Source organism: Sinohyriopsis cumingii, chromosome 17 (assembly GCF_028554795.1).
Source record: "Sinohyriopsis cumingii isolate HCF-2022 chromosome 17, ASM2855479v2, whole genome shotgun sequence".
Lineage (NCBI taxonomy): Eukaryota > Metazoa > Mollusca > Bivalvia > Unionida > Unionidae > Sinohyriopsis > Sinohyriopsis cumingii.
The window spans coordinates 93,047,474-93,158,616 of record NC_142977.1 but is presented as its reverse complement, the minus strand read 5'-3'; the positions used below and the strand labels follow the sequence as shown (position 1 = coordinate 93,158,616).

General features: G+C 36.9%; 1 protein-coding gene across 1 annotated transcript; it reads left to right on the top strand.

Moving 5' to 3' along the window:
* Window positions 1-11,379: 11,379 nt before the first annotated feature.
* On the top strand, window positions 11,380-76,032 carry LOC149779433 (polyribonucleotide 5'-hydroxyl-kinase Clp1-like). Its single transcript, XM_089940093.1, has 12 exons — window positions 11,380-11,509; window positions 13,109-13,186; window positions 15,901-16,014; window positions 28,934-29,059; window positions 29,941-30,054; window positions 36,251-36,449; window positions 38,386-38,475; window positions 47,416-47,516; window positions 56,435-56,573; window positions 59,511-59,591; window positions 62,501-62,594; window positions 70,807-76,032. Exons 1-12 carry the CDS (start codon window positions 11,492-11,494, stop codon window positions 70,916-70,918), a joined length of 1,266 nt encoding a protein of 421 aa, XP_089796219.1. The 5' UTR covers window positions 11,380-11,491; the 3' UTR covers window positions 70,919-76,032.
* The last annotated feature ends 35,111 nt before the right edge of the window (window positions 76,033-111,143 follow it).

Below are 111,143 nucleotides of genomic sequence, written 5' to 3'. Positions count from 1 at the left end.
ACCCGCCGATCTTGTATAATCATCTGAGTATATTGATAGCCCAATTATCGTCGTTGCAACATCAACCTCGCGTTCTATTGATTCAATTTCTCGCCCGTCAATAAGATATCTGGCACTCTCAAATAACGCCATGATACCGTTGTTGACGAAGCCAACTCGAACACGATGGTCATCTGCGTATGGTGTATTAGCGGCAACATTTGTCACGAGTTCTCCCTCAATTTCGATAAACGCTTCACACGGCAAAAAGTATCTACTGGTATCTTGGACTTGAAGTTCAACTCGCGATCGTAGGTCGGCTTGTGGTGGTTGATAGGAATAAAATTGATAATCACGGACGGAATCATCCTTATCCACTGGGGCATCCATATCAAACGCGGGATCAGCGGTTCGCGCAAACATTTTTATTATTATTCATGTTGGTGTTTTCAATTGCGAAACTCTTTGAGTGGAAAATCTACGATTTTCATCAACGTCGTTTTCGTCGTAAATTCTTTGAATTTTGTTTAAGGCCACTTCCCGCTATCGCGTTCATGATAGCGCTGGTTGTTGCATCGGCGGATGACTGAGCCGCCAACGACGGAGTCGTCATCAATGACTGAGCCGCCAATGACTCTAGTTTTTCTTCCACGGCGTTATTTATTACTTTACTGACATTTGCAGGCATCACTGTCGTTGATGGCATCACCGGTGGTTTCTGTTTTCTTTTTCTCACCAACGATGCTAGTTTATCTCGTGCGGCAGAAAACGCCCTTCTGGCAACATCTCCAATAGCACTAATACCCCTATCACGAATAACATCAATAGCCTTCATTCCTAATTGTTTGGCTAACGGCGCTACTTTTGGAGCCATTCTTGTAAATAACCCCGCAATGGTATTACCGAGACCATCTCCATAGTACGCGCGGTAAACAGGCAATCGCGAGTTTACCACGTAGACGAGTACTGGTTTATCATGGTTGTAGTGTATGATCATCTTATTATTATCATGTTAATGTTTTCCAGTTAGTGATTGTGATCACCAGTGATTGATCAATCGCTGTGATGACCGTGGTCATCAAAACCATCCACGAGTTCGTTTATGAGCATTCGATATATATCAATACCCATTACGCCGCCGGCAAATAGCCGCCTGCAAATATCAGCGGCTTCATTAATAATTTCTCTGGAATTATTTCCGGCTCGTTTCCCTCCGATAAGTACTTCTAACCGTGATATATCACTGAGAACATTACCAGGACAAGTAACACTAGCGTTTCCAACTAAGCCGCTGCCTAAATATCCATCTCCAGTTGTTTCTTTAGTTGTGTCCCATTTACCAAGAAATCCAGTTGACTTTTCTTTATCCACTCTACTCAATATCATCTCTTTAAAATCCTCGAAATCATTGCGGATATTTTTTGTGATTTTAAATTTGTCACGTTTTGCCAGGTATACTTTTTTTATCCAATTCTTGTCATTTTTTATATACTCTTTATACATTTTGTTTACAGCGTTTTCTCTTAGATCAGGTGAAAAATTCAGCGCGGTGAATTTAGCTAATTCAGTGACATCTAAACTTTTAATTTTATTGTATACATCGTGTGTAAATATACTTTGTGGTGAATACATTTTTTTTATAGTAACGTCTCCTTCCTCTTCTTCAGTATCACCTTGTCGTCGTAGTTCTTCTAGTACTCCTTCTTTTTGTCGTTGTTGCTGTCCAGTAGTTGTTATATCCACGGGAAGTGTTTCCAGAGACTTTTTTGTTTGTTCGGTCTCTACTGCTATCTTTTCAAGTACAGGAAGAAGAGGCACTTCTCGTCGCTCGCCCTCCTTAGGAATATCTCCATATATTGCTCGTTCTGTTGCCGCTGTAACATCCTTAGTCGCTTTAGTTACCGGGGCAAATAACTGTTCACTTCCAACAGCAAAATCAGTTTGCATTTGTTGCCGCGTTTGAAGTTTCTCTCTCACTCTGTCTCGTAACGGTATAAACTTTTTAAGCGCTGCTAGTCTTTCACGTGCTAATCTCGTTGTAAGTGATTCACCTACCATTTATTATAAATAAAATTCTTCTAATTTTATAATACAAACCCCCAACACGTCATTGCAATTAAGTACTAAGTTATTTAATAATGTACTACCAGGTCAAAGTATCCATCAACGACAAAGTCAAACTATACGACGCAATCCGGGAATGCTTCAAAAATAATCACGGGGATGGTTTTAAACTAGTGGTTGCTGAACACGGTGATGATAGATTCTTGCTAACACCACAGCAATATCAGCAACTACGTGAAAACGGCGGTGTCGCAGTAATTATCTGCGACCACGAACAGTTAATTCAGTACGCACATAGTTGTATAGGAAAATCCAGATTGATAAGAATTCTTGGAGGAGAAAATCCTATGTAGAAATATACCTGCACACGTATATGACTTCGCTGATGGCAAAAAAAAAATGTTGTTTTAACGTTTTATTTTTTTTTTACTTGTACACACAAGTAACTTCAATGAGTATAATCGGTGATTTCAATTGAGAGAGTTCTCTCCTCCGCAGCGTCTTCGTCTAGAATCTTCCTGATGTTTTTAATTTTATTAGAGATTTCTCGACGCCGTTCAAAAGCCTGTCCGAGTTTTCGTCGTATTTTTTCAACGGTAGTAAACAATCCAATAAATGCATTTGCGTCATTGCCATACAGGTTTTCATTGATCGTATATTGTAATCGCTTTATAAAAGAATACTCACGTGGCAAGGTATATCGACTTTTCTTTGATTGCTCGTTAATAATTTCATAATCGGACAATATTTTTTGGTTATCAAGCTTATCAGATAATACAATTCCTTGAATTTTTAATTTTGAAATTTCAGTTAAAATGTTATTGATGTCTTCGATATTCATATTCTTATAAACATCTTTATTTCTAATATAAAAAAAAATGTTTTACAAAATGAACTCTAGGCACATAAAGGTGCTGTTAACATCTTTACTGCCTAGAGAAATATGTGCGTGATTATGGACTCGTATAACATAAAGTTGCCACCGCATCTTCGTGTTAACAGAGAGTATTATGATTGGACGGCACATACATAAAAGACCCGTTTGGCAACCCCGCTGGCGCCCTATGACGTCAGAGAGGCCCATCGGTTACTTAATTAAGGACATTCATCAACAACACATCTTGGAACCCCTTGGGTGCCTTCGCATCCATCTGAGCCCAAGGGAACCCCAAAACATACATCTCCGGGAGGGAGGCCTAGGGTGACAAACGTCATCGTAGACCGCCCAGAAGATATGCTTGGGGGGACATCACTACATGTACTTAATTAAGGATGGATATATTTACAATGAAATGATTGATGGATGATGGGACGGCACAAGACAGCACAAACATAAAACGGCGGGGCGGAACTCTACGGCCAATTCAACCAATCAAAAGCAACCCAATTAAATTAACCCGGTTGCATGATTGTGAACAAAAGACAACCACACGCCCGGGTCAAGAGCGTGGGTTAGTTTTGATTAGTTGAATTGGCTTTCGAAAGCCCCAGGCTTATAACGAGTCATCTTATATATAAGGTGACTAGTACAACCGCGTCGGTCACAAGGTGTGTTATTGTATTTCGTTAAATTACTTAAAAAACGCCATCAATAGCGTTTAAACAACACTAAATACTTCGATGAAACATAAAACAGAATATTACAGTTGTTTGTAAAGACAATTTATTCCATCAGTTTTCTTCCGGAACAGGCAATTTATTAATTGTAATAGACTGTAGCGTTCACACTGTCGGTAACTTCGTCACTCGGTGATATACCATCACGAGTTATTCCCCTTTGATGTTATATATGAAAATCGAATTCTGTGCCCAGTCTTTTTTGAGATCGCTGTTTGATATACTCGTTCTGCAACAAATCGTACCGAGGCTCTACAAGTGTCGAAATATTTTCCTGCCTCATTCATCGACTGAAATATTTTTTCCTCGTGCGTTGATGTATCAAACGATTTGACCCCCCTTGCTTGCTTTGAGAACTTACCAGTTTGGCCTTTTTTATTATTTTGACTCGGTGTAACAGCTCTTAGATTACATAGTCTGTTATTTTGAGGGCATCCATCAATGTGATCAATAACGAGACCGTCCTCGATTGGTCCGTTAAACGCTTCATAGATTATTCTATGAACGTAATAGCTTTTTTTCCCGGCACCAAATGTCAAATACCCGTGATTATTTACGGTACCAACTGGTTTTTTTAGTCTACGGTTTTGAACAACACCGTCGCGAGATGCCTCGTAATTAACAAGCACAGGATGCGGCTGAAATTCTTGGTCCATTTGTATAATAATACTACTTGTCTAATTCATTATTTGGTTTAATTATAAACCTTTCAATGTAGTCCTGAGGAGTTTTGATGATTTTGTCCTTGACGGAGTCAGCGGTGGGGTCAATGACGGCGTTTTTTATTCGCTTGTCGTAATAACGTTTTAACTCTCTGTATCGCTTTCCGCCACAGTTGATACACAACTGCGATTTTCCTCTTACACCAACGTGGCAAACCAAGCACGGGAGGGGGCCAAGAGAACCATTACGAACGCTTTGTAAATGATACCCGCAGAATTCACCTCTACACGATTTATTGCATGGGGTTGTCGACCCAATCATCAACCATTTGCAGTGATTCATTATACTATATTCTTTCATTTAAATACTTGTTTTAATTATATGGAGGAGGAGTTCAAGAAATTAGCAGCAATTAAGCCCTGGAAAAATATTAAATTCAATCTCGATAGAGCCCTCAAGGGCGCACCAAAAGCGTTAATAAACGATAGAACCCTGTTAAATAAAATCCGTGATTGTATCAATGAATTCAAGCGTGATGGTGCATCTCATAGTTGGTTAACATTTCGAATTGATGGCGTTGTTGATGCTACCATGAACGACAAACGCGCAGCAACGATAATATCACAACTTGACGGTAAAAGTATTTTTTCAGAGTAAAATTCATTGTCCGGGTGGAATCAGGTAATTGGATCACACGTGATAAATTTGAACCAGTTCTCAGCGACAAGAAAACAGTTATTGTTAGCCGCGACTCCAAGCCGGGGCTGTTAACCGGAATTGACAGACCATACTATGAACGAGCGTATCCTGAAACAGCAGTTGTTTATGGAATATACCCGTTAAATAAGAAACCTGATATCGGAAAACTAGCGCCGATGAAACAGTCAACGGGGATAAATTGTGTAGCAGAACGAATAATAGAGCATTTTACAAATGCATGTCGAGGAAACAAATTGACTGATCTACGGCGTAGCAAAATCAACCAGTGGGAGGAGACAGTGCGCAAGCGTGGAGCAACCATCAGCGACATAGCGAGATTAGAAACGTCGTTGAGATTTCCAATAACCGTTACAACGATAACCGGTGAAGTATTATACGAATCAAAGTACAAATCAAAGGGAGCCCCAATCAAAATTATTGATCATAACCAACACGCGTGGACGCCCGCGATCACAGTATTTCCACGGGATAGAACAGTAAAGTATATCCCGGGGGAATTCCTGGGAGAACAATTCTCCAAGGACGGTTTTCTCGCGGAGAGGAAACTATTTGATGCTATTGCCTGCTTGTGTAAAAACGACCCTGTATCAGTGTGGTTACTTCGCAGCGCTGAAAACGATGCGGATACCTTTGATCAGTTTGTAAGACCAAACGGTGAATCATATCGCACTGAAGCGTTTCACAACAAGATGAAAAAAACCGCCATGGAATTTGAAGAGCATGATGAACAACTGCTAACAAATTGTTTTACGATTCCATCGGTTGCGGCTCATGTTGCAGCAAGGAAAAATGCGTGGAGCCCAACACGCAAGGAATTTCTACCGGATGTACAATCCAGTTGTTTGGAATACTATCACGGTGGACTATGGAACACTGAATACAACCGCGACGCTATGATTTCCGTTGATATGGTTGCCTGTTATCCAGCGAGTTTTCTCGGGTATGGATCCGCCGCTGAGTACTTTAAACGGTTTGGACACCCCAGACATGAAATGACTCGTGTTGCTATTAATGGACCACTGCCTGATTTTGATTTAACCGGATTCGCTCGCATAGTATCATTTGAATTCGCGGCAGGACTTCATCGCTGTTGCTATATTTGGATCGGTAGACACATGTCTGAAAAGAAGTGGCTGCCAATAGCGCTGCTACGGTATATGATTGATTGTAAAATGCTAGTTTCGTTGATTGTCAGTGACGCGATTATATCATATCGAGCGCAGACTGAAGTCTGGTTACCAGAGCCGGAGCGTCTAGATAGCATAATTGACGAGTCCAGAAAACACATTGATGCCAACGAGGAATATATCATCGAATGGTCCAAAAAGATATTCAACCAACGAAACAGAGATGCAAAAGATCTCGGTAGAAGAATAATTGGTAAGTTCACACAAGGTGGAAAAAACTGCGATTACAAACGATATTGCTCACGGCTGATTATAGATGACGCAGAATATGATTTCGTAATCAAGGACGCAGTGGCGAAAAATAAATACGTGAACTGTAAAACAGCTTTCTTGTCCAATGGAACAAGGTTGGGTACAGTTGTTACTTACAGCGATGGAGACAGCCCAGCATACCCGCATTTGAGGGCATCTATGCTGGGTTACGCCGCTATCAATTTATTCTCGATGATAAATAGATTTCCCGACACCGCGGTTAGAGTTGCGATTGATTCATTTTATATTGACGTAAAGTATAAGGAAAACATAGCCGAGTTTACTAGTCCGGACGAGAGTTGGGGTACATGGAGAATTAAAAATGAAATACGACGCGATTATTCCCCGTCAGCAGATGTCACCGTTGAGAACAACTACTTACGCGGTGATAATCTATCAGAATGGTCTAATGCACCACCGTGTTCTGATCCAATTTGTAGACATAAAACAGTTTATTTAAGCGGCTGTGGCGGGTCGGGAAAAACGACTCGGGCAATTGAATTATTTCGAACGCGGGCAAGTATAATCGTGCTTACACCGACCCATAGACTAGCGCGAGAGATAAAACAACGAAATGTTGACGCCGTTACTTATCACAGCTTTTTTCGATACAGCGGCGGTGAGTGGACTCCTGATCGAATGGGGGAAAAATTTATTGCTGAGGTTATCATCTGGGATGAGATATGTACTGTTTCGTTAGATGTTTTACAAATGTTTCTTGAGTGGTTGCTGCGCGCGAATACAGCGGTGATAATGTGCGGAGATCATGGTCAACCACCACCATTTGTCGGCGAGGGCCCACATGATTGGTTAAAGGGTTTTGTGGACTATTATGAAGAAACCGATACTGATTACCGAGCACTTGATGAACAACTGCGCGAGGTTAAAAAATTAATCAGATTACAGCCGGATAGAATTCAATGTGAAAAAATCCGCGAGGTGATTCCGGAAACGCCGTTAAATGAATTCTGGGAAACATGGAGACCAAACGATTTGATTGTAGCGAGTAGAAAGATAGTCAGAGACACACTTCAGCAAAAGTTGTTTACGTTGCATAAGGAAAAGTTTCCGACGCGCCCAGTGCCGTTATGTTATAGACCCGCGGACACACGGCGGCAGAACATTGAAGTTGAAATCCCGGGCCCGACAGCGTCAGGGACAAAAAAACAAGTTCTCGTGCTGAATGATATCGTGCTCGTTGATATCAGCGTCGTCGAGGACGCGCTACGTGCTGATAAATCCCCGTGGACGCTAGGATACGCAACAACAATACATTCCTCGCAGGGACTAACCATCACGGACACAATTGTTTGGATGGTTGATAATCGCATCGAATGGTCAAATCTAGTCTATGTTGCAGTGTCCCGAGTACGGAGGATAAATCAGCTTCGAAGAATTGTTATTGACGAAGCCAGTGACGGAGTCACCGACAAAGTCACCAACGACATCATCGATGCAAGCGTCATTGATAGAAAACTCTCGGGTTACCGCCAACAGGATAAAAAAAAACAGCGGCGTTTTGATGTTGATGCCGAATTAATAATTGCGTTACGACAACAACAGAATAATCACTGCGCGAGTTGTAATTGTGTAATGCGCTGGCGTTATTCGGATAAAGACGCCCGCCAATTTACCGTGGACAGGATCGATAACAGTCTCGGTCATGTCAAAAACAATGTGAGGTTGACCTGTCTTGAGTGCAATAGACGCAACGGCGCTAGTTAAGACCACGCGGGGGTAATTGAGTATTGTCAGGTATCACTTGTAGTTGCTCGCGTGTAAACCCCCGCTGCGGGGCAGTTGAATCCAGTCTATAGATCGGTGGTCTATTAGTTGATCGTGTTATCGTTGATATGTTATGTGTGGTAACACTCCAGATAGGATCAGTAGCTCTTTTTTTACCGCCTTCAAGCTCTCCTGGTTCATATAGATATCTAACAGTGACATCGCCGAGAATCGGCTTGGAAACGCTATCTATTTTTGATCTTCCGGGTATATACTTTTTTTTAATCGCGTCGCTGGGCTTCATGTTGATTGCTCTGGTAATCTCGTTATTTAACCCGGCAATTACGCCTGGCAACCTTTTGACCCATTCACGAGATCGTTTTTCTTGGATGAATTCCTTCGCGTATTGATATCCAAATAACCGTTCAGCAAGAGTCCGATTGAATCGTTCAACAATTGCCTGATCACGATGTAGCGCAGTATGACCTCGTCGTACCGCGACGCTATGATGTTTTAGCGTTGATAAAACAGCGCCGCGAAATTCACTACCAGGATCAACTTGTAATAGATTTGGCCAGCGCAGAGGACCTCTTCGATAAATCCGCTCAAACGCATCGGCCACTTCAGTTGCTGACTTTGTTTTTAACGGCTCCGCTTGTTTGTATCGACTCGCAACATCAACTACGGTTAGCGCGTATTTGTAACCGTTGTCATGCGGCAGAAATAGTATATCAGCCTGATGAACTTCATTAGGTACGCTGACATCAAAGCGCGAAAAGTTGATTTGTTTAGGCGGTGGTAGATAGATTTGCCATATAGCCTGTCTGGATAACCAATTAGCCGCAGTGGCCCTCGTTACTTTTGCAGCGCTTGCAAGCTTACCAATTGCGGCCTTCCCCTTCCAGTATCCTCTCGGAGAATAATAGATGGATTCCATGTTGTTATTAATTACCAGCGCCCATCATTAATTTACCTTTCATAGCCGATTTTACCAACCATGAGGCCAATTTTTCTTTGAATGATTTATCAGGAATAGCATTTAACGCGTGAATTAATTTTACGTCCGCGATATGACGCTGTTGCAGATCGCTACTTTTGTAGTAAGCAACATCATGAGCATGACACGCCTTATCGATAGCGTTTATTGGATACTCACCGGGTTTGGGCTGATTTTGATCATCGAGGTCTGGTGTCTGATATCTAATCGTGTTCCGGGGCCACAGTAGCTATATCCTGGGAGGTGCTTTTCTCCTGGATACTTTGCCCACGGTGTTCCGGGGAGTTTTGATAACTTGGCTGCAATATCACCTCCTCGCTTTTTTTTAAAACATCCCCGGGTCTAATAGAAATAAATCTAAATTTCTTTGTTCCGCATTGTACACACTTACCAGTAAGTGCCGATCTATTATTTCTTGTTGTAACGGTTGTCATATCATTTGTGCCAGTACGCACTCTACACTTCACACAATATAGATCCATAATTTATGTATAGAGATATGAATATAATTGATTTTTCGGCGACTAAAACAAGAGAACCAGTTAAGCATGTTGCAGCGTTACCAAACTCGATCCGGATGATTATCATCGGACCATCTGGATCCGGCAAGACGCAATTGTTACTTAATTTAATAATGAGATGGATGAAGTGGGATAAGTTGTATTTAATCGCCCCTAGCGTAGATGATCAACGATGCTACGAGGTGTTGAAAGATTTTAACGAGAATGCATCAGCGATCACTGAAAAAAATGTTATTGAGTTTATTACAGATATCAATGATGCACCAGGTATTGATGATATTGATGGCGACGTTAATAATCTAGTCGTGTACGATGATGTTATGTTAGACAATCAAAAAAACCCAGCTAGGATATTTTCCAGAGGCAGGCATAAAAATACCGACGTGATATATGTCACTCAACGATACACTCAGATTCCAAAAGTAATCAGAGACAACTGTAATATTCTTGCTGTGTTCAACGGCGTTGATACACACACGCTACGAAATATTTGGCAGACATGGTGCGGCGGTGACCTGGACTTTAATGTTTTTCGAAACTTTTTTAGTCATGCTCAGTCGACCCCACATGGATTTGTAACGATAAATTTACATGACCCTCGAACACGATATCGTATCGGACTCGACCAAATATTCGGTTAAATTGTAAGATCATAAAGATCTTCATTGTAAATAGCCACTTAGCAGCAGAAGGGGCGATGACATCAACGCGGTCGTCGCGCTTTTTTACCGGACGCTGACGACACTGGGATCGGCGCGCAGAAAGTATTAATTAAACTAAATGACGTTCGATTTACCCCCCGACGACGACGTCGTTTTTTTTTACCAGGCGCTGACGATGCTGGATCCGCTGAGTGCAGAAGGTATTAATTAAACCAAATGACGTTTGGACAAAATGTCCGATTCGCCCCTTCTGCTGCTGTGATGTAGCATGATGTCCCATCCAGTCACATTATCTTGACACCAGACTGACCAGTCCTAAGATTAACCTTTTAATTCTGAGCGCGAATTTTGGCCACCGGAACGGTAAGTAAATGTAAAAGTTCATCTAATAGGGAGTAAAACTGACCAAAAATAAAACTCCAACAAATTACAAAGAGTCGTTGTTTTCATTCCATCATCAAGATTAAAGTTATATTTACAACTTAATACTTCACCGAACGAAATATAAATAGTGATTTTTGTTGTTGTTTATTTAAATTTCCATAATATTAAGGAAAGATTTTATTTCTGGCACAGTATTATTTTAGCTGTCACAGTCAATACATTTACAGTGATTAAAATGCAATGCACTGTTCTTACATTAGGTTCAGAAACTAACGCTAAGCAATAATCTCTTGGACTAACACACACACACACGCGCGCGCGCTCGCGCACACACATGAGAAGTAAAAAGTAAAACGATATATGCATTGATCTAGCTATTTTAGTTTTGAATTATAAATATCTCTACTTCAAAAAGATGGTTTAATTTAAGGAAATATAAAACAAACAAAAAGCGAAAAAACAAAACTGAAAGAAAAAAAGAAGCAACCAGCAAAAAGTATTTACAATTACAGTTATACACACTGCAAAGAGCAATAATGTCAGTGATAAGCGATTTCCGGTTTCTTGCTGATGTTATCGGATTCGGGACTTATTATTAGGTTCCTCCGCTAATTCGGGCATTGTCTATTATATTCCTTACAATACTTTCGGTGTTTGCTTACACCGACGCGCAAAAAAGTATTTGTTAGATATTGACCAACATTTAACCTTGCTTTAAATATGGCAGAGAAAGATGAGGTATATATGCATATGGTAGCTTTAAAATCATTCTTATAAAATGGATGATTACAGCAGTGGTACAGTGTTAATTGAAGAAGTGAGCGAACGCATGTAACTGGAGGGGGGGGGGGGGAACAAACACGATCGCATAACTATAGTAAGAGAACTTGCAAAAAAAGAAAGGTAAGGAAAAGCGGTTCTCAAATTTCCCACAGCACTACACCACTGGATTACGGGATATGAACGCTAAAGTGTTTGAGTGGGGCTGTGACTACAAATCGACTTAGAGTATTCGACCTGCCGTGGTTCATTCCATACGTGAACTGTAAGGCTTTCATTATATTGCGTGAAACTATTCACATCTCCATATAATGATTTCAGTTGTATTCGTTTAATTTTTCATAGTTGAAAAATATTTATAAACTCTCCCAAATCATTGCCAGCTGTCGTTAAGGGCATTTGGTAATGCTGAATTCAGCATGGGGTGGGTGGGGTGTAGTCCTACCGTGTAAGACATACCATATGTTGTTTTTGTTTTAAAAGATTTTCAGAAAGTGACAACAGTGGCAATACCCACATTGTCTGAACCCGAGACTTGAACCCATGCAGACAGAGGTGAGATGGCAACAATGACAGAGTGGTCCAAAATGAAACTAAGATTTGCTGTAAATTTGAAGAGTCATGGATAAAAGAGCGGTCTCTTTCTCTTGTTTTTGGTCAATTCTGGCACATGAATCCATTCCTCTGTCAGGCATCAACACTTAGGTTTTTGTTTAGGTCATTTTCTTGCACACTATCACTTAAAGAGTCCATGATTATTTGGTATGTAATTTTTTCATGAGGAGCCATCAGTGAAAACTATTGTTGAAGAGTCATGTGATTTTGGACAAGATGCATCGTGAGTACTGCCACCTTTAGTCAAAACTATGCCAGCTAGTGAACTGCTTTAACATTTGTATTTAGCTAGGTTTCTCAGACACTATAGACTAAATACTCTTTTACCTTTTTATATAGATGAATTATGAAGAATGCTACACCTGTAAGTATAAATAATTCATTGTGGCCTATAAGTCATGCACAGTTGGTCTTCATTAACGTTGTGTTTTATTCAGTTTCTTGGCCAGTACTGACAGCAGATATGACTTGGTATAAAGATGCTTTCTGAGAAATACAGTACTCTTTAAGTGTAACTAAGTCACTGTGATCTGTATTTTACATTCCAGTGGTCTTTTTTCACCTTAGCATTTAGGTCATTTGTTTGGACACTATTACTGCAGACTGAGGTAACTTGTTACAGCAGGGTTCACACAGTCTTTGAAGGTCTTTGACAGTTTGGGGAAAATGTGGTAGCATTTTCAAGGCCTTGAAAGTTTGGAGAAATTGAGCAGATTTCCCTGAGGCACAGAGGATGCATCATCATAAGATGTAGTACAGTATTTAGACAAGGCATTGTAATCCTGCTATGTCACTAAGTTTTATTGTCTACTCATTTATTGTAAGAGGCAAATACTGTGTACCAGTTGTAAAAAGCCAGACAGTGGAGAAAGTATCAGCTCATATTTCTAACTTGTCATTTGTAATGGTAGCTTTGACCATATTTCTGTTTAAATTTTTCAGCGAGTTGATGAGTTTAAGTTGGAGAAGGACTCGGAGCTTAGATTTGAGCTTGATGAACACAGTACAGTTCACTTAGAGGTATGTGTATCTTACTGTATGATTGTATTGTTCTTGTTTGATCTTTACTGTAGTTTAATTTTGTAACCCACGACTAGTCATGCCTCAAATTTTTACTTGTATTCCAAGGTAGGCATTACAATGTACACTATACATTGATGATGTCAGGTGCTGTTTCCAGTGGAAGAGAATAAAAGAATTTAGTAATTGTTTAAATCAAAATGCAAATTAAATTGCAAAGTTTGACATTAAAAACTGTTCTTATTTATCATGCCATTTTGTGCATGCACAATGGAAGACAAACATGAAATTTCTAAAAACCAAAAGGAATCTATGTGAGAAAAGAATTGATTATGATAAGGGAAAAGATATTTTCAAAATTGATTTGGTAAATAAAGTGAAATCATGGACATTCAGAATTGATAGTATTTATTGTGCCATCCTGTAAATGGATAATGAAAGAAAACAATACATTGGAAAGAGACTAAAATAAATCAGCATGCAAGTTCAGGGACATTCTCCCATCCTACATGGTGTCTTCCTAGATTGAACAGATTCCAGTCACCAAAATTCACTGATTATTATACAGGGACTGATGTAGGTAAAATGCAAACCCCCACCCCAAAGCTCAACGACGGTACATCATGGAGTATAGTCATTGGGAAATTCTGTTGGACATATTTTGGAAGTATTTTACAGGTATAAATTCTGCAGAAACCATTCTAATACAATATACAACTGTCCCATAAAATAAAGCAGTGAAATAATTCAAGTTAAAATTAAGTAGGACTGTTAGAAAAGTTTGTAATTTCAAGTAGACTTTTGGAAAATCTTTCTTAGTTATGGTTTGCATTTCCATTTAAGAACATTCTGGAGAGAATGTCTTCGCTTCCTACACAGGCTTTAAAATGGTCTAACTTATGATTTAGAATAGTCTTTGTAATATCATCACACCACTGTCCAAAGTACATGATTTGCAGATGACTATGTTGATGGTTTGGAAGAGAACCAAGCTCCTATGTCAGATGTGCATAAAAGTTTAAGAGGACATGCCATTTGTCTGTTTCATTGGTCACCATGATCTGCCTCTATTTTCCCATTTTACACCCTTTCATTAGATGCATAGGAAAAATGAGTTGCACAACTCTCTTGCCCAAATAATAGTGAATAGACATGTAGCAGGTGTAACCTGATGTTCAGTTAAATGTAAATCTTGGTCATTATCACACTTAATTAGCTTACTCAATTATATTGTTCTCATAAAACACGTCATCACTGAAAAATCTGTCATTACATGTAAGAGGGACATTTATTTGCATAATGGCACAGTGCTCCTTATTGAGTGTGAGAAAACTTACTGACAGATTTATAACACTTGCTGTTGTCTTACATGTCTTAAACGATATGCCATTTTACAGTTTCTTTCCATTCATCAATTTGGACTCATCACTTCAGCATATTCTTATTTCATTATTTCTTCATCAGATATGTTAACCGACCATAATACTATTATGGGATAGTGCAGACCATTGACTTGGTGACCATTCAATTATTTACTATGCTTTCTGTGGCTGATAAACTCTCCTTAGAATAAAGGCTCACATAAACTTAGACTTGAATTCCAAGAAGTCTCTGTGATTCTCTGAAGACACGAGCAATGGGACTAGGGATGAAATGCAGACTCAATTTATGTGTTATTAGACACAAAATCATATGGCAGTTAACATTTAATATTCAGATATCAGGTGCATCACTTCTGAATAATACTCATTGATTTTATATAACAGTGGTAGTGTGCATTTGGAAAAACATCCTGGCTTAATATAACAGATTATTGTGATTAAAGTTAGTTTAAACATTTACAGATATAAAAGTTTTAATGTTCAGAGTTTATAGAAAATCTGTTCCGTGATAAACTTAAAAACATTGGTTAACATTTAATTATGTGCATAAGGGTTAAATTCACACATAACCTTGAGAAACACTCAATGGCTATAACAATAATAAGTAACTCAATAGCTTTATAAAATAAGAACTTGGGAATAAAGCCGTGAGAAACACTCTGAGGACAATATATGGAAAAGTAAGGTGAAGGAGGTGATCAAGACAGTTGGTCTCACTGCAGTGGTCTCTCAAGAAATGTTTTACTATGTAATCAATAATTTCAGTGCTGAGAATTTGATCTGAAGACAGGTGATCTCAAATAGTTTTGGTCAATAAAGAAAAGTTTTACTGTATAATCAGTAAATCTGAGCTTTGAGAATCTGGTTTCTCATAACAGGTCCTAATATTATAAAATCAGTAAATCTGTCTATTATGTGAATCTGGTCTCTGAAGACAGGTGGTCTATCATAGCAGTAGTCTGTAAAGAGTAATACTGTATTGACAAGATTTTGTACGAATTCTGTTGTTGGCATTTTACACATGATTGCACGAAACACATTTTCTCACTGTTCTGTAAATATGTATTGGGGCTCTGCAAAACAAGCCTAACCAAGTGTGGTTCTTAGGGTTGACAACCATTCTTAATAACTCCTTTCATTTTAAAGTTCTTCTGCAGTTAACAAGAAAATAAAAATTGAATAAAGGGATCAATGTTCTTGCCCCAAAAGCAAGATTATATGTTCTTTATATATATATATATATATATATATATATATATATATATATATATATATATATATATATATATATATATATATATATATATTTTATTTTTTGTGTCTTTTAATTAGATTCTTGATGGCATGGCAGAAGTGTTTGGAACAGAGCTAGTCAAGGCAAGAAAATACATATTTTACAAAGGAGCAAAAGTAGCTGTGTACACATGGCATGGCTGTCATATAAAAATATCCTTTCTTACTTTCGCATGTAAAAGTAGAAAATAACTTGAATCGAGTTTGATAAGTAAATGTGGAGTGAAATCAGCTATAGTTATCAACTATGTGTAGCATCCACCTGTCTGATTAATGCCCAGCTCTATGTAGTTTCTTCAAATACATTATCCAATCATAATACCTTAAGAGAACTACTACTACCTCTCAAATCCCTCCCTCCCAGGCTACAATAATTTAGTGAAAGGAAAAGATTATCTACCCACATAGATTGCAATTAAGAGTTTTCTCCCCTTGATACATTGGTTGGCTACAGTTCTCATGAATATTTCACTTACTACTTCTGCTCATACAGAGTGGCACATTCCCTCACAATCCATATTCATGTATTTTGGCTTTAAAGCAAGTTGGAGGAGTGTTCTCTTTGAAGGGAAGTATGCTTCATCCATAAATTTCTAACTGGTCTCTCATGTTTTGATGACAGTATTTCTGACTTTTAGCAGCAGAGAGGGCGAACCCACCTTTTTTGTAGGAGCGTCCAAAACCAAAAATAAACCCTTTTATCTTTATATTATATCTTAAGCAAATATATTTGAAACAAAAATATTAACCAACTCGAGGAAGCCTCGAATTGGTTAAATATAATTTTATCCATGTTGATAGCGATCATATTACAAAAAATCAACTCATCTTGAGGTCGCGCCCTTCCTGCTGCTATTAATTTATCCAAATATTTTATCGAGACCTATACGATATCTTGTTCTAGGATCATGTAAATGTATCGTTATAAATCCATGTGGAGTAGCCTGCGCTTGTGAAAAGAAATTTCTAAACTTATTTATATCCATATCTCCGCTACACCAAGTTTGATGAATATTGCGCAACGTATGTGTGACTACACCATTAAACACAACTAAAATATTACAGTTGTCTCTATTTTGGTATTTGTGTGTATTGCTGAGTAACATACAGGGATCGTCCTGGGCTTCGCCAATGTCGCAAATTGCGATTTTTTTTCCTTATTGGCGACAAAAATATCCCATCTGGCGATTTTTTTTGGCGACAGACTTTTGGGTTATTTAATTTGTACATACAATCATGGATTTGGACTGAATAAATTTAAAGCCAGAACGAAAGGAAGCCACAAACTTGACTAAGCAATGCATTGGAATCAATCTGTTACACAAACGATCCTTTGTTCTTATTGACAACCTCATCTTTACAGTGCATTGTTACATCATAATCTGCTTATGCTGACATCTGGGCTGAGTACTGTATGCTGTGATACAGTCAATCATGCTACCTAGTTGTAAACCTACAACTGACCGACTTCTGAAGACGCAAATAGAACAGATACAATTAATTGAATGGCTAATCCTTCTGTTATTTTTTTTTTTTTTTTTACATATACCAATACAATAGTTTTGTTGAACCTTCATAGAAAACTGATAACCTTTGAAGTACCGACTACTGCGTATAAATACAAAGCAAATGGAAAAAATCTCAATCACAATTATATGTCGCCAGTGCAGCATTTTACTCATTGATCTTTTCCTTTTGCCATCAATCCCGTGTTACGGCTGCAGAGACTTAAACTCCGCAACAAAAAATAGCAAAAAAACCAAACAGTTTTGCATAATTAATAATAATTATTTATTTCTCAAAATACAGGAGTGAAAGAATCCCTAAATAGGGTGTGAATTTATGCTTATATATACGGTCCAATATTGCCAGGTGTTGACTCATGTAAGTTTCATTCGTGGGAATGGAGATCCTATTTTGTTTGTCGAGAAAATTTATACAGCATTCAGTGATCATTCTTGGGATTTAGGAAGCAATTCACTACAAGCTTTGTGAAGTTAGCCATAAGGGTGTAGGGGGGGCTGCTGAGAGACTACTGGTGTCACCTGTCAGCACTGTAGACTGTGAATGTGGATTCAGTAAGATGAACCTCATAAAAACTGACATCAGAAATAAACTCTGCATCTCATCTCTCGAGAATTTAATGGGAATCATGTACAGATGTGAAAAATTAGACTTTGAAACTGCGTTCAACAAGTGGGCAGCCCTAAAATCGCGACGGATCTTCATGTAACACTTTGTAACATTTTGTTAATGCTTGTTGTAATTAGAGTATTAACTAACCCATCTTTTGTAATTTTCATTGCCTGTTACATTAATAGACTAAATTAACACTTGAAAAAATGTACACTGCTTGTTCTGGCGACACTTTTTGAAAATTGGCGACAAAATATTGAGGTTGGCGAATTTTTTGGCGACAGCTTTTTAAAAGCCAGGACCATCCCTGAACATAAATCACATCAGTATTTTTATGCCTACCTCGAGAAAATATTCTAGCTGGATTTGATTGTTTGTCCAGCATCACATCATTGTATACAACTAAATTATTAATAAATCCGTCTAAAACATCAATGGACGGAGCTTCATCAATGTTAGTTATAAACTCAATCACATTCTCGTCATTCAACAGTGTCGCATTTTCTTAAAGTCTTTAAGTACGTCATAACACCACTGATCATCAATGTTTTTATATCTTCATCGAGAAAATATTCTAGCTGGATTTGATTGATTCGTCAATTGAATCATCCTTAAATCTCAAATGATATTCTATTTCTGATGGTGGTTTTTCCATTATAGGATCTTTAGTTTTCCTTTTTCCGTAATATACCATCAGACTCCTGTATCGATCTCCGTGGCAATTTTTACAATCTGATATAATCCTATAATGCCGTTGTTGCATCCAACACAATGTCGTGAACCAGCATGAGGATTTTTTGATAAAATATGATTGTGCTTCCTGCAATATTTTGCGCAGCATCTTTTGTTGCATTGATCCGTTGTTCCTTGAATCAACCACATGCAATTATGCATATATCAAAATGATGTCTATTAAATTAAGTTTATATAATAATGAGCTTACCTGCATGGGATGAATCCGAATTTTGGGATGACTCTGAATTTTGGGATGAATCTGAATCATGGGATCAACCTGAATTTTGGGATGTGTGAGTTAATTGATGATGGTGAGAGTGTCACATAAAATAAATTTTCCTTATAATAATAATTTTACCTACACTTCTGCCAATATCAGATCGGTAAATATTTCATCGACAAATTGATGATGGCAAAAGTGTAGATAAAATAAATTTTCCTTATAATAATAATTTTACCTACATTTCTGCCAATATCAGATCAGCAAAATAAATGTTCCATCAACGAACTTTATGTGATATTTTTCTCATATCGACTGAACCACCCGTTAATGTTCCATATGTGAAATTTCAACATTGTTGTATGTGCGTCTGTTGCATCAATATCATGACCACCGTTACATCCTTGCTAGTCTATTTTTTTATTGTTCCATGATTTGTCGTTGATAAAGTCCGATTCTGGCCAGATTGGATAATATAATGTATAATTGTCACGATTGGCATGTTAATCGTTTGGTTTCAATTCCGCACTGAATCCCCTGTATATCGATTTGATTCTTTCGATGATATTTTTAACAGTCAGTGTTTGTTTCGAGTTAGCTCGTGACTCAGGAAGTATACTGGACCAGTGTTTTATCAACGCGACATACTTGGCCAGTTGTTGTTGATGATTTATCATTTCATTTATTTTGCTGATCAGATTATTTCTATTAGCGATTTTACTCGTCACACTTAGATCGTCCGGAACAATATCAGGTAAATCCAACATCACAATGACGTCACAGATTATTTTTAATCGTTCCGCGGGTGATATTTTATCCAATCAAAACTTATTGTTGTTGTTGCATGGCCGTTATTGAATTTATCAACGATGATGCGCTCTGCTCATTTCATTTTCGATGATATTTTTGCATAACGTTTCAATTTCTTCTGGGGGTAATTTTCCAATGTTACACTGAAATTGATTATTAAGGTATCTTAATTTCATCTCGTACGGGGGTAATTTTTCCTCACAATCATAGCTGTAAAAACCGGTTGCTTCGTCATCGTTGCATGTATTTTTTATTCACGTGCCTATGCTGGTTTTGAGAAATTCGTCAACATGGGGGTCTTTATTTATTATCTCGGATTTGACATTCTTGATGCGCTTCTTCGATAACCAGATATCGTATTCGTCAGGAACTGTTTGGATGATTTCATACCCAGTTGATTTCATTGTGGTTATTAATCGCTGTGTAAAGAAACACTGCAAGTTGTTTTCGTCGATGATGTTACTGATAAACGTGAACCCGTATGATGATTCTATTTCACCGCTATTTGGTGCATTGAATAGCTTCTGTATCGGATTAAGCCTGTTTTCGTTTTCTTCAATGACTGCAATTATTTCCTCGTGGGTCAGTGGAATGTTATCATGTCTTCGTGGTGCTGCCGAATAATGAATTTCATCCACACAATGAAATATATGCAGAGCCTGCTTAGTTGCTTCGACAGATCTGAGTTCCTCGGAGAACATGAAAAAATGACAAAATCTATCATTGATGATACTGACACCAGCTTCTAGTGTGTGGTTGGTAATAACAACATCAATGTCGTTGTACGTGATATTGATGTTAGCGAAATCTGATTTTTTTGGTGCCGGATCAATGTTTGCATGATAATACCGCACACGACATCGTTGATGCTGTAATTGTTTAGCGAGATTCTCAACTGAGTAGTTCTTGTTCAATTTGTTATGAGTAAAAATTGCAATGCGATTTCCCCACTGGAGGGTCTTTACGAGATCAGCATAATTGTCCTTGTGGGAATTTGACACGATAATTTTTTTTTATCAGTATCGATTCGATAATCGTTCATGATGAACTTCGTGTTGGATCGTTTAAGGATGTCCCTGAATAGCGTTAAATCGTCATCGTCGGCATCGCATCTAGAACAATTACATGACCGGATGATTTGATGAGTGACGAAAACTTGTTCCATCTTGCGTGATTATGATTCACCGACAAAAAGATCTGACGCCGGATTCTGTGCCACTCGTCAGTGATGATCACATCAGGAACACCCCGTACATGTCGTAGCGATTCAACTTGCACAATTACTTTTTTGTTATCATCGAATACAATATCACCAATGATGTCGTTGTATGACATTAATCCGTGATCAGATTTAATTTTCTCAATGAGGGTTTTTCTTAAGGACACATAATGCAGATTGTTCTGGTTTTATAGATTTTAGCGCTGCTTCAGATTTACCAGCTCCACATGGAGAACCATCAATATAGTCTCCGTCGATGATTTTACAACCCGATCCTGATTAATGTGCTGAAGGTTCAGTATAAACATGACCAGGATAATCGCTACAACGGTATTTTGACGCCATCAAATATATTATATAATTGATGTTTCATCGTTGCTGTGGTAATTTATCAACGACAGTAGTTATCGTGATGTTTGTTGAAGTACCGGATAAATAATCGGTAATTTGATCGTGTATGTTCCTGCATGGTATTGTTATCTTTTTTCCTGATGATCTGAAACAACCAATCACGAACACATCTGAATGAGAAACAATGAAACAATCGATACATTTTGATTTGATATAATCATGAATCTCGTTATATCCGTGATGGCATTGACAAATATTACAATAATGACCGGGTTTCCTCGATATCTTGATCATATCACCGCAAAGCTTTTTAATATTTATTAATTGATTCTGCTGACGCGTTAACGCGATTGATATTTCAGCTAGTTCATCTTCAGCAAGATTGTCATTGATGATATTTGTTGATTCTTCTTCGATGTGTTCAATCTCATTAGGCTGAATCGATGTTGGACAAAAAAAAGTAATTCAGACGTAGAAATGTCATTGTGTGATATTAATGTTTTACAGCACGTTCCTGGCTTGTATGATCGCATATTAATTTTATACTGTGAAGACCAGCCTGAGCATCAACAACCCATTCAGGATGATCTTGTTTAGCTCGAGTTGTTAATTCATGTTGTTGTTGTAACGATATTGGCGCGGATTTAACATGAATATGATATCCTGAATTTGTTTCAAATAAATAAACTCTATCACGCTCACAGTTGCAAAATTGAGCAAAATAATCAATGATCTCGTTGTGGGTAATTTTTTCATCAGTTTGCTTGTAAGATCCTTGTTTGTCAAATTTATTCTCATGAATGATTTAATGTTTATAAAATGAATCAATATCGAGGACCGAATTTGGGTATAATTTCATTAACTGACGATTGTCCGATAAATTTTTCAGCGAGTTGTTCGAAATCATCATCAGATGCAAATACGTAGAATTTATCAAAGTGTTGGATTATTATTCTGTGAAGATAGTAATTATCATCTGAACTTCGTAATGCTCGTAAAGCATCACTTTTAGTCGATACAACAACAGAGTCTTTTAACGTATCAAATACTGAATAATATTCATGCAGAATACGATAATTAGATCCTGCTAGAGACTGCAGTTCTTCTTGGGTATTATAACTGAATAAATCCTCATCCGTAAAAGCCGAATTGTTCTCGACACATACATAATTGTTTTTTACATTTTGCTGGAGCGAAATAGTTAGTTGCACTATTTCGACACTGCTTGATCTTTTTTCTGGACAAAAATCTTTAACGAGGTTACACATAACATCGCAAATATGTGGTGGTGAATTAATTTTGTATATCATATATTATTATACATTTAAAATATCTATTTAATTAAAAAATTGAATATGTTTAAATTATATAATAATGCCATTTCAACTTGGTCAGAACAACTGTAAATGGCTCCCCGAAGGATCATCTGAGAGATGCAATAAAACATGTCACGGCGAATATTGCAGATATCATAATCAGAGTGTCAAACGAGGATCTACTGGTCCTAAACCGTGCTTGAGTTGCAAGAGGGGTTTACGAGGCAATTCAGAGATATATAACAACTGCGGTGGAAACTTATATAAATCATTGCTGGCATATTACAGAAAAAGAAAACCAAAACATTTCACATCGAAAGAAAAACCACCAACCATGGAAGAATTTCTTGAAATACACAAAAACAGATGCATCAACGTGGAAAGTGTTAGGTGACAGTTTCCCCAATCATCGAACAAAATAACTGCTGCATCGGTGAAATGTTCCATTGACAAAATTGATGATGGCAAATGTGTAGGTAAAATAAAATTTTCCTTATAATAATAATTTTATCTACACTTTTGCCAATCATTGACAAATTGAGGTAGAAATAACATTTTTTTCTGATCGTTTATTTCATATTTTTCTGTTAACTCACACATCCCAAAATTCAGGTTGATCCCATGATTCAGATTTTTCCCAAAATTCGGATTCATCCCATGCAGGTGAGCTCATTGTTATATAAACTTAATTTAATAGATATCATTTTGATATATGCATAATTGCATGTGGTTGATTCAAGGAACAATGGATCAATGCAACAAAAGATGCCGCGGAAAATATTGCAGGAAGCACAATCATATTTTATCAAAAAATCCTCATGCTGTTTCATGACATTGTGTTGGATGCAACTATGGCGTTATAGGATTATATCAGATTTGTAAAAATTGCCACGGAGATCGATACAGGAGTCTGATGGTATATTACGGAAAAAGGAAAACTAAAGATCCTATAATGGAAAAACCACCATCAGAAATAGAATATTATTTGAGATTTAAGGAAGATTCGATCGACGAATCAATCAAATCCAGCTAGAATATTTTCTCGATGAAGATATAAAAACATTGATGATCAGTGGTGTTATGACGTACTTAAAGACTTTAAGAAAATGCGACACTGTTGAATGACGAGAATGTGATTGAGTTTATAACTAACATTGATGAAGCTCCGTCCATTGATGTTTTAGACGGATTTATTAATAATTTAGTTGTATACAATGATGTGATGCTGGACAAACAATCAAATCCAGCTAGAATATTTTCTCGAGGTAGGCATAAAAATACTGATGTGATTTATGTTACTCAGCGATACACACAAATACCAAAAGTAATTAGAGACAACTGTAATATTTTAGTTGTGTTTAATCGTGTAGACACACATATGTTGCGCAATATTCATCAAACTTGGTGTAGCGGAGATATGGATATAAATAAGTTTAGAAATTTCTTTTCACGAGCGCAGGCTACTCCACACGGATTTATAACGATACATTTACATGATCCTAGAACAAGATATCGTATGGGTCTTGATAAAATATTTGGATAAATTAATAGCAGCAAGAAGGACGCGACCTCAAGTTGAGTCGATTTTTTGTAATATGATCGCTTTCAACACGGATAAAATTATATTTAACTAATTCGAGGCTTCCTCGAGTTGGTTAATATTTTTGTTTCAAATATATTTGCTTAAGATATAATATAAAGATAAAAGGGTTTATTTTTGGTTTTGGACGCTCCTACAAAAAAGGTGGGTTTGCCCTCTCTGCTGGTTTTTTTCAGTAGCATCACTTTACTATGCTCACACACTTAGGTGTCCTTGGTACTTACCTGCTAGTGTGTCCTCTCACATTGCTATAGCTATATTTAAATATCTGCCAATCTGGTGTGTACTGAGTTAACTCATTATTGCTGTATAATTTCTGCTATGGTTGGATACATACAGGAATGTTTTCTATACTAACTTGGTCTTATCATCCACTTTGTAGTTATAAATGTGACACTTTACTGATTTTACCAGTATAGGCTGTCGTATGACCATTCCTACAGGTGACACTGTCTTACAATTGATATTATAGTCTCCACTTCGTAAGTATCAGTGGTTGTACAGTCTTTTCCAGTTTTATCTCAGATTTCACAGGAGGTATCAGTATTGCCATGTTTACCTATACACAATGAAGTTTGCTCACAAGCTCCATAATTTTTGCAAGATCTGACTGAGAAGAGAAGACTGCCTTCAGACTGTTAAATTGAGGAAGTCTTTCATTTGTTGTCACCAGCGTTTTGCTTTCCTCCTTCTCTGTCAACAGATCAGTCCAAAGTTCCAGCATTTGTTGACATGCTAATCAACAAAGACCAACCAATGATCGACTGTTATTGCTATCAGGTTGAGTGACTGACTTGGAGAGTATTACAGGCACATAACATCCATCAGAATGGTAAAGCCCTTATCAGTAAGCATCTCAGATGCCAGCTTGACTGGTGCAATAGGGTCTGGTTTTGTAGAGTATATATCCTATATCCCACTGCTATCATAACGAATTTGACAACGTGATGCAGGATACAATGGCTTGCCCTGTTCTGTCACTGTTGGTCAGCTTACATTGATCAAAATCCCATATGCTATCCATTTATGTGCATTGGCACTCTTAAGGCTCGGGCTACCCATAATGCCATAGTACACTAAGATCAATCCATGGCCAGGTGTACCACAGTATCTACTGAATGTGGGTGCTTTTTGGGGGAAAACAGTCCAGAGAATCCATTACAAGTTAACAGTCAGGGTTTTCAAGAATCAATGTGGATAAAAGCATAGAGAATGTAGTCATTCCAGTTTCTTTCCATGTTGTCAGATATTGAGTGCTCAGTGTAATTACCAAACCCAGTCTAGCTTTCAAATATGCCTGGGGATACTGCTTATGATGATCTAATATCACATATTCTGTTCCCTGCATCTGTACACAGGCCTGCACTGGAGAAAGACACCCAGTTGATGGAGACATACTGTATAGTACCATGACGATTCCATGCCGTTCTGAGGCCAGTTAGTACTTTTGTGCCCATTTGCCCAGTTCCTGTTACAGACCCAGGGTAGCTGATAGCTTAAATTCTTACAAATAACTGTCTTAACCTGAGAGTCCATCACCATCAGGGTTTCTTCGATACAGCTGCTCGTGACATTAGGTCTGCAATAAGATGAATTCCAACAGTGTTTTGCTGGAACTGGAAATGGATCAGATGCATTCATGTTAGCAGAATGCAGTCGACACTCTTTCTTTAGATTGGAATGGTTTGGATGCATAATGTGCACCTTCCAGCGCACCTATTTCTGAACATGATACAGAAAGCAAGTGAAACCAAATATTGCCTTATCATTATGACTCCACTCAGATGGAAACAAATTGTGGATTGATGTTCTCATCATTGTGGTGGCTGAAATCCCCAACAAAAAAGATTTTCTCATCTGCTCAAGTAACCACAACCCAATATAGGATGTCCAGTATGTCTAGGTTATTTCAAACAAGCCCTCACGAACAACCAAGTGTTGGGGATTATTGCATAGTTAGACAGCCTTTAACCTGAAGACTGAGAGAGAAAATGAGAATATTTGCACAAGGCTATTAGCACAAACACATTACGCATTTGATTGCATGAATACCTCAATAGCTAGCGTCCTACTTTTACTCTTTGATGAGAAATATTTGGCACTAATCATGATACATTTCCACCATTCCAAGATTCCGGCGTGTGAGTTGTTACGGAAGATAGGATATCAAACAAGAAATAGTCTGCTTCAGATTTCAAGTTTGCACATCCAAAGGCATTGGTTCTATGCCCAAAAAGGATTTCTAATGTGTGCTTAGCTGACTGAATAAGACACTATTTTGAACTGCATGCAAGAGCTTCATTAGTTCACCTTTGATGTAGGATGTGTTTCCAGATAAAAGCTGGAAAGGACATAATTAGGTTTATTGGATATCACATGCCATTTTGAATACATCTCGTTGCTGGAGATATGATTGCCGTCGTCGTTTGAAATGGAAACAGAATTTCCTAGAATTACATCAAGTTGAGAGGTAGCTACAAGCCATTGAGTTGCATAGGGCTTGGAACTAAAGTTTGTACAACTGTAATAGTGGTAAATAAAGTCTACACATAATTTACAAACTTTTAAGTTGAACATGTTTATCATTACTGCCATGAACTTTTAATTTTATTATCCAGTTTTACAATAGCAGTCATTGATATTTTGTAACACCTTACTGAAAACCTGTCAGTCTTATGGCAAAAAAATCTGCTTTACTGAGATGAACTTGTCAGGGTTGGCAGGTCTGCATCTGAGGTGGATGCTCAAACCACTAGGCCACTTAAGCAGTTTCTCTTGCATTTGTAATGACCTTAAACTGGTACCACACCTCTAAAGCATGATACATAAATATTGGGTCAATACATTATAGTGCCTTGGGTATAGATTGTGTCATCACTTTTGTAGCATTCCCCTAGTCATGGTGCTAATGGGGAAGGTGTGGGTTTATGGATGCCTTCTAAACTGTATGTCTTGCATTTCTTAGAATTGGGATTTGTGATCACTGATCCAGTTGTCATCACATGTACTACAGGAACTCCTGGGTCATGCCACTGTCTCTGGATATTTCCTTCCTTTCTTCCTTCCCTCCCATCATGGGATACTTGGCCCCTGGGAACTAATGAGACCTATATACATTTCATACTCAATGGGCATGAAAGACAAGTTTATACATGCAACTTACATTGGCCCTGGTGTCCATCATTAGGCCTTGGAGCGTATCTCCTGGGTCATAACTTTGAAACTATTGAGATTAAAGTCCATAGCCAAATGCACTTAATGGGCATAACAGGAAAAAGTTCTAAATCATATTGTGTTCTGAATTGATGGTCGTATCTTCATTTGTTTTTTACTAACGGACATCTTGTGATACCTTCTTGGCCCTTAATAAAAAAACCTCTGCAGCCATCTTCAAAATGTTGTCACTACCTTGTTTCATGAAATTTTTTTTACCATGTTATACTTTGTACACCATTTGACTATAAAAATAATTTATTAAATGCTTCATATTTTTGTACTTAGCATCTAATTTTTTTGGTCAGATCCTTTAAAGATGTTCAAGAGAGAAGATTTACATTGCGAAAAGATATTAAAAAATATTGTCTTTTTTTTACATAAAGAAATTAAGAGATTCAAGTTATATACAGTTACGGTGCTTTTGTTGTTGTTTTTTGTTCGTATTATTTCTCAACCTCATATTTTGATATGTTAAAACTGAAGAGAGGTTCACATTTCAACTGACTTCAGAAATATACCAATGTATGATTTAGGTATGTCCAATGACCAAAGTATTATTTTGCTAAGAATATATTATAAATGGTGGTTACAAACTAAGAACCATTTTAATCATGGCAGAAGGTCATGGATCTTTCCATTTCTTTTGTTATTATTTGTAACCAGATATTTTGATGTTTTTTATATGAACCAAGAAGGGAAGGTCACGTCTAAAATGGCTTAGAAAATAACAATATATGATTTAGATGCATCAAATGACCAGTAAATTGTGCATTGAATATGTTTGATATACAGTAATTGCACTGAATATGTTTGATACACAGTAATTGCACTGAGTATGTTTGATATGCAGTAATTGCACTGAATATGTTTGATTTGCAGTAATTGCACTAAATATGTTTGATATGCAGTAATTGCACTGAATATGTTTGATATGCAGTAATTGCACTGAATATGTTTGATATGCAGTAATTGCACTAATTGCACTGAATATGTTGGTATGCAGTAATTGCACTGAATATGTTTGATATACAGTAATTGCACTGAATATGTTTGATATGCAGTAATTGCACTGAATATGTTTGATATACAGTAATAGCATACAAAACAAATTTTGATGTGAGACCAGTCTGAAAGAGTTTTTTTTGTTGTTACATTCACATGTGTGTCGGAACATTTTTTTTGTTAAGAAATGTACCTGTCCTGATAACTGCAGTTTTCAAGAATCTTTTAAATATAAATCATGTCTTTTAATAGTGAGAATCCCTGCATTCAGGACTCTATTTTGTGGTCTTGAACTCTTAATTTACAGTGATTACTGCATGTTGTCAGGACTTCTAGTTGTTGGATAAATGTGGTTTTACATTTTAGAAACCCTACATGAGCTCCATTAGATTCTCATATTTTCAAAGAAATAGTTAGAAACATCACGGTAATTTTTATATTCAAAATTCATCCTTGACTCGATATACCTGACTGGGAAGACAGAAGTTGCTTACATCTCCAAGGAGACACCCATGTTGATCTATGTGAACATGCATGCAGCTTTGGAACAGATGAGAATGAATGCAGAGAAAGAAAGAGTTAGAGGACCAAGAGTAAGTATATGAGATGAAGAATTGATGCTTACCATGTTCACATTACTTTGATCTCTTGCAGTCATAAATAATTATTAGTTGCTTTCCTTTTTATTCTTTAAATTGGGATTTCATCTGAGGATGGGTCTCAGTGCATATGCATTCATTATGTATGTATTGGCTGCACATTTTGCATTCTACAAATTAACACTGATGACTAACTCACATTTTAAATCCACTCAACAGCCAAATCAGCAGTTAAGTGCCAATTGTTTTATTCTGTTTGCATGTTCAGCCACAGACTGTATATCAACAGATATACATAAAGGAAACATTCCTGAGTTGTTCCAGATGAACAACTTAAATATGTCACTGACCATTTAATGACCAGTTTTTATACAAAGCTTCTCTGTTGCTTCATATCATGTCTACTTGGATCGACTTTGAAGGCTACATGGTCAGTTTTGCAGTGAAATGTGTTACTTTCAGTTCTGATTGGTGGTTATTGTTTGTTCAGTCGGGGTATGTGAGAAAGCTTGCCAGTAGCTTCTCGTGGGTCGGTGGTTCTTTCCAGGGTTTTTCGAGGTTCTTCCTCCACCATTAATACTGGCCGCCATGTATAGCTCTCGTGTGCTGAAAAATGGCGTTAAACCCTACTACAACAACAACAACAAAATCAAATCCGGGGTAACGCAACAACCACCACTCAGAACTAACTCCATCTAACTCACCATGTGACACACCAGACTGCCATCATGTTATGTTTTACTTTCTTACATTTTATATTTTCTCTTTGGAATTTTTGTATGTTTATATTCATATTTATATAACATAACTTTCATCAGCACCATATGGCTATTATTGTGCTCATGTGTCATTAAATTCTATACATATTTATTCAGGTGATGGTTGTAGGTCCAACAGATGTAGGCAAGAGCACCGTCTGTAGACTTTTGTTAAATTATGCAGTCAGAGTTGGCAGAACACCTGTATTCATCGATTTGGATGTTGGACAGGTATCAAATTTAATATCAAACATTTTTAGGATGAATACTATATTGTCTGTAATTTTCATACATTGTTTCTGAAAAATATTTTTTAGGATATACAAATAATAATAATAATGAGGACTTTGTATAGCGCCTAATCTTTAGAAGCTCTGAGTGCTTTACAACAGTAGGCAAACATATATAATGATATGATTACAAAAAACAAACACAGTGAAATTAGATAACAGAAAACATGCTGAAAATATTTAAGGTATGGAAACATTATTTGGTCTTTAAGTCATTTCTTGCAGTCAAAATATGTGAGTTTTAAGAGGACTATTGAATGAGATCACTGTGTCTTCGTGTTTAAGTTCAGTGGGCAGTTCATTCCATTTTGCTGGGCCCTGGTATGCAAAAGAACGTTGTCCATGTTGCTTCATTTTCATAGTGTTAATAATGAGAAATATGATTGTCCAAAGAGGATTGTAAGTATCTTGCTTTTGTGTACACATGGGTGAGGTTGGATAGGTATGTTGGACTAGGGCCTGTCAGTGAAATGTAAAACAGAGAACAAATTTTGTGTTTGATTCTGGATCGAATGGAAAGCCAGTGTAGGCTACAGAGCGGGGGGGGGGGGGTGTGTGTGTGCTCTGATCATGGTACTCAAAGGATGATAAAAATTAAGTAGTAATTAAGTACATACAATTTAAAGATTTTAATAAGAATTATTTGTCCCAGAAATAAAAGATCACACAAATTTGTATGGTTGACATGGATTGATGATGTCCAAATTAATCACTTTGTGGAATATGACAGTACATTAATTTTATTGTTCCTTGTTTTGAAAATATAAATGTTATTTTTTAAAATTGGAATTTGTAATTAACCTGACCATAAGGCTATGTGAGCTGATGGTATGATCCTTCATTCATTGCACATCCTGTATCTATTAATATTTTTTATTTTATATTCTTTTGCTCAAAAACTGCTTGACCAGTTTTGCAAGAACCATTTTGGTATCAAGGCCATTCAAATGCTGATTCATTATTATTATTATTATTATTATTATTATATGGCAACAAACTCCTAAAACTAGAACAGCCATCAAGCAAACTGCTTCTCAGAAATAAGAGGTCATGTTATATTGACCTTGTGGTTCACAAATCAAATCACAACTTTCACATTTCTACAGTGACACATGTTATTCAGAACATATCATTACTAATGATAACTCTCCCTAACATGAATTGCAACACTTTATCTGAAGGGATGCTAAAAACTAGTAGACAGGAAATCCCAGAGGTCACAAAAACATGAACTTTTATCGGTGTCTTCAGATCTACACATAGGGCTGTAGAGATCGGATTTTAATCCGATTGCCTTCAGATATGGCCACTGTTGGTTAAAATAGAAAAAGTATGAAATTACTTCATCACCAAATCCTCAACAGAATTTAATCAAATCTGATAGAAGTGTCTTTAGATTAAAATATTTACATTTTTTATTTTACAGATAATTCCAATTCACCTTTAAATATGCCATCCATTTTTTATGGTAGATGAACCTTTAATAAAGTTTATAAAACCTCAACACTGCTCAGCATCATTCAACAATATTTGTCAGAAACCTTCTTGACTTAAATGGTTTTCAGTTTTGTACAGATGAGGTCAGTCCATCATTAAATATGTCTGCTGTTAATAGAAATTAAAAAAACACTTGGAATGACTTCTAAATATCCCTCAACTGAATTTGACTTAATTTTGACCAAAAAAAACCATCAAGGCATGAATGCCTTTTAAATTTTCCAAAATAATGCTGATCCAGCATCAGTTATGGCCACCATTGCTAAAAGTAGAAAGTCTTAAATGTCTTCTCAGAAACTAAACAGCAGAATTTGAATAAATTTTATGGCATTAAGGCTTTTACTTGTATGTATACACATATCATGCAATCCACCATCAGATATGGCAACTGTTACTAAAAATAGACAATCATTTAAATGACTTCTTCAGTAATGAAACAAGATTTGACCAAATTTGACAACATCCTGTCTTGAAGTGCTTTTATTTTTTTTTACAAATAATACAGTTCTGCCATCAAATATGCAACTACTCTTAAGAATGAAAAATATTTAACTTGTTTTTTGTTTTAAAAATGCTCATCAGAAGTCGATCAGATTTGATCAAAAATATCCAGGTTGAAGGCAATTCCAAAGTTATACAAATATTGCTGATCATCCGTAAAATAGGCTACTTTTGTTAAAAACGGAAAAATATTTGCACAACTATTGTCTCTAAAAAATTTTTCAGTGTTGGACAACTGATGCTGATTTGCTATCATATATGGATGAAGATTCAAAGGAAGAGAAACCTTAAAGACAATTATCTTCATAACATCAGTAATTGTCAGTATTGGATGAAACTTATACAGAAAGAATCCAAATGAACTATATTTCTTTGCCAGCTGTTTTTGTATTTGGCTATTAGTTAGATGTAAACAGATGGGTGATCTCAGACCCACATTCTTGTTTTAGTGAGAAATTGCTGTATATTTTGTTTGATACATTTTACTTTTTGAAATATTTTGTATTTTAAAAATGTAAAATATGTTGTTCATTGTTATGAATAAAGGACATTATTCCTTTCCGACAACATGTTTTTACCAGTGTAATATTTTGAACCTTATGAAATTTTCATCTAAATATGATTCAGAATAGTATATAATTATTTTGGTTCTTTTCTAACTGCCAAAATAGTTGCATGGTTATTGTATTTCTGTTGTTAATCCATCCATCCATCCATCACACCTTGATTAGATTTTGTAGAGCATCCACCTCAGATGTGGGAGGTCATGTGTTTGAACCCTATCGAGTCATACCACTGACTTATAAAAATGGTGCTAACATCTGCCTTAGGTGCTCAGCATTAACTCAATAATCCCTGGCACCTCGTTTACGTGTCAGGAGGTAGTAGCCTACTTCCGAGCTCTGTAGCATCAAGGTCATGCATGATGCACTAAAATGGGTGGTATTATAGAAAGGTAGACAGATGTAGCTCTACAGTAATGCCAAATAATCTGGACATTCTAGTTGCACTACAAAATACAAAAGGGATTTTTTTTTTGTCCTTTTGGCCTCTGATCTAAGGCAGATCATTCTGAACTGCACACAGACAGGCGAACCTTTTCAAAAAGTAGGATAAGATGGGCATTTGTAATTCAGAGTGGTCTCGATACTAAAATGATCGGTCTGTTAAACAAACTTTTACCCTTCTGCTCATGGCGAGTGAAATAGCCAATGAAAAATTATGTTTCTAACACAGCTAGATATTAAGTTAACCAGAAATCTCCTGCAAGTTGATATATTAGGATGTATTCAGAAATAGCCCCCAAAATGTGTTTCCTACTTGCATTTCAGGCAAAAACGACAAAAACCTCCAGGGGTTAATGAGTTGAGAGGTTAGTGTTAGGACTGGTCAGCCTGGCGTCAGGATAATGTGACATCGTAATGATATGACTGAATTTTTTTTAAAGCTATGTTAAAAATACAAATCACACACACATACATTAGAATTTGCATTCTGGTCAATTTTCGTGGCATCCATTCACCTGTAACACATTTCTAGTTCTCACCCTTTTTAGCAGATAGCAAAACATGGGAGCTATTTTCTTGTGGCATCACACCAACATTGCTGTTCAAAATATTATTATTTTAAAAAGTTCTTTCAGGTTGTTTATCATCATATTTTGTTTCATTCATGCACTTGAAAAGCATTGATAGTTACATTAACCCTTTACCACATAGAGCATAGTGACAAAGTGCAGCACGCTATAAATAGAACACCTGTTACCTAGTCGACAGCATACGCATAGGCCTGCCTGTGAAGTGTTAAGCAATGTAGTGTATGTTACATTTAACATTTTTGGTACACATCTATTATATGTGGAAAAATTTAAGAGTAAAGTCCAATTGTTATAGCTGTGTAATTATTTTTCACGGAAGAATTTTTTATGTGCTTTAAAATCTTGAGAGAACTCATTCACCGTCATGTCAGTGAGGCCGCATGACCAACCTTAGCTGCCATTTCCCATACTCGAAATTTACATGTTTTTCATCTGTGTCTACATCACTAAGTCATCTGAATTTGATAATTTATAAAAAAAAACTAATTGCTGCCTACATCAATATCAGAGCCTTTACCTAAGTTATTGAATCTTTCATAATTGTGGTTCTAATTGTGAAAACTTCGTAAGTACTGAATGAAATCCTGCCTGTGAACTGTTAAGCAATGTAGTGTATGATATGTTTAAGAACAGTTTTCACCATTTTACATTTTTGGTTCTAATTGTGAAAACTTTGTAAGTACTGAATGAAATCTGTGACTGCCATTTTGGAGAGTGGAGATTACGACCCAGTTATTTTAAATAGCAGATATCGACTAGTGCATAAACAGCAACCATATGATCTGACGTAATTGTCATTCGCAGAAATGAATGTAGTATCAAATAGGGGGTTTTCCCCGAGGTGGTGCTACGAAAACCAGCTCAAAATGGCTGATGTTTACAGCAGGCATCAAAAGGCACTTCCATGCGAATGGAGTAGAGGCGTCAAACGGCGCTTCCATGCAAATGGAGTAGAGGCGTCCAAAGACGCTTGCATGAGGTAAAGGGTTAAAATACTCACTTATGAGTCATATCCAACTGCAGACTGCACAAACTCCGATCTGCCATTGTATTATGATACATTATTATTGTCTTAGCAGTTGACTAAAAAAATTTAACTCAGGACTTTGACAGCTGTGGCTGTTTTTCAAGAAAGTAGGCGTTTTTTTTGCCAAGTGTTTTAATCTGTATTGATTACTGTGTGAAGAATTGATGCTATATCTAGTGCAAGTAATGGTTGCTCATATATGGTCTGACTTAGAAAATGTTACTCTCCTGTGAAAATTACCGCATCAACACTAGGGGTGAAATGGATAATCGATATATTGATGTATCAATATTTTTTCCATATCAATACAAGCGGTAATGAATGAATACAAAAAATATTTACCCTATACAATTTACTTAAGTCTTCAGCAGTTGTGAATAATTATTAGTCATTTGCCTTTTTATTCTTTAAATTGAGAATTCATCTCAGAGAGCCATCATAGGCACATGCACTTATTTAGCTCAGTAACAAAGAAAAACTACTGACAGCACCCACTTGCCTGTTACAGATTAGTAAGCACACAGTGACTAACTCATGTGATTTGAAATCTGGCCCCCTCCGATGAATGCCATGCTGATTATTTTTTCTTGTCAGCATGCATAGCCACAGTTATATATTAAAATAATAAAAGCATACCATATTTGTACTCCATGTATGATTGAAGTATTTTACTGATCATTTAATAACCACCAGTATGCTAAGTTTTACTGTTGCTTCACATCTTGTCCACTTGTATCGAATATGATGGCTACACTTTTAGAGTGTCATGCTGTGAAATATTTTACATTCAGTTATGATTAGTTGTTATTGTTTGTTCCGGTCCAGAATAAAACAATAACAACCAATCATAACTATAGCTTATTTACTGTGTGACACACAAAATAATGGCATACTAACCCACTTTAAATACGTACAAAGCAATAGAGAAAATTCTTGCAAAATGAACTGTTTAGTACTTAAATCTTACATGGGGAAATACGTTTTGGAATGTCTCTTTGATGCTGATATATGTAATAGTGACTGAAAGGGATACAAATATTAGCACAGAATCTGCAAGAGGACAGATTCCAAACCACATTATTTGTAGTCACCTTAATTTGAAGCAGGGGAATGGTGTAATAATTTCTTTTATCACCAACAGAAACAAGTGTCTGTGTCCACACCTTCTGAAGTACATCATGAAGTCATTATTTGCTGTGTGATTTGGTAACTGACAGTTTATACCACGATAAACTGAGAAAAATGCAACATTAAACTCTTCATTATTTTGGCTGCTTTAGACCTGCATCGAATGAATGGATCTTGGTCAGCAGTCATCGTCTTAATACTTTGATGCTACAATACATTACTTGTATGAATTGCTGTTCATTTAAAGTGTGTGTGTGTGTGTTATACATACAGTTTTTTCATATTTGATCACAGATTTGATCTTTGTATACTTTTGGAAAACCTTGCCACAGTAGGGAGGCAAAATAAACCATTAACTGAATTGACTTGCTTAATTTTTCTTTCAAGAGTGATGTATCCATCCCTGGTACAATGGGAGCCCTTACAGTTGAGCGACCTGCAGATGTTGAGGAAGGATTTAACCAGTGTGCCCCACTTGTCTTCCACTATGGACATATCAGTCCTGCAACTAACCTGAAATTGTACAACATCCTGGTTTCAAGGATTGCAGATGTTGTGAATATGAAATGTGATGCCAGTAAAAAAAGTAGGTATTGTCTCATCAATGAATGGTAAGGCATAGGTATTGCTCCTTCCAGCAGCTTGTCATTCATGCTTGCAGTATCGACATTGACATTCATGATGGCAGTATTGACATTGTCAATCATGATGGCAGTATTGACATTGTCATTCAGGATCACATTATTGACAATGGCATTCATGATGGCAATATTGACATTGTCATTCAAGATGGCAGTATTGACATCGTCAATCATGATGGCAGTATTAACATTGTCATTCACGATGGCAGTATTGACAATGGCATTCATGATGGCAATATTGACATTCTCATTCATGATGGCAGTATTGACAATGTCTTTCAAGATGGCAGTATTGACAGTGGCATCCATGATAATGTTCTGTGTTCAAGGTTTTTGATGTTGCATTATCAGTGACAGTATTCAGCTGAAACTTTCTAATACTTTTTTTTGTATGTGTCAGCATTTTGTACCCAGTTATTCTTGGAGTTTTGCATGTGTAATCATAAAGTTTGGACCATATATGTTTTACAGACATAAACCAAATTAATCATATAACAATGATATCATAGCATGTTATTTCATGAAACCCTCTTACATTTATTATTGCAGCCCAGTTTTTGTCTTTCACTTGCTAGAATTTTCTGATTGTAATGACCATAATGATTATAAACTTCAAACTTTGCTCTTTGTTTAGATGAGTTTAAAAAAAAGACTATTAGACAATTTCTATCTTCATTTACCCTGTCATCTCTTTTATCCTTGGGAAAGTAATGTAGCTCCTATTTCCTTTGCATAATGTATTTAAAGTGCCATTAAAACCAAACATCCAATCAACAATGAACATCATATGTTATATGTCATGGCAGAAAATGTGGAAAAATCAAGTGCACATTTGCTGATCACATGTAATCCATGATCACAGTAAATCATTTGTCACAGTCTAGAAATAAACAAGAATCTGTTGTTGAACTCGTGCCAGTGGAAAGCAGCATCAGCAGTGGCAACAGTTTTAGTAAGGATTGGATTAAAGGTTTTCATTCTAGGATGGGTTCAGCATTCAGATCATGTCCTTAATGTTTTGAATTGGGCAATGGCTCTCTTAAAGCACTGAATACTCAATTCTGTCTGGTTCATCTCAATATCTACTCCAGAAACTTCAAAAAAAGTTCAAAACACAGCTGCTCAGATCATACTTAGAGTACCACGATCAGAGCACACCTCCCCGCTGCTCTATACCCTACACTGGCTATCCATTCGATCCAGAATCAAACACAAAATTTGTTCTCTGGGCAACATTTCACTGACGGACTCTAGTCCAAGATACCTATCCGACCTCACCCATGTGTACACACCAGCACGATACTTACGCTCCTCCTCATTATTCCCACTTTGAAAACGAAGTCATATGGACAATGTTCTTTTGCTTACCAGGGCCCAGCAACGTGGAATGAATTGCCCACTAAACTAAGACACAAAGACACAGTGATCCCATTCAGGAGTGCTCTTAAAACTCACTTATTTTGACTGCAAGAACAAACTTAAAGACCTAATAATGTTTCCTACCTTAAATATTTCAGCATGTTTTTTTTTTAAATGTTTTCTAATTTCATGGTGTTTGATTTTTGTAATCATATCATTATATATGTTTTTTATGTTATAGGTGGTGTCTAATGTTGTAAAGCGCTTAGAGCTTCTAAAGATTAGGTACTACACAAAGTCCTTATTATTATTATTATTATTATTATTAAAGTTATTCCTCTTCCTGCACAGCTCTGAATATCTATAGTTCACAATATTGCCTTTTTAAGTTCATTAACATAAATCAAATTTTGTTTTTGCACACTGTATTATGCTTCAGACTGTAAAAAAAGGCACATTTGTATATTGAAGTATTTGTCTCCATATTGTATGTAATAAATCCTAAAATTTTGCATTTTTCAGCCAATTTAAGTGGTATTATCGTGAATACAGGAGGCTGGGTGCGTGGAGCTGGTTACGACTCCCTGAAACATGCAGCTGGGTCATTTGAAGGTACATGTAAAAGTCATGCAATATCATTTTCATTACAAAATAGTTTTAATTTTCGTGTGGGGTTAGGGGATTGGAAGGAGACAGGTTTTTCTTATTCTCATGGTGTGGGCTAGGGGGACATGGTTTTAATATCTTTGATGTGTGGTTAAGGCTAGGGAATTGGATAGAGTTTTAATTATTCTCATGACATGGGGGTAGGGATGGAAGGGGACATGATTTTAATACCTTTGGTGTGTGGTTAAGGAAGAGAAGGAGACAGGATTTGGATTATTCCTTGGTGTGGGGTTTGGGGATAGGAAGGCAGCTATCAGCAAAAGGGGTATTCTCCTTGACTATCTACACCACCTATTGGTGTCTCTGCAAGTGGTCAACCATTACATTTAAAAGAAGAAAAAGCTTTATTGACATTATTCAGATATTTTCAAACCAAAGTATCGTATATGTAGCTTGAGAAGGAAGACATGTCACAATGCTCAAAAAATCTGATAGCTGATGCCCAGGGCCACTCTAGATCAGGCATGTCCTGTATTCCAAGTGAGGTGCCCATTGGGCTTGTCCAAAAACAGTTTGGAAACTTTGACATGCTGATGAAATGTACTAATGTATTTTCATGATGATGAAAACCTGACATGCCGCAATCTAAATCACAGGGCTCATATCATTGCTTACATTACAGTTTAACTGTCAGTCGTATATACATATATGCATATATATATATATATAGTATATTATTTTATAGTATGTGTATAACTGACAGTTAATATGTAAGCAGTGATATGAGCCCCAGTGATCTGAATCAAATCACCACTGTGACTATGTAAAATTGAGAAATGATCTTAATCAAATTGAAGTATAGCGTGTCATACTGAAAATACGGTTTTGTACTCCCATACCTCCTGACTCAGTCGTGTTTCAAAAAACACACTTTTCAGTAATCTGAAGGAAAAAAAGCCACCACCTCCAAAAACAACCACTATTTTCAGTATATGCCCATTACATGTAGCATGTATAAACAGTAAAGTCATGATTGGAGCTGATGTAAGAATATCTCAGGCAGTTTAAATAGCAGCAGTTAAAGGCAAAAAGGTCATGTAGAAACCACCATTTCACATATTACTTAATTGGCTGACAGTAGCTAGTGAGATATGTTTGAAGGCCTCAGTGGGTGAGCCCATTGTGCTAATTTGCATAGGTAGGATGGGAAGTGGAACAACATATTAAGAGATGACAGGTGTGTGTATGAGAACAAAAGTTATTACATAATATTGCCTTGAATGAGAGTGTTTAAGCCAAATGTATTATATTTTTGACAAGTTTGTGAACAGTGGCAATGTTTTTGGCAGTCGGATTTTACTGCATTTATAGAATGCAAAGCATGAGGGCTGTTCCAGTAAAACATATATCCCCCCCCCCCCACTGGGATGGCACTTCAAAAAAACTTCTGTAGGAGGTTGTGTTTTGAACTATTTTAATTCTGACATTGGAAGGTTGGTTAGGAAAATCACTTCTGTTGTGGGTTGTGGTAACAGAATGAGAAATCGCTGGTGGTTTGGCAGAAAGAAGAAAAAAAACCGAATATATATTTAAAATCGCATCTACCCCCTCCCTCCCCCCCCCAACGGTCTAACGTGAATAAAACATTGGGTCAGAAAATGATGCCAGTACGCCCGAGTGCACGTACTTTGTACGAATTCGCGTACTTTTAAAGCAGTGATACGCGTTCGGAAATTACGTCAATGCCGCGGATATAAAAAATGTTCTTTGCACAGTATGCAATTTTTATTAAACTTTTAACTTTAACTTTAAAAGTGCATTTCGCAACGTAATTTGCGCTGCCGCAGCTGTCTCACAATGCTTGATGCGACACCCAGATATCTGGATACTTCGGTTCGACATGAATGGCTGTTAAACGAAATTTGATTCATTCATTGGCCCAGGAACAGGCATTTTACGGAGTTTTAGCCTCACTTTCATCGTGGAAGTTTTACAAATGCGTGTTTCCCATAAGGGCCAAAAAGGAGACCAAATGGTTGAATCACAACACAGATTGTCTTCAGACGACGTTTTTCAGTCGGCAAATACTGGCTGGTGATAGCTATGATGTCAATGAATTTCATGTACATCTGTCTGTTGGACATCGGAAAAATGTCACTGGAAATACCAGTGTGATTTTGAGCCCAAAATTGATGTTGAGTGCGAGTCTAATGTGCGTGTTGGATGGACAATATGCCGGTTATATATATTAAATATACCCATGTCTAAACAAGCAGACTATAGGAATGTTGGACTTAAAACCCTACAGCATTATGGAAGAAAAAAAAATTGGCATAAGAGGCAGCAAAACAATAATTCAAGGAAGTGAATCTTTGGCAGGGTTCATGTTAGTGAAAACTGACAGAGGTCTCGGAAACGCTTATAATCACGTGTATTTGGATGCCAATTTTTTTTTTAGGTGGGCGGTAAAATTCAAATACATGCCAATCCTGCTTCAGTCACCTGCATAGTGGGAAAATGTGTTGATCAGTTAGCTGTGATGATAATTACAATGACAGAATTTAGTGGTTGAAAGCACACCCCACCCCCCACCCCCGTCATCACCATTATAAGAGTACATCAAAAGAACATGATGCAATAGCTAAGCGGCGAGATCAAAGGCTTTGACAGGCAGCTGGGTGGGAAAATCTGATAGTTACAGTGCTTGAATTTAGAGGCAGAAATACCCAGAGATGTACATGTGGTCATTTATAACAGTACATCAAATAAACAACTTTAGCTTTCAATCTTGTGTTCATTTCTGAGTGTAACGGAATAAGCAGTGCACGTGACCTCGGAATCATGACACGTTGAGACATAGACTTGAATGAGTATTTTGGGGTTCAACGGCAAACTGACGAAGATTGTGAGATTCAGGAGAGGGCTAAAGTTGCTAGAACTGTTAATTTGAAAGGGACATTAGCCAAGTGTATGAAAGTGTGTGATGCATAGCTTAGTGCTTTGAATAAGACCTTCCTTGGATCAAAAAAATTAGACTCACTCTGATGGACAAGCAAGAGCTATGTCAGTGTTATAAATATGTCAGTGTTATAAAGAATGAAGAAATTAAATTCTATGGCAACCAATAGTTACTATAATTGGCATAGTTGTCTGAGAGAGGGACTGCAACTTTTCCTGATGGGACTCATATTTTTACCAAAATGGGAGCCAGTGACTCTTAGTTTTAAAATCCTAACAAGACCTTTGGTTCAAAACTTTTCTTTCCGGGACAGAGATATCCAAGAGAGAATACCCATGGGCCATACATGTGAGATGTTGAAAATTGCACAACTATAAAGAACAGTAACTTGTTCAAGCTAGTTATGCATATGCGTTTCAGACAGCAGGCAATGAAAGGAGTTCACAGCACAGAATAATATTTGTACATCAAGGAGGAGGATCATATTAAATTCAGAAACAATTAACAGATTAATGCTCATAAGGAACCTTAGAAAATCCCCATACAACATAATTAAGTGCGTGTAGATCTCAAGTTGGCAGAACCACTGAGCAACAAAAGAATAAAAAGACAAACTTTGGTATCATATGCAGATGTATGACCAAATGATGCACATGCTCTCTATTTGCAAAAATTAAATGACATTAAACATAAGAGACTGACTGATCTGTGTAAACTCAAAGCAAGATGGATAAAATTTGACCTGTTTATGTTTGGTTCTTCCATATATATATAGATCATGGTGGTATTTTCTGCAGACCTTTTGGCACTTATGTTCCAAGCCATCATTTGGTATTTGTATTGCAAAATGGATAACTAAAAAACTATATTATCTAGTACAATACATTTTTAAGCAGTATCATTAACTGATGAAGAAATTAATGAAAAAATACTTGATGTCATTCTGATATATGGATTCTTTACTACACTACTAATCTGTTTATCCTGATTCTCTTTTTTTTTTAACAAATCCTTTGGTCTTACTGGTACCAGTGCTTTTAATAAAATTGTAACTTCTATTTTCTTGCAATCTAAATATTTATAATGATGTGTTATTGTCAAAAGGTAAAATGTGCTTAGTGTTGTAAAATCTAAAACTATTAATTAGTTAGGGACTAAAGTAAAATGTGGACAGAAATTATTGCCATATTACAGTGCTGTTAGAAATAACAGTAGTTGTACAAGATGTATTTTTCACAGAGTTGTAGAACTAGAGCTCGTATTGTCACCACATATTCTCCTTAAATAATTATATCATTATTTCTGTATATTCCTATCAGTATTTTCCCAGTGGTAGTAATTTTCTGATCTGATGTTCATTTCTTGTGCATTTTTTACACATCAAGAATTCTCACCGTATCATTAAAAAACAATGTAATCTGCACCAAATTGAGTTGTTTGAGAAGAAATTAATTTTTTTAACCCAAAAATCACTGAAGCTACGAGTTCTTGCATTAAAGTTTCACATTAAGTAGCATTTGAAGTAGCCACGATAGTAGTTTAGGATGCAACTGGACCAATTTCACCTTTGGTATATCCAGATCTTGAATGTGATGGACGAATATAGCTCCAAAATAAACACATCAATATTAGAACCTGTTCATTGACTATGAATCAAGTATCCAAGTACAACTAAATTGCTAGAAATTTTTTAATTCTTTTGACATCATAATTAGCTGTCAAATATAGAGTAAGCCTATAGTCTTTATGCCATCCCAACCAAGACGCCACCACAACCACGTGACCATGCCCAATGACCTCGCAGTAATAATCGCTATACAACTAGAGATGACATCTCTTTGAGAATTTTGATTTCAGTAGAGGTGTAACAGAGTGGAACAGTAAGAAAGAGTGACAGATATTTAAGTGTTAGGGAGATATTTAACAATGGCTATTCCCACCACCACCACTTCCTCATCCTGAAATCCTGGCAGCATCCCTGCAGAGGAGATAACTTGACTATTCAGTTTTATTGGTCTCTGGTTATCCCATGGTATTTCTGTTACTTGAACATTATCTTACAGTGTGTCCATTCAGCATGGTCGAAAAAGGCTTACAACCATTGAGTTGTTCAAGGACTCCCATTACTACTGATGTGAAAGAACAAGAACCATAATACAATGTATAAATCAGTGAAGATAAAATAGAGTATATATGTGTTTGACTGTCCCTGATTGGTTGATAATGAAAGTAAGATTTTAGTAAAAACAATCTTTTGAGAGCTTATCCTACTTGTAACTGAAAAAAGTGAGGGACATTGTTTTATTAACATAATTTCCATCCCATTACAGACCCGAGTTTGGACGACTCGTTACTGAAATCAGCAGCTGACTCTTTGGTGCAGTATTAAAAGCACACATTTCAAATTTGTATAGATCCAGAAAATGGTGCGGCAGTTATGGGTTTTTTTCTTCACAAAAGCTGTCGTCATAGATGTGTCTATACTGATATAAATTTGATCATGAGAACTCAAAATTTTAAGTTACTAAATTTTAATATCGTGGTGTTTACACAAATTTACAGTCGGAACTGAATTAGTGCAGAGTCCTGAACTCTGAGTTTTGTGCAGAAATATGGAATCCAAGCAGAATATATCCAGAAATGTAGAGGTTTTTAATCTTGAATTTAATCTCCCCATTGTGTTTTACACTGATATGCATATTCACAGAACATTTGTATAATAGTAGGAAAAGTAAGTGAGAAATTTAGATACATATCATAAACGAGACAAACAGTATGTGGGGGGAGAAGATCATTAGAACAGACTGGAATGGAGAAGTATAATAAAAACAATAATGAGTAGAAGTGTGCCTCCTTTTATATGTGTGCAACATTATTTTGTCAGCTTCGGTAAGAAATTTCATCAAAAGGAAGACAATAAAGGGTGTACAGTTAACTAAACCAATATGAATTTAGCTACTTAAAAGCTGTATCAAATTGATTTTTATAATCTTCTGGTGGTCTGTTTCTGTCCATTCTGGTAATATGTCCACTGAACCAGTATGGTTGGAAAAAATATTTGGCAGATTTAAAAAATTAAAAATCTTTTGGCAGATTATGATTATACCCTACTTCTGCCCGAGAGATGTGAATAATTTTATTTCTTGGTTTGTTGATTGTGGTTGTTGCTCAGTTCAAATGCATCATTGAAAAACATTGATGCATTCTCATACTTTGTTACAAATATTTGTTACAGATGCATATCATCAGATATTGGTGAATATAGCTTCAATAAGTTATAACAGTTCTAGTTGGAACAATGAACATTGTTAAGAGAAAATTTAAGTGAGCTAAAATGTAAACTTTTTGGGAGTGTGTGATGCAGGATTGCTCAAGACTTTTCCATCTCATATGCTCACCATGAAAAATCGATTTGCACCAACTGATGATGACTTTTAGGTAACTGTCAGAAAGGCATAATTGACGATATTCTATAGTCTACAAAAATTACTTGAGTCAGAAGTTGTAAGCTCGTCCAGCTGTGACAAAAATGATTGACTAGTACCTTTGCTGCTGTTGCTACAGTTGATTAGTTGGTTGATTCAGTGTGGTTTGTGATTTTTTTACAATATATTAGGTGGAGGAAGGACCCCGAAAGACCACCAACCAAAATTGGTTGATCTGTGACACAAACTCACTCTGTGAGATGTTTAAGTGATGTAAAAGCAAGCACCTTAGTACACTTGGGCACATGGAGCCTCTGTTGATTTGACGTTTATCTCCAACAGCTGAAGTCATTTAGACATGAGCTCTCGGGGTTTCAGTAGATCAGTATGGCCTTTACACCATTTTCAGATGAAGAGAATCTATATATGGCAGCCAGTTTTACTGATAAAGAAAATCTAAGTTCTTTTGAGACACCAAACACCACTTATGTAGAACCACTGACCTTCCACAAGTAACTGGCAACATTCTCATTAGCACATTGGAGGCAAGTAATCACATGACAAGCATCTTGTACCACTGCCATGGAAGCCCCTAAGATCTGTATCACAAGACAAGCATCTTATACCACTCTGCCACGAAAGCCCCTCAGGCCATAGGTATAAGTCTCATATGAAAGACTAGAAGTGGGAGATAGAACCTGTGACAACTGGATTGAAAGTGTATAATGTTACTGCTAGGCCATCAGTGATGATGATGCTGTTGACAATGCAGTTAACTGCAGTGACATTGATTTTATGAGTGCTCTGGGAAAAATGATTCCTTGACTTTCATCAATTTTTTTAAAATCTATGATATAAAAATGTTTGACTTGCTATATTTTGTTATAACTTTATATTAGTCTTGCAACAAGGCGTAAAAATAAGACATCAGTAACTGAAAATGATGTTCTTACAAGAAATTAGTGTAAAAGTAGACAAATGATGCAACATCACTTCTACAGGCATCATTGTGTTTTTTTTTCTCTGACAAATCATACAAGTTTACCAAAACATTTATTAGAAAAAATAATAATAATGAATCATAGAATCTGACCACACATTTAAAGCAATACAAGATTTAACTATTATTCTAATCAAAAGCAGCATGCCTGAGAACAAAGAAAAATAGCAAGACATATTGATCACTTTAGGAAAAACAGAGTTTAGTAAGGATACAAATTCATGAGTTCTGTATTAGAATGGAAATATCTATTATAAAATCTGTATTCATGGATGTTAAATTAGTAGGTATTAAGGGACTGATCAGTGACATCTACAAATAATAAGCCACCATGAAAATCTGTGATTTCACAGTATCAGAGACATACTTGGCTGACAGAAAAACAAACAAAAGGACAAAAGACTGATTATATATGTTTTACTGGAACAGCCCTGATGATCATTCTCTTGGTTGACGGAGTTTTACTGTATGAAGAACGCCAGCGAAAAAAAAGGAAAAAAGATAAGGATGAGTGCGTGGGGGCTATTAATTCTATGCACTGGTCTGAGAATCCAGCAGAGACGTTTGAACACCAGGACCATCCAGTTTTTAGTGAGTGTAGTGATGAACACTAATGACACTTGCATTACCTTCAAACCCCTTTGAACCCTATTGAATTTTAAATTCAAGTTGTAGCTATTGTATTGTGTGACAGTATTAAAAGGGAACATTTTGGGCATGTGGAGATTGGAGTCTGGGCTTGTGGAATTTCAGTCAGGTCATGTGAGTTTATTTAAGCATATTTTTTGTTATGATTCCTTTGTCATTGTCTTGAGTTAGGGATGGGAGGAGGTCAATGGAATATGCAGCAAAAAGGCACAGGACTTTGTGATGGCAAGCCATGGTAGCTACTCTAGTCTGACATTGACATTACACACATGGTTGAGGTCATGGGTTATTTTGTATAAACATTAGGCTTGTGTTGCATTGTTCTTCAGGAAAGAGAGCAGCCACTGCAGTTCTCAGTCTGATGTAATTTTCATCCCTCAAGTTTTCTTTCCATTATTTAAAATTGGATATCTTGTGATTGAATTTGGCACTTTTAAAGTTTGTAGCTCAGCTTAACAACCTACATCATAATGATGGCTACACTGGTACACCTATGTATATAAAATGAGTGGCATTGACATGTATACAACATAAATACATCACTCTTGAGCTACACTGATAACCTACATTTATAAGACTCTGTAAATCAGTGGCATGGACATAGGTATAGCACTATGATGGTTACACTGGTACACCTACATGTATATAACATGGTGTGTAACTCATTGGCATTAACAAAAACATGTAAGAAATATGGTTAATACACCCTGACCTTAACAATATCTGATAATCATTATAGAGAATGTTTAGCTGACAGATTTGGTCAGATGAGCACAATATTAATGGGATCAAATTATGTTTGAAATTACTTTTTATAGAATCCAAACAGAAATTGCTTTTTATAGAATTCAAACATACAGCAAGCAGAGACTGTTATTACCTTACTCATTAAATTTTTTTTTCTTCAATCCTAGTTGATGTTATCATAGTGTTGGACCAGGAGAGATTATATAATGAATTGAAAAGGGACATGCCAGAGTTTGTCAGAGTTGTACTGTTACCCAAGTCAGGAGGGGTGAGTACATTGTTTTCCTATCCAGGTCAGGAGGGGTGAGTACATTGTTTTCCTATACAAGTCAGGATGGGTGAGTATATGACTTATCCTGATGAACAGGTCAGAAGGGATGCAGATATTTAATTTTACTACCATACAATCTGATGTACATGCAGATTAATCCAAAATAATTCTTCTGTGAACAACCATATCATACAAACAGTGACAAACTCCACTCACTGACCTTTATTTAATCATTTGTAACCATGAATGCTTAAACCATATCATACAGACAGTGACAAACTCCACTCACTGACCTTTATTTAATCATTTGTAACCATGAATGCTTAAACCATATCATACAAACAGTGACAAACTCCACTCACTGACCTTTATTTAATCATTTGTAACCATGAATGCTTAAACCATATCATACAAACAGTGACAAACTCCATTCACTGACCTTTATTTAATCATTTGTAACCATGAATGCTTAAACCATATCATACAAACAGTGACAAACTCCACTCACTGACCTTTATTTAATCATTTGTAACCATGAATGCTTAAACCATATCATACAAACAGTGACAAACTCCACTCACTGACCTTTATTTAATCATTTGTAACCATGAATGCTTAAACCATATCATACAAACAGTGACAAACTCCACTCACTGACCTTTATTTAATCATTTGTAACCATGAATGCTTAAACCATATCATACAAACAGTGACAAACTCCACTCACTGACCTTTATTTAATCATTTGTAACCATGAATGCTTAAAATGTAAAGGCTGTTGTAAACAAACAAAACAAATGATGAAGCTAGCAGCTGGCTTCGTAAATTTTGTACAAGTCATACATATAGCATCATTTGTTATAGACTGTAGATCAGACTAAAGTACATATCGCTAACTATTATTGTATGTTAAGGTGATTATGCTCCTCTAACCTAGCCATCATCATCTGTTCACCTTAGTGCAGCCAGTTATACCCTTTCTTTATAGAGTTAATCCCTTTATGTCATTGGAGAATTAAGCCTTTAACTTTTGTCTCTAAGTAAATTTATTCTGTTTTTGGATTAGTTAATTTTACCTTTATATTTCATTCATTGGTACATATACATTGTAAATGTATTTCATATTTCAAGAAGGAATGATCAGAACTGCTACAGTCAGTATTACAATTGATCACTGATAACATGAACACATAGCACCTTAATAACAATGACAGAACCTGAAACGAAAAGAGAAAATTGGAGGAAAGAATTAAAGGTCTACTAGTGTGCTTACACAACTTTCGTTTATGTGATACATATAATCTTCTAGATGTTATTTTTAAAGGTATTATATCAAATACCTGATCATTAATGAAAATAATGACCACAAAACATTGATTTTTTTTATCACACAAGAAAGAACGCTCCTGGCCGATTTCGCAAACGGCAATATTTCTGTAAGACAAAGTGGACGTGACGTGCTGTAGGGAACTGTGCATTTCCAATTTCGCTATTAGTTACATTTGGTAGCTGGTGATGTGTGTTATCCGATCAGTGACAGGTGAGATAGTCTGCAGTGACCATTTGAGAGATGACTATTTTGATACTGTTTATAAAATTAAAGAGTCACTTAGTATTATGACCATCAAACGACTCCTGCCAAATGCAGTACCAAGCGTGTTTTCTCGCCAGATAACCAAGTCCGTGAACACCAGATCAACAAAAACCAAGGGTTATGGCAGGGCTTGCAACATGTTGACCAAGAGAAGCTTGTACAGAAGCGAGAGCTAGTGAGGGTAAAATATTTATACATCTTTATCTTATTTTCTATATTATTGGTTGTCAGCCCCTACCCCTGACCACAAATCTACCTAGCAAAAGAACGTTCAATGAGAGAGGGCGATTTTAGTAGGAGAGTGTTTGCAAACGATAATAGCCCCATCCCTAGCCCCCATAATGAATCCTGCTTTACCATGATGAGTGTGTGTGTGTGTGTGTGTGACCCTTGGATTTTAGATTTTCCCTCTCCCCCATTATTATTCCCCCCCCCCAATTAATTTGTTTGCATACCCATGCTTTTTTCTTCCTGTTCAACAGCAGTAATAATAATAACAAAACAAGTTTTCTGTTAAGGCCAAAATGTTGTGAATACTTGATGTATTGATTGTGTTTAATTGTAAAGGCTAATTACCCCTTTGTGTTGAGGCACTGGGAGTCAATTTACTTCTTTGCCAGAATATACACAACTGTGTCAGTTGATGACAGTCTAGGTCAGAGTCAATCCCGCAACCCAATGATTGTGAGCGTGAATAGTAATGTCCATTTAATGTGGAGAGTATAGTATTATTATTAACAATATGTGCATAACCATAGTTAAAAGGACTTTTTAAAAATACTTTAATGCTGTCTGTGTAAAAGATTTTACCTTTTAAAGCTGCTCTAATTATATATTTTATGTGCTGAATGAGAATTTTGAGAACCAGCACCTGGAAAATAATGCATTAGAGAGAACCGAAGACAGTAGATGGTGTGACATATCTGGTGGTGCATTTTGATGTTACAGTGAACTTTCTGTTCATTCCCTGTTTACATGGTTGGTATAGCTTCATAGTTGACATGGATTCCTAAGGCCTCTTGTGATTGAATTTGGTAGCTCAGTTTGCAGCTTAGCTTAGCACCCTACACCATAATGATGGCTACACTGGTACACCTATATATATATATATATATATATATATATATATATATATATATATATATATATATATATATATATATATAAATAAATATTTGTATAAGCATACGAGTCAATAATTAAGTTATGTAAATTTTTTATTGCGGAAAGACTACAATGTATTGGTAATATGCCAACCCATAGTTGTAAAAGTAAGCAGAAAGGTTGGGTGCATTTGTCAACTATTGTTCAGACATGCAAAAGACTTTATTTGTGACTACCATATCTACTGCTAGGCATGAAACACATTTTTTCATACTCTTATTACAGTGACTAGATACACCATCATGCAGTACTGCTGTTCAGTGTCAGACTGATAGGATACTTAAGAAAAAACAAACAAGCAAATGAAACATATAATATTGTATTAACTAAGCTCAGTATGATTATGAAAACATTTGACTCGGTAGACCAAGCACTTGTCAGCTTGTTATTATTTAGCAATGATACACTTTAATTGATACACATATTCATGAGAAATCCTCATCTGTGTGAAAACCGTGGTGATCAGTATACACGTCAAAAATTTCACCTACTACACAGGTTGTGAATTAAATGTCCATCAAGTAAAGAGAAGGAGCAAAGGCATTGGAAACTTTCATGTAATTGTCAGCATTCATACATGACACTCATGCAAGAAAATGAGCTTACTTTTTCAATGTTACTTATGCATAAGTCCATTTTTAAAATATAGGTAAACACATTTAAGCTATGTACAGATAGATGATGTCACATTTCAAGAAATAGAACTATTGTTAATTTTGCTCAACACTTTTGTTTCTTCTCTTTTCTTCAGAACAATGATGTGAAGAGTAGTTACAACATGGAGAAAGAGGGACTTTCTAGAGCCATAAAAAACTGCAGAACCACAGTGTGGAGGTGGACACTGTTATTACAGAGAGGCATAACAGTTTTATGGTTAGGGTTATATTAAAGTTGGAGTGAACATATCACTAGGAATACAGTCATCCTCCCCCCCTTTAATATTTTTGGCCCGTCCTCCTTGGTCCTGTACATACACAGTAGGGAGAAACTAACTTAAGCAAAGCAACTCGAACTTGAAATTTCAATCAAAACAAAGCTAACACAGAGTATTTTTTGTAGCGCATCAAAATCATATATCGCAACAAAAATTATTATTATTATTCATTTATTCATTAAACAGTGATTTATATGCATGTTAAAATGAATAATTTTTAAGTCTTTTTTCCAATTCCATTAATTCACTGTGGTAAATTGTCAGTTTCTTGAATTACTGGGGTAACAATTGTTTTCAGACTATGTTGAAGAATTGATAGCAGTGCTGGGGGAGAAGTGGTCAGGAAGCTGGAGTCTGTTGATAGACAGTTATTGCCACCTCCATGCAGCCATGTATCTATTATGACTGAAGATAGAATATACAGCATTTTTTTAACTTGAATAAAGTTATGTTATTTCATGTATTCCGGTTTTCTGTTACTTATTTCATGTTTTCAGAGTCAACACCTTTAGCAAAAAATGAGATTTTATTACAATCAGTGTTAAAAGGCTAAATGAATCAAAAGTGAACATGAACAGACAGCAGTATGTTTTTAATGTCATAATATAGAATCTGTTCAACAAATGAAATTATAGAGGAATAAAGGAGTGTTTCATGAGAATTTCGAAGATAATGGGCGAATGATTTTAGCAGGATCTTTTATCAAATGAAAGGTTTGGGTAAAAATTCCACACTATAGTAAAATGATAGTACTAATACATTTTGTCAATAAAGGAGGGATTTTATGAAAAGGAATTTGAAGCCTAATTTTTGCATGCATATAAAGCAACCACTTGTCCTGAAATTGACCTTGATAATGGCACCATAACTACTGTAAGAATATTTCATGTACTTGGACAGGATTTCCATGCAATTTCCATATTGCTGAATGTAGGCACAGTAGGCTGCTTCCAGGACATATTCATCCAAGCAAACTGTATGAAATCTTGGATGATACAATCCACCTTGACCTCTTCAGTCTTATTCAAAATCATAGTCTCTTACAGCATCTACACTTCTCAACTATTTCTTTACTGCTGCAATTTCCAAAGGTACACCAATATACATGGTAAATACACACCATCATTCGGGGCCCAGAGTGGCCGAGTTGTCTAAAGCGCTCTCCATTACGGATCACTGCCATCTCACCTCTGTCTGCATGGTTTCAAGTCTAGGATTCGGCCAATGTGGGTATGTGAGAAAGCTTGCCATTAGCTTCTCATGGGTCGATGGTTCTTCCCAGGGTTTTCCTGGGTTCTTCCTCCACCATTAATACTGGCCGCCATGCATAACCTATCGTGTGCTGAAAAATGGCATTAAACCCCACAACACACCATCATTCATTATTGTGTTTGATATCAAACTTGTGGGCAAAATTTATGAGAAGTTCTTGCTTGTTAAAGTATGAAATATATGTATATGTGATGCATGGTTAGACTTTTGTTCTACCATTTGTACCACAATAATGAACATTTAATCATCAATGTATTCTTCTCAAGATTTGTTTCCCCATAAATCTGTATACTTCCTCTGGCACTAGTATTATACACTTAGACCCACAGAAAAAATATGTGCTTGTTAAATATCTGGATACACGAGGACAATGAGTACATTTTCTTTTTAATAAAATTCTTCAATTTTGCTATCTGTGGAGGGTAGTAAACAATCACACCGAAAGTACATTTGGGGTCTGCATTTCATCACGGTTTAAAAGAACAAACTTGTCATAAAGTTAATCAAGTATTTATTTCTACACCTTTCACAGTTTGAGCCTTAAGTGTTTAACTTTTAACACCACTAGTTACTGATGAACCTTGCCCACATGAAAATCTGCACTGAAGATATCCAAGTTTTGCCCAAATTCCTGCCCTTCACTTTTCATTATGAAAATGAAATAACATTAACAAAAGAATAATAATAACTGCCAAAATGATAATAGTAATTACCAGAATGAATAGCCCAAGTGCTACTCAGCCTCATTATGCCCTATGTTCTCTTATTGGTCCTTGTCCACGTTCTCATCTCGTTCGCGCTTAAATTGATACTGTTTAACCTCAGCGAGCGGAATCTTCTTAAGATTCATTATGTTTGCCATCTTCTAGGAGTTCACCTTCCTCACACAACAAATATGAGCATGACAAATTTGCCGTAAATTCGCTTGAATCATCACTATCATCCAGCCATCATCACCACATATAATGAACTTGAGGGACTTCCCGACCTTGTCACTTTTGGAAATCCTATTATCACAGGAAGTATACAAATATTTCTGGAGTGTTTTCAACAGAACATTGATAAATGCACACGTTATCTTCATTTTCTTCTCTGTGAGTTAAAATATGCATTTTTAATGCACATTCTGAGTTATTTAGTGAAAAATGAACATTCTGATATATAGTGTGTATTACACTCTAGTAGACCTTTAATGTAATTGAAAGAAGTGACAAAAGGAGACCACTTGCAAAATAGCCTGTTTAAACATAAGTAAAACTCAGATTCAGAGTGTTATAAAAGACACAAAGTCAATTATAATATTCATATAATATTCCATTTATTTGTACACTTTCATCTATTTAAATAACATATGGCATTAAGGATATAAAAAATGCACAAAACTTATTGATTTTTGTAATCAGATTATAATTTCTAACCAGATTGTTGCCATGGGGCCCCAAACACTGTCAGCTTGTTGGCATTTCAAATCAAATGGGAGTTTCTTTAGTAATATGGTTGGGGCCCCGAGTAGCCGAGTGGTCTAAAGCGCTCACCGTTCCAGATCACTGCCATCTCACCTCTGTCTGCGTATGTTCGAGTCTAAGGCTCGGCTAGCATGGGTATGTGGGAGAGCCTGCCAGTAGCTTCTCGTGGGTCGGTGGTTCTTTCCTGGGTTTTCCAGGGTTCTTCCTCCACCAGTTATACTGGCCGCCATATATGGCCTATCTTGTGCTGAAAATGGCGTTAAACCCCAGAACAACAAAAAGTAATATGGTTGCCATATTTACATGGGTGGTCTTTGTTTTCAAAGAACAGGTGTAATATAGTTCAGCGTCTTTAATCTCAGTTCTGATCATTTTGAAGTTACATTTCTTTGAACACATGCATACAATAGTTTCATCTTTTTTTTAAACAGAAATAGACTATTCTAGAAACCAGAATAGGACAAGGCTCAGTCTGTGTACTTGTTTACAGTGAGAATTTCCATGTAGTTTAAAATAAGTTGATGGGGAGTTAAGGACCTCCTGGCAAAAATCAGGTTAGAAATTATATTTTTGATAAACATAATGACCAAGTTTTGTGCATTTTGTATCCTTTATGCTTTTCATTTTTAAATTGGTAGGGGGATACCAACCAACAGGAGAGTGTGCGAATACAGTAGGAAAAAAAATTCATACGCTAATACATGTATATGTGATCTTCAAATATAAATGTGATTCATGTTTTTTGATAAATGAATATCTTTATTGCTGTACAAAATTATTTTCAGATGAATATATGCAGTATTTTCACAAGAAATATGAATAAAGAAAACAATCCATGTACAATGATTATTGTTATTTTTCCTTCTTAATTGGTGCAGAATTTTGACTTTTAAAACTGTTCCTTTTGTACAAACATGTTTTGAGAGGCCACCTATCTTGAGGGACTGCCTTTTATTGGCAGAATGGGTGATCTCTCAAGACAGCTTTTACTCTACTACCCAAGTCAGGAGGGGTGAATATATCACTTCTACTACAAATCAGGAGGGGTGAGTATATTAGGCCCTGCAAGGAAACAAAATTTGACAGCAGTTTGGGCCTGAGATAACAGGTTGTGTTCGGTATTGTTCCTTCTTAATTGGTACTGAATTTAGACTTTTGAAACTGAGACAACCTTATCTTGAGAGACTGCATTTTGTTTTCAGAGCTTTTACTCATCTACACAGGTCAGGAGGGGTGAATATATTAGCAATGTGAAACTGAGAAAGTTAGGCCCTGCAATGAAACAAAATTTGACAGTAATTTGGGCCTGAAATAACAGGTTATGATTGGTACCATACATTTGACCTGTCTAATATTTTCTTTGCACCAAATTAGGAAAAAGTAATTTTGAAGGCCAGGAGATGCCAAGGTGTTGGCAATATAAGATTCTTCAGGCTTTCTTTTAAGAAAACAGTTGACCTTGCTTGAACACAAAAGGTTTTTCACAAATATTATGGAATGTGAAAAGTAAGTCATCTTGACCTAGTTTTAGTACTCTGTTGTAGTAAGCCTAAAGATACCTGCATAACTAAAGTTCAAAACAGCATAGGCAAGTGTTATGTTGTTGTTGTTGTAGGATTTAATGCCATTTTTCAGCACACGATAGGCTATGCATGGTGGCCAGTATTAATGGTGGAGGAAGAACCCGGGAAAACCCCGGAAAGAACCACCGACCCACGAGAAGCTACTGGCAAGCTTTCTCATATACCCACATTAGCCGAATCCGAGACTCGAACCAACACAGACAGAGGTGAGATGGCAGTGATCCGTAATGGAGAACGCTTTAGACCACTCGGCCACTCGGGGCCCCGGCAAGTGTTAAATATTGCAGATATGTTAATTAATTTAAAGTCACTAACATGTCAGATATGTCACAGTGACTCAATTTTTATTAGTTATGGTGTTGTGTTCTGTTGGATCCACACTATTAAGTGCTTTGCAGTAGATTATCTTGAATACAATTTAGGTTTAGGAAAGCTTGCTATCAGGTGATCGTTTTTTCCTCATACAGTGTTTAATCTGTTGGAGATGGCTTCATCTGGACGTTGACCAACCCCATTTTGTTTGTAGGATTTTTTTAAAAAATCTTTTATTTGATCATCTTTTGGATGATAACATAAAATAGTTCCAAAATACAAACTGTTACTTTGAAATATTCTTTTAAATACACTTAATTGAATAATAATGACATTCAGCAACATTTATAATTATGATGTATATAATGAGATAAATTTCAGCTGTCTATAAAATGTGTATCATCTGTTATATTGAATACATGTATAATGATACAGTTTTGAGGTGCCTTAAATTATTTGAAGTATACTATATATCTATTAGACCTTTTGCTCACAAAACTATTTCATCATGCTGTTTATTTCAGTTAAGAAGGAAAAAGTGAACAAATTTACTAAAATTTGTTTTCTCAAACATTTCTTTTTAATTTTAGGTAGTGGAAAGAAGCCAGTCTTATAGAGGTGATGCAAGAGAGAGGAAGATTAGGGAATATTTTTATGGACCCAGAAATAACCTTTTCCCACATACATTTGAAGTTAAGTTTAGTGAAGTAAAGATCTTCAAAATTGGAGGTGAGTTTTTCATTGTGTTCCCTTGTATTCTGATGTTGACCTTGCCTCTTTTTTGTGGCAATAACTTTTATAGTTGTCAGCTAGCTCCATCATTAATTTTTATTCTGATGGGGCTGGATGAGCTGTGGTGGAAAAAATTCTGCCAAAAGTTAGTTACACAGATATAGGAGAATTAGTTTACTGTAATAAGCAGAATCTTTTCATTTTGACATGGCAACTCTTGTACTAGAAATAAACTGTACAAAGGGAGAGTATAGGTTGTTTCTGGGCAGGTCTCAGTGAAATATTCAAGTTAACAACATGTTCCATATTTGGAGTCAGAAATACATTGATAATAAAAACAAATGTGTATTTGTCAGCTATGGGAAAATCACAGTTAGGAGGGAAATGGTAAATTTTTAGCTGATGCAAAGCATTTTGGTATCCATGTGAGGTTCAAGATGAGTTCACTGAAATGAAATTTTCAGCATTTAAAGGCCACTAGTACACTGAAAGGGAATAAAGAGAACTGATCTTTAACCTGGGCTTTAATTGTAAAATAAACTATAGATGCTATGTAAAATGTAAAAAAATGGAAACAGGAAGTGACCAATACTCTTACTATTTCACCTGTATATCATAACAGTTTCTTGAATCAAAGGAGATGAAACGGGTGTTGAGTTCTCTATGAATAATAGAATCTTTATGACCTGCCCTCATCAAAGGATATGCGAAGCAATCAGATGATGGAAAGTTCATGGAATTGGAGGAAATCCCTGTATAAGTGATAAGAAGCATAAAGTGTTACTGTTTCAGCCATCCCAATTATCTTCATATGCCACTCCCTCGACAACTCGCACCCTGATAACTTGCGAACCTGCCTATAATGAGGGTCCGGCGTGGATCCCATTTTTAAAACCAGAAAATGCCAAAAAATTGATCCCTATTCGTTGAGCTTGAAGAAAATCGCAATCAAAATTTGTAACGGAAAATTTGCTATATCATTTTATAGTCGAAAACAGTAGATAGGAGCTAGAAATTGTTGTTGTTGTTGTTCTAGGGTTTAACGCCATTTTTCAGCACAAGATAGGCTATACATGGCAGCCAGTATAACTGGTGGAGGAAGAACCCTGGAAAACCCAGGGAAGAACCACTGACCCACGAGAAGCTACTGGCATCTAGAAATTATAATCAGCACTATGAAATATCAAATTTAAAAATAGGTCATACAATTTTTTACATTTTCTTTCCAAATGACATTCCTAGTACACCGCAATTAATGATATGTAAGGAAATTTTGATCAATGAAATGTCACTCATGCCGAGTAGAGGCAGTACTTTAATAAATGAATACAAATTAAATCTTTTTTTATCAATTGAAATTTGTGTTCTAGTGCTATCTTTTAGTTCCTTTTAAGTGTAATCAGCATAAATGCAATGTGTCCTCTTGTAATTAAACATAAAATGCATCAATCTACCTAACAGCTATGTCTGCGAACATTTCTCTGAGAACCTAATTAAGCGCTGATCATGTTTTGATAACTGACTTCCAGAAGTATTTGTTGTATTGTTGCACTGAATTAAAAGCTGGCCTCCTTTGTATTGTCATGTTAATTATGTCTTTTGAATCAAATAAAAGAGTTTGAATGAAAGAAAAGTTAAAGCCACGAAAATCCTACAAACTTAAAATCTAGCGGCCTCGGTCATAAGTCAGGTGAATTCACTTCATTTGATCAATCAAACACTTATAAATGTTATTGTGTATGTAACGTAAACTACATTAAATTAACAGACTCTTTCATAACTGTGATCAAAAATAACAAGGCAGCCAAGTGAAACGAATACTTCGTAAAATAAAGAGCTTGATTTCACAGATACAGACCGTTGTGCAAGCAAGTTTCAGAGAATTCTTGAACTGGCACTTAGGGATATACTGAAGGATGATATTTATTAATTCCAATTAATTAATTCATGCCATCAGTACTGTACTAATTGAACAATACAAAAATTGAATTTCAACGTAGATGGTTGTCTCACGGAATAATGTCGCGTGTTTTTGAGAAAAAGAGATCTTATTTGGTGGTGTATCAACAGTTGGTCTAGTTCTCTGCTCTATGGAGTCCTGATCTGGCAGGATAATACTAAACACCACTATGGGAACCAGACTCATCAAGCAAACAAAAAGCAGTGACATAATACACATATTTGTTTTGCGTACATGTGATGGTTGTTGAAACCAGTTGGAACTATCTTTCATATGTTGGACATTTTGAAAATAAATGTTATTTAAACAGAATAACGAACAACTTCATTAGAACAATTGTGTTATTAAAAATTATTATCGACGTGATTGTAAAATGAGGATTTAGTCAATAAACAGCCCAGTTCCCTAACATCACCAACCCCAACAGTTTTCTCTAAGTCAAAGTGATTTTTTTCAATTTTTGGAGGTCCCTCTGTAACTCACGCCTTGCTTATAGTGCGGTTTATGTTTGTGGACCCCGTTGTGCTAGAGTTATCGAGGGAGAGGTGTACATCACACTTTAGTTTTGATTTTCATTTAGATAAAGAAATGTATTATATTGCAAAAGATGGGATGGTGGTGTTGGGTAATTCTTGTCTTTTGAACACATATTTAGTATGATGATTTATATATTTTCCAAACTTTTCAGCACAATGTATTATTTAACCTACTGTTCTCACTTAAAAGTGGCTGTAGTAGAAAGCTTTGACTTCGGTTGAAAGATAACAAGCAAAGGACGGGAGTGTAATGATGCATATAGGAGTCTATTCTTTTCAGAGTATAATAACAGAATGTTTAATATTTTTGGCTTATTGGTTGTGTTTTTATTTTTGTTTTAAAAGTTTTGAGAATAGATATAGTTTCAGTCTGAAAAAATGTAGATTTGAAAAATCATTGTTTTGACAACAGAGATGTTTCTGTATTTTCTTTTGCAGCACCAGCACTGCCAGACTCATGTCTTCCCCTCGGGATGAAATCTCAAGATAACAAGACAAAAATTGTACCAGTCCAACCAAGTAAGATTGCTTGAAATCTTTATATACACCACTTCCTCGTAACTCGCGCCCTGATAACTCGTGAACCCACTTATAACGAGGGGTCAGGTGTGGATCCCATTTTTTAAACCCGAAAATACCCCAAAAATTGATCTCTATTTTTTTAACTTGAAGAAAATCGCGATCAAAATTGGTAAGGGAAACTTTGATGTATCGCTTGTTTTATCTTCCAAAATGGTAGATAGGACTTGGAAATTTTAATCAGCATTATGAAATATCAAATTTAAAAATAGGTCATTCAATTGTTTACTTTTTCTTTCCAAACGACATTCCTAGTACACCGCACTTAACGATATGTAAGGAAATTTCGAGGTAGTACTTTAATAAATATATACAAATTACATAATTTTTTTATCAAATGAAATTTGTGTTCTAGTTCTATCATTTAGTTCCTTTTAAGTCTAATCGTCATAAATGCAATGTGTCCTCTTGTAATTAAACGTAAAATGCGTCAATCTACCGTAACAGCTATGTCTGCGAGCATTTCTCTGAGAACATAGTTAAGTGCCAACCGTTGTTTTGATAACTGACTTGCGGAAGTATTTGTTGTATTGCTGCACTGAATTAAAAGCTGGCCTCCTTTGTATTATCACGTCAAATATGTATTTTGAATCCAAAAAAAGGGAAGTGGAATGAAAGAAAAGTTAAAAGGCACAAAAATCCTACAAACTTTAAATCTGGCGGCCCCAGTTGTATGTCAGGTGAACTAACTTCAGTTGATCAATCGAACATTGTTAAAAATGTTATTGTGTATGTAACATATACTATCTTAAATTAACTGACTCTTTCATAACTATGATCAAAAATAACAAGGCAGCCAAGTGAAATGAATACTTCGTAAATTAAAGAGCTTGATTTCACAGATACAGACCATTGTGGGCAAGCGAGTTTCAGAGAATTCTTGAACTGGCACTCAGAACCACACTCATCAAGAAAACAAAAAGCAGTGACGTGATACAGATTTTTCGCATACACGTGATGGTTGTTGAAACCAGTTGGAACGATCTTTCATATGTTGAACATTTTGAAAATAAATGTTATTTAAACAGAATAACGAACAACTTCATTAGAAAAAGTGCGTTATTAAAAGTTATTATCAGCATGATTGTAAAATGAGGATTCAGTCAGTAAACAGCCCAGTTCCCCAATGCTGCTTCCCCCCCCCCCACGGTTTTCTCAATGTCAAAATGATTTTTTTTCAATTTTTGGAGGTCTCTCAGTAACTCATGCCTTGCTTATAGTGCGGGCTATGTTTGTGGACCTGGTTGTGCATGAGTTATCGAGGGAGAGGTGTAATTATAAAAAGACATTTGACGGTAGAAGTTGACATCCATTTCAGTTTTTTTGTCACATGAAGTTTAACAAAAATAACCTATTTTTTTACTCAATCCTATGATGCAGACAAAATGTTTATCATGCTCTTAGCAAATTATGCTTTCAGTTTCATGATACTCATATTTCGTAAATCCCTATTTAATATCTTATTTATGCAATCAGTAATACAGTACTATTATCAGTGAGATCCATGCATGCTAATGTCTTAATCTTGTGTCTGATAGTCGAGTTCATCAGTACTCCATTATCTTTGTTTCTGATCCAGTTTATATCAAATTTAGTAAATTTGTACTATCATCAAAATGTCAAATGAACACAACTACAAGTGAATTGATCTTGCATCTAATTGTACCTTTTACTGCTTGAGGGAAGGTATTTCTGACCCAATTTAGATAAAATGTTCTAAAAATCATGATGATAGTCGAGCTCATCAGTACTCCGTCATCTTTGTTTCTGATCCAATTTATATGAAATTTAGTAAATGGGCTTGTATCATCAGAATGTCAAATGAACACAACTACAACTGAGATCAATGTTTATTAATGCATCTGATTAGACAAGTCTTTTGACCAGATGAAAGATTGTATTTTTGATAGCATTTTTATCAGATATTTTAAGTCAGGAATATGCTGGATTAATATCATTACAATCAAGATCTTCGCATATTTATGAAGTGATCCTGTATCTGATTGGCTGAGTTGTTTACTACTGTGGAGACTGAGGAATTCAGGTTGGATTTACTCCAGTTTGTTAAGTAAACCTATAAAATCATAGTTATTGACAAGTTTTATAATTAATTAGGGCTGCACATATTAATGGTGTGGATTACTGTAGATTGACTCAGGCTTTTTTTATACCTCTTTGGAGAGTATTTTTCACATGTGATTGTGATAAAACTTTGTAAATAGGTTGGATTCATTCAGCTTGGAGTGAGTGATGTGCATATTAATTATATATTTGGAATGAGTTTTATCAGACCTTAGACTTCTCTAGTGGCCTAGTGGGTAGAGTGTCTGCCTCAGATGAGGGAGGTCGCAAGTGTGAACCCTGGCTGAGTTGTACCAAAGACTTATACAAATAGTACTAATGGCTGCCTCGTTAGGCACTTAGCATTACGAGGTAAGTGTTTGGATTGGTTGGCCTGGTGTCAGGATAATGTGACTGCATGGCACATTATGCACACTACATGTCTGCAGCATGATGATAAAGTGCTTGACATCACTATAAACTGCCATACAGCAGACATCGTAGCGATATGACTGAAAATTATTTAATGCTATGTTAAAAATCCAAATTGCACACACACACACACACACACACACACACACACACACACACACATCAGACCTTAATAAAATAGTTTGAATGTAAAGGTTCAGAGATAGTTTACATAGATTGTGTTCATTTAGTTCAACATGAGACAGCTTATTGAAATATATAATGGTGAGTTATATTGTCTGAGTGAGCAATATCTGGTCCACTTAGGATTCTTATTTGTGGTGAAAAAATTGGAATACTTTAACTCTTAATTTCAGGCACAAGTTTACTTCACCATGTGTTCAGTGTAAATAATGCCAACTCACCAGAAGAGAATCTTATTGAAATGAATGTGCTGGGATTTGTTGTGATGTAAGTACATACAGTGGACCCCCTCTTATATGGCCACCCCTTTTGTACCAAGAAAGTGGTCTTATAAGATGGGTGGCCTTTGCAGAGGGGGACTAAATTTTTTGTGAGAAGTATATGTAATGTACGTAGTAAGAAAGCTACATACTTCAAAGCACTTAATATTTTCATTTAATATCTTTGTTTAAAAGTAACATTAATTATTAAAAGGTTCTTCTTGTTATAATAATAGACTTATTTCAACTGAATATACATTAGTCATTTTTATTCTTGGCATAAGCGTGATATGCGAGTGGGTATTGTTGTCATGCACATTCCAAAACCATTCAAAAACATAATTGAAATCTTGGTACATATATAATTCACTTTCCATTTGCTCCATTTCCCACTGATGCTGAATAACCTTATTGGTTCTGACATTGTTTATTTGAGTCTTTTCAACATAAAATTGTTTTATTCAAGTCTTTTCTGCATAAATTGTTCGGCAAGTCCCCCCTCCCCACCTCACCTGATGTCGTTAAGTAGAATAACTAACTTTCTTCTAAACTAATATGGCCCCCTTTACATGATGACATGTTAATATTTGGTAATGATTTATTCGGATGTTGCTAACTGTATGCGATTTAATTATGCAGACAAAACTTTTGTCGAGTAGATGAAATGTCTTCTTTGTAAAGGAAGCGATAAATGTGTTATTATGTGATTTTTTTGTCTTTGTCTGGTACACTGTTTTGTTCAAGGTCAAGGTTGATTTCTCTGTATTGTGTGTTAATGCACAAAATCTATTTTTAGCCTATGCTGACCCTTTTATGATCTTGACAATTACATCTGGTTGTAATCATCAAAGAAAAGAACTCTACAGATATGGGAAGCCCAAAACTCTATCATAACATTGTTAAGCCCATTTTCTGTGAACGTCGGCCTTTATAGACAATGATACAATATTAATCTTACTGTTACATGTAATACCGCTTTGGTGGCCTAGTAGTTAGAGTGTCTGCCTCAGATGCGGGAGTTCATGGTTTCAGTTCCTGGCTGACCAAAGACTTACAAAAATGGTACTAAGAGCTGCCTCGCTTGGCACTCAGTATTAAGATGTTAGTGTTAGGACTGGTCAGCCTGGTGTCAGAATAATGTGACTGGGTGGGACATCATGCTACATGTCTGTGGCATGATGCCCCAGTGCTAGACTTCACTATAAGCTGTCACACTGCAGACATCATAGCGATATGACTGAAAAATTGTTAAAAGCTACGTTAAAAATTCAAATCACACAAACACACTGTTACATGTACTTTAGTCAACTCTTCTTTCAGTAATAGAAACTTGACATTGGGAGACATGTATCGATGATAGAGATAATCTGATTACTTACCTTATGTCACGATATGAATTAATTATTGGTTCTGGATACATTTGGGAAAAAAGTGGTTACTCGTATTTTACATTTGTATTCTAATATTCTGGCCGCTGGTCGAGTTAGAGGGGTGGCCGTTCTTGAGGGATACTTTTGAATACAAACTCATTGGTGCCAAGGGATTCTGGATGTAAGAATCAGATGGCTGCTGGTCAAGGGGGCCGTTAAAGAGGGGGACTACTGTACTAAAATTCATGATTGCATATACATAGTTTGGGCACACAATGTGAGGCATTTTATACCAAACCACAATCAGATGCTTTTGTGTTTTGATGATGCATTACATAATACAAATGTGCTGGATAAATATAGAAAACATTAACATGAACTTTAATGTTCACTCGGGCTTCACCCTTAATGTTCTCCATAAGCTAGTCATAGATTTGAAAAGATTTCAGGATATGGAAGTTTCAACATTCCTACATTAGGATTTTAGTTGTGCCTGCCTTGGCAATCACTTTGGCATATCCATCTGTCCATATACCGATTCACACCATAGATTATTCTCAAATTGTTGCTGTTCTCTTTCATGTATGCACTAAACAAATGCTAGTAATTTCTCAAAACTGGTATTTCTTTTACCCAAAATAAGTAAAAGGTAAGTAAAATGGACAAGTAATTTCAAGTAATGTTAAGTAATTATTTTTACAAAGTAAAATATTCTTACTTAGTATTTTTTACTCAGTAAAATGTTACGAGTAATTATTTTACTCAATAAAATATTAATACAGTAAAACCTGTTATGAGAGACTGCCCCTTCTGCCAACAAAAAACAGTCTCTCAAGACAAGTGGTCTCTCATAGCAGGATTGTACAAAAAGACCAGTTTTCCAGGTCAAGTTTCAGAATAATGTAAAGAAAAATAACCACAATCACTGTACATATTTCCTATTCCTTATTATCTTGCTAAAATATTATATACATTCATCTAAAAACAAAATTATATAGAAATAAAGATACACTTTCAATAAACATGAAATTACATTTAAATGTGAAGATCACATATTTTAGTACATGAAATTGTTTCTGATTTACTCTTTTTACCTTTTAATCTAAATTTGTTTTCTCAACTTTTAAATCACTTTTTTGTGAGTGATTTGCTCTTTTTCACTTCTTTCAGTTACAGTAATTATCTTCTCCAGTCTTAAAATTTGTCTCTTTTTTAATTGGAGGTTCATCCATTGTTATTAAGATTCTGGATGTTAACATTATTAGGGTTCAGTTGTAATATCGAATGTAAAAACAGTTTTGACTGGGCTTTGGGAAAATATGATAATTCTATACATGTGCATTGCATATCTAACAATTAATGAAATAAAAAGAAACAATTATCTCATCCAGAAACAGAACCATTTACTCAGAGACAAAAGTCAACTCTATGAACAAAATGTGTAACCTGGTCGCACCAACTTGAATAGACAATTGCTTTACATTGGGGGAAAAAAACAAGAAACATCACAAGTCTTTAAGACTATCAGTCAAATCCAGCAAACAATTCTGTCTTCCTGGTTTAATAGAGAATGACCTTATTCACCCTTAGGCAAATACGGATTAACTCTAAAGACCAACAGTATATGTGACCACTACATCAATTTCAGCACTACAGTGGCAATTTGTGACATGTACATTAGCCTGGTTTACAGACTGTAGCATCTATCACCTGTAGCCACAATCCTATTTTTTTTAAATGTAATTTTTATTATTCCTTTTTTTTTTTTTTTTTACCAGAACATTCATTACTAATCAAGTGGTCGTTGTAACAATTCATTACGTATAGGTCAGTGGTGTCTATGTTCTTGCAATACGGTCATTCACAGGGATGTTGGGTCCTACTCACACATATGATATACGATAGGGCTGGGAAGCAGGCTAAGTGTGGGAATAAGTAGTCTGGTTCCCTGCTTCACAGGCTCCCTGCATTGCACTCCCTTATACAAATGGCAGAGAACAACGCAGGGAGCATGCAAAGCAGGGAACCAGACTAGGGAATAATCTACATATACTTTAGTCTGGTTTTTACAACAGAAACTATAAAGCACTGATAGCATACCTACAGAATTTCAGATATCGGTAGGCAGCCTATTTTTTTTTTTTTAAGAATAGTATGAGCGGTCTTTCTTACATGGAGTAAATAAAGGTTGATGGAGTTTATCCTTGTTTTTGTGATTCGGTCATTCATAGCAGTGTCAAGATGCATATTTTGCCAAGACATCGTGTTCACTGGTCGCGTTCAGTAGGTGGTTGCTTACGACAACATTTATATCATAAAATCGAACAGTGCATTATTATTGTGGTCGGGAATGATAGGTGGTCACTCATAACAGTTTTTCCTGTACTTGGTAATTATCTTGCTCATTAAATATTAGTACTTAGTAATTATTTTACTAAGTAAAATAGTATTACTAGTAATTATTTTATTCAGTAAAATATTGTTGTTAATAATTATTTTACTCAGTAAAAGATTATTATTAGTAATTATTTTACTCAGTAAAATATTATTACTTAGTAAGTATTTTACTCTCTAAAATATTACATAGAAATTATTTTACTTTGTAAAATATTATTACTTAGTAATTGTTTTACTCAGTGAAATATTACTTATTAATTATTTGTGCAATGTAAAATATTACTTCGTAATAAATTAATAAATAAAATATTTTACTTATTAATTTTGTTAAGAAATTTTTAATTAAAAACAGAAATAAGTAATACTTGCATAAATAAAGGCAAGTAAATGTAAGTTTTCAGTAATTTTGTGGGTAAAAATATGTTCATGTCATTAGCAAACCTTGTAATGAGTAAAATATTCCTCATATAGGAAAGCAGTTGTTTTCCAGTCTAGGTGTGATAAAGTAAACATTTTATTGATCCAGTTATCAAAATTGAAATTTTTTACTTCTCCATATAGATTTATATCCTGGTGGGATTCACACTTCAGATTATTGTTGGATTTTGAATGTAATGTATTTGCTTCAGTTTTCAAGTTATTATTCAAGGTTTGTTATTAGCCATTAAAACTTATTTAGAGATACAGTTATCATTTTTGTATACAAAGCTTAAACTTCATGTTCACAGGGAAGGATGAGACAGCTTGAGAATAAAAGGCACATGTCATCTTTGAGATAAAATAATCCATTTTATTCTTTACAAGGCATGAAATGTCTCATGCAAGCTAGGGTATGCAGGTTTGTTTTGGAAATGGGGAAGGTAGATTGATAAAAAAAATCACTTTTGGACACAATACATAAATTGTGGGGGGAGGATGGAAAGATGTGTTACAAAAAGTCACTTCAGGGTGTCAATTTCTATCTTGAATTATTTTGAACCCTATTGTAATAAATATTGGTATATTTTCATTATGTACATTCATTTTTTTAACTTCATAACAAAATATACAAAAGTTATAAAACTCTAACAGCAGCAACAACTTTGGATAATAATGATAAAAACACTCGTGTAAAACAGTGATAAATTTATTAAGTGTTCCATAAGAGAGATTTATAATGCATGCAATTTTCGTCATGCAACAGCCATTCTGCACGAAACAAAATCAAAAGCTCTTCATGCAAGCTTCAACACCTTGTGCAAACTGTTATTATACAAGCTAGTATTTGGAACCTTGTGGCAAGCTTGCTGAAGTCTGCACTGAATAAGCTGTCAAGCTTGCTTGTTTCTTTATTACAAGCTTGCACAAACCACATAAAAGAAATATTACAAGCTTAGAGAAAATTGCTGCATGCGTGTGCGGTCCTAAATGTCGTAACGTACAAGCTTATGCAAGCCAAAATTATGTAATGAATAAACTTGTGGAAGCCATAATTGAGAAGCTGATCGAAACCCATAGTCTCAGATCTCGGACTATGCATTTTCAAGGTCATATTAGTAACATTAATTCCAAGTCGGTGGTCCAAGACAAGTGCTGTCTTCCTATTTTAAAAAGACTAGTTATACTTTAATCACTTTATCAACCTGTATCTTTGCTATTCATGCCCTCAGTGCATAAGGAATGCTTGATTTACATGTATGCATCCCGGGTTCTTCCTCCACCATTAATACTGGCCACCATTTATAGCCTATTGTATGCAGAAAAATGTCGTTAAACCCTACAACAACAACAACAGTTCTCAACAACAACAACAGTTATCATCTTCATTGACTTGACTGTGGCATTTGACATAATAGACCATGATATTGTAATCTCAAGGGTCTGGAAAATTTCTCAGGATTTTAGCTTTCTTTTTCAGACCTTGATGCTACAACGGTTCGTCTGACTCAAGCCATAGAGATAAAAACAACAATAAAGAAAGATTAAAACTTTAGGGCAGATTTATTCCATAATTTCTTATCTTTAAAAGAAACTACACCCTTTTACCAGTTCACAGATTCAAATTTTACCTACAGAAATATACCAGTAGATAGAACCATAGTGGATATATCTCAATTATCTACACAAGTTCATAATTTACTAAAACTAACCTGAATGTTACAAATATGTGGGCAAATTCTGTTATTTTAAATAAGTTTTCAATTTCAGAATCGAAATTTGGGTTCCAAAATTCATGTGTAGAAAATTTAGTCTGCTTATGAGAACTTGTAGTTTAAAGTCTAAGTTTCAAATTATTCTTCGAAATTTCATATATGGAATTTTCTTCTTTCAAAAATTACCTCTCTCATTTTTCCTGACTTAATCTTTTTCTCATATCTTTATTCCAGGGCTTAATCTTGACCAGTCCTTTCCTCTATCCTTTTTCCGTCTGCCCCCTTATCTTCCTATCCCTGTCTGTCCCCAGCTTAGAACAACGACACTGTTTATGTACAAGCTTGGCATGTGTAAGCATTCTGGTAAACAAAGCATGGATTGGTGGGTATTGCAATCGATTGGCCAATCCAAATCGACCGTGCTGATGGAACATGACCTCACAACAGTAATACACACAACTCTGTGTTTTAATTCTTCTAATTTAATGTAATATTAGACAATGTGATCAGTCGTGACAAACCTACCTGAATATATGATTCTCATCTTCGAATGTTTGTGCAGGTAATTTAATTTTAAGATCTTGTATTGTAGTACATATATGCAAACGGGTAATGAGCATTTCAATGTACGAGTGAATATCTCAAAATGGCTACACTCTACTACAACGTGTTGTGACTAAATCAGCTGATCGGAAGATACATGAAGTAGTGGCATAGCAGTATATTGTAATTAACTGATATGGTTGGGCTACAAGTAATTATTTTGAACAAATTTTTTTTGTTTTGTGCTTTTATGATGTTTTTTTTTTAACCTTGTCATTGTATATGATTCATGTGTTATTTAATATTGTTATGCACTTAGAGCTTCCAAAACCACAGCACTGGTGGCCTAGTGGTTAAAGCGTCTGCCTCGCATGCAGTAGGTCATGGGTTCAATCCCCAGCCGAGTCATACCAAAGACTTGCAAAAATGGTACTAACAGCTGCCTCACTTGGCGCTCAGCATTAAGAGTTAGTGTTAGGACTGATCGGCCTGGTGTCAGGATAATGTGACTGGGTGGGACATAATGCTACATGTCTACAGCATGATGCCCCAGTGCTAGACTTCACTATAAACTGGCACACTGCAAACATTGTAGTGATATGACTGAAGAACTGTTAAAGCTATGTTAAAAATCCAAATCACTCACACACACAGAGCTTCCAAAGATTAGGCACTGTACAAAGTCCTCATTATTATTATTGTTACCTATATTTGATTTAATATATATTAGATATAAGTTGTATTTGATTTGATTTGATTGTTTGTGCGTTTTGGAATCTTTATTTTCTTTACATGTCAATATAATGTAATTTTGTTTACTAGGAATTTGATATTTTCCAGAAAATTCAGTTTGACCTGAGTTTTAACTTAGATACCTAATAATAACACTTGTTTCTATTTTTGACATAGTTCCTGGCCTTGATTGAGGGTCAAGTAAACAACTTTTTCTAGGAGTAATATGATTGGTTCTTGTCAAGGACATACAGAAGCTATGTGACTTTTACATCTAAACATGATCATGTCATCCTCTATTTCGCAATATATTTTGCAATTAGGGATTTCCGAAATTGCAAAATACTTGCTATTAACAGTGATGTTTAGAGAAAGAAATCTGAGTCCAGGGCTTTTTAAACACTTGATGTCAAGTTGTTTTCTTCTGTGGTGACCAGAAATGAACTTTTGAGTTTTTAGTCATTTGTTAAGTTTCTTCAAATTATTTGGACTCTAAAAGATTAATTAGTTCTCTGGAAATATTATTGTATTCATGCAGAAATTTTGAACAAGGACATTTATTAAAAATTCTGTTTGGATTTCCAAGACCAGAGGATAAATTATTATGTTTCTACAAGGAACTGTAGACATTAAAACAGTACAGGCTACAACATATGTCATCGCCTTCCAGCTTGGATTCTTCGTCGGGATTCGAACTTGGAATCATTAGAACATTTCAATATTAAGACTGCAAAAACTTGATTCATTGATTATCCTTGTATTAATTTTGGATTTGATTCTGGAAATCATAAGTTCTCATATTTTTTCATTTTTATATTATTTTTCCAGGGAAATAAATTATATGTTATATTTTTCAAAGCTTGTTGTTTTCACTTTTTCTTGTGTTACTGTTTATTTGAGCCTAAACACGTACCATACGATTATTATTATTATAGTTAGATAAATATTGTTCTTTTAATGAAATTTTTAGGTACCAAAACAGTGAGATGTTAGGAATTTACTAGGTGGTTTTTAAAACTCAAACTGGGATATCATTCTATTTCAGGACAGAGATCAGCCTTGAGAAGCAGTGTTTTACAGTGTTATCCCCATCCCCCAGGCCACTACCCAAGTCTATTTTGCTTCAGTTTGACATGCAGTTCATGGATATTCAGTGATATTATCTCTTTCAATCTGACTTAGAGAAGGACATCTAGAAATTTTTGGACTGCTGGAGAATATTGTGAGGAAATATTCTGAAAAACAATTTCTGTGTTGGGAATACTAATATAGTGATCCCTTGTCATGGTAAATCTATGATATTATGGAGTTCTAGACACAGCAAACTAAATGTAGACTGCCAAAGACTTATGTACAGGGATAGAGTTTGCTGTTATCATGGCATTCATATGAATCAAATTTATTCCTTTTAGCATGGGATCACTGTATATCAACCAGGTACACAAGTGAGGAACTTTGTACATATCCAAAAGAGAGGTGTGTGTCCTTGTTTTTATGGCCTAAGATAGACTACTATCAGGGTCACTGTTTTGACCATGATTTGCTAATGATGGCATAAGGAAAGGATTGTTATGGTCTGTAGAAGGTGTTACATATTGGTTCTGACAAAATTATTTTTTACCTCAGTATTTTATATAACTTAGGATTCTGTGGTTTTCACATTGTTAGGTATTAATGTTTTTAAAATAGGATTCTTTGGTTTTCAGTGTTAGATATTAAAAAAATTTCAAACATTTTGAACATTCTGTTACTAAAGAACTTTAGAAGTATGCTAGTCAAGTAATTACATTTTTTTTAGATATTGCAAGATATGAACAAAATCTGTTGCTTTTTTCTATTTTAAATTTTTTTTATTTATTGTTATGCTGGTTGTAGACATGAGGAGCTTTTGACATGTTCTATACCATTGATTTGTCCACCCTAGAGGGACAATCTAGAAAACATTGTTATAGATACCAGATTTGCCAGCCTACAAGACAATACTTTTTGACCAGAAAATCTATAATTCATCTTATACTCTGAATCAGCTTATATACGAATTATGTCATCCAAATTGCTTTATCATACTTTTCATATGGAAAATAATTCTCCAAAAGTGCGAAAAATTATGTGCAAAAATTATTTCATTTTGGGGAAGAGATCGTGTATACACAAATATAGGATCCCACAGTGAGTATTATAAACAATTACATGATCATCAGTATTAAAAATTAACATAGATCAGATGTAATTGCGCTAAAGCAGTATGCACCAGTAACGTACATTGTTTGTAATGTATGTTGTTTAAATTTAATTACATATATGTGCATTAGAATTTACAAGTTAGAAGATGAATAACCAAGACAGAGACATATTCCATCACAATTTTCTTCTTGCACCTAATGATCAAATAATCAGTATGCCCCATTGAGAGAGACAGAGAAACAGATATGTCTTCATGATTGTAAATATGTATTGTTCACTTACCTGATGACTGATTTTACTTGTGTACAAGTGCATTACCATATTCCATTATCAATTAATGCCACTAGTTATGCGATTCCTTCTAATTTTTGTTCCCACTTCCATTATTAAAAGAATCACATGGCTTTGTAGTGGTATTTACATTCTAATTAAATATGCTATGGCTGTATTCAGTCGCTCCAAAATAACACCTGTTTGAGGTCAAGATTCTGCAGACCAGATCAGATTAGTGAGGCTACCAATAGTGAAATGAGGCTACCCATGGGTATTTTGAATACCATACCATATAGTTAAAGGAAATGCCAGGTTGTTACTACTATAAATTTCTCAATAGTGACATTTTTTAACTTGCCGATGGAGCCAACAGCAATTTAAAGTATATCTAGCATGAGCAATGATCAGAAACAATTGCCTCCTAAGTACAGGAAGAGTACATGCACTTTAAACAAAATCTTAATTGTTGGGAACAGAAAGGTTGTTATACTTGCAAAGAAAACTAGCATGCGAAATGGTCATTCTTTTTTTGGGAACAGAGAGGTCATTATACTTGCAATGAAAATTGGCATGCAGAATGGTCATTCTTGGGATTTAACCTAATGGAGACTATATGGATATAACTATTGTGAATATTTAAACCCTGAAGGAGTATGGTATGTATTTCATAGTTTACATTTACTGTTTCATTTATTAACGTTTTCTCTCTTTGACAAAAGCTTCAGCAACACGAGAAACAATTTTTTTTTTAAAAGAACAAAAAAAATCCACAAAGAGCTCAACTCTCTCTCTCTCTCTCCATAATATGGAACATATTTGGTTTTGATCACAAGGTGCAAAAAGAAAAATGTAATGGACTACATATGCATTCTTCTCTCTGTATCTCTCTCCCTCCCACGGAAAATGCATTTTAGAATTAATGATGCAATTTCCCTATTGCTGGTAATCTGAAATAGCATACAGTGATACTTTTAACATTTATGAAACAGAAAGTTATTAAAATTTAATTCCACATAGCATCGCAAGTTTTATCCTATTTGTAACTCAATAAATTTTTGGGTCAGCATCATTATATGTAGCTAAAAGTAAATAATACATTTAAAACACTTCTTGTGAAGCAAATTAGGTACTTTCAGTTAAGTTTAATAATCATGACTGGAAAGGTTACTGAGCTACAGATAGGATAAATTTCATGATGTTATATGGAATGAATTGAAAAACACAATCTGAGGTGTTGATCTGGCCTCATATTATACTCTGCGTCAACTTACATAAGGATGAAGGATGAAAAATTTGTCAAATTTGCTGATTCAACTTGTATTCCACATCAGCATATAGGCGAGCAAATATGGGTGTTCACTTTTTTAAAAAACAACATGTTTGCAATAATTAATTGGTTCTGAATGAAAATGGTGCAGATCTGGCCGCCAAATCTGCTCTTTTGCGAAGGGTTTTGAAAAAAAGATTAAGTCAGATTTCATTATTTGCAATTTATACTACATTGAGCTTATAAACACTTGTACATATATAAGTGAACTTGGACCAAGCTTTGTGTTTAGTTGCATTCCATTGAATAAGTTCATAGTCAGCACTTTGCATTGATTTTAATGTCAGAGGTCTTCACTCAAAAGGTTTTAAGGTGTAATGCTTGTCAGCATGATAGGAAAAAGTATGAATGGATTTTTATCAAGCCCTGTTTGAGGATATACCTGATGAATACATTGAATGATGCCAGTTAAATAACAGTCCCCTGCCATATTTACTTACAGATTGAACAAAAATGTGGCAATTGGATATGTCTTGAAAACCTAAGCAATTTTCTATCCATGATACCAAGTTCAAGGTAGAAGGCCATGGCAAATTTTGTACTCCATTTAAAGGTTTATCACCATTTTAACTCAGACTTTTAGGAAAATAGTTTTGTCACCAAGGTGATTTTATTACAGTTTCTTAAGAATGTCATTGAGGGATTCAGTATCAGTAGTTAAAAGAATAAAATAAGAAAGTTCCTTATGTTTGATTCAGGGAAATTCTTTTCAGCTATAAGAGTTTCTGTCCTGTAGAATTACTTTTTCTTTTAGCTTGCCTGGTCATAAGGCCAAATGAGCTTATGGAATGGGCCAATGTCCCATCTTGTGTCTTTCAACTATTGCCATTTTAAACATCTTCTAAATAGCCATAAGACCAAATCTGGCACAGAAGCAATTGGGATGAAGAGCTCAGATTTTTACAAATGCTGCTAATCTACAATCAGACATGGCTACCATTATTAAAAATAGTTAAAACCATTTAAATAACTTTTCAAAAATTTTGAAAAATTTAATCATAGACGTTTATACAAATGATGTTGATCAACCTTCAGTTATGGCTGCTGTTACTAAAAATAGAAAAGCCACTGTTACTAAAAGTGGAAACAACTTTGAATGATTTCTCCAGAACTGGTGAATAGAATGTGACCAAACTTGACAATACTTCCAGTCATGAAGGCCATTAAATGTTTCTATAAATAGTTTTTATCTGTTATCAGTTATGGTTATTGTTACTGCAAAATAGTACATACCCTTTAAACAACCTCTGGAACAGAAATCATGAAGGCAAGAAGGTCTTGAAAGTTTTAAACTTGATGCAAATGATGCAGATCTGCCTTCAAATATGCCTGCTGTTACTAAAAATAGAAAAACCACTGTTACTGAAAAAAGAAAAACCTTTAAATGACTTCATCTCCAGAATTATTGAATAGAATATAACCAAACTTGACAGAGAGTACCATGGCATGCATACCTATTAGATTTGTACAAAATGATGCCAAATTGACATATCACTACTGTTAATACAGAAAGAGAAACTTTAAAACACCCTTTTGAAAACCACTGTTCAGAATTTTGACAATACATCCCGACACAGTGCTCTGTCAAATTTTTACATCTGATCCATCATCATATGTACTGTATTTACTGTATGTTTTCAGATGGCAGGAAAGATATTGAATTTCTTAATATGTTGTCCAAAAACATAGAGGAAAATACATGTTTCCCCTCCCATAACAAGGTTACCATTAGTTTATATGATGATGTGCTGCCTTGAAGTGAAACAAGTATTTTTCTAACACTATTGGAAAGTTTGATTAAATAAAGATAAAATGTTAAAAGTTCAAAACTAGTCTCAAATACACTTGTAATATATATCAACAACTTAAATATGTTTAGTAGAGTCCATAATGTGCTAAGTACTGTACATGCAAATGAAAAATCCACGAATTCAAGTGTAGCTCACATATTAGAAAATTCATGTATCAGTCAGAAATAACACACATATAAATGGTAGTCCTCGTTTGATGTTATTCCATTGTCAGCAAATATGTGTCACTGAATAATTATCTATGATACCATTATTCATTGTCACCTATAGCACGTGGATGTATAGTCATGGTTTACATGATACAAGTACACGTACTTAAAGTGGCTTTGATTTTGGTATGCATGAATATCATCTAGCTGAGGCTACCAAGGGGATGAGGCTATTCATAGGGAAATAAAAATGTGAACATAAAAGTGTTCACAAATGTTCTTTTTTTGGTAAATGTCATATCTTCAGTTAACTTGATGGCCAGATATATAGTTTTAAAGGATTATTCATTTAATTGGTACTTTTTGCTGCCATTGGAACTGGCAGCTTGTCTACATAAACAGAAATACAAAGGATTTGTTCAGTTTGGGACCTAAAGACTTCTTTCAATTTTTTTTACCTTGACATCAACATAAATATGACAGATTTTGTTATTTATATTCTTAAATAAATGTGATATGTTTTTTTATGGTTCTTTCTTCTTTTTTCTTCTCATTTTTAACCTAGCTATGGGTAGCTCTAAAATGAACAGAACAATCAGCTTGTTGAACATTGCTTTGATGCATTTCAGAGACTTCAAGGTGATTAGGTGATAATTGTTAATAATATGCCTTGTGGATTTCTTTGACAGATGTGCTTGGAAATAAAACACAGCCCCACTCGATGTACTGAAAATTTAGCTCCCACAATCATTGTTTATCATCTGTAGAGAGGTTTATTACCTGTAGAACAATAACTAGGCCTAATCCATGGTACATACTGTCTGAGGGATAGTGGGTTTGTTTTGTTGCACGATGCCAATTTAATGTACTAAGGGGAATATAAATAAACATGATACCCAGGGTAGGCACATTTTTAAGAATGTATGCCAGGGTACTGAGATTACCCAAAGAGTTCATATGAAAAACAATACAAACTCTCATTTGAGTCTATGGGTGACTATTCTACACTAAAAGTGCTTTCCCTGGGTCCCATGTATATTTTACTGGAACAGACCTACTCCATACTGACTCTTTCATGTGTTGTTCAATGAGGAAAAACAAGGTTCATGGATTTTAAACAAAGCCATAAATATCACACCTGCTTGAAGTGGTTTGTGCAGTGATGTCTACACTGACAACCAATCATATTTTTGTTAACTGAATGAAGCTAGTAAAAAGAGAAACAATGATAAATTATCCAATACAGTATGTTTAGATAACCAACACCCCATGGAAAAAGTACATGATAAAGTCTATATATAGAATACCTACCACTATCAATAGTTAAATATTTAAGTTTACATAACAAATAGCTATCATCATGAAACCTAATATTGTAACTACTGATAATAATTTGGATGGGTCATAAACTGTAAAAAGAAATATTGGTTAGATAATGATTAACATTTAACCATTGCTTTAAACATGCCAGAGAAAGATGAGGTATATATGCAAAAGATAGTTTTAAAATAATTTTATAAAATGGATGATTACAGCAACCATGTAATGCGAAACGAAGAAGAGAATGCATGTTACTTAAATGCAGGGAAGGGGGACATTGATGAGTGCAAAAATATATTAAGGGAGAGTGCTAAAAAGGTAAGAGTACCCCATTCTCAAGTTTCCCACAGCAGTACACCCCTGGATTATGGGATATGAACACTAAAAATTTTGAGTGGGTCCATGACTATACAAGTCAGAGCATTCAACCTGCTGCGGTTTGTGCCCATACATGAATTTTAAGGCTTTCATTATAATATTGTGTGAAACTATTAAAAAATTGCCCAAATGAAATCTGACATCTGCTAGGTACACCAATTTCTTATTCTAATTGAGTACAACTAACAGCAAATGGCTTTGCACAGATCGTAAAAACACAATACTTACATGATCAGAATGAAAATAGTGCCACAATTATTTACTGGTGATAAGATATATCATTCAAGTTGTATAAAAATAATATTTTCTGGTTATTCAATGGTTAAGATATGCACAAATTTGCTGATAACAATAACAGCAAGGTTCGTCTTGAATGACAGCAGCATAGTCGCGCACATGATTTACTTTAAAACATTTGACTTTTAATATATATTAAATAAATGACTGATATACTAGATACACAGTTGTAAAAGATGTGTTGGACATGTATATGTCAAATGATATATATGAGCGACATCACTAACAATTTTAAAATTATTGTTAGTATTAACAGTTATCTGTGAACTTGAAAACAACAGAGGTGTATGAAGTGATGGAAAAAATGCTGGTGTCCAGTGGAATGTATACTGTGAAATCATGTACAAATATAGCATGCTGTGACCATTCAGATATGAAAAATTAGATAATTAATAAGTAAAAACAGATTTTAAAGAAGTGGTTCTTTATATAAATCATGAAGCATCTTGACAACATAATACACTTCCTAAAGTGTCAATAGCACAAAAATGTTTTCATTGAACAACAACAAAAGATTTCAGAATGAGTCCAAAACATCTTGAATAATGCTGGAGTGGAGTAATTATAAGCGTGTATATAAGAAATCATCTAACAGTACAGGAGAATGTCAAATTATTTATACATATGTATTATTTAGAAAGCATAGAAAACTTGGAAAGATTCAATGATTCAGTGATGAAATTAAAGACGGAATGAATCTTCTTGGTAAATAGAATGAGCTGTTTAAATTTGTTGCTTGAATTGTACCATACAGTGTATTAGTAAACAAATTCATAAATCTCAAACTTGGATCGCCTTACATAATTATTTTCAAGATCATGAAGCTAACTGTACTTGCATGTTTTTGAGGAGTTGATTAAAAACTACCTAATTGGCACTGGTTTGCTGGAGATATGATTCTGCTATAGTTAATTAAAAAATATCATCAAAATAACAATAGACAAAATATACAGTCCTTCATATTTGCAACGCATGCATTTTATATTTTACATCAGTAATCAGATGGTGAGTTCTGGGCATAGCCGCTTACACACTATCATTGTTCAGTTATGGTTCTTTCTTCATTCTGTTTTCTAATCGAGTTGTTTATATTTTCCAGTATCTTTAAAATTATGCATTTTAGTTTTATGTTTGGGCTAAATTTGTAAGTTCGAAATGTAATTAGAATACAATAGTGAGTAGGTGAATAGGCACGTTTTCTGATCCAGAGACCTTGACCTTGGACCTAGTAGCCTATATATGTGTGTGTGTGTGTGACTCCGCTATAACATGGTAGTTGAGAGCCATAGAACCCAACCGTGTTTTAGACCGAACCGTATTATATGCAACCATGTCAGTTAGCTGAAGAAAATGATGAATGTATCCTAAAAAATTCGGGGGGGGGGGGAGGGTAGGTGATAAATGCGTGCGGTAAGTATGGTTCCCGCAAAAGTGGCATGGTGGGATTATTCTTATAATGTGCCTTCTAAAGGCGATCTCCCCGTCATCCATACATCATTTAAGTAGAGATACATTTTACTTTGTATAGCTGTATATTTAATTTCCGTCCATTTTTTCCATATGGCTTCCCATTTTAACTCTGGGTTACATAATTCAGCTTTCAGTTTTTCATTATATGTGATATTAATTAGGATATTATATCTTTTATTTGTATTACTCTTCAATATTTCCTCTTTGTCTCTGTATTTATATGTGAGATCTCTAATTCTCCGGCAACACAGTGGCAGTTAAAGCATTTTAATTAGGAAATTATTCTTTAAAATTGTTTAATTAAAACGGCATAAATAACCATAAAAGTAAAAATAAGTCCCTTGCCATGGGCATAGCGGGCAGTTGTCGATAATTTTAATTATATTCCAGATAATTGTTTTTAGGTTATGCACACCCAGGTCACCTTTCTCTTTAGGTCTGTAGGTATATTTCTTATGTATATAGTGAATTCCATTGTTCCAGATATAGTTTGAAATCGTCCCTTCTATTGTGTTTAGCATTGCTTCAGTGGAATGTATTATAGTTATGAAGTAATTTAGTTGACTGTACATATAGGTTTTAGCAACCTGGATACGCTCCATTAGGTTTAATACGGTATTCGACCAAGTTTCAATTTGTTCTTCTACCTTTTTCAGTACTATACGGTAGTTTAGTTGGAGAGCATTGTTCCCATATATTATTCCTAGCGCTTTAACCTGGTTCTTAATTAAATGGGGGGGGGGAGGGGGACCCGGGGTGGTTACCCCTGCAGTTACCTGTTAGTAGTATTTCGATTTTGTCGTGATTTATAGCTGACAAAGAGGCTTTCCCAAATTGCACGAATTCATCTTGTAGATGTTTGAATGGTGAACCATCTCTGGTGAAGTTTGAACAGTCATCAGCGTGAAGAAGAGTTTTAAATTCGCCTTTTAGATTTGGCAGTTTGATCCCTTAAATATTGGTGTTCGTTTTTATTTTAATATTTAGTGCTTCTATAGCAATAACATCCAGTATCATAGACAGGGGAAAACCTTGTCTAACTGATCTTTTAATCTTGATTTCTTCAGAAAGTGCCACATTTATAGTTATTTTTGAAGTTATATTTTTATACATTGCCTTTGTGATATTTTTCCCATAGCCACACGATTCTAACAGTGATCAAGTCATGCTCTATCCCATCAAAAGCTTTCTCTTGATCGAATAGAAGCATGACTCCTTTTTCACCTCTACTTACTATATATTCAATCACAACCCCTATGGATAATGTATTATTTAATATATTGCTATCTCTACCCCCCCCCCCCCCAGCAGCTTTTATGTATATAATAGTTTAAATGCAGTTGTTTTACTCTATTAGTAATTATCTTGCTTAGTATCTTGTAATCCGTATTTAGTAATGAAATTGGTGTCCAGCTCTTTATATCACTTCTATCACCCTTCCCCTTGTATTTTAATGTAAGAATCCATTCCCGTATTTTAGAGTAATAATCCATTGTCTTTGGTATTTCCTCTTTTAGTAGTATGTTGTTAAATAGGAGTTCGAGTGCATCTATTAATTCTTTTTGAAATTTAATATAAAAGTCGGTAGTAATACCATCCGATCCAGGGGATTTCCCCTTTTCTAGACTAACTATAGATTTGTAAATTTCATGCGCAGTAATAAATTTATCAACTTCTTCTTTATCATATTCTGACAGTTTATTGTACTTTGTGTTTTTAATATAGTTATTTTTAAATCTATTTTTGTGATGCGTATATGTCAACATAATACGCATGTATATTTTGAAGAATTTCTTTCTTTAACGTATATAAAATCTTTTTAATTTTTATTGCTTCAATTTTCTTTTCTTTTCCTTTATTTTAATTCCAATTGCCTATACAACCATCTCCCCTAACTCTAGGCTCCCCTAACTCTAGGCTCCGCTAAATTTCCCAGCTCTTATTTGTATTTCTTGGGTGATGTTATTTTCAGATTCCTCCCACTGCTTTTCAGTTTCTTTATCTTGTTCTGTTTTGGGCTCAGTTTTTCCCTGTTTTTCACTATATTTTTCTTTAATCCATTGTGTATGAAGCTTTTGCGTTTTGCTGTAATATTTCATGATGTTTTTAATTTCTTTTTTCTTTTTTTTCCCAGTCATTCATAATATCGCTTTATTCTTGTGAGCTAAATTCGGCCAAGCGAAGACGAACAGTGCTCACATACTCATCATTGAGCAGGTGAGCATTGTTCATCTTCCATGATCCTTGTCCCCATTTAATCGTGTTAGTGGTGGTTATATTTATGTTTACTGGCTTATGATCTGAAATTTGGTCAGATAGGATAGAGCAATTATTGACCATAGTTGTGTGTCCTGTTCAGATGTAAAAGGTATCTAGTCTACTCTTTTTAGTTCCATATTTAAAAGTATATTTTCTTAAATTACCATTTATGTATCTATATGCGTCAGTGAGAATGTTGGTTTTTAGAATGGTTTTTATTAGTTTATGTTGTTGTTTGTCCCAGTCTAATAAGGCTTCACTTTTATCCAAGTCTGGTTCTATCCAGTTGAAATCACCTCCTATTAAGCATTGTTCAAGGGCATACTGCTGTACATAATTAATAAGTTTCATAATAAAAGTTGACTGCTTTGTACTTATTCCCCCGGAAGGTACATATACATTAATAAAATTCCAACTATTCGCACTTACTTTTTTTGGGGGGGGGGGGGCACCAGACAGATGCCCCCCCCCCCTTTTCGAAAAGAAAATATAAAAGTGGGTTTTTTATGTGTATTTGTATCCCCAGCAGGTGTGTAAGTTTGTTTTCTTTTACAAAAAGAATTTAGTTCAAAATTTGTTTATTTAGAAATTTTGAGTGGGGTATTTTTGTTCCCTAGTGTTATCTAAGGGGTGGTTCCTCCGACATAGGTTTTGTTCCTAATCGGAAAACTCCTTTCCCCCGCCCCCTTTTTTTCTTTCTTTTTCTCAGTGACCTTTGCCAGAGGTCGCCTATGTCCTGTGTATATAAAAGTGTGTTTTGCTATATCGTATTCTTTGCTATAGATTTTGTGTTAGGGCGGCATTTTATAGTATTTCCCCGGTAGTTGTACTATTATTTTTATATATTTTTATTATTATTATTATTTTTGTCGTGTAGAGATCTGTATTTTGTAGACCAGAAGTTTTGGTCCGAGTTTGGGAATGAGATGAGGGTTGCAGTCCGCATTGGCGGCGACATCCTTTTTTATTGGTTGTCTTACTGAGTTCCTCTCGTATCCCCCTACTCTGATCTTTTTTTTTTTTTTTTTTTTTTTCTTTGTTTGAATTTTGAATTTTGCTGAGAAAACGGTGCATTAAAACTTTGAGGGGAAAAATAAAGCTAGTGTCTTATATGAGTGGTCTTGGTGTGTCGTTTTCTCGTTAAACTTTAATATTGAAGTTGGCATAGTCCGAGTAAGGAGCCGCATTTTTTTTTTTTATTTGTATATGCTTCTCTTATCTGCGGAGCTGTACCTATTTTCCCCTTGAAATTTCCTATTATACAAAAATAAAAAATAAAAAAAAAAATTGAATAAAAAAAATTAACTACGTTATTTTTTAATTTTTTTCACTTGTCCACAAGATGACATTGTCGTAATTATGTAATGTATTATTTGTAACATTGTTTTATTGTCATACTTTGCATCCAAATATAAAATATTATTTATCTGATATTTATATTTTTTTGTCTATTTCCATAATTAGTAGTTGCCTATTAACTTTTGTTTTATCACATTCAGTCATCGCATGGATTTTGGTAAGATTTGCTATTTTGCATAGCGGACATTTTGGTATGAAATTTATCATGCGACGTTTAATAGCTTCTTCACCCGTAAGCCAGGCGTCGTGTAAGTATTTGAAGATTAAGCTTTGTGTTTTTTGTGACCTTATTTTTGCCCAATTTGACCAAGTTTGAGTCCAGTTGATTCCCCAGTTTGTCCTTTCTACCCTGCACTTTAATTTTTTTGTTGTATCTTCTCTACTCCAGTCGTAAGTTTTGTCTCCATTAGCCATAGTTCTTTTTTGTCTCTATATTTTAGTAAAATGGTTTTTATATACCTAAATTTATTTGGGACTGTTCATTTTCTTTTTAGATTATTATTTCGGTATATTTCCGGTCTGTTTCTTAAAGAGAAGCCAAACCAGTAAATATATAACGCCTCCCACGCTGTTTTGGGTTCAGGTTCTTTTTTTTGTGAACCTATTGATTATATTGGAAGTCTTTAGAAGTAGAGGGCTGGGGACCCTCAGTCCCCCTCTATCTATTGCTCTATATAGTGTTTCTTTAATTATGTAGTGTATTTTATAGTTCCATATGTAGTTTATTATGTCCTTATCAATTTTATTCAGGTTTTTGTTTTCCATATCAATGGATTTAACGGTATAGTTTATATTCGAGTATAGGTATGTTTTTGCAACTTGTGCACGCTCCATGGTGCATAACGGCGTTAGTGCCCAGGTGTTGACATTTTTGCAATTTTCCTGATTAGATGATTATAATTTTCTTGTTCGTTATTTTTTTACCAAAAAAAAAGCACTCCAAGAGTTTTCACTTCGTCTCTCAGGAAGTGCGGAGGCAGCCCAGGATGGTTACCGCGCCAATTTCCTATTTTTAATATTTCGGTTTTGTCATGATTTATTTTTGATCCGGATGCTTTACCGAAATTTCAAATTCTTCTTGTAAATATTTATAAGATTTAGCATCTCTTATGAAGTTGGTACAATCGTCGGCATGTTGGATCATTTTACATTCCTCTTTGAGATTTGGAATTTGAATACCTTTTATATGTGAGTTGTTTCGAATTTTGTGACTGAGGATTTCAATTGCTATCACGTATAATAGCATCGACAGTGGGCATCCTTGCCTCACCGATCTTTGTATGTCAAATTCTCTCGTGCATTTTCCATTTACCTGTACACTTGAGGTTATTCCACTGTATAGGATTTCAGTCCATTTTCGGAAATTTGTTCCGAAACCGAATTTTATTAGTACTTTTTGTATATAGTTATGTTCTAATCGATCAAAAGCATTTTCTTGATCGAAAAGTACCATGGCACCCTTCGATCCTGTTTCATTTATGTAGTCAATAATTGTTTTAATATTTAGGATGTTATTTTTTACATCTTTTCCTTTCCCCCGCAGGTTTGATTTACGTTTATTATTTTCCTATCCCGGTTTGTACTCTATTAGTTAGTATTCTACTTAAAATTTTATAGTCGGTGTTCAGCAGTGAAATGGGTCTACCGTTTTTAATATCCTCTCTATCCTCTTTCCCTTTGTAAATAATAGTTATGATTCCCTCTCGCATCGATTTTGACATTTGTTTCCTTTTACTTAAAAAAAATATTGTTATACAATGCATTTAGGATCGGCGTTAACTCACCGTGAAATTTTTGGTAAAATTCCACGGTGAGTCCGTCTTTCCCTGGTGATTTCTGTTTCGTAAGTGCAGCTATGGTTTTCGTTATTTCTTCATCGGACATGAAATCATCACACAGGTCTTTGTGTTCTGATGATATCATCTCACATTTTACCTCTTCCAGCTATTTATCAATTATCTCAGGATCGATAGTTTGTTTCGTATAGAGATCCTTATAGTATATATAAATGTTATTTAAAATGTCGGTTTTTTCTGTGTATATCACATCTCCTACTTTAATTTTTTCTAGTATTTTGTCTCCCCCTTTTCTTAGTTATACTCTTTTATATAAATTTTTTTGCTTTCTTGTATATCTCAATAAATTCCCCTGCTTTGATTATATATCCTTTAGATTCTTCTTCTTCAATTTCTTTTATTTTCTTTACAAATTGTTTTCTTTCTTCTTCATTTATTGTTGTCCCTAGGGTTATGTTTAATTGTTCCTTTTCTTTTTTATTTTTTCTGCCCTTGTATTAGAATATTGGATTGCTTTTCTTTTCATTTTTTCTTTTAATACGTCCCAATCTTTTATTGTGTCGATTGTTTCTTCATTGTTGAAGTTTTCAATTTCATTTTTTATTATATCCGCGAATTCTAAATCATTTAGAATTTTGTTATTTATTTTCCACTGACCTGGGCCCCACTTGCACCTATTCCTAATTTTTAATTCAATATAAATCAAATTGTGATGTGATAATTTGAAGTCAGTTATTTTTACATTTATATAAGTCAAACGATTGAAATTCGTTCCATAAAATCTGTCTAGTCTGCTTGCCTGTACTTGTTTGTATTCATACGTATATTCACATCTAACCAGATTTAGTTTCCTATATATATCTTTTAATTTATGTTTGTTGATTAAATTTAACATTTCATTTCTAAAAAGGTTATCGTCTGATGTTAGGTCAGTTTTTCAATTCTACTTCATCGCATATCCAATTAAAATCCCACCCCACCCCACCCCCAATAATCAAATTTTCCATTGAGTAGTTTGCAAAGTAGTTAGATAAATTTTCGATAAAGACTTGTTTATTGCCCCTCTTTGATGGGAAGTATGCATTTACAATGTGCCAGTTGTGTATCATTATATGCATCAATCGACCGCTAAAAATTTCTCCTACCTCCATTTGCTCTCAGCTTAAACGCTGTTTATTTTTTATTATTATTGCTATGCCCCCTTTGTTGTCATTATTTGTACAATCGTTACATATAACCACTGAATTTAGTTTATCTTCTAGAATGTATTTTATTTCCGGCGTAATTCCGTTATGTGTTTCCTGTAGTAAAATCACATCAAAGTTCGTTTCTTTGGTCAGTTTTTCTGCTTTTTCTTTGTTTATCCCATTGCAGTTGACAGATGCAATTTGGAAGTTTATTCCCTCCATTTTTGCTACACTTTACCAGGTGCCGCATCACTTCGATTGTATATTTTCTTTTGTTGAGACTTATGTAGTTTATGTTTATATATATTCTATAAAAAAGTTAGAATTATTTATTCTTTATTCTTTTGAAGGGCTCTGGAATTCTTCCAGAGCCTCTTTTGATTTAGATACTTCCTCTTCCGTGATTTCTTCGATTTCTGAATTGTAATTATTTTCTGTATTTGTTTCGTCAGTTTCCAAGTCCGTTTCGTTGTCTGTTTCTATTTCCAAGTCGTCATCGTCTTCTATGTCCTTGTCATTGTCCGTTTCATTTAATTGTTTCGTGTTTGTTTTTTTTTTTGTTGCGTTTCTAGTTATGATTTTTGTCTTAACTGGTGGGATAATAGTCTGCTGTGTTTTGTTTATGATCAATTCGTTCTCGCACTCTTCCATATCAAGGGTGGGGCTTTGGGACGAAATGGTCAGTTTTCTCTTTTTTGAGGCTGGTGTAGATGTGAGGGGTTTTATCCCTATCAGATCAACCAGCCCTTCTGCTATTTGTTTTAGTTCTGTGTCTTGTGTTTCGTCATTTTCCTCAACATTTAAGAGGTAGTAGGGATTTGTTGCTAGACTATCGTCTTCCTCCTTTTCCAGGGATACGGCCTTACAGGTTTTTCTGGGGGTACCAAAGCCTTTCCATTCAAGGTCTTTTGTTCCCATTACACCTGCTGTATCACCTTGAGTCTCTATGCTATTCGAATTGGTGGAATCTAGGTTTGACGGAATGGTTATTTGATAAGTCATATCAATATTGTGTAAATATCCAATTCCTAACTCGTTTTGTGCTTCATGAGTCTCATTTGTTTTTTCCACATTTGAGCTTGTTTGAGCATTTGTATCCTCTATTGGGCTTTCTTGCTCTATTGAAGCCGAACCAGTTTCTGTTTCAGTGGGTCCTAATTGTGCAGCAACTTCTGCAGCGTACGTGCCTTGGATAAATTGTGTTTTGCAATCTCTTGGTGCATGTCCTGTTTGTTTGCATCGAGGGCATGCCCTTTCTAATTCACACCCTCGATACCATGTTTTGAGAAGAAGCCCAATACCTAAAAGGTTTCTTTGGGTATCGTAAGAATCCTTACTCCTATTTTCACTGTTTGAAATCCCCAAACTGTTGCTAGTTTTTCAGATTTGACTGGTGTTTTGAATTTGTGCTGTATCTTCTTAATAAATATATCATTGTCAATTTCTAGAGGGAGCCCGGAGATGAAAATTTCTCTCACTTTGGGCTCTCCCTCCCTTACAATTGATGGAGCATTTGCTATGGTAGCCGTTAGGCCTTTGACCTCTATATTCTCAAATCCAAGTACTGTAGTGTCGTATTCCTTTGGATAGATAACATATTTGTTTCTACCAGCGTTTTGTATGCCGTCAATTTTCCCAATCTCTATACCCTTTAACTTTAGGGCGGTTAGAATGTCCGACTGTCGAGGGCAATCTATTAACTGCCCCAAAGTCCAACAATTGACACCATTTTGGGTGTTCCGTTATTAGGAACTCTTTTCCTATCTCTTTATCTACCCTAACAGCAAAATAATTTTCTAGTTTTGCACCCTTATACATTGCAGTTGTGTGTGTGTGTGTGTGTGTTTTTGTTTTTTTTTTCCTTTTCTTCCTATGTATATGTATTGTCGGTTTGAGTCTTGGATTAGTGCGTGCAGAGCTCACCTATATATTACAGTGAGCTTCACTCACTAGGTCGCGCTCTATTATTTTCTTGCCACAATAAATATACAAAATACAAGCAAAATGTATAAATTGGAAAGCCATAAACAAAATATTAAGTTACTCAATGGAAATGACAAAAAGCAAATACAAACTGACGAAATTAATTACACAATGACAAGTGTAAACCAGTTTCATATACCTATAGTGTTCCTCTGCTTCCCGTGGCTTGCTTGGGTGGCATGGTTACGTGTATGATTCTACCTTGTAGTTCAGTTGGTGAGTTCAAGGTTAAGTACCCTGGCGATATTTCGAACAATTGTAGCCAGTGGTTACTGGTGTAGACTAAGGCGTCTAGTTCCTCTTCTAGTTTCTTCACCACTTGATCTGACATACCGTGAGTCTCTTGAATTAGGATTATATCATACTTTTTTTTAAAAAAAAATGTTCATGATTTTTTAAATTTTGTTAGTGATAAGCATTAACGTTCTTAGGATATTTAGGTTCAATCCCTCCATATTGGCTATGAAGATGGTTATATACGGCTAAATTATAAAATATTATTACGTGGAATGAATTGCTCACTGAACTTAGACACAAAGACACAGTGATCACATTGAAGAGGGCTCTCAAAACTCACTTATTTTGACTGCAAGAACAAACTTATAGACCTAATGTTTCCTACCTTAAATATTCTCAGCATGTTTTTTATATATACATGTTTTCTAATTTCATGGTGTTTGTTTTGTAATCGTGTCAGTATGTTTTTTTATCTTATAGGTGTTGTCTAATGTTGTAAAGCGCATATATATGTATGTTAAATTTATGTGAATCAGTTTATTTTGTTACGGTTTTCTTAGATCAGTATTCGTTTATGGTTATTACTCGCCTTTTGTCTCCTCTAGCTAGAGAAACTGATCTTTTTTCTTCGTGTTAACCAATGTCCTTGACCCCTTGTGCGCGGGATTCGACAATTTTTTTTCACTTTCTCATCCGGAGATTCGTTATCCCTTATGAATTATATTATTTCTATGTCTGACCGTGCCCTTTGTATGGATGCATTGCGTTTTCTTTGGTAAGTCGTATTTGGTGTGGATGTTTGGGGTTCTTTCTGTTTAGTAGTTATAGGTCCTCCCACCTCAGGCTCCTGATGTTTAATGGAGAACTCTGTAACACCAGGCATGTTAATTGATTCCTCAACTGGTTTTCCCATGTCATGTGGTGTTCTTACTACCGAACTTGGTTCCACCATTATAGCCCCAGATTCCTGGGTTTGAATGGGGGACTTTGTAACATCCAGCAAGCTAACCGTTTCCTCAATTGGTTTATCCTCAGCTGAGGATGGGTTAACCTGTTCATTGATTTTTGGACTGTCTGTTTCGCTTTCACTAGCCAGTATTTTATCCACATTATGTGGTGCCTTATCTTCAAAACTTGGTTCTACCAGTGTAAAGTATGGAACAGATGTTTTCTTTAATAGGATTAGTTCCTTTTTTTTTTGTTTGTTTTGCAAACGTCTAGCTTTTTTGTTGGCTCTTTTTTTATAAAGCAGAACTTACTTTTGTTTCCGGTTTCCATTCAAGGGATAGGTCACCGGAGTTGTATCCGTGTTCTGACTCTGTTTCTACCTCCTGTATTTCTGAAGGTGTAGTTTGTGTTTGAGGTGTTTCTTGGTTTAGTTTTTCACTAATATTGTTTTCTACTGGGTCCGGCACTGTTTTAAGTGCATTTACGGTAGCAGCATCTCTAGTGTGCACTACTTTTGTATATGTTTGATTGCCTGTCTGCTGTTGACAGTATCTTGGTAAATGCCCTGTCTGCCCGCATCTATTGCATTGCCGATGGTACTGACAACCTCTGTACCATGACTTGATCATGAACCCCATACAATAGCAGAATGGTGGAATTTTCTTTGCGTCTTCTTCTGTCACACTGAGGATACGTACTCCAGTGTATACAGAGAGAAAGGCCCAGTAAGTTGCCATTTTGTCTTTTACTATTTTAACTCCGTATTTTCTCTCCACCCTGATTGTACGTTCACTCAAACAAACTTCAAGTGGGAGGCCGGAGAAGTGAATCTCTACGAGCTTCTCTACCAATGGATTGATATAAGGGTGGGGACTAGAAAACCTTGCCTTCTTCCCTTTTATTTCCATTGTTTGGTTGTTTTGGAATAATGGTATATCCCCTTTTGCAAATAGGAAGTAGCAACCCCTTCCTCCGTTTTCCAGCCCTAGAATGTCACCCGCTTTGGTACCTTTAGCAACAAAATGCTGAAAGACCTCAGCAGGGCGGGGTCTTTCTTTGTATGAGAATTCAAATAAATCTATCATCTGACAGCCGGGAATTCTGTAAGCGTACAGAATTCTCCCTTGCTCTGTCTCTCCTATTTCAGTGGGGAAATAGGTCTTTATTTTCCCTCCTTTTTCAGATTTATCTTGCCCTTGAGTAGCCATTCTGATAGGAGATAGTGCTTCAACAATAACAAAGGGGCCCCGAGTGGCCGAGTGGTTTAAAGCGCTCACCGTTCCGGATCACTGCCATCTCACCTCTGTCTGCGTGGGTTCGAGTCCAAGGATCGGCTAACGTGGGTATATGGGAAAGACTGTCAGTAGCTTCTCGTGGGTCGGTGGTTCTTCCCTGGGTTTTCCAGGGTTCTTCCTCCACCAGTTATACTGGCCGCCATGTATAGCCTATCTTGTGCTGAAAAATGGCGTTAAACCCTAGAACAACAACAACAACAACAATCAACAATAACAACATGTGTGATTTTTTTGGGGATAAAAATAAACAAACTAAAATTGTGCACAGTATAAATAATGATTGTGAGAAATGAAAGCTTTGATACCTTTTTAGATATCCTCAAAAGATATCCTAAATTCTGAATACAACACAATATGATATATTCGATAGAGATAGAATACAGCTCGACTAAACGATTTTCTAGAAAGCTTGCCAGTAGCTTCTCGTGGGTCGGTGGTTCTTTCCGGGGTTTTCCCGGGTTCTTCCTCCACCATTAATACTGGCCGCCATGTATAGCCTATCGTGTACTGAAAAATGGCGTTAAACCCCACAACAACAACAACAACTAAACGATTTTCTTTGTTCCTTTGCTTCCTGTAGCTTGTTTGGGTGCATGTTTTTCCCCTGCAAAAAGGAAACTTTCACTGCATAGCAAACGTGTTCCAGTCACGTTGGAAAATGCCAAAATCCATCAGATTCCATTGTGGTACTGACTTACTTTGAAGAAACGTTCTTTGTTTTTATTGAAAGATTGTAGTCGGCTTTCTTTGATGAAGGGTGCATACCTTATTGAAGTCACCGCTAAAAGACAGCTTTGGAGAACCAAACAGACGCCCATTTCTTATTGTGGCGGCAACACCAAATAATTGTATTGCATGATTGAAACCGATTTTTTTTCTCCTGCATTTGCTGAGTACGTTTTTATAACAATCAATGCTTCAAATGTAATCTGTTTCCTTTAAAATTTCAGCAAACTATTGTATCTGGGTACATATTTCAAAAGGAATTGGCCGTCGTTTTTACTATTCTAGTTACTGTCCCTCCCTGCCTATTGAATAAACCAATAAGTAAGCTCACAGGTGCTCGACGCGAGTTTGATATTGAGGAAACAAAAAACAATAATCTAAAGGAAAAAATCATACGTAGTGACAAAAATACCTTAGATTACCCCCACCCCACCCCCACCCCTCCATGACCCTTTCTGACATAGGACATATATATTACGATAGAGATGATCCTATGTCAAAAAAGGTCATGGAAGTAATCTAAGGTATTTTTATCACTCTGCATGATTTTTTTCCTTTAGATTATTGTTGGGTTTTTTCCTCAACATCAAGCTCGCGTCGAGCACCTGTAAGATGTATATTTTCTTTTACATTTGTGGTAGCAGCGTGATGCTGCCTTCCAGGCATGCGTCAGAAATTTTAACAATTGTTCAACGGACTACAGAGACGCAGATGTTCTGGTCTGATGACAGGGATTATTACAGAAAATGTGAGTGTTCTAAAGGATTTAATTCTGAGTGAAAAGAGTAGGAAATTTATTTGCCATCCACATACAAATGCAAGTCTTTGTAAATATATTAATTACTAGCGAGGTGCCGAAAATCCGATGAAAGATAGATTACGAGATAATGCCTCGTCCGGTTGATCACCATTATCCAAAATGTCAACAACAAAAAAAGCGGATATCTCACAATATACAGTGCTCATGCTAGATGTCAAGATAAGCGGATTATGATATAACAATGTACTGTTTAGATGGTTTATCAATATGGACAAAGAATTTGTTTCTATAACAATAGATAAATGTCAGTGCATTTTATATCCAGTCTGCGGCTTCCTTTCATGGGGCCTCTGAATTTTTCCACTCCAAACCAATAGTTGTATATACAAGTTTAAACAGGCAACAATGTCGTCAATAAAAAATCGACACATGGTATATTTTGCTGCCAATAATGAAAAGAGTCCACAAAAAAAATCATGACAAAACTGAAATCTTGAATATAGGAAACTGGAGAGGTAATCACCCTGGATTACCCCACCCCACCTAATAAAAGACAAGGTCAAGGCTTTGGGGGTCATTTTTGTAAAAAAAGAAGAATTAGAAAACTGTAAAACTGTAACAATGAAAATCAAAGAGATCATCCAAATCTGGGCACTGACGCCACTATGCATAACGGGGCGTGTACAAGTTGTAAAGACAGACATGTATTCTAATATGAACTACCTTCTAAATTCCATAGATATAGGAAACAATATTTTAGATAAAATTGACAATGAAATTATCAGTTATATATGGAATTTTAAAACCCATTATGTAAACAAATCAACTCTATATAGAGCAGAAAAATAAAAAATAAAAAGGGGGTTTAGCATTACCTAACCCAATTTTAATAAAATATGCTAGTATAATAAATGGGTTCAAACGTCTAAATGTTCAAACTAAAGCACCTTGGGAAGCCATATATATATATATATATATATATATATATATATATATATATATATATATATATATATATATATATATATATATATATATATATCCTTACTGAACTATACCATTCCTTTTCAATTCTAATCATGAGCAATAACAATAAAAATAGTATTACTAAGAACATAACAAAGATTATAAAAATAAACGAAGTGACAGGGAATCTGCATGCGGAAAGTACGAGGTAATGACGTCATGGGGCTATATCACATGGCGCCACGCGAAGTGGACAGGCCTATAAAAGAACCTTGGAAAAACACCCCATATAGAACACTAGCAGACACACAAAAACACAAACACAAACACAGGTATAGTAATAGAATTTAGCATCCTTTTTATATCTTTCCAACAACTATACAGCTCTCTTGCTGTATAGTCTATTTTAAACCCTTTTGGAAATTTTGGTCAACAGCTTAGATTAAAAAAGAGGAGGCCAACTCGAGTCAGGAGAGTAGTAAAGGGGGCCACTATAGCCTCAATGGAAATTAGCATTACAAGACCCCCCTGGGCCACTATAGCCTCAATGGAAATTTAACATGGAGAAAAACCCTGGGCCACTATAGCCTCAAGGGAAATTTAACATGGAGAAAAGTCTTGGGCCACTCTAGCCTCAAGGGGATTGAACATAGGGAAAAAAGCATGGGCAACTCTAGCGACAAGGGAAATTGAACATGGGGAATTGTAACAGGGTCCAGACCTGATGGGTCTATGGAAAGGGAACAGGGGGAGAGGGACAAAACACACACACACACACACACGCAAAGCAATAAAATTAAACCCAAATTTACTATCCCCACAAACGTACTTGAGCGCTTACAAACAAACACACACACACACACACACACACACACACACAAAGAGTCAGTGTTTATATGTACACTACTCTACCTACACACATTGGCAAATCGATGGTTATTTCTTTTCTAGAGTATTGTGTAGCCCTGAAAAGGGCTGTTTGTTTTACAACTTCAGATGCACCTATTTAATGCTGGCACCTTCCTGGTCTGGCACCACACACACATCTTCGACTCCAGTCTCTTTTTACTTTTTGTCTTGAGAGTGCAGAGGTGGGATGATTCGCTTCAGCACCCCAATCCTCTGTCTCTGGTGTCTTGTAAGTCATCCTCTCTCCTATTTTCTTTTCCTCCTCTTCCCTCTCTCTTCTCTCCTCCTCTTCCTTCTTTATTCTTGCTTCTTCTACGATAGCCTCCGCGGACAGTTCATTTACTATGCGCCTGGCATATTCCAGGTGCATCTGGAGTTCTAGCAGTTTCACAATCCTTGTATTCATTGTCTTGCTGTTAACAGGTCGACGATGGGTAGCCCAACTGACGATTAGTTTTTAAGTTATACTAAAAGCGCGGACGTGAAGGAAAACATCCCCTAAGACACAAAATTGATATTACCTAGATCAAAACCCAACAACGCGCGGACCTAAAAGAAACACTCACTCACTTTTTATACTACCCACCACTATTCTAAAAATGTTCATTAATCACTTCAATATACTATCCACATACTCAAAGCAATCTAACCCTAAATCTACTCTCCCCACACGTCAAGCAGCAAAAAAAAAAAAAAAAAAAAAAAAAAAAACTTGATCTTAATATACTATCCACACCAACGTACTTGAGCACTTACAAGCACACAATCATATACACAAACACAAACACTCACACTATAAAAGAGTCAGTGTTTATATACACACTACTCTACCTACACATATTGGCAATTGGATTGTTATTTCTTTTCTAGAGTATTGGATAGCCCTGAAAAGGGCTGTTTTTTTTTGTTTGCTATGGCAATCTTTTAGTTTCTAAGAATGCTACGTCCTCTCAGGATGGACTTTCTGGCGATAGGTCTGCTTCTTCGGAAAGAGAAGAAGAACTCTTTGGTGTCGATACGACAATCGACAAAGCCTTTGTCAGGTTCAGGTTGCTGCTGCTGCTGTTGCTGCTGTCTCTGAAGTCTGTACGTCTCTGTCCATTCTTCTTTCTCCCTGTTCACTTCTTCTCTGAAGAGCTCTTCGATCAGGTCTTCAGTGACTTTTAGCATTCTCACGTTCTCTATTTCTTCTGGCTTCGGTATCAGACTGTGTCTGACCCTATGCAAATTCACGTAGGCTTCGTTTAGCTTAGCTAGTTTGGAGCACATCTTCGTAGGAGGATGAGTCAACAATGGATGGTTAGACTGGAGGCTACCCCGGTTCTTAAAGTCAAAGCGCGGACGTGAAGGAAAACATCCCTCCACGGTTTTCGATCCGCAACGTTTAATGAGTGTCATGAGAAAGAAAGAGAGAAGTCAAAGTGCATGAATTAACATTCTTATAGTCAAACAAAAGACAAAGGCATTTTTTTTTCAAAACACAACATTTTTTATTCAAAATCACTTAACACTAACCAACAACTCTAACATTTTTTAACAATAATCCAACAATATAACATCAAACATTTTTTTCAAATGACAAACATTTTTTTCAATTTACACTCTACTTTAAACAGGGTTGGCAACGTTGTGAATGAAATTCTGATTTCCACTGTTGCAAGTCATTGAGTCATGGATGGACATTACGTTTCCTAGCTGAAGACAACAAAATAAGCATACTAGTCACAAAATCAACGATTTACTTTCTCATCGTTTCTAGAAAAACCATGATCAAAATAAGTCACTAAATGTTCTTTTGCTGATAATAAGTGATCAATTTCGATCTCAACTTTCTCTTTGAATTTGTCAAAGAGGGCTTTGATGTAATGGATTTCTTGAGTCGTTAATGGAGGACAGAAATGTTCACGCAAGTCTTTATACCATCAACGTAACACGTCTTTTTTAAACAGACTCCAAGCTTCGTCCAGATATTCTTTGAATTTTTCTTCTTGACTGATGTTTTGACATTCATAGTAATCATGCTTCATCCATATCGTAACTGTGTCTGCCAGGTATGTAGCACAGTAGGAGACCAATTGCTGTTCTTGTTCTGGACATCTCGACTTGATCATGATGTCCTTTTCGTCTTTGTCTTGGGATTCTCCTTCCACGGTCTCCTCACATTTCATGTCTAAAGTTTCTCCACTAGGCAAAGAGGGATAACAGTCTTCCATGGCTTCTAATAGTCTAGAATGACTTCTCTCAAACTGTTGATTTCTATGGTATTGTCAAATTCTGCATACAAGAGGACGTTCACTGTGTGATCTGGAGGTGGATTTGCAAACTGAAGTTCCACACGAATCTGGCCCGATTGTATAGGGTGGAAATGTCCCTCGTCGCTGCCTTGGTCTGGAGTGAAATCAAAACCCCACAAAGCATAGCCTCCTGCATAATCGTCGTACGAAATACCGTGACTGGTGTTGGTTCCTAACTGTCCCATGGCTTCGTACAGGGACAAGTACGATCTCAAATAATTCTTTGCGACACCAAAGTTGGGCTCAAAGGGGCGGGTACACAAGGTCTTACCGTCGCGACTGACTTCGATCTTGGACACATTGTAATGTTGAAACTCAAAAGGATTTTGATCGTGGGTTCCGTTGAAGGCTGAATTCCTGACGATACCAACAATCAAACGCTTGGGTAACTGTCCTTGGAACAGATGATCTTCGATCATAGATCGCTGTCCAGCGGGAATGGTGAACGTTTTCACTTCTACGCGTCGTATCGGATACTTGGCGGTCGTTCTGCTCAACGTCTGACTGACGTCGTTTCCCACTTTAGGTAACACTTCCACACGGCGTACGTAGAGTCTGGCTTCTTGGATTTTGGTTTTGTAACCGTCACTATCAGCCATCAAATGGAAAGCGGCACTGCTACGATTCAGTCTCAGGCGGACATCCACCCCGTTCAGCAAATACTTTTCTTGCAACCATATGTCCAAATGCAAACGATCCATCAGTTCTAAGGTAACACTTCCACACGACGCACGTAAAGTCGGGCTTCTTGAATGACAGTTTTGTATTCGTTGGCATGGGCCATCAAATGGAAAGCGGCACTGCTACGATTCAGTCTCAGACGGATATCCACCCCGTTCAGCAAATACTTTTCTTGTAACCACATGTCCAAATGCAAACGATCCATCAGTTCTAAACTTCGCCCTTGCAGAATTTTCTTACGACGGTCGTTAAACCCCACATTGTGAGGATTGTCATCTTCTGTCAGGACTGTGTCGCTAAACGTGCCTACACCTGCCGTGTCAGGTTTCCATAAAACGCAAGCATCCAGATGAGTATTCTTGGCTTCTTTTCCGTACGTCAAGAGATTTTCCAAGTAGGCACGATATGGGTAAGTATCCATGCTGCTGCTGACCAGTTTGTTATTCAAGTACAAGTCCACTTCGCTGAACAAGGAATGCATGAAATTGTTGACAGGAGCTACTCTAGCATCGCCTCCTGGATTGGTGTTGTCCGTTTTGATCACTTTCACTTTCAAATACAGGTAACTGCTATTCAGATCGATGTAATCTTCGGGTTGTCCTTTGATTTCAAACTCGATGGGAGCGGCATCCGTCAAAGAGGAGACGGGATGAAATTCCACCCATTGGGATTCTTGCATCGTCATCATGATAGGGGGCATGGCAAAGAAATCCAGTTCCGACTTGGAACAAGCGCAAGACTCTCGGTACATCATTTTTTTGTCTGTTTCTCAATAATCGAAAACGTCTAAGTCTCGAACGGTTCTTCTTTTCTTTGCCTTTCTAGCTTGAAGTCTGGTGAAAGGGTGTTTTCTTCTTCGTCTCTTTCTGCCTTGTCCTTGCTGAATGCCTGACTCGGTAGCGTGCAGGGCATTTATAGGTGTGTCTCGTCGGTCGAAAAGGTCTCTGCCCGTTTGCAGCAAGACATTTTTGCCTGCCCTCAAGAAAGCTTCTTTAGGGTTTTGTTTGTCGATGATGACATTTTGGAGAAATTCTTTGCCTTGTGTCAGTGCCGCATCTTTCAAGGCGTGCAATCCGCGTGTCACCATCGGTTTCAACACCGGGGCCACCGAACGAAAGGCTGATTTCAACATATCTCCTAAACCGTGTCCTCGCTGTCGAACAACCCCTCGGTACACTGGATACATGACTTACGAATCGTGAGAGAACCGTTTTCGAAAATGGAGTTTCACCGTGACTTTTCCTTTGGTGAATGGAATATTTTGTCCCAAATCTCCTTTTATAGCAATGTTGACCGTGTCCAAATAAGACTTGCTGACAGGCAAATAGTGAGGATGTACAAATTCGCGGTGGACGTGGTAAGTGTTTCCACCTTCTTCGTCAGTGGCCGTGGCAGAATCCACTTTAAAAGGAATGACACGTAGTAACGGTGCGGAGGTGTATCCCACCACGTTGTACTCCACCACATCGGAGTACACAAACATCAAATTCAGTCCTTGGTTCAGTTCTACCGGGGCACGAAATAACTTGCTAAAAGACTCGTTGTCGTAAACGACTGGTAATTCGTTTTTCTTGAGCATGGCCATTCTCATGTCCATGTCTCCGCCCAACATGTCAAACAATTCAGGACAAAATAAAATGGACACGATTTTACTCCCGTCAAATTTCATCAAGAAGCGACGAGCTGCTTTGTGGTATTCCATGGTGACACTTTTTTTGACACTCTCCAAAGCTTTCAGAAACAAGACATTAAATCTGGAGGCTATGGTGCTCACCAAATGTTGACCACTAAAATAATAGCCTGGAGGAATGAACAAGTGATAGTGGTGTACTTTTGATTTTTTGTGCCAGGGGTTTTCTTGTCATATTTGCCATAGGTATCCAAGTACTGTTGCAATTGTTCGTCATGAACTTCTACATCAAAAAAATTTTGATTGGGAAGGACATTGAGGACTTGGGTCGGGTGAATGATTTCTACTAAAGCCACTTCCCAATGGGCTTCGTGATCTAAGGGGATGGTCTGAGGTAATTTGGCCGTGTAACAGCACAACGTGTTCTTGGGAAACACCTCCATGGAACTGTCACTAGGTAAGGTTAAGTAAAATTGGTTTTGGTGACTCGTAATTCCAGAGTTCTGTGGCTGTCCGAGGGGTTGCTGGACGTCAGAGGCGTGTCTCCGCTCAAAATGGGGTTGTTGTTGGAGTAGTGGCTGGCACTGGCACTGAACGCAAGGTTTCCGTGGTTCCCGTTCGAGGTGAATTTCAGGGAGGGATTAGGAAGCAGGTAACCGATGCAACTGCTCAATAAAATGGTCCACAATTGTTTGTCTCCTTGTTGCAAACTCAAATTGGCAATGGCTGCCCCGATGACACAATACATCACGAAGATTTGGCAGAAAAAGACGATTTGCGTTTTAGGCACTCGGTCTCCGCACCACACCCACAAGGGTTGTTTTTGTAAATCTTGCAGAGAAGAACTGGGTGAAGGAGTGGTCGACGTAGCTGCGTCTGTGTGAAAGGGCATGATGGTCACTTCTTTTTATAGTCGATGACTTGCGAAGCGTCGATCCAAGAATCGAAACTGGGTGGATATCCTTTCCAACGTACTTTGACTTCTTTGACACGTCGTTTGCCTACTTTACGGGTTCTGCGTTCGAGAATGCGTTCGATGTCGTACACGTCGTCTTCTTTTTTGGTGACACGTTGTAACTCGGGCAAATAAAACGTTCCTTTGAGCACTTCTCCGTTCATGTCTTCCAATTTATAGACGGCAGTATGACGGCCATGCACTCGTCCAGTGACACGAAACAATTCGGTCGTCCAGTTAGGTAAGTAACCTTTGTCGAAAGTGCGTTTGGTTTTGCCAATGCGCACCCAATCTACTACGGTCAACTCTCCACTTTTCTTGGGGACAGCCCTCGTCGGGGACGTACCAAACAGGCGCTCAAACACCAACACTTCGTTGTCGGGAGTCACTTCTTGCGGGGCACGTCCGATGCTTCGATGGTAAGATTGGTTGTACGCTTGCACCAGGTGCGGTAAGATGTCGATGTACTTCAGAGTGTGGTGATGCGTAAAATATTTCCACATGCGTTCTTTCAAAGTGCGTTGAAAACGTTCCACGATGCTGGCTTTGGTTTCGGGATTCTCGGTGGTAAAAAAATGAATGTCACGTTTCTTTAATTCTTTTGGAAAGCTTGGTTCAGAAATTCGGTACCTTTCTCCGTTTGCCATCGAAGAGGGTGACGACCACTTTGTTTCAACACTCGTTGCAGGCCCGCACTAACTCGCTGCTCGATTTGGAAGTCAAGGGCGCGACCCAGGCAAATTTGGAAAAGACGTCGATGACACAAAACAAATATTTGTAGCCACGATTGTAGCTGGCCAAATGAGAGACATCGGCTAAATCGGCTTGCCATTGATGATCGATGCCTTCCACTCGGGTGCGACTTCTGGTAAACTTGCGTCGAATGGGTTTGTGTAAAGTGTAGGTAGCTTGTTCTTGTAACCATCGTTGCACTTGAGGTAAACGGAGACTTTTCAATCGAGTTTTGGCAGCACGATACAATTTTTGAACTCCTGCGTAACCTGCAGGATGAGAGGGATCGTAGTAAATGCTGGCTAAGACTTTTTCCATTTTTTTTTTGTGTGTTTGTGTGTTAATAAGACACCCACTCTTGGAGGATGCTATTCTTTTTCTCTTGGGGTACTTTCTTGGATTGCAATGCTTTGCGTGTGCGACCGGCAATAGGTGTTGAAGAGGAGGATGTCTGAGCGGGGGATATCGGTTCTTGTTTCACTTCTGTCTTCACTTTCTTTTTCTCTTGTGATGAAGAAGGGGTGGCCATCATCTTTTTAATCCATCCAATTCTGGAGGTAGGTGGTGTTGTTAACTTGTGTACTTTTTCTGGTGGAGTTTGAAACCCTTCTTCTTCTTCTCCTTTTTCTGTCTTGGTCACTGGTAGTGGTGGTACTTGTACTGGTACTGGTGATGGTGCTGGACTTTTCATCAAGGTCTTAAAATCTTTCAGAGTGGGTAGAGCTGTTTCGTCTAAAGCTTTCTGGTGAAAGAGTTGCAGTCGTTGCAAGAGTTGACCGTACTTTTGCGATTTTTCTGTTTCGGACAAATCTTGGCGATCCATCAAGGACTGCAATTCGTGTTGCAACTGGGACATCTCGCTCAAATGGGGATTGGGAGGTAAATGCGGAGTGCGTTGTTCTTGCCAACGATGGTATTCCATCTATCGTTTGTAAGGCACTAAAGCTAGTTTTCGTCCTTCCATGGGGTTGTCAGGGGTCAATTCTGAGATCTTGGGACTTCCGAGGGCCTTTTTATCTTGCTCCCACCAGTCCTCCCAACATGGTTCCCAAGACTCCTTTCAGTAAGGGACCTAACAAGAGGGGTAAAATGCCTCCACGTTGGACCAACATCTTCTTCTTTTGACGAATGGGAATTTTCTTTTGAACCATTTGGCGAAGAACGTGACGATGTTTACCTAAGCATTGTTTCTGGTGTTTGGACAAAGGGATCGTGCCTTTCAAGACGTTCAAACAACATTCGCACACGGTATCGATGACCTCTTTGGAGGCTGTTTGAATGAGTTTTTTTCGTAGGGGTGGAGAAGCTTTGGACAGGACAGATAACATGTTCCCATGTTTGACTAAACGAGGAGGCAGTCCTTTCCTTTTCTTTCCTTGGGGTTTAGAAGAGGGATGCTTTTTGGAGGGTGACATCTTTGAGTCTTCAGCACCAAAAACACTGATACCCCTACTTAGTCACAGACCTTTTTTATACTGGAACGCGTCGCCACTGATTGTCTTGCCGTCGTATCAACTTGAGGACAGGCATGACACGTCGTGGAGGGGTACGCAACGGACTAAATCGAGCCAGTTCTTGTTTGGACAAATCCAGTAAACTTTGTAACATGCCCGATCTTTCTTGGACTTTGACTTTGGGAGCAGGTACTTTGTGAGCCGCAGCCACTGTTGCGAAACTGGAGGGTCCTGCCACTGGGGAAGTTCTTGGGGTCATCAACGGAGAAGTTCTTGGTGTGATCAACGTCTCCAAGTACTGTTCGGTTCTTGGTGACATCAACGGAGAAGTGATGGAACCTGAGGCTACCGGAGACGCAGTCACTGCCGTGTCAGGTCGTGGTTTGCGAGTGTAAGGTTGCGTCCTGGCCGAAGTGCCTCTCTTGCGACTAGTTTTCTTCTGTGGGCTTTTCTTTTTCTGGGGACTTTTTCTCTGTTTCTTTTTCTGAGGGCTTCTTTTCTTTTTCCGGGGTGGTGTCTGGTAAGGGGAGGGTCCCGCCACTGGAGAAGTTCTTGCAGACACGGGTATTTTTGGGGACCTGGTCTTTTTCTTTTTCTTCCTGGAGCTTCGTTTGACTGCTTTTTTTGTCTTGGGGAAAACTTTGGGAGCATTAGGATCCCATCTTAAGAGAGAGCGAATGATGACCCCTCCTAGAGTACCGCTCCCTCCAGGTTTCAAAATGATTTGTTTTTTGGTTTGAGTGTCAATGCGGGGATCGGCCAGTTGGGTTAAAGCGACTTTGTTTCGATCGAAAAAGCGTTTGGTTTGATGAGGAATCTGAATAATCCCTTGGAGTAATTGACGTGCCGTCACCGTGAACCATCGTAAGACTTCTTTGAGACTAGCTTCTAAGACACGAGCTCGTGTTTGTGGATTTTTTTCTCGACTGATGCCGTACAAGGCATGAATCAATTTGACGGGAAGATGCGACTGAAGGGACGTCATGTTCACACTGTGTGTGAGACAGACGAAAAGGGTCTGAGGTTTTTACAGATTTTTTGTGGAATGAAGTTAAGTCGAGGACGGAGACGTGTACAGGACAGGCCCTCCATCTTGGCACCAGTGGTGAAACAAGTGGGTACGAAATCGCAAATCCTCGGGGGTCGTAGGTTTCAAATCGACGAGTAAATAGGCGTGTGGAGTGTGAGTGGCATCGTCGTACGCCTGAGTCAGCCAAGGCGTTCCTAACTGTTTGGCTAAGACTTGCACTTGCGATTTATCTCGAGGGCTTTTAAACAAGACCACGTAATGCGCATTGAGACTGATGGTGCGATGGGCTTTACTTTGTTGAAACAAATTTTGAGTGATGTAAACGACACTGGCATTACGGTGATGCCCTTTGCGCGTGAACCACAGTTTAATTTCTTCTTCGTCTTCTCCTAACATGTCGTCAAAAATGACCAAATGGGTTTGACGGGAGTCAGAGACGATGCCGTCGTCTTCTTTAGGAATGCCTTCCACAAACACGATGGAATCGCCTTGACTTTCTCGCAAGAGGCTGTACGCCGATTGCCACTCTTTGTAACACCACACGATGCGTTGAGGTGGTCGATCGATCAAATGATGTTTATGTTCGATCAAACGTTTGACAAATTCGGTTTTGCCTGAACCGCTAGGTCCAGCAATGAGCATGTTAAAGGGATGACGAAGATACAAAGCCTCCCAACTGGTACGATCTAAGTGTTCGTCGATGACTTTGACAGTGGAGGAAGAGGGAGCAGAGACAGTAGAAGTAGCCATAGTGTTAGGAATGTCACTTGTGACACGAAAAAAAACAAGACGAGAGTTTATATACTTTTTTCAGGACACGTTTATTGAATGTTTCAAATATGAACAACACGAAAGACAAAAATACATAAAAGCCAAATAGTGATGTAAAGGAATAAAAAACACATCAAAACGATCAAAGTGGAATATAAACAAGTCTCTGTGCAACATGTTCTGGGTAAGCAAGATGTCCTAGGGACAGTGTGTAATGTTCTTACAGTCTCTACATGAGGTACGGTCACACAAGTGTCCTCCCGGAATGACCTTTCAGGAATGTCCACGACAGTCCTGTCCTGGGTGACGGGTTCTTCTGGTACTGTCACTAACACAGGTTGAAAAGTTGCAAGGCTCACAAGCGCATTCCACTTCAGAAACCCCACACTTGAATTGTGCCTTTCTAAACTTGTTTTGTGTTTCTCTGAAAGTATTCATCTTGTTCACTTGGTCCTGGTAGTCACAATGAACTATCGACATGGGTTCCGTTTTATATACAGACCAATACCGACGTGTCCATACGGTAAGGTGAAATGATTGGGAAGTCGCACTCGCTTCTGGTACACGATTTGATAGACTTTTTGCAAGGGTCGACTGACGATGTGGTGAGTGGGTAAACGTACAATCTTGTTGGGTTGATAGGTGGTCACTTTAAAGTGTTCGTCCTCTCCAGACTGCAAGGCTTCTTTCAATACCCCAAAGTTCACCACTCGACTGGTACGATAATTCAGAGTCAATCCTTTCACTTTGCACTGCGTGTGCACTTCTTGTTTGTCCCGATATTCGTAACCGTAATTTTTAGGACCACCACTGGCGAAACTTAGAATCTTGTCGTCGGGATGCTCGTCTGTCCAGGCTCCTAAACGGTCTCCTTCGATGTCAGGGTGCTGTTGACTCGGGTGATGGATGTAAATGCAACTGTCCGTGTCAAAGTACAGGACGCGTTCCCCTAACAGTTCTAAAGCTTCGTACAGTTTTAAGCGAGCATGAGCTGTCACGTAAGCCGCAATGATGACATTTCCAAAAGGGTCGTCTTGTACAAAGTCCAGATCTTCTTCGTAATTGACCAAGATCAAATCCTCGCGAACGACGTCCACGTGTTTCATGTATTTGGTTTTGTCGTGAATCATCTGAAAGTAGCGGGAAGGTTCAGTCAAATACTCCGTCTTGGGTAAACACGGACGTTGTGCCATTTTGCCCCACAAACAATTTAACATCACCTTGGCAAACGATCGCCTGCCTTCGTTTTTCTCGATGTGGTCTAAAGAGATGCCTTCTTGTGCATAGTATTTCACTTTGAATGTCTTTTGGTCTTCGGGAGTGTGACACCAGGACGGATAGCCACTGGCTTCTTGTTTCAGTCTCAGAAAAAGCATCCACGTAGTCTGCGAAAATCCCTTTCTGCGTGGGGTCACCCTTGTGGTATTGTTGTGTATTGGGAAAGTGACAAATTTCGTACACTTCTAACAGTTGGTATCCCATGTCCAGAGCTTTGAACAATTCTACGCTGACCCAGGTCCCCGTCAAGGCCCGTTCTTCCTGGGTGTGCTGACAAGGCTGGTCTTGGTTGCACGTTTCGGCACAAGTTCGGCACAAAGGAAACATCAGTTTGTCTTGACAATGGTGAGGTAAGACGGGATGGTACAAGTCCCTGGGAGGCAAAACTTTGCACTTGATCAAGCCTTCGTATTGTCGAATGTTTTTCAGGTCGATGTGTTCCGTGAACAATTGTGGGTGCCCTGCAGGAAAGCGACAATATTTGCACACGTAGGAATACAGCGAACACACGTCCAAGTATTTGATTTCTTCTCCTTTCTCTTCGTCGGCTTGGTACAGCAAACAGGTGGCATTGGTCCTTCCTCCGTACAAACTATCTCTCGGGTTCAGGGGGTCCACCAGCTTGTAACTTTCCACGAGACATTTAAACTCGGGATCGGTTTTCAAACGGTGATCGTACTCGTGTTCCCACATTTCCACCGCTTGGTATCCTTCCTGTTCTAACTTTAGGCGTCGCTGACAAGTGGCCTGGTACAAGTCTTCCATGGTTCGTTGTAGAAACTGATTTTTAGTTTTACGGTCAGGGTAACAGACGGGACATCCGTGAAATAAGCAGCCGTTAAACTCGTACACGATCTTGGGGTTTTCTAAGTCCCAGCCAACTACCGAATGCGTTCCAATGGTCTTTTCGCCCCCTCCGTTTATGGCATGCTGAATCCATTTGTCTTCCTTGTCGCACAAGTAATGTAACCAACGTAGGGCTTTGACCGAGTATTGACGTTTGACATAGTTGGTCGTTTGAGGACTGATGACCGCCACGGTGTTTTCAGGCATGAATCTTTGTCTGTACACTAAGGAACACGCTTTGGCAATGGTGCAAGCTTCTTTCAAAGGATCGACCCCTCCGTGTTCCATGAACAGTTCTCGAAATTTTCCACAGCAACGCCGTAAAATGTCCACGTCGGAACGACAATACTTTAGCATTTCTTCCTGAAAGTCGAAAGGGTCCGAGGCGTGAGCCTGGTACCAAGCGTAGAAAGCTTCTCGTTGTTCGGTACCCATGTTGTCGGGGTCGTAATCTTTAGCCTCAGGCAAATGGGTAGAACGGCGTGTTGATTGGCTTCCGTATTGAAAAAGTGTGGAAAATACCCTTTAGCCATTTCTGTCATTCCAAACGTTTTGGGCATTCGACTCAAAGGCATGGCCAAGTAACTCATGGAATCTTTAAACTGTACTTGTCCCACTTGCATGGAAATGATTTTGGCTCCGTTCAAAGTCACTTTAGGTCGTTCGGTGCCTTGTTCCGTATAATACCTCAAAAGAAACTGTCCATCGTATCCGGAGAAATTGTGAGCCATCACCGTGGCATGTCGATGACAATCTCCGTAACGTTCGATGTCCTCTTGGCTCCACGTCTTGTCGATAGGGTCTAAGACCCATTGGGCAAACTCGGCTAGCGTGTTCGGTCCCCGAAATATTTTTTCACGCCCTCCAGGAATTTTGCTGCAGTGAGGGCAATGACTGAAAATAGGTTCTTGAATGCACTTGTCGCACGCTCGATGAGCCACACAGAAATTAGGAATGTGAATGCCGGTCTCTTGCATGCATTCGAAATCGAAAAAGATGAAATTGCCTTTTTCATTTTTGTGACCATCCTCTTTCTCTGGTTGGTATTTTTGCACGTAGCATTGATGTTCCAAGTCCACGATGTGGTGACAAATGTGACATTTTTTCTTTCCTGAATATACGTGTGCCTTGGCATTATTGGTACGTATGCCTTGTGCACACGTAGGGCACAATCTCAGCAGTTGACAAGCACATTTCTGCTGTGAACCTTGCGTCTTCAAATGTTGTTGGTAACAGGTAGGGCTGACAAACGTGCGCAGACAAGTTGAACAAGGCACTGGTCCCTCGCTCAGACAGGGTGGAGAGGCCAAACATCCTGAGCATTTCCATCCGCAATGTTTGTGTTGCTCTCGATTATTATAACCACGGTCACATTTCTCACAGTAATATCTGTATCCCAGGAATCCAGTGATATTGGTAATGGTATCGAAATGGTCATCGTGATGATAAAGGTGAATGTATTTTCCATCCTTAAAATCTTGGCCCCGAAACAACAGAGGTCCACGCACTTCTTGAGGGTGCACTTTCAAGGTGTAACGTGGAGCTAGGACATCTTGCAATGTTTGCATTTCAGGAATGCCACAGGGTGTGTCTTTGGACAGGCCCGCTTGTTGTAACAGGAGTTCTGCTTCGTTTCGTTGTTTGGCTCGGTCCGATTGTCGAATAGTTTTCCAGGCTCTTTTCCATTCTGCCGTGTCGTTCTTTTTGGCATAGGTTCGCCCCACCACGATAGCCCGGGCTAAACACATCTGGTCATGAGGGTTGTAAATTTGGACGAGGCTACGCTTAATGCTGCGAAGATCGTTCACCAATAACATCTTTTTGCGTCCAGTCCCTTGAGGAAGAGAGACGTGAGCCATTTTCAGTGTGGCTTTTCCATCGGTGATGTCAAACTGGTCATTGGATTGTTGCACCTGTTGTATCTTGTCCATGACTTTGGAAGGGGTCAGTTCTGTGGGTCTGCTAAACTCGATCCAAACAGGGGACTTCAAACCATCGTGTTGTATGGATAGTGTCAAGCGATCGTCTTCTTTGGGTTGACATTGTCGCTTGAGTGCGGTAAGTAAAGAATCCCACATCTCGGTGATGAACCCTTCTGCTTTCTCTAAGGGTACTTCGGACTTGAAATCTTTAAACTTCACCGTGTAGGTGTAAGCCGTGGTTCTAAATTTTCTAGAGGAGCGCTTTTCTGTCTCTCGAATGGAATAGTATTTGTCAGGGTTAACTAAGGGCGGTGAACTTGGTTGAGAGGGCTTGGATTCTGGTTCACTCATGTCGTCTTCAAAATCACTGGCATGAATTTGTGCCAAGACTTCAGCTCTGGTACGAGGCGATAGATCACGTTTCTGCCTCTTACTTTCTTCTTCTTCTTTCTTCTCAAATGAATTAGATCGTTTCATCCTGAAAGCAAAAAGTCAAATGACTCAAGTTTAAACACCATGAGCTACTTTATAGTCCTGGCAGTCCAGCGTATATAAAAGTGTACGTGTCTTGTCCTTTCACTATTCATTTCACTCTCTACCTGATCACAACGATAGAATAGACTAGCCAGATGGAACGTTTCATCAGAGCGTTGCGAGGGGTCATTAGAAAATTCTCTTCAGACCAGCCGACGGACTACTCTCCTTCCTTTCGAGATAAAAGTCAAGATACTTGCTATATCTGTCAAAAGAAAGGGCATTGGTCTTCAGAGTGTCCAGGCCGTCAAAAAAGAAAAACAGGGGTTAAAAGAGACAAAAGTCAAGATACCTGTTATTATTGTAAAGAAAAAGGACATTGGTCTCCAGATTGCCCCAAAAAGAAACAAGAGGAGTAAGAAGAAGAGAGGGATTCTTCAGAGAAAGAAGAGGAAGAAGAAGAGGAAGAAAGTAGACAGGTGAAGAAAAAGAAACAGGAGAAGAAAAGAAGAAGGGAAGAAAGTGAGGAGGAAGAAGAGGAAAAGCCTGTTAAGAAATCTAAAAAACAGAGAGAGTAAATAATGACACAAAAGAAGTGAATGAACTTTTTTAAGAGTGTTTATGTTGTGAATTGAATTGTAACTATGGATAACAGAATACATTAATGATAAAAGGTAAGTGACTTTGGGTTATGATTTTAAAATAAGAACCTACACTCACGCACTCATACACAGACACGTACTATAGGGGTAAAATGGGTTGTTATTTTGAGTTATTGGCAATTGAAATGGTATCTCTTTTCGAGAGAAGTGGGTGGCCCTGAAAAGGGCCGTTATTTTCTTGGTGTAGGGGTGAGTTTAAGCAATCAACTTTAACTGTCTTAAGCCTTTGCCACGTCCGAGGCCTACTCTTGATGATGATGATTGGGTTGAAATCACTAAGGGTGGTAAGGTAGGCTTAGTCTCAGGGTTGGCGTGTTTAGCTCGGGAAGGTCGTATTCTCTTCGGTCGTGATAAAGAAGTCTGATACATTTGTTTCAGACTTCTTAACTCCGCTAAAATGTCCAACAGTACCGTGACCGTTTGACTTTCACCCTCTTGTTTCTTTGCTGCTGCTTCTTCTTCTTGCTGTTTTTTTCTTCTTACCTCTTCTTCTTGCTGCTGTTGCTGTAGCAGAAAAGCTTGTTCTGCTTCCTTTTGTCTCTGTATAAATTTCTCCAATTCTTCTTTCTGTCTCTGTCGAAAATTCTCCACGTGCGGTAAAGATGGTAACGAAGGTTCTGGAACAAATTCTTGCGAGGTCAGAAAATCCACAAAATCCCAGTTTACGGCTTCTGAAAGTAAGTCCGGGTTCCCTTGGGTAGTATCCACCGTCGGTGCACCCCCATGGATCGTTTTCTGAGTTTCCGTCATGTTGAATCACTGTCGCATAGATTGACAGCGCACAGGCGCTAGCGAATGTATATAGGCCACGTGACGTCACAGACTGCTCTCTTCCGATTGGATGCGGACTGACTGAATTTCGTCACGCGTGTTTGGATTGGTCAACGAACTCAATCCGTTTCAATCCTTCCTCTCCCTATAAATAAGCGCAGTTCAGTGCAATCACTCACTCACCTATTCTCGTAGCCGCAAGATGTGGACTGACGTTGAATCTTCCACCCTCGTGTCTTTAATGATGTTCAGGACGGACATGCTCATGTATGTCCGATCCAAATGGACCGTTGTCCACAGGACCACTAGCAGTCTGTGGATACGAAGAGTCTACATAGAGAGACAAGGTTGCCTCAAGAGGACTCTGATGTATGGCCCTGCTGTAAGACGCAGCTTGAGGACAAGAAGATGCCACAGATGCCCTTTATGTTAAGGGCATATTAACATAAATCCAAAGGCCCTTTTCAGGGCCACTCCTATTTCTCGAAAAGAGATTGACTTTCAATTGCCTAACCCCGAATTATTATTTTATATGTGTGTGTGTGAGTGTGTGTGTGTGTATGTCTTCGCGCGTACGTTGTGTGTGTGTGTGTGTGTTATGTCCCTCTCCCCCTGTTCCCTTTCCATAGACCCATCAGGTCTGGACCCTGTTACAATTCCCCATGTTCAATTTCCCTTGTCGCTAGAGTTGCCCATGCTTTTTTCCCCATGTTCAATCCCCTTGAGGCTAGAGTGGCCCAAGACTTTTCTCCATGTTAAATTTCCCTTGAGGCTATAGTGGCCCAGGGTTTTTCTCCATGTTAAATTTCCATTGAGGCTATAGTGGCCCAGGGGGGTCTTGTAATGCTAATTTCCATTGAGGCTATAGTGGCCTCCTTTACTACTCAGGAGATACACAATAAATAAATAAAGTATGGACTCACTCGAGTACAGCCTACCTCATTTAAGAAATAAATTAATGCGAGGAGCGACACACATACTCACGCGTATAAAACAATAGGCTTTTCCCCCATTTCAATAACTATACATAATACACCGCTCACTCGCCAAAATTCTAAATTAAATAACTAAAAATTTATTCAAATAATACCAGAAAATATACTAAGATAACTGGGAAGATTTGACAAGTATTGCCGTCCCAACACACAAACTATATAGCACTTACACAATTATAACATATATACACATAGCAAACAGGGGACCTAGGAGACCTTTGGCAAAGGTCACAAAGGAAATCAAAGGGAAGGTGAAATAAACCAGACTCAGATGAACAACCCTGTAGAAAACACTAGGGAAACTATAAATACCCCAGAAAAAATTTATTTAAATACATTTTTGATCAAAATTCTTTTACAAAAATAAACAAACAACACACCTATGGGGGACACACTTACACATAAAACACCTTTTCCTTTTCTCGACAATGGGGGGGGGGGGGGGCGGGAGTCTTACGGTGACCCCCCCCCCAAAAAAAAAAATAAGGAAAAAAATCCAAGTTTGCGACATAGGCGAAGACCTAGGTGATCCCAGAATAAACTTTTTATGCGTTATTTTTCGTACTTTTAAGAAGAAAAAACTTTTTCGTGTACGAGAAAAATACATAACATTTCAGGAGCCACGCCACGATCGTCTTGTATTATTCATGCGATGTATAACAATATATTGCTTGTTGGTAGGCAATGCAGAAATGTGATTTATAACAGTAAACTGCATGGATTGCATTACTGTGATTATTATCAGATAACAGGCACAACACAAAAATGGATACACGTGAAATAAACTGTGTGGGTGAGGCCTACATAACTTATCCAGAGTTGCAAGCATGGCACATGATAGTAAATAGGTTGATAACCAATGTTTAAGATATCTAACTCGAGACCAGAAGGATGCAAGTTTGACTACCACCCTTTTATTAGGCCTGATTGATTTCCACGGCGTACCCTTTCAAGGGACATAATCTATTTGTCTTGCCACGACCTTACCCCCAAAAAGTTGCTTGCCATGAAATGCTAAATACCAATTAGTCAATTATAGTCTTCTGCTTTGTTTGTTCTATTTTCCTGCCCCGAAACTCGATGGCACGACAGAATGAATTAACTATATCAGCATGGCGTGCGCGCGCGCGCACACACACACACACACACACACACACGCACGATTTTTCTTCTTCTTTGCTTATTTACATTTCCATAATACGGAGAAAAGATTATATTCCTGTTACAGAACTGTTTTAGCTGTTAGTACATGT

Bases quoted from the DNA above. Each gene is read 5' to 3' on its own strand.
- LOC149779433 (XM_089940093.1), top strand. The intron at 47,517-56,434 runs GTGAGTACATTG...TTTTAATTTTAG, and splicing joins TGTTACCCAAGTCAGGAGGG to GTAGTGGAAAGAAGCCAGTC. The intron at 56,574-59,510 runs GTGAGTTTTTCA...TTTCTTTTGCAG, and splicing joins AAAGATCTTCAAAATTGGAG to CACCAGCACTGCCAGACTCA.